This window comes from Zingiber officinale, chromosome 9A, assembly GCF_018446385.1.
Source record: "Zingiber officinale cultivar Zhangliang chromosome 9A, Zo_v1.1, whole genome shotgun sequence".
Taxonomy (NCBI): domain Eukaryota; kingdom Viridiplantae; phylum Streptophyta; class Magnoliopsida; order Zingiberales; family Zingiberaceae; genus Zingiber; species Zingiber officinale.
Genome location: NC_056002.1, coordinates 131,630,127 through 131,760,647, shown reverse-complemented (window position 1 = coordinate 131,760,647; position 130,521 = coordinate 131,630,127). Strand labels below are relative to the sequence as shown.

General features: G+C 39.3%; 2 protein-coding genes, 1 long non-coding RNA gene and 1 pseudogene across 4 annotated transcripts; 1 reads left to right on the top strand and 3 right to left on the bottom strand.

Annotated features, from left to right (window-relative positions):
- Nucleotides 1-22,303: 22,303 nt before the first annotated feature.
- On the bottom strand, nt 22,304-24,579 carry LOC122021037 (annotated as a pseudogene).
- A 26,191-nt stretch (nt 24,580-50,770) lies between these two features.
- Nucleotides 50,771-58,702, top strand: LOC122020885. 2 transcript variants are annotated; one of them, XR_006122362.1, is made up of 4 exons: nt 50,771-50,977; nt 52,914-53,052; nt 56,945-58,434; nt 58,502-58,702. It is a non-coding gene; the product is annotated as an uncharacterized LOC122020885 (long non-coding RNA). The 2 variants fall into 2 exon arrangements; XR_006122361.1 differs by having other exon boundaries at nt 56,945-58,702.
- LOC122020884 (WAT1-related protein At1g21890-like) lies at nt 52,640-54,426 on the bottom strand. Its single transcript, XM_042578920.1, has 7 exons — nt 54,236-54,426; nt 54,088-54,150; nt 53,907-54,023; nt 53,589-53,823; nt 53,346-53,507; nt 53,103-53,254; nt 52,640-53,026 (listed from the first exon to the last, which is right to left on the bottom strand). The coding sequence occupies exons 1-7, from the start codon at nt 54,424-54,426 to the stop codon at nt 52,864-52,866; spliced, it is 1,083 nt and encodes a 360-aa protein (XP_042434854.1). The 3' UTR covers nt 52,640-52,863.
- Nucleotides 58,703-65,125: 6,423 nt separating the features above from the next.
- LOC122019595 (pectinesterase inhibitor 8-like) lies at nt 65,126-65,671 on the bottom strand. The gene has a single exon (XM_042577049.1). It carries the CDS (start codon nt 65,669-65,671, stop codon nt 65,126-65,128), a length of 546 nt encoding a protein of 181 aa, XP_042432983.1.
- Between the last annotated feature and the right edge of the window lie 64,850 nt (nt 65,672-130,521).

Here is a 130,521-nt window from a genome sequence, read left to right as displayed (position 1 = left end):
TTGTAGATTGGTGAGATATTTTATTTTCTCTTTAAAAATTATTCACATGTTGTAAAATTAAAATTATAGAAATTTCCTTTTATCAACCATGAAGAGATTTTTAAAGAGAAATTTTAATTTTAAAAATTTCCGGAAACAAATTAGGAAGTTTTAATTTTTGATTAAAACTTGTCTAATTTATCTCTTTTAATGTGGCCGGCCATTAGAGATTAATTGGGGAAATTTTATTTTATTTTTCTCAATTAAATCATGTCAAGGAAATTAAGGAAATTTTATTGTAATTAAATTTCTTAATTTGCCTAGGCCAAGGAATATAAAAGAAGGGGTGAGGGTGCCTTCATATAACACATCCTCTATTATTTCTCTCCCTCTTTTATTCCTTGGAGTGGCCGGTCATCCTCTTCCTCTCTCCCTCTTTGTGGTGGCCGAAACTCTCAAAGGCTTGGAGCTCTTGTGGCGGCCGGATACTACTTGGAGAAGAAAAAGAAGAAGAAGGAGAGAAAGCTAGCATCTCTTGGAGCTTGGTTGGCGTTTTGTTCTTCATCCTTGGTAAAGCTTTTTGTGGCCGAACCTAGCTAGGAGGAGAAGAAGGTGGTTGGTGGTTTCTCATCTCGGAAGATCGTTGCCCACACAACGTCCGAGGTTAGAAGAGGAATACGGTAGAAGATCAAGAGGTCTTTCTAGAAGGTATAACTAGTAGTTTTTCCTTTTCCGCATCATACTAGTTATTTATGGAAATAATACCAAATACAAGAGGCTTACGATTCTAGAATTTCGAATATGTTTTTCGAACTTGTGTTCTTTTGTTTTATTTTTCCCTTGTGATTTGATTGTTCTTTTCGGTTAACCTAAAGTTATTTTAGGAAATTAAATATTAGATTTCTATAAAAGATTTTGTCTAGTCGGTGGTGGTTGCTCCCATATCCAAGAAGGCCGTGTGCCTCGCCACGTCAGTACTGGGAACCAATTATGGAAATTAATATTTAATGGAATTAATAACTTAAGGTGATTTGGGTCGAACGTGTTAAGTTCCGCAGGAGATCCAAGTCAAAACCTAAAAGAACAAATAAATTAAGTTTTGGATCAAACGTGTTAAGTTCCGCAGGCGATCCAAAATTTAATTTAAAAGAACACATGGTAGCTAGGAAAAGGTTCAGACCTTTGTACAAAATTTTTGTACAGTGGAACCTCTAGGTTTTCCGAGTAACAACCAACAATTGGTATCAGAGCTAGGGTTTTGCCTCTGTGTATTTGGTATTAGTTTAATTATGCACATGTCATACATAATTTAGGCAGGTTAATAGTAGGATGTGCTAACTTTGTGGATGCAGGATCCAACTATTATGGCTTTTAGTTATTATGTGTGTGATTGGACCCTTGGACATGTCAAGGGCATTTATTTGTGTGTGCATGATTGTATTAAAAATACAGCAGGAGCTGTATTTAGTTTTATTAGGATTTTATGTTTGATCTAGATACATGTACATTCCTTTTATGGAATATAGGATCAAAAATGTAAAATTCTATTTATGTCGCGGTTCACTCTTGTTATTTGATATGTGTACTTGAGTTGTGCAGGACTACAGGATACATATGTGACTCAGGTTGATGGCTTCGGGTCCAGTGAAGGATGGAGCATCCGAGGGACCGTGGACAAGGCAGGGAGGACAAGGGCCGAGGGAAGCGACTTCGAGGCATACGCGAAAGATGGCATTGGGGACGAGCCACGGGCTTGAATGCATCCGAGGGATGAGAGCCAAAGGAAGTAGGCTTGAAGGCAAGAGGTCAAGGTTGCAAAGAAGCGTCAAGTGAGTCATAAGGGTGAGGGTACGAGTGCACGAGAGATTGTACTCGGAGTAAAATCTTAATTTTAGAGTTTACTGTAGCGCTACTATAGTAGTACTGTAGCAGTCGACTGCATGTTTTAGTAGTCGACTGGTGCAGTCGACCACACAGTCGACTGGGTGCGAACAGAATGGTTCTGTTCGTTCGGTCAGTGTGGATAACTTGACTGTATGTTTTAGCAGTCGACTGCACCAATCGACTGCAAGTTTTAGCAGTCGACTGGTATCGAGCCGTTGGGATGTAACGATCGAATTTCCACAGAGGGCAGTCGACTGCATGTTTTGACAGTCGACTGGTAGGCGGGGTTTTCAACCCACGGCCTATATAACCAAAGCTTGAGAGCTTGGTTATAGTTGACGAAATTGGACTTAGTTAAAGTCTAATTAGTAGTCTACCAGTGCTCAAAGGTTTCCCTTGTGTCCAAGGGGTCTTGGTGAGTTTATGGCGAGGTTTCTCCACCCACAAGGAGGTTTGAGCTAGCCGGAGTTTGCCAGGGGCTAATCCACCGACGGATAGAGATCGTCCACCTTACGGACAACTGTGGAGTAGGAACCCTAATCTCTGAACCACGTTAAACGATCATGTTTGCGGTTTGCATTTCCTTTCTTAGTTTTATCCTTTAGCTTGTTTGTTTTGTTTGTATTCCGCTGCGCAAGCTAACATCGTAGGAGAAGCGATCGATTTGGAGGCGCCGTCTATCCAACCCCCCTTCAAGCCGGCCAACCGATCCCCTACACACGGTTCGCCACAGTTCATCACTATTAAATATTATTATATTAAAAAAATTTAAAATTTAAACTTTAAAATTTAAAATTTATTTAAAAAAAGGACTTGCATTCATTTAAATTGCCTACGTATCCTCTTAGGGTATAAGGGAATCAAAGTCCATGTAGTTCTTTTATATTTTTATCCTTTTACATTTAAAAGTGACTTTGTCACTCACTTCCATTTCAATTTCTGTTGTTTTCATTCCTTTGGTATCAAAATCTTCAACTTTGTCATCTAAAAATTACAATGCTTGGATTTTTTTTCTCAGCTCTGGTCCAATCGTCGAGTAATGCTTGGCCTTCCAATGAGTCGGGAAACAAAGTTGATTGTCGTTCATCTAATATGTTGTTGCTGACATTAAACGTCCGCTCCACAACAACAATTGACACTAGACAAGCTAAAATTTCTTTGGCGATCATGGAGATGACAAGAAAGCATTGAGCCTTTTGTGACCACCACTTTAAGATATCAAAATTTTCATTATATGCTTCATTAAAATCAAAAGAAGTCGTAAAATAATTTTCAAGTTCCTATGTGGAATTTGAGGATCCTTGTGGACATTTTGTCTGTTATTTTAATAAAAGTTGTACTTTTGTAATTTTTAAATTACTACTAGTAATTTGTTGTATTTCAGAAATATTAGTTTGTGTTCCATATTTTATATAATATTAACTATAAAATCATATAAATAAATTCTAATTTTATATATAATATTAATTGGATCAGGAAAATAAGAATCTTTAATTGAAATTAAAGCATCATAATATAAAGTTAACATTTCGTAAAACTTCTAATTTAAATCTAGGATTTAAAGTAAATGCAATTAAATAAATTTTAGGAATAAAATAAAAATATTTTTTCCATTTAGTTTTCATAACTAATATGCAAGAAGATAAAAATTCATTATTAATATGTTCATTCAAAACTAATACTATTAGAAAATTTTTCTAAAACTAATTAAGCAGAGATAATAAATACTAGAAAGTTGTTTGATTACATCATTAAATATTTTTAAAGTTTCACAAATACTATTATAAATATTCCATTGTTATGAAAATAAATATATATTAGTATTAGTATTTTGTAAAAAAAATTAAACATAATAATTCTTTATATTTAAATGAATCTTGTAATAATTAGTATGTTGAATTCTAACGTGTTGATAAATTATATAGAAATTTTTTAGGTCTCATTCCATTAGTTTTACAAAACCTACCCTATTGTTTCATTATAGATAGATGCGACCATAATAAAAAATTGCAATTCTAATTAGTTTAATATAATTTTCTAAAAATTTTAATACATCTTGAACCCATAAATTTAAAACATGGCATACACAATGAATATAAAAAAATAAACCACCAATAATAAGTTTGACAAATAAATTTTAGATCATCTAAAGCGGTATTGGAACTAGCATTTTCTAATTATATTGAAAATATTTATGAGTTAATCCATATTCTTCTAAAATTAAACATAATAATTGTGCGATGTTATGACCATTATTTGATTCATAAAAAACTCTATAAGCTAACAATCTTTTTTAGAAGTTTCAAGAGTTATCGATCCAATGCCAAATCATATCCATATATGAATGTGTTTGCCAATGATTACTCCAAATATCAGAAAATAAAGAGACTTTATTATCTAATTTACTAAATTCATCAATTAAATTACTTTTTTTCTTATTTTACTAATTTTTTAATTATACGAATAAGTATAGTCTTAGGAACACGTTTAGCACATGGATTAGCTAATGATTCTCTTAATTTATTATACAAATATAAAAATAAATCATAATCAATATTACCGCTAGTTGAAGAAAATCTAAATAATTGTGTTTGAGAATGGTTGAGTCCATATTCCGTCATGTGCTTCGTTTTTACATGTCGTTTCGACGACCCATAGCCACTACCAGCTTGGAATTTGTAGGAAGTATTGCGGTGCTTACATTTTGCATGCAATTGTCCCGACAGAAAAGTGACATTCTCAAAATGTTTAGTGAAAATAGAAAACTTTAGAGGAGGAATTTCCCGAACCTTAGAAGTAATTGCATCGATACTTCCTTGTGTTTCAAGTGTCAAATTTAGAAGGTGCTCGATCTCATCATCGGTGGATTGAATGTTGGGGTCGTCGCACAGATTCACTATTTCCTTTCCCTTCCGGGCTCGATATAATGCACCTCCACGATCTCCTTCCATTGTAACTGAAAATTGAAAATGAAAGTGCGTAGAAATGAAGACGAAAGTGTATAGAGAATACGAAATTGAGATTAAGAGTAAAGAAGATGTGTATAAAAATGATGAAATGAGCTCTCTATTTATAGAGCTTGGACGGTAACAGATATTAAATTATAGCCATTGATAAAAAAATGATCAAATGATCTTAACCAATGAAAAAAATACCCAAAAAACCCCCACCCCTCCTTCAACGGCTAGGAACCATTGCCCAACGGGCAAAAATAAAAAAGAAAATTCTTTGAATCGGCGGGCTGAACCGGTGGTCAACCGGCAGTCCACCAGTTCTTGACCTATAGAACAGGAACCGACCCGACAGGTTGTCAGGCTGGTTCCGGTTCGGCCCAGCAGGTTGTCAAGCTGGTTCCGGTTCGACCCGACGAACTGGGTCAACGGGCAACCAGCCCATTAACCTGGTTACGGGCCCGGGTAGTGCCCGAGCTGGACCCGGTCCGGGGTCAGGTCTACGCCTATGTCCCAGACTCTCACGCCGTCCAACCAAGTTATAAGCGAGCTTACTCTTGCACTGTCTCAGACTATCACATCGTCCGACTGAGTTATAAGCGAGCTTACCCTCACGCTTATGTCTCAAACCCTTACCTCATCTGTGAGTTATAAGTGTGCATTTCTCAAGCAAATCATTCACTTAAGCATGACTCCCATCACTAATTTACTTGGTCATGACTCCTATCACCCATTTACTTGGGCATGGCTCCCACCTGACCAGTACCCATCGTCGCCCACTTGGCACTCATCATATATCACTACTCACTCAGCACTCATCACAAATTGTTGTCCGCTCGACACTTATCACCCATCGTTGCCCACTCGACACTCATAAATTGTCGCCCGCTCGACACTCATAAAATTGTAGCTCACTCTTCATTTCCATTTCCGTTGTCCACTCGGCATTATTTTCACTACTCGCTTGGCACCGTTACAACCGCTCACTCGGTCTTACCATAGCTACTCGCTCAATGTTATGCAACATGCCTAATGGTCTAACTTTATGGTTGGGAGTGATCCATCCTTTGTGATAGGCTGTCTAGTTAGTCAGACTCGCACCTCCTTCGACTAGACTTAAAGGAGAGGCTTATCATACGGTGTGTTATTAATGCCCCAAAGGTAATGTGGGGTCGATAGTCAAGATGATGTAACAATGAAAGTCAAGGTGAGGTGGTAGTCAAAGTCAGGGTGTATGCATCTAAATGAACCGCCTCTCAGAAGCAAGGCTTCTAGCATAAACTCGGGCGGCTACAAAGTCGGTCGGACTCTACGAGACTCAACTCCTCACTCCACATAAGTAGGGTTCCTAGCATAAACTCGGGTGGCCATGGAGCTATCTAGACCTATGAGACTCAGCTGCTCACTCCACATAGGTAGGGTTCCCAGCATAAACTCGGGCGACCACAAAGCCATCCAGGCTTACGGGACTTAGCTCCTCACTCCTCATAAGCAGGGTTCCCAGTATAAACCTGGGCAGCCATAGAGTCGGCTAAATCTACGGGACTTAACTCCTCACTCCTTGTGAACAAGGTTCCCATATAAACCCGGGCGGCCATAGAGTCGATCAGACCCTATAGGACTTAGTTTCTCACTCCTCATGAGCAGGGTTCCCAGTATAATCCGGGTAGCCACAGAGCCGGTTGGACCTACGAGGCTCAACTCTCCACTCTACACATAGGCATGGTTCTCAATTTAAATACCATCAGCTTCAAGCCGACCAGACTCCCTCTAAGAGATAATATTGTCAGAGAATTACAACAACCCATCAGAGAATATTCTATTACTGACATATACATATAATGGAACCTGCCTCTGCCTAAAGGAAGGTTACCATACATCCTTCATGACCTGACATATTCTGACAACTGACATTGTCTGCCGCCTTATAATTGCGGAGGTTATAAAAGGTGGTATAAAAAGGAGGTCCTCTCTGTTGGCCAAGGACGGATACACACTTATGCATCCACATTTATTGTTCTACTATTCATCTTCTTCTCCATTTTCACTTGGCTACTGTTATGAATTGAACATCGGAGTGTCTGTGCAGGGATTCCCTCTCTGGTTCTCCCTCTAACGTTCCTATTAGCTTTGTCTATGGTGTGTATAGGTCCGCAACTCTTAGCTCGAAGTCTTTCCTCCGTCAACACTCCTGCCAGCTCACCAGCCACTCATTTATTCAGCTTCCAGACTGGATCAGTGATATTTATGTTTATTTGTTTATCTCATGATTTTGGATAAATTCTCTTATAATTTGATGATTGTGAATGCTGACATTTTAATTTATGATGTTACTTGAATTTTATATCATATGACTATTTATGTAATTGTGTGTTGGATTATTATTATATTTTTATTTGTAAGGATACCAACAAAGAAGGACATGCAAAATGCTAATGCAAGAAAGGTGAATAATCAGTGTGTCTGGACTAATATAATGGATGATGCTCTTATTGATGTATATTTGAACCAACATAATATAAGCAATACGGTTGGTGAAATTTTTACTACACATGCATTTGAAATATTGTGAATGAATTGAAAGCAAATTTCCGACAAACTTATCGATAAGTACATGATACAAAATCACATGAAAGATTTTGAGTATCATGTTATGATATATTCAAGAATGGTATGTTTGGTTTTGGATGAGATCCCATCACATAATTCTTCATTGTTGAACCTAGAGTTTGGCAACAACTAATTGATGTGCATTTTATAATATGCATTTGAAAACTGTATTTGATTTTCGTTTGTGACACTATTTATGAATAAATGTTTGATGCAATTAAATTGTACTTGTAGACAAAACCAACAGTTGTCAAATGGAAGAGCAAGCTTATTCGAAATTAAGAGAAGTTAGTTCAATTGTTTGGAAAAAAAAATAGGGCTATAGGATAACATGTCAAAACTGTGTCAGAAATGTGAAAGAGAATAGCTAGCATAGAAGTAGAGAAGAATGTTGGTGGATATAATTTTGAAATCATTGATAAAGTTGAATTTTTGATGATCCTGTCCGAACGCTGACTCAACGGACGCTGGGCACGTGGCGCTCTCCGATTTGCTGATATAGATCTCCGGCTAGTCGTACGAAACTCCGGCGAACCTGCACAGAAGTCGGGCTGGGAAGGGGTTCCCGGCGGCGACCCTCCGACGCTCAAGTCAGGCAAGCAAGTGGTGAAAAAAGTGGCTCCAAGGTTGTATATCGCGTACCTCCGGCGAAGTATGAGGCTCTTTATATAGAGCGGTGAAAGAGCTCCTGCACGTTCTTCGAGATGCATACGTGTCCGCAACCCATACCTCGGTATGTGTCTGTCAGAAAGCTTACCTAACGCCATACTGCTACAGTCCAGGCATGTCCTCGATGGGACAGCGGAACCCCCTGTCATAAGATTTGGAGTATGACCTACATGGGGAGCATACTCACTGTCAGGAAGAGATGTACATTGTCCTTTTCCCCTTTGCTCCCGATTTAGCGTCCGGCCGGCCAGCTTCCGCGACATCCGACCGGACATATATGGTGGTCACGTGCTTTGTGGGGACTATTAGCAACATGCTACTTTATGGCTTCGGCCGAGCGTGCCGTCCGCTCGGCCTTCCGCTCTTATCCACTGAGCGCCGGAATCCTGATTTTCGACAAGGCCCCTTTAACCGTAACCACACCGGCCATCCGTCCGGACGGTCGGACCCACACCTCTCCGGCCGGACTCCTGCTAATTTGACTTCCACGTGGCGTTGACCCCACCGGACGGGGGTCCCCTGTTCTTACAACCGGATCACTTGCCTCCCCTTCAAGTCTAGTCGAAGGAGGCAATTTGTCCGACTGACTGGACTGCGACTTTAGCCGGGCGGATCCTCCGTGCTAGTATCCCCCGATCGGCCTGCCGCAGAGATGGCCTTGATTCAATGGCATTCACTGGATCCCCTCGTGTTCTGCGCCAATCTTCGACATTAAGGCTGAGCATGCGCTCATTAAATGCCTCAAATGGTAGAATGCCACGTGGCGTAATGCCATCATCGTACGGCGGCGGTGGCATGGTGCTTTGATGTGATCGAAGCGATTCGAAATGGACGGCCCGATGCACGCTTTGATTCCCGTGACCTGGATCCGACGGTGGAGGACGCCCGGCCTCCACCCTATAAATTCTTCGTTTCCTTCTCTCTCGCATTTGCCTCTGCGATTTCGACCTTTGCCCCCAGCGCTTTAGAGCTCCGACGATTGCGTTCTCCTGCTTCCGGCGATCTCCGGTGTCTCCCTTCGATCTTCCTTCTTTTTCGTAAGGTTCTCCTCCTGCCTTTCTTGTTTCCGGTGCTTTCTTTACATTTCTTTCTCCCGTTTTTGCTCCTGGATACTGTTCCGGCGATCTCTTCTTGTTTCTGTCTGTCCTCTTTCCTAGCCTCCTTTGCTCGGCCAATGGCTAGTTCTTCGCACCCCGAAGACCAGTCTCTCGGCCCATGGTACACCACCATGCAGTCCCGATTCGACCAGCGTGATTTTGATATCCTGACAGACAATTTTGAAATCCCCAAAGATTTTGAACTTCTTTTGGCCGGTCCTTCCGCTCGGCCGCACAGGTCGCCGCGCGGAGCCTTCTGCGTCTTCCGCGACCAATTTACCGCCGGTCTGCGGTTCCCTGTACATCCTTTCATCCTAGATGTTTGTAATTATTTCGGTGTGCCGCTCGACAGTCTAGTACCCAACACCTTTCGTCTCCTTTGCGGTGTTGTTGTTTTGTTCAAGATTCACAACATCCCCCTCCGACCGGAGGTCTTTTTTTATTTTTATTACCCCAAGCAAGCCGAACCGGGCACCTTCATGTTCCAAGCTCGACCCGGCTTAGTCTTCTTAAACAAGCTACCTACTTCCAATAAACATTGGAAGGATTATTTTTTCTACATCCGTATGCCCGATCGGGCCAACTTCCCGACCCAGTGGCAGGTCAGCCTACCCCCTACTCCCGAGCTGAAGAAATTCAAGACCCGACCGGACTATCTCCACGCTGCAAATATATTAGCCAGTCTGCGACTTGACATCAACAAGCTTCTTCACGAAGGAGTGATGTACATCTTCGGCCTGAGTCCCATATGGACTCCTCTTCCGACCGGCTTCGGTAAGAACTTTGCTTGGCCATTTGCTTTAATTGCTAACTGATTTCTTTTCTTTCCCTTGCAGCGGATATCATCATGGATTTGGTGATGGCCGGTGTTTTGAAGAGAAAGGCGGCAGCGCTAGAAGCCGCGGCGGCCTGAGAAATGGAAGCGTTGGGTATCCAGCCGGTCGGATCCCATGAAGGAGGGAGCGGGACTCAAGCTGAGTCAGCCGCTCAAGCTTCTCAGCAAAACGTGGCCAGCGGAGCCACCCCCCCTGGAGAACCAACTGCCCCCGAGGAAGGTTCCGCTCGGGAGGAGGAGCAGCCTCTACAAAAGAGGCGCCGAGTGGAGACTCCCCTGCGGTCGGCTACCTCCGTGGTCCAACCATCCGAGCGGGTCACTGCGACTGCTCGGGGCAAGGCGCCAGAGGCCGAAACCATTTCGTCCGACCGGACGCCTTCTGACTGGGACGAGCCAGCTGCTCCATTTGAGGCAACTCCGATCAGCACCCTTCCACCTGCTCGTCACTTAGTCCAGCGCTCGACCATTCATTCCCAGGACGACCCCCGGTCGGACGACCCCCGGTCATGGCCGCACGATTCGGGTCACTCTTCATCTCCCGACTGAAGAGCTGCTGCCAGAGGCCGACCGACCAACCGCGCCCGAGCACACCATTACCTTGAAAGGGCCCCTAGCTGAGATGTGGGCCGATGCTCGGGCACGCACAGTGCTGATCCCCCTCTGAAACTTGGCCAATAGCCACATGCGGGAGGCCACGGGGGTAAGTTCACTTTCTCCGAAGTTTTGTATGCATTTCTTCCGATCGGCCGCTAACAACTCTAATTTTCTTTTGCCAGAGATGGGTGGAGGAGATTGCAGTCTCCAACCGCCTAGCCTTGGTGGATGAGGAGTTAAGGCAGCTGAAGGCGGCGTGCGGTCCGTCCGGCTCTCAAGGCCCATCGTACTCCGAGCTGCAGAAGGAGCTTAAGAGGGCTCAGGATATGCTGGCGGCCGAGCAGAAGAAAACAGCCGATCAGGCCCATGCCTTGGCCGAGTCCGAGCGACAAGTTAAGTCGCTCGACACAAAATTAACCCTGGCCACCACTCGAAAAAATACGGCCATCTCCGATCTGGAGAAAAAGAACGTGGAGGCTCGGGGCCTGGAGCTGAAGGTAAAAGAGCTGATGGAGCAGCTCGACAGAGAGATGGCGGGCCGCTCGGCCGACGCGGAAAAGCTTAAGAATCTAAACAAGGCCCTCACTGGCTCCCAAACGGCTTTCAAAGAATATCAAGATGCCGAGCCGAGTCGAGTCGCTGCCTTGAGACAGGGCTACATCCGTTCGCCCGAATTCTCGGAGAAAATTTGCGAGCGGATGTACACAGCCTTCGACTTGGCTATGACCGCTACCATGACATATCTGAAGTCCAAGGGCCTTCTTCCAGAGTCCACTAATATTCCGGCCGGCGATCAAGTGGCGCTTCTAGATAACATCCCCAAGACCCTCTACGATTATATCGAGTAACTTTTGTAATTTGGCCACTCGGCTAGATATGATCCCTTTTGTACTTAGGCCGCCCGGCCTAAAGTTTTATTTTTAATGCAATGTTTTCCTTTCGCGTACTTTGTCCTTTTGCACTTTGTCCTTTTGCTAGTTAATATGTGTGTTGTCCGCTCGCCTATTATCACACCTCTGGCATTCGAAAGGAATTTTTGCGAAGTACTTGGCGTTGCCCTTCCGCTCGGCTAAATATTTCGGATGCGTAACATTCCGCTTTGATAGCAGAGATCGCTCGCTAGAAGCCGACAAGAACCTTTGGGCTCTGAGCCGAGCGGACCGTAGGGTCGGTCGAACGATATTGGCGGTGAGCTTCTCGGACACTTGCAGTTTTTTTTTATTGCCTTCTTCCGCTCGGAATATTTATAGACGTCGGCTCGTCTCTCGATATTTAACGTCTGAGCTCGACGGTCTTCCGCTCGGACGTTTATAGACGCCGGCTCGTCTCTCGATATTTAACGTCGGAGCTCGACGGTCTTCCGCTCGGACGTTTATAGACGCCGGCTCGTCTCTCGATATTTAACGTCGGAGCTCGACGGTCTTCCGCCCGGACGTTTATAGACGCCGGCTCGTCTCTCGATATTTAACGTCGGAGCTCGACGGTCTTCCTCTCGGACGTTTATAGACGCCGGCTCGTCTCTCGATATTTAACGTCGGAGCTCGACGGTCTTCCGCTCGGACGTTTATAGACGCCGGCTCGTCTCTATTTAACGCCGAGCTCGACGGTCTTCCGCCGGACGTTTATAGACGCCGCTCGTCTCTCGATTTAACGTCGGAGCTCGACGGTCTTCCGCCGGACGCTTATAGACGCCGCTTGTCTCGATATTTAACGCGAGCTCGGCGGTCTTCCGCCGGACGCTTTATAGACGCCTCGTCTCGATATTTAGCTCCGGAGCTCGACGGTCTTCCGCTCGGACGTTTATAGACGCCGGCTCGTCTCTCGATATTTAACGTCGGAGCTCGACGGTCTTCCGCTCGGACGTTTATAGACGCCGGCTCGTCTCTCGATATTTAACGTCAGAGCTCAACGGTCTTCCGCTCGGACGGACTTGATGAGAATGTCATCCACATAAACTTCCAGATTCCGCCCGATCTGCTCTTTGAACACTTTGTTCATCAAGTGTTGATAAGTGGCTCCCGTATTCTTCAATCCGAACGACATCACATTATAGCAGTAGGTGCCGTCGGCCGTCACGAAGCTGACTTTTTCTTGATCTTCACGGGCGAGCGGCACTTGATGATAGCCTTAATTCGCAGCCGGCCGTAGAGTCCACTAGCTAATCTATCCGGGGCAGAGGATAAAAGTCTTTCGGGCAGGCTTTGTTGAGATCCCGAAAATCTATGCATACTCTCCACTTGTTGCCCGGCTTGGAGACTAATACTACGTTCGCCAGCCAGCTCGGGAACTGCACCTCGCGTATATGGCCGGCTTCCAGAAGCTTCTCCACCTCCGCCTAGATGATGGCGTTCTGCTCGGCGCTGAAATCTCTTTTTCTTTGCTTGACTGGCCGAACATCCGGTTGGACGTGGAGCTCATGCTGCACAATACTTGGTGAAATTCCGGGCAGTTCATGTGTCGACCAGACGAAGACATCATGGTTTCTTCTGAGGCATTGGATCACCTCCTTTTCTGATTTGCCTCTAGATCGGACGCGATGAATGTCGTGGCCTCCGATCGGGTCGGGTGTATTTGCACTTCCTCCTTTTCTTCGTAAACTAAAGAGGAAGGCTTTTCAGTTATGGCATTCACCTCGATCCGTGGCGATTTCCGAGCGGAACTTGCTTCTGCTCGGACCATTTCAATGTAGCATCGCCGAGCTGCCAGTTGGTCTCCCCGTACCTCCCCTACTCTGTCTTTGACAGGGAACTTGATCTTCTGGTGGAACGTTGAGACGGCCGCCCGGAACTCACTGAGCGTCGGTCGTCCCAATATGACGTTGTATGATGAGGGAGAGTCGACCACCACGAAGTTTGCTGTACGCGTCCTTCTGAGCGGCTCTTCTCCCAGTGAGATAGCCATCCGGATTTGTCCGACCGGCAGGACTTCATTGCCCGTAAACCCGTAGAGGGGGGTTGTCATGGGAAGCAGCTCGGCTCGGTCAATTTGTAGTTGATCAAACGCCTTTTTGAACATGATGTTGACCGAGCTTCCTGTGTCAATAAAGACGCGGTGAATAGTGTAATTGGCTATTACCGCTTTGATGAGCAGAGCGTCGTCGTGGGGCACTTCCACTCCTTCCAAGTCCCCGGGCCCGAAACTGATTTCGGGTCCACTCGCCCGCTCTCTGCTGCAGCCGACTGCATGGATCTGGAGCTGCCGGACGCTCGCCTTTCTCGCTCGGTTGGAGTCTCCTCCGGTCGGCCCACCAGCTATGATGTTGATCTCGCCTCGGGAAGTATTGCTTCGATTTTCTTCTTCCCGAGCGGATGGTCGGGACCGTTCTCTTGACGCTCGGCGATTCTCCTGCCTTGGAGAATGATGCCGATCGGGAGTATGTTGCTGTCGCCTATTAGCTTGCGTCCGATCGGCTTCATTAGTTCTCTGTCGCCTGTCGACTGAGGGAGACCGTCGGCCGCCATTCCGGGGCACGGGATGAGCCACGAAGGGAAGACTTCGACAATCCCTTGTGTTGTGCGTATCCGTCCGGTGGAAGGAGCAGAACATCGGGGTCCACCTCTTCTTTGTCCTGGGCCGCTCGGCTGCTACTTCTTGGACATGGGTTCTTGGATGAGCACGAATCGCTTCGGCCCGTGGTCCTCTAGGTGGCTGGTGAGCAGCGTGAGGCTTCCGTTCGGTAGGAGGAGCCCGCTCGGCTGGAGTTTTTTTTTTCCGGGCTGCTTGCGCTTCCTCCACGTTGATGTATTCGTTGGCCCGATGCAGCATGTGGTCGTAGTCTCGGGTCGGCTTCCGAATGAGTGACCGGAAGAAGTCCCCATCCACGAGGCCTTGCGTGAAGGCATTCATCATGGTCTCCGAGGTGGCCGTTGGAATATCCATGGCCACTCTGTTGAGCCGCTGGATGTAAGCTCGGAGCGGTTCGCGGGCTTCTTGCTTGATGGCGAATAGGCTAACGCTGGTTTTTTGATAGCGCCGACTGCTTGCAAAATGATGGAGGAAGGCCGTTCGAAAGTCCTTGAAGCTTGTGATGGATCCGTCCGGCAGCCTCCGGAACCACCGTTAAGCCGATCCCGAGAGAGTGGTAAGAAAAACTCGGCACTTTACTCCATCTGTGTATTGATGGAGAGTGGCTGTGTTATCGAACTTACCCAGATGATCATCCGGGTCGGTTGTCCCATTGTACTCGCCGATCGTCGGAGGCACGTAGTGCTTGGGCAGAGGGTCTCGTAGAATAGCCTCCGAAAATTGGCGATTGATCCGCTCGGGGGGCTTTCCCTTTTCTGTTATCTCGTCTTGGCATTTCATCCGAAGATGATCCCCGATCTCGATTAGTTGCTGCGGCTTCAGGAGGAGTGCGGAAGAGAGCCCGATGGAATGGAACTGTCACTGGTGGTGCTTCCGCTCGGCCACCCGATGTTGACGTTGCTTGCTGCTCCAGCCGCTCGGCCGTTGCTTTCTGTTTTTGTTCCACGAGCTTGGCGGCCCTCAACTCGATCAGAGCGTCGAGTTCCTCCGTGGAAAGCGTCACCGTGTGTTGTCGTCCAACCTCGTCCATTGTTTCCGTTCGGATGCAGGAGCGTTCCCACAGACGACGCCAATTTGATCCAGTCCGAACGCTGACTCAACGGACGCTGGGCACGTGGCGCTCTCCGATTTGCTGATATAGATCTCCGTCTAGTCGTACGAAACTCCGGCGAACCTGCACAGAAGTCGGGCCGGGAAGGGGTTCCCGGCGGCGACCCTCCGACGCTCAAGTCAGGCAAGCAAGTGGTGAAAAAAGTGGCTCCAAGGTTGTATATCGCGTACCTCCGGCGAAGTATGAGGCTCTTTATATAGAGCGGTGAAAGAGCTCCTGCACGTTCTTCGAGACGCATACGTGTCCGCAACCCATGTCTCGGTATGTGTCTGTCAGAAAGCTTACCTGACGCCATACTGCTACAGTCCAGGCATGTCCTCGATGGGACAGCGGAACCCCCTGTCATAAGATTTGGAGTATGACCTACATGGGGAGCATACCCACTGTCAGGAAGAGATGTACCTTGTCATTTTCCCCTTTGCTCCCGATTTAGTGTCCGACCGGCCAGCTTCCGCGACATACGGCCGGACATATATGGTGGTCACGTGCTTTGTGGGGACTATTAGCAACATGCTACTTTATGGCTTCGGCCGAGCGTGCCGTCCGCTCGGCCTTTCGCTCTTGTCCACTGAGCGCCGGAACTCTGATTTTCGACAAGGCCCCTTTAACCGTAACCACACCGGCCATCCGTCCGGACGGTCGGACCCACACCTCTCCGGCCGGACTTCTGCTAATTTGACTTCCACGTGGCGTTGACCCCACCGGACGGGGGTCCCCTGTTCTTACAATCGGATCATATGATATCTCAATGGGAAATTCATTTAGACAATTCAAATGGAGTTAATGATGATGCCCAAATTTCAACTCAAACATCTAAATCTTAAGCTAACTCTTTTGTTGTAATATCATCAAAGAACAAGATTGCAAAGAAAAATAAAGTTGACAATGATAGTATAAGAAATGCAATTGACCATGTAGCTCAAGCCATTATGAGTTCAACATATTAAATGGTTAAGTCAAATGAACTTCCTATTCCCGAGCATGAAGTGTGGAGTTTGTTAAATCAATTAGACGTCCAATAGCATATTACTTCTACATGCTATTTGTTTCTTGTTCAACGCCCGAAGACGTTGAGAGTTTTACTTGGATGTTCTTTTGAATATCACAAAAACTTATTATTGCAAATGTTGGATGGAGAAAATATATGACATGATTAGTTTTTTGCTTGTTATGTGAGATATAAATTTGGATGATTATATTTGGATGCTATGTATTATGCATTTAGATGTTATGCACTTAGATGATTTTGAATGTTTGTTAGACTATTATTATGTAATGTAAAATTCATTAGTTGATTTTGAATGATTTATTTGTTATGTTATGTATACTTTGTCTTTTTTTTTGTATGCTTAAGATTGAAAACCATTCAAAGGATTAAAAATAAAATGTCATTGAAATATTGTTCTACTGAAAGATCAGTCGGTGTTATCTACATTTTGTCTTTTTTGTTGTTGTTGTTGTTGCTGTTATTGCTGCTGTTGTTGCATGATTAAGATTGGAAACCATTCAAAGGATTAAAAAAAAAATGTCATTGAAATATTGTTCTATGGAAAGATCAATCAAAGTTTTGTAGCATGTGATATTTGTACTATCGTAATGTCATTCAATTGATTTGTTGATCTAGATAGTTGTGAAATAACATGACTGTACCTCAACTCATCCAAATAAAGGTTAAAGGTAAAATTTTATTAGCTTAACTTCGAAATAAAAAAGAAAAATAGGCTGTTTAATAATTGGGCCGCCTGGATCATTTCCAAGCCCTCCAGTCACGGAGAGAAACAACGTGCAACATATATATAATCGAAAGGCAACTGGATGACATTATATTTACATACCAAATAAAAAATATAAATCCAAAAGAAATTAGAGAATAAGAAACAAACAACAAAATCCACCAAATGCTAATATTAATTTGGATAAGAATATAGTGACCAAATAAAAGAAAAAAAAATCTATCAAAATTGAAGGAATCTAATTAATGGCTAGATTACAACAACATCTTTGTAAAAATACAAAACTCATGGATTTATGTGATCATATTGCCTATTGGTTATCAACTATGTCAACTCACGGTGAGATGTGATGATATTGCATAGGCCCATATTGAAGTGTACCCTGAGCAATAAATAATTTCTATTAAATTTTAATAATATTAAAAAAATGTAATACTATATTATTACAAGAAATTAGTATATTTTATTATTTCTATGGTAAAAAATCCATTATTTTCGAGAGAATGTTAACAATCGAAATGGACCTTTCTAGTCGGGCATGATACGGGGTTCGCGGTTGGAATGTTCATGCTAGGTCGAGCATAACACTAGCAATCATGGATCGTATCAACCCGAGTTTATTATTCTTTTAATAATAATAATAATAATAATAATAATAATGATTATTATTATTATTTTAATAATTTTTAGGATAGGATTGGGCACGCAAACTATGCCTATGAGCCTATCCGGCCCCATTTAATTCAATATGCGGACCAAGTCATACCCGACACGACATAGTCCAACCTCTATCAGATCATGTGATAGAGAGATGGGTTCAACCTGTTTGTTTTTGTTTTTTTTCTAAATTTTTTTTTTATAGTCATTTAGATATCCACCTTTTAAAACAATTATTCTCAGAGATGATTGATTGTGTAATACTTAAAGTTATCGTCACATTTAAATAAAAGTCTTATTGTACGTCCAAGGCCGGCTCAAGCCTATTTGAGATATAGACGAATTTTTTTTTTTAGGCCTTTGATCGTTGTTTTTAAAAAAATGTCTTACCTTTTTTTTCATTTAGATTTGATAGAAAACGGTGGTTTAATTTTTTTTAACAAATTAAATATTAATTTTATAAAAAAAATTATATAATTTAATTTTCTCACTTCTTAGATGTAAAATTATTAATTAAATTTTTATATTTAAGATAACTTAATTAAGAGAAATATAAATTTTACGGTACTAAATAGAGTATTATTATTAGATATAATAATATCTCAAGTAGATAATAAGTTTATAATTCACTTAACTAAAAATAAATATATTCAAAATTGTTTAAAAATGAAGAAAGATAAAAGTATGTCTAATTATTTAAATGTAAGGCGAACCATCTTTAAAAAATGAATAAATTTGAGAAAAAAAGAATAATAAAATAAGATAATAATACAAAAAAATAATTCTCTCATGCTCAACTCATCATCATCGGCGAAGCACAAAAAATAAATAAATAAAAAATAATGTACAAAATGATAAAACTGAATACAATCCTTAGAAAATAAAGATCACAATGAGACTAAACTAGCCATTATCATTTATCAAGAACTAAATGAAAGTCTTTTTAACCACTGAGTAAAAGAAAAAATAAATCATATTTTTTATTATCTAAACCAGAACCTTTATAAATGATAGAATAAAGACAAAGGGAAAATCGAATAATTTATGACTGTAAATATATCTAAATAAAAGTTAAACTTAATGTCTATCAAGAAAGCGAAATGGTAAAGATATCTTAGTGTTAAAAAATAATAAAATCTTCCATTTTAATCCGACATAATATGGATGAATGTATAACTATTTGAATTTAATCAAGTAAGGAGCATCGTAGTATCTGTTAGTGTTAGGTGAAAATGTGGAGTTTCTCTTCTTGAATCTCAATGAGCAAGAGAAACAAACATAAAGGGAGAGGAGGGAACTTTAAAAAAAAAAACATTTATTGATTAAAGAGAAAGCATCATCAACTAATGAGAAATGTAACGAAAGTAGGATATAATAATCCCTTTATGACTCTATCTATTGGAACCATAATGAGATTTTTGTGAAATCTAAAGGTTTGATAGATTGAGATCATGTAAATATTTAATCATGTGATATCTATTCTTTTCTATTCAAGTATACATAAAAATATATTTAATATATTAAAAAATAATGATTTTAATTTTTAGAGAATGAGATTGCATAATCTTTTATTATGTGGACCATATTTTTTTTATTATCTTTAAAAAAATATATTTAATACATTAAAAATAATAAGTCTCAATAAAAATTAGGACCCTAGGCATAGGTCTTAATAATCTATACCTAAAGCCGGCTATGTGTATACGTCCTAGTCCGAGAGCACGTAAATGACATGTTTTCTTAGTTGATATTATATATTTAATTTATACTACTAATTTCGGGATGATAGACCTAATCCAACCCTATGATAACTTAAAAAGTATTTATAACGATGAATTCATCAGTACTAAGTCAACTACTTGTTATTAAAAATAATTCATCAATTTGATTTAAATACATATAAAAAATATCGAGTTAGATTGGATGGACCGAAATCGACCTGATTATTTTTCAAATTCGGATTCACCTAAATTAGAGTTTTTGCTATAATTTAAACAACTAAATTCTTAAATTTAAATATTCGAATCATAAAAATATAATTATGTGTTATTAGGTGTTTGAATTAAATTATTATTATTATTATTATGTATTTTAATTTTTTATTAATTATTTTATTAAAAGCAAAGGAATAATATCTCATAAAAATGGAGATCAGGTTATTCGGTTTCGGATTTATAAATTTTAGGTTGATTTCCATTTTTGTTTCCATTTTTTTTAATATCTTTGTTTTAATCAACCCAAATATATCCTACTCATCCAATTATATATATATATATATATAGGGTTTAGGGTTTAGTCCAACACCAATTCATTCAATATATATATATATATATGTTATGCCCGATATTAGTCCAACACCAATTCATTCACTAATTTTTTTTTTTTTTGGTATATTATATTTATTTAGATTTTAGGATTTAGAGTAGATAAGATTTTCTTTCTAAGATTTAAATTTTTTTTTTAGATTATAGTGTTAATATTATAAATTTTGATGCTCACGAATTATATTATATGTATTTAGATTTAAGATTTTCGTATTTAATGGTTGAGTTATAATAAATTTAAATTAATAAGATTTTTTTTAGATTCAAATTTTTTTCTTAGATTATAATGTTTAATATTAAAAAATTTAGATATTTACAGATATAAAATATAATATTTATCTTTAAAAAAATATTAATTAAAAAAAATAAATCCAAGCGGCTAGATCGCTATTGCACACACAATTTGTTTGGTCCGCAGAATAGCTAGCTATTAATACACTATTAGTCGATAAAGCTTTTAAAAAATATTGACCTAAATCTATTTATCGACCATAAATTACTAGTTAAATACTACAAAAATTTTGTATATTACTGGTTAAAATTATATATATATATATATTATTATTATTTTTTACCTGTGAAAAGAGACAAGCATGTGAGGCCGGAGGTAGGGGCCGGAGGCGGAGGGCGGCGACGGTGCTGGCGATCAGTGTACAGTGGCACTGCAGACAGGTGACATGGCCGTGGTACTATAAATATAAAAATAAATAAAAGTAGAGATGATCGATCGATCCGAGGCGGTGGTGGTGAGCGTGTGGTGGTGGTGGTTGTTCCAGGCGTGTCCGCCACCTGCCGGTGTCTGGTCCGCCGGCGCGGTGACAAAACTGCTTCACTTTCTGCATCTTCTCATTCTTTAAATTCTCCTTCCCCATCGCCATCATATCGCAGCCCACTCACTACTACATTAATATAACTCATCTTTAATTTATCTATTTCTAATAATTACTAATTAAAACTAACAAGGTTTCGGAGCTACCAATCGATCAATCATCCGATTGAAAATAACTTCTCATCATCAAATATTTTTGTCAAAAAATTTAGTTAATCGATCAATGATTTATGGTAGTGAAAATATTAATAACCCTAAATACTAATGACCCATTTGGATTCTGTCTTGCTTGTTCAATCTATTGAGTTCAAGTTCATGGACCAGGGGCGCACAATTTTTATCCTTATTTTTTCGGCGGCCCCTATGGTTTCGGTATCTTAAAGATGTGGACTTTGGACATTAGGAAATTTGCCTTTCAAGCGTGCAATGATTGCTTATGCTAGCAACTTTTGAAAGCTTGGTTCTCTAGTGATTGCTCGAGTTGAAAATTTTGCATTGGATTTTACTCTTTCGAATCTTTTTGTTTTTGTTCGCGTCAATTCGTTATCGGTAGGTCAACTCGTGTTCGCACGACGACAACAAGCGTTCGACATAGATCTCAGTAAAAATCCTTGTTAGTGCATATAACATTTGCTAACATCATCGCGATAACCTAACTAAAACCTCTTAACTTTTCGTCCTTAGAGTATTGCTTTTCGAATCAAACTACATAAGAATAAATCTCCGTAAAATGGTTAAATATTGCGACAACCTAACAAAAACCCGATAAATTGTCGCCCCTAGATTACCGATATTTCGAATCAAACTATATAAAGCATAATTCCTCATACCCTACCACCCCTGAAAAGTTGCACAAAATATATGTTTTAGAGATATTTAGGGCAGGGAAAAGTGGGAACCAAGAATAAGGTCCAATAGTTTCATGATGTGCTTTCCAACTATGGTTGAAGGTTGTCGATGAATATGCCAAACAAGTCGTTTTCAAAGAACAAGCACTAGAACCCTAAACATTTCGGCTCCACCCCATCTCGGACGAACGTTGCATCGAAAACCCCATGGCCCATCCTCTATAGTTCACCGCCGATAGGGGAGTAATGGAGCGAAGTCGAGAAGAGTTTGATTGTGTTCGAGCTTATTCATCTTTTTATTAAGCTAGATAGCTTGTTTAGTGTTTTTCACTTGCTTATATAGTCCTTCAAACTCTTCTTCTAGCTCTTTTTCAGTCCTTTTAGTCATCGTTGTCGGAGACTTTCATGGGAATCCTTGCGTTGTTCGGCCCAATTGCCAAACCGATAAACGCAAGAACCAACCAACAAAAGTCGAGTCGACTGCAAATGCATCGAGGAGTCAACCCATCCCCTGATCTCCTAGTGTGAAATTGAGGCCCCCTTACATAAACAGAGGCATTCTATTCGATTTCAACTTTCATTATTCCCTTATTCCCTATAGCCCTTTTCAAATAAGAACTAAATGATCCTCGAGCCGTGTTACTTTTTCAGATCGAACCGGTTTCAAGAACATGGTTCTGTTGAACAAAATGAAAAGCAAATCGATCGAGCATTTAGATTGAATACAACACGCAAATTTCATAAGAAATAGAGCTAAATTTCTCATCCTTCTTAAGCTCTTGCTACTCGATCGATCATCAAGTCCCGTTCCTAGGCGTCGTAGTAAACATCATGCTGCGACTGGAGATCATATCCCCAAGGCGATATAGTAAACAAGGGTTATAGGCAAAGCAATTAGCATCCCAAATATCACCCTGAAAATTGATTAATGATGGTTAAAATAGTAGTTAAGTAAGTGATTAGTGAGTTAATTAATGGATGCTTACGCAGTGCTGAGGATGTCCGGGTGGACGTTGTACTCCTTGGCGAACACGAAGGGGACGATGCCTTGTGGGAGGGCTGCCTGGACAATGGCGACGTGGAGGAGGGTGCCGCGGAGGCCGATGGTGAGGGAGGCGGCGGCCATGACGGCTGGGCCGACGAGGAACCTCACGGCCATGGCGAAGGCCGCCTTCGTGTTCCCGCAAGCGATGATCCGTGGCTGCAACGCCATGAATAGGCCGAGGCTGAACATGGCCATCCCGAGGCCCGCATCGGAGAGGATCGAGATGGAGTGGAGGATGATCGCCGGCATCTGAAACTTCCATCGGAAGCAGACGAGGGCCCAGATGATTCCGATCAAGCTCGAGTATGTGTTGGGGTTGCGGATGAGCTTGCGCCAGACCATGATGAGGATGAGTCGAGTCATGACGCTGGTCGGTGGCATGGCCTTCACTTCTCTGAGTCCGCCGGCTTTGCTCGCTTCCTCTGCTAATTCGTGATGTGTCGGTGCCGTGGCCGCCGCCGTGTGGTCGTCTCTGTTCTCTATGAGGGAAAGCAGAATTCATGGCGGTGGAAGGTAATTGAGTAATGGGCAATTAGGAAGGGCTGTGTTAGATTCTTGCCTTTTGGATCGGCGGCGAGATGGGCTTCGGAGACCGGCGAGGCGCTGGAGCTCCACACGAACATGTGGAGGTCTTTGGCCGTCGTCGAGGCGGCGTCTTCGAGCAGTCTCATCTGCCCGTTGGCCTTCTTCTCTGGCGCCGGCGCGAACACGGAGGGGTTCGGGGCGGGGTAATGGGGCGCGGTGGTGACCGGAAGTTGGTACTGGAAACGTGGCTTGGATTCCTCGTCGAAGTTTGAGGCCCTCGGCGTTGTCACTCCGCCGAAGTTGGAGCTCCGGCCGGCCATGGCGGAGTAGAAGTCGTTGTGGTTGAAGCTTGAGCCGCGCGGGGTGGGGTTCCGCGAGGACTGAAGTGAGTAGATCTCTGCGTTGGTGAGGTCGGAAGGGCGCGGCGTCGCCCCGGAGAAACCTCCGCCGGCGCCGGAGCGCCGGGAGTAGACGTCGGAGCGGGAGGCGTTGGAGCGGCGGACGGTGACGTGGATCCGGCCGTCCTCGCCGACCCTGGTGACCTCTGTTTCGAGGGCGTCGTCGACGAGGGAGACGACGTCGGAGTCGACTGCGATGGCGGCGATGGCGGCGGCGGTGTCGGGGAATTGCTCGGAGATGAGGATCCTGGCGGCGCGGTACTCGAAGAGGAAGAGCATGAGGGTGTACCAGATGATGCACTGCAGAACCACGATCTGGACCATGAGATTGCCGGAGTCGGGGCCGTACATCCCCCGGAGCAGGGGGATGCCCATCACCAGCGTGTTGGGCAGCGTGGAGAGGGAGAAGGTGGTGATGGTCCAGTCGAGCCGGCGGCTGCGTCGGCTGAGGCTCCCCCACGCCGCCAGCCCCGCCAGCACCACCACCTTCTGCAGCGTGTCGGCGGCCAGGAACCGGAGGTTCATGGCGAACGGGTCGTTGCCGGAGATGAAGTGGAACGAAAGCAACGGAACCGCGAAGAGGGCCACGAACCGGTTGATCCCCGCGCACTGCGGCGGCGTGAAGATCTTCCACCACTTCACAGACCCGTACGCCAGGATCATCGCTACGTACAGCGGCACCACCGCCGTCATCACGCTGTAGAAGTCGCCGGCAGTGATCATCTCCGATATCCGGCGAACTTCACCTCAGTGCAACTACTGATCCTCAATCAAACTGCCTTCGATCGACCAAATCACAGAGACAGAAAGCAATTTATGCGATAAAAAAAAATCGAGCAGAAGATCATAATAAAGGCGTCGATCGATCGATGGTGGTGGAAATGATTATATATGGACATAAACTAGAATCTAATCGAACAGTTGGTGGCATTTGCTTATCTGAATCTAATCTCCTCATACTTCTTGCAGCTTTGCCTCCTCACAAGAGTTTAAGAGGAAGACGACACCTCTCGGAGACAAAATTTTCAATTTGGCCCTTATAATTTTCGACCTTTTTTTTTTTTAATTAACCTTCATAATTTTCAAATAATATTAATATTGATAATAAGTAATTTATATGTAGAAAATACCCTTTGTATTAAAAAAAATTTGATAAACCTAGTTAGCCTTATTGATTAGTCCTGGGTGATCGGTCCGGTCTCATAGAATGTTCTAATCGATTATTAAGATAAATCGGGAAGCGCTCACGGTGGACAATCAAAAAATTCAACATCTTTTGGTTGCGCGCCACATTTGGAGTAAAAATTACTACAAATTCACCATAGCTGGGGGTCGAATTATGGATACTTATGTGATAACCTGAATGCCCTTCCGTTATATCATAACCCTGGAGGCAAAAATACCCTTTGTATTTTAGGACCTAGACCATGTATTGTTATGTTGTATAACATTGCGTAAAGGATTTACCCTAGACAAAAATTAAAAGTGCTTAACTTTTTATTAAAATCATCCATGAGACTATCCTTTTTTGATTTATTATTAAAAGGGCACTTCATCTCACAGTATATTTTTATTTTCAAAATTATCCTTTTTTCTTTATGCTATTGTAGCAGTTAGATGATCATAACTAGATAATTCAACTCTTATCAATAATAATAAATTATGTTATAATAGTTATAATTGTAGTTACTATCCTATAAAACTCTATCTCTAATCAATATTGGTCAATATTATGTATAGCAACCTTTCAACATTGATCAACACTAATAATATTGTGTTATAGCAATTACAATTCATAATCCTTGTGATATGGATGGTTCATCTCTAATCAACACTGATAAACATCAGTCAACATCATTGTTCTTACTTGAGATCATTGATGGGTGAGCCATTGTGAAATGTCTTATATACTTCATTGAATACCAAGAGAGAAAGGATTGGAAGAAAAGGATCAATAGGAGCACTCACGAAATCAGAGAGCAAGAGAGTTAGAATGGAGGTTAGGGGGTGCCCCACCTTAGCCACTCCAACGCTCAAATTAATCTCCAACAAGGGAGGTGGAGAGAAGAATAGTAAAAGGATATATTATTGGTTTGTGAGCGATTATGTGCCTATATGTATGCATACCTTTGCATCGGGGAGTAAGCTCCTTCATATGTCATTGTTACAAGATGAAGCGTTATGTATTGATTGATGGGGCATCATACCTAGTAGGGGAAATGTCACATCATATATACATCACCCACATTTTGTACTGTAGAAGATCTTGTGGCATCACACTATGTCGACCATGCTGCTCTATGTGCTTTGACAATCCATGTGTTAGACCATGTGCTATGCCAGTCCATGTGTCGTATCACATAGTGCACCATCCCACAAGATGTTGAGATAATTAGGCCAAAGGGTCTACTGACCCTTAAGTGAAGGAGCGTTAGATAGGGGAGGATAAAAGAAATGAGTCGGGTGTCCTATAGGAATGAGTATTCAGTGGGCGAAGTTGACAAGAATAAGTAAAGTGCTTGGACAGTGGGGTCGAACGGGAGTAGCAGAATATCCAGTCGGCGGGGCTAAAATGACTGAATAGGGCAGTCAGATAAGCAGCTGAGGCGACTGGACAAGAGTGTTAGATATGTGGAACTAAGCTGACTAAGGAGTCTACTTTCGTTGGGAAGACTAGGGAGTTAGCCTTTACTGGGAAGACTAGGGAGTCGATCTTCACGGGGAAGACTAGGGAGTCGATCTTCACGAGGAAGACTAGGGAGTCACCCTTTGTTGGGAAGACTAGGGAGTTGACCTTTGTTGGAAAGGCTGGGGAGTCGGCCTTGGTGGGGATGATTGGTGAGTCGACCTTCGTCAAAAAGACTCCTCTAGGGAAGTCAACGACTCGGTTGTTTGAGTTGTCTCAGTAATTGGGGAGTCTGTGTTGACTAGGTTAAGGACCTACCAAGTGGGCTGTTATTTACCTCCGCATTACAAGTATATTTTCAAGTCTAGTCGAAGAAGGCAGGAGTTTAACTGACTGGACTATTGGTATTGAATATAGAACCCTTGAATGAGAGAGTTAAACATTTCTAACTAAACAAGGCATCTTACACGCAAGGCTGGCTATGTAACACCAACTAAGAGTTAGTTCTAGAATTTGACTAAGGAGTCGGTGATAGACTTCTGATTGAGGAGTAGGTGTTGGATCGATGGAATTTTTAGATGACTGAGCTGGCAATGTGGTCAAATTGGTGGATCTAAGAAGATTGAGCGAGGTGATCGAATTGGTAGATTATAGATGATTGAGCTAATCGATCGGATTGTTTGATTCGAGATGATTGAGCAGACGATCAGATTAGCGGATTCGAGATGACTGAGTGGAGTAGTAAGCTTGGTAGATTTGAGATGAGCTCGATCCGCTGATGAACACTGCTGGTCCTAGATCAGGGGATGTAATTATGGGAAGACATGAGAGTGTGAGGGAGATGACCTTTTTGCTTGATAAAAAAGAGGGATATATTATGAAATAAAATTTATAAAATTTAAGTTCAGACTTATTTGTTGAGATGACTTAAGCTGATAATCTCAAGATACCAAGCAGGGATGAATGAGATACTTGGGATAACTGAGCTGCCTAAAAGACTGGACTGTCTTATGTGACCGAGCCGAGCTACCAATTGGAGCTGCCGATTGGATGATTGATTGGAGCTACCAATTAGACAATCTATTGGAGCTATCGATTAGAGTTGTCGATTGAAATACCGATTAGAGCTGCCAATTTGTTCCTACCTTTTGGAGTTTTCAATTTGTTCCTACCTATTAGAGCTACCAATTTGTTCGTGCATATTGGAACTGTCAATTTGTTCTTACCTATTGGAGTTGTCAATTTGTTCTTGCCTATTGGAGCTGTCAATTTATTCCTTCCTATTGGAGATGTCAATTTGTCTTTGCCTATTGGAGATGACAATTTGTTCCCGCCTATTAGTACTGCCAATTTATTCTTGCCTATTAGAACAGCCAATTAGATGGCCTATTGGTGTGGTCAATTGAACGACCGATTGGAGCTGCAATTGGAGTTGTCGATTGGAGCAGTCAATTAAACGACTGATTCAAGCTGCCAATTGGACAATTGATGAACTTCAACTGAAGAGTTAGTGACGAACTTCTGACTAAGGAGTAGGTGCTAGATCGGTGGACTTTCGCTTGAAGACTTGGGGATGAAATTTTCGATTGAGGAGTCATTGACGAAACTCCAATTGAGGAGTTAATAACAAACTTCCAATTGAAGAGTCAACGATGGAACTCCGATTGAAAAGTCGGAGATAGAACTCTAACTGAAGAGTTGATTCTGGAAATCTGACTGAGAAGGTAGTGATGAGACTTTGATCGAAGAGTTGATTATGAAACTATGATTGAGGGGTTGGTGATGGAACTTCGACTAAAGAGTTAGAGATGGAAGTTTCCCTCTTGCTTGTTTGTCTAAGTATTTGCAAGTCGCAAATCCTACACAACGAGTAGGGAGGGACATTTTACTCGTAACCGTGCCGAGAGGCCTTGGGACTTGGGATGATAATTTCTTGAAGTTAACACGAATATACAACATTTTCAATTGATTCTCTTTCGTTAGTGAGATTGTGCTTCTTGACAGTTTTTTCGGTGTCATCCATCTCAACGTCTCAATTTAAGACCTCAACTCAATGTTTCCATAGACAAGGCTAATTTGTTCCCACTTGAAATCGATGACAGGTGAGCCACCAGTGAAATATCTTCTACGTTGACCAAGTCTTTGAACATCAAGAGAGAAAGAGAGTGAAAGAGTCGAATAACATAAGTGACAGCAAAGCCCGAGAGAGAGAGTTAGAATGGAGACTAGGGGTGCCTCAATTAGCCACTCCGACGCTCAAGTTAGTCTTTGGCAGGGGAGGTGGAGAAGAAGAGTAGTAAAAGAAAATGTTGGTAGTTTGTGAGAGATTATCTGTGCGTGTGTATGCATACCTTTGTCCGCAGGAACAAACTCTTTTATATATCACTGCTACAGTAGAAAGTGTTGTGTATTGATTGATGGGATGTCATACCTAGTAGGGAAAGGGTCGCATAGTATCTACGGTCATATCACCCATGTTCTATACTACAGAAGATCTTATAGGATCACGTCATGTTGACCATGCTGCTCAACGTGCTCTAACAACCCATGTGTTATACCACGTACTATGTCAATCCATGTGTTACACTATATAATACACCAATCCACAGGAATTGAGATAATTGGGTTGCAAGGCCTGACCCTTTAAGTGAAGGAGCGTCAAATTGGGGAGACAAGAAGGAATGAGCATGGTGTCTTATAGGCGAGAGTATATGGTCGATCGAGCTAACAATAATAAGTAGAGCACTTGGACAGTGAGACCAAATAGGGAGTAGTAGATGCCCGGTCAACAGGCCAAGTAGGAAGTAGTAGAATGTCCAATCCACAGGGTTGAAACAATTGAGCTGGCTGATCGAATTGGTGCAGCTAAGTCGACTGAGATTGAGTGTAAAATTTGTGGAGTTGAGCTGACTGAGGAGTACCTTCGTTGGGAAGACTGTGAGTCAGCTTTTGTCGGGAAGACTGGTGAGTCGACCTTCGTTAGGAAGACCGGAGAGTCGATCTTCGTTGGGAAGATTGGAGAGTCGACCTTCGTCGAGAAGATTGGAGAGTTGCTCTTCATTGGGAAGACTGAAGAGTTGGCCTTCATTGGGAAGATTGGGGAGTCAGCTTTCGTTGGGAAGACAGAGGAGTCAACCTTCGTTGGGAAGACTAGGGAGTCGACCTTCATTGGGAATACTGGAGAGTTGTCCTTCATGGGGAAGATTAGGGAGTCATCCTTCATAGGGAAAACTGGGGAGTCAGCTTTCATTTGAAAGATTGAGTAGTCGAATATCTTCGGGAAGATTGGGGAGTCGACTTCATGGGAAAGACTGGGGAGTCGACCTTTGTCAAGAAGACTCCTCGAGGGAGGTCAATCACTCGGCTGGTTGAGTCGACTAGGTAGTGGATGAGTCTATGTTGATCAAGTAAAAGACCTACCTCGTGGACTCTTATTTTCCTCTGCATCAATCATGTTGTAACAACTATGAATTATAGGTGCTATAATATAAACAATTTCAATCCCATGGGTTGACATAGTTGGTATTTACATGTGGTGTTGCTACAATAGGTCATAAGGTGATCCCCAACATATGCATAATGCTTTACTAGTTACCTGACCCCCATGCAAAGGGTTGTTATGCTAGATGAAGTTCCCCATGATTTACCTCCTTTCTAGACTGTGTGAGTTAGTCCTGGAAGGCCCCTGGAGTGAGGGTTATCACTTTTTGTTGCAATATAATATAGAAAATTTTTGATCAATATTAGTTAGTATTATGTTGTAACAATTATAAGATCATAGCTATTACAACTCTGTAGTAGATACGAGATCATAGGTGTTATGAAATCATAGTTGCTACAATTATATAACAACTACGGGGTTGTAGCTGATATAATTGCATAGTAGCTATAATTTTATAGCTACTGCAATAATGTAAAAATAAGAGCAAATTTGGAAAGTAAAATATACAGAAGTGAAATAGAGAGCCCTTTTGATAATAAATGAAAAAGGAATGTCCTCCCTTTTGACGATTCTAATAAAAAGGGACATCATTTTGATTTTTATCCATTTACCTTTAGCCTCTCTAAGGCTATTGATGATGGTCTCTTTTGAATTTTATCCATTTACCTCTAGCCTCTCCAAGTCTATTGATGATGAGGCATACGTTGTTGATGTGATCTATAGGTTTTGGTTGAAATTGTGGTTGTGAGCTTAAGACATTCTCAAAGTAGTCATTATTGATCATTGTAGAAGATTTGTTAACACTGCATAGAATAGTGATTATTCTAGAGGCAAAAGTTTAGAGAGGAATTGTAGACAAAATAAGACACAAAAAATAGACAAATGAAGAGAAACCACCATCTATAGGTTTAACCCAAAAAATAGTTTAATTCAATAACAAAATATTATTCCAAAATAACTAACATATATTTAAATAGACCAAAATCTTAACTTGCAAAAGATAAAAATACTCTTGAATCCTAAAACCAAAAATTACTAAAAATAGTGATAAAAATATTTAGTGCCTACAAAAAGACCTTAAATAATATTTTTTGGGACTCGAAACTGGCCGATTATGAATTTCACCTAATAATAAATATAAATTTTTAAACGAGCTTCAATTTGACATTAGAATGTCTCACTCTAATAGCCAAATAAAAAGTTATGACATATAAGAATTCACTCCTTTTGTATCAGTCCTACATTGTTAGTATGTTATTACTTAATTGGCTATTTATATATTTTTTTTCCTTTGTAAACCTAAGTTTTTACAATACAATTTGCTAGCCTCCTTTTGCAGCTACCTCTTTCTCGCCTTCTATTTGTGTTGCCTTTTATACTCTATTTGCATTCTTTGCTTTGTTCACATGGTATATGCAGAGCCAATCCATCTCCTCTCTTGGTGAACTGTGAAATAGTTTTATTTTTAGAATTATTTGAGATGACTATAGAAGAATTATATTTTCTTGAGTTTCAACTGCTGGATCATCTTGAAAATTTGAGAGAATGTTCCTTACATCCAGGGCTATATTTTGAAAGGTGGAAATTGGATTTTGAGTTCATTAAGCCCACCCGATGACTGAAAAACATGACTATTGATTCTGTCATCTCCATGGAAATCCGGTAGTCAACCACAATAATGATTCCTTAAACCTGGAGCACCCAACATGGTAGTAGCAGTTCCTCTTATAAATTCTGGAGTGGCTCAATCATCCAATGCTATAATCACTGCTCTTATCGAACAGTGTTAGAAATTCCTTGCATCTCAGCCACACGCCATGTCTTCCTCTTCTCATATAGGTTTGCTCTCTACTGGTATCTCAGATATACATTCCCCTATCTGGATGCTTGATTCTGGAGCTTCACATCATATGTTGCCTAATGTCAATTCTTTTATATCTATAAATTCATCTCCTTCTGTATCGGTTATGGCCGCTAATGGTTCTCCCATGTCATTAGCTAGTGTTGACTCTATTTGTACGTCTAATTTATCTTTGTCTAATGTATATCATATTTCTAATATTACATTGAATCTTGTCTCGATCAGTCAATTATGTGATTCTAGTTTCTTAGTTTCTTTTACTTCATTTTCTTGTTATGTGCAGGATTCGCGATCCCAGAAGTTGATTGGGATAGGTCGTAGGCAGGGGGGACTATATGTATTAGAAGAGCTGAAAGTTTCAGATGTTGCAGCTTTTAGTGTTGATTTGTCATCATTTCGGTTAAGCTCTACTTTTTTATTTTTATTTGTAGCATTCTCATCTTGAACATGTTTCTTCTTGTTTGAAATATTTAGCTTCTAAAAGAAATTTAGGAAAATTACAAACTCATGATATTTCAGATTGTTGTGGTTGCAAATTGGCAAAATTCTCTACTTTACCTTTCTATAAAAGTATCTCTATTTCTCTTGCATCATTTGAGTTAGTTCATTCTTATGTGTGAGATCCATCTCCTATTCGTACACCTAGTGGATCCCATTACTATATTTTCTTTATTGATGATTGTACTCGTTACACTTATGTTTATAAATATTATTTTGATTTCCTTGGTATCTATCAAATATTTTATATCATGGTAAAAATTCAATATAATGTTGTTATTAAATGCTTTCGATGTGATTTGGATGGTGAATATACATCCAATTTTTTTTCTGAACTACTTGCCTCAGATTGTACACTTCGTCAAAATTCTTGTACTGACACTCCTATACAAAACGGTGTTGCTAAAAAAAATAGATATATTGTTGAAACTACATGTTCTCTCTTGTTATCTGCATATGTTCCTAGCGAGTTCTGGGGTGAAGCTATTCTTACTGCAGTCCATTTTATCAATAAAATTCCATCTTTTATTACACCCGATTTGTCTCATTTTGAAAAATTATATGGTTCTGTTCTTGATTATTTTGTCTTAAGAGTTTTTTGATCCACATATTTTGTCCTTCATCCTCATGTTGAACATAGTAAGCTTAATTCTCGGTCAACTCTTTGTGTTTTTCTTGGCTACGACAAGAGTTAAAAGGGATATAAATGTTATGATTCAGTTAGTAAAAAACTCTATGTCTCATATCATGTTATTTTTCTTGAACACATCTCATTCTATTTTATTCCCTCTGACACTCCTAATCTTCAAAGATCTGATCTCACTCGTATTGATCCTTTTTGCACTGACTCTGATGATATGCTGTCTCATGTTTCCTAATAATTAGACCACCCTAGCTAGCACCTCTTCTTCTAATGATGCTACTTGTAGAATTGACACTCATATATATTCTGGTCATCAGCTTCCTGATGATCCCTTTGCTCCTACTGCTTCCCATGATACTCCTGTGATAGCGGATCCTCCTTCTCGTTACCCTCAATGATCTTGTAAGTCTACTCAATTACCTGATTTTGTGTATTCTATTTATTCTGATCTTTTTTTAACTTTTATTTACTAATTGTATGAGCCCTCCTCTTATAGAGAGGTTGTTCTTGATCCTCTTTGGCAGCAAGCTATGACAGAAGAACTTTCTGCTTTATGTTAAATAGGTATTTGGGATCTTGTTCCTTTTCCTTTGGGGAAGCGTGTGATTGGTTCTCACTAGATCTATATGATCAAAACTTAATCTGATGGGTTAATTGAGCGATATAAAACTCGTTTGGTTACTAAAGGATTTTTCGAATAGTTTGGTATGAATTATGAGAAAACCTTTGTTAGATTTTGAGAGATGTCATAAGTCAATTGCATTATAGTTTTTACTAAATATAGATTCAATATTTGAGTGCATATTATATGATTGATTGTCTTAAACTCATTTACTGAATGCCCACAATACAATTTATAGCGTGAGAGAAATTGTGATTGGATCACAACTAGTGATTATCTCTACATGAACAATTATGAATGTATTGGAATTTCCCTAGTCGTCGAATTGATGCATTCAAACATCATCAATTCTGTAAAATTAGCACGGGTTATACTCCTTGGTTCACCAAGCATCTGTATTCTTATTGGCTGGAGACATTGGGATGTTGAGATTTAAACGTGGATGTTAGTTATGGTAACTAGTTCATTAGAGTGACTCGTTGTAAGACTTCATATGATTATCTATATATATCGATATGTCTGTGAAGCTCTTACTATATCTCGAGTGTAAGTTTTTTTCGACTTGAGGTATACAAGTCATCTTGGTCATGGAGACTTATACTTTGACATCTTAAGCAAACACCTCATTAAGATGTGGACCCGAAATGATTGGGTATAAGTCAAAATTCTTGAAGATGTTTGGATAGCCCATAGAGGATTCACCGCTCCTTGCAAGGAGACGTATACCCTATGACCACTTGTTAGGATTATTACTCAAAGTCTTTGACGAAAACATCACATGTTAAGAGTACGAGACTTTTGTACACTTGCACGAGTAATTTGAATATGTAAAACGAGGAAGTATTACTTGAGCTAGGTGTGACGTAGTTAGTCTAGTGGAGATAGCCACATAAACCATGTCCTAAACCAAGTGGGTATAAGACGAGTAAAAAGAACAAGGCATGACTCACTATAGTTGCTGAAGGGTTTAGAATTAGTTCTAAAATCAGTTATGATTTTTTAGCTAATTGGAGATCATGATGTACTGCTAGGTACCACTCATGATCATTCTATAATTAAGTAGTTAATTATGGGTGGCCAAGATAAATTGAGAACCTATTGGAACACACGCACTAACTAGTCTCTAAAAGACGTAAAACAAGTTAAAGAATAGGATTCTTAGATCAAGAGATAAATGTTTGGTTGTACCATACATAAGACAAATATAAAAGTATTTATTATAATGGAAGCGTCGATGAGCTACATCTCTTGTGGTAGAGTTGGACCATATTTGGTTTAATTATGAATTAGTCATGAACCAACTTAGTTTAGTTGTGAACCAAACTAAGGGGTTAATGGATAATGGATTGGATTTGGGCTTTCTAATCCAACTCATTAAAGAGGATTGATTATATATAGATGTAATTGGGAGATAATTAGATAGAAATTTCATTATTTGGTTGATTGACTTTTGGAAACTCAATCCTTCTCTCCCTCTCCTCTCTCTCCGCCGCCAATAAGTTGGTGCTCCCTCTTGTTTCTGTGACCACCATAAGGGAGAAAAACTCTCCCTTGTGTGCTTCTCTTCTTCTTTCTTTTAATCCCTCTTCTTTGCTCGTTGCTAGTAACTTCCGAAGGAGAAGCTTGTACTCAAGGAGTTGTCTTGAGAAGCTCGGCGTGGATACAAATAGAGGCGAGGTTAGACAACGTCGCTATGGTTGATGCCCTTCTCGTTATAGGTTATTCGTAATGTATACCTAGCATAAATTTATTTACTGTAAAATTTTTATTATGAGATAATGTTTGACATGTTGTATTCTTATATACGTGTGGTGTATGTGATGTAATAATTAAAAATTATTATTATTTTATTTTTCTTTGCGCATGTTTACGAAACGTGTTCTAGCACACACCCGCATCGGGCATATCCCTACAACCTTTGCTCTACTTTCCAAGTTTGTTACTATCCGTACTCTCATTGTAGTTGCATCAGTTCGTCAGCGGTCTATTTTCTAGATGGATGTTAAAAATACTTTTTTAAATGGAAATCTTTAAGAAAAAGTCTACATGGTGCCTCGACTAGGTGCCACTCACAACCCTGGTGACGTTTGCAGACTAAAGAAGACTCTTTATGGCCTTAAACAAGCTCCTCGAGCTTGGTGTGACAAGTTCTCCATTGTAATTGGATCTCTTGGCTTTCTTCCTAGTTAGCATGACTCTGCTCTTTTTGTTCATTGTACGTTGTTAGGTCGCACATTACTCTCTCTTTATGTTGATGACATGATTATTACAGGGGATGATTTAAGTGGAATAGAAGATCAGTTGCAATTGTATTTGGTTCGTGAGTTTGATATGAAAGATTTGGGTCTTCTGCGTTATTTTTTGGGTCTTGAAGTAACTTATTCTCCTCGTGGTATCTTCTCTCTCAATTCAAATATATTGGTGATATTCTAGAGCAAGTTCATCTATCCGACACTCACACTGTTGATACTCCGCTTGAGGTTAATGCTCGGTACTCTTCTACTGATGGTGTTCTCTCGCCAGATTCATCTTTATATCGCACTCTAGTTGGCAGTCTAGTATATCTCACCATCATTAGACCTGACATTGCTTATGCTGTACATATTGTCAGCCAGTTTGTTGCTTCTTCCACTTCAGTATATTGGGGAGTTGTGCTTCGTTTCCTTTGATATCTTCAAGGTACCTAGTTTCATAGTCTTCTTTATCCTTCTACTTCTATCTTAGAGTTGCGCGCCTATTCAGATGCAGATTGAGATAATGATTCTATAGATTTTAAGTCTACCACAAGATTTTGTATTTTCTTAGGAGATTCCCTTATTTCTTGGAAGAGTAAAAAGTAAGATGTTGTCTCTCATTTTTTTACTGAAGTAGAATATCGTGCTATGACTTTTACTACTGTTGAAATTATTTGGTTACGTTGACTACTTGCTGATATGAGTATTTTCTCTCGAACCCTATCCCTATGCATTGTGATAACTCCAGTGTCATTCAAATTACTCGCAATTCTATTTTTCATAAGCGCACCAAGCATATCGAGATTGATTGTCATTTCTCACTATCATTATCAAAATGATACTAGCACTTTGCTATTTGTCTCATCTTCCATTCAAATTGCAATCTTACTCATCAATGTGCATTCCACTGCACGGTTTCAATTTTTGGTTAACAAACTCTTAATGCTCTATGTTAGTACATCGTGAGTTTGAGAGGATGTTAGTATATGATAAATTATTATTATATACGGATAAATTAATTTTTTACTATTATTTAATTATCTATTTATATATATATTTTTTTGTAAATCTAAATTTTTATAATACAATTTGCTAACCTCCTTCTATATCTATCTTTTTCTCTCCATTTTGTGTTGTCTTTTACACTTAATTTATATTCTTTACTTTGTTCGGTCAATAATAAATATAAATTTTTGAACAAATTTTAATTTGACAAGTAAAATGTCTCCTTCTAATAGCCGAGTAAAAAATTATGACATATACAAATTCACTCCTCCTTGTCGAGTGCTATTACGAATACTGGACGAAGATAGGTGGACTAAGGATGAACAGGAAGGGTCCTTTTTCACAATTCTAAAACTTTAGGCTTTATTTTCAAATTATACAAACACATTGTCAACAATTACTTCCCAAAGAAACATAATATTAAGAAATATTTCAAACTTTGCCCTGAAATATAATCATAAGCGCCCCCTATTTTCTTAGTATTTCTCTTCACACACGGAATCAATGTTCGCTCTGGCGTGCACTTCCTCCATCATCAAACTCCCTCCATTACCTCCATTCTTTTAAGGCCAGTGTTTCCCTTTACTGTTACACATCACCCAACTTTATTTTTTTTATCAGAATGAAAATGTTCAGAAAAACCATATTTTATCAGTTTCTTCTTCTTCTTTTTCTTCTTCTTGTCTGTAAACACAAAAATGATTATGACTGTTGGGTGAATTAGCAGTGGCAAAGTCTCACTGTAGAGGGATAAAGGCAATAAGCATCACGAGTAAACACTTCCCAATATGCATCTACTCATGCTTGTGGCCATCCCAAGCAGCCTTTTAGCCTTTTGATAAGTTTCCTAATGAGGATTTTGTCAGTGCAGCACATGCAGCTCCGAAGAACAACAACAAGCTTCACAGCACAAAAAATAATCACTTACTGAGAAAAAACAAAAGATAGTGGAAAAAAAAATGTTTAAGTTTGTTAGAAGAGTATCAACTTGTTTACAATTAATTACTTCAGATTCTAAAAGTTTTTGACCTGTAGTTTAGTTAATTTTAAAGATTAATTTTTTTATTTAAAAGATAAGGCATCACTTAATGAGAAAACACAAAAATAATGAAAAAGAAGAAATGTTTCTGAAAGGTTCATGTAGTAAAATTTGTTTCAGAAGAGTATAGTTTGTTTGTAGTATGAATGGTTGCTGAACATCCATCGATTACTTCAATTTTTGAAAGTTTTTTATTTGTAGTTTAGTTAATTTTAAATATTAATTGCTTTTATTTAAAAGATAAGGCATCAGTTAATGGGAAAATACAAAATTAATTAAATTAAAAAGAAGAAGGGTTTCTGAAAGGTTCATGTAGTAAAATTTGTATCAACTTGATTACAATATCAATGGTTTTCTGAACATTCAGCAGTTTTTAAAAGTTTTGGATCTGTAGTTTAGTTAAATTTAAAGAATAATTGCCTTTCTTTAAAAGATGAGGCATCACTAAATGAGAAAACACAAAAGATAATGAAAAAAAAAGTGTTTCTAAAAGGTTCAAGTAAGTAAAGTTTGTTTCAGAAGAGTAACAAACTTGATTACAGTATGAATGGTTTTCTGTACATCTATTGATTACTTCACGACGCTGAACAAGATAATAATTATTTACGGGAGATTGGAGGAGAAGGTAAGAAGAGAATCCAAAGAAAACAAAGAGAAAATTAGTCGTATGAAAAAAAAGAAGAAACTTTGTTATTAATAAAGAATGATTCCTTATACACACAATAGGTATTATATAAAGCCTGGACCTTAAGACTTACAAAGAAAAGAAATCTTAAATTTTAGACCTCAATTCCAATCTAGAAAAGAAAAAAACCTTACTAGAAAAGAAAATTTAAAACAATTAATAAAATAGGATATTGATATAGACAATCTTTAATCCCTAAATACCAAAAATATCATAAAAATAAAAATGACTAAAAATAGGAAAAAAAACTTCAAAAATTAGATCCTCCTATGCTGATGCCGGATCACTTTAGTTTAGTTAAATTTGATTCTTTAAAAGATAAGGCATCACTTAATCAGAAAATACAAAAGATAATGAAAATGCAGAAGTATTTCTAAAAAATTCAAGTGGAAAAGTTTGTATCAGAAGATTATCGGTTTGTTTATAGTATGAATGGTTTTCGGAACTCTATCGATTACTTCAGTTTTTAGAAGTTTTTGATTAGTAGTTTAGTTAAGTTTGAAGATTAATTTTGCCTTCTTTAAAAGATAAGGCATCAAAGGCAGGAACAGTCCTGAGATAAGGCATCACATATAGCAGCCTCTTTAGTCGTTTTTGCCTTTTCTTTCTTCCTTCCATCCTAATTCTTTTTTTCTCTAGAGGCATATGCCACTTGTCATTATAAAATTTTAAACTAAAAAAAGGTCAATTACATTTTTGTTCATATATTTTTAGAAATATACTAAGAGAAGTCTTTGTTCGATGATAAAATTATTGTCATGTGACCTTATGATCATGAGTTCGATTCATAAAAGGATAATACTTCATACAATAAATTCAATGTCATTTGACCTTTTATCAAAATCTACCAAAATCTTGAATTAACAGGAGCTTCGTACACCAGACTATTTTTTTTATATACATAATTTTAAAAATACAATATTATCGCTATCATCATTGATACAGATATATGTTGGGGACCCAAGTGGAACTATGAGAAAAGGGGAGGACATTTTGGTAAGTGCACTGTAGCGCCCCTTTTAGGGCACTGTTCACACTGCAAGGAGGGGGGTTGCTTCGTGCTGGGGACGCCGCCACAGGAGGAGGAGGCCAATTTCTCTCCCTCGAGCTCAGCCCCTCGTCGGCGCCGGCCGCCGTTCCTCTCCCTCTCCACCTCGCGACGTCGCCACCGGACAGACGACGCCTCCTCGCCGGAGGTTCTCGCTGCCACGGCCACACGGTCTCTCCCTCTTCTCCTCTCCCTCTCCTCCTCGCTATGTCGCCGCTGCTTCCCCACGTGATGCCGCAGTCACCTTTCCTCCCCACGTGACGCTACCGCCGCCACACGACAACCATGCTACAGCGAACGCCACCGACTCTTCGCCGTCATCTCCTCTCCACGCCATCAGCCCCTTTTCCCTCACGGGAGATGTGTCACAGCTCGAGTGTTACGCGGCTTTACTGCCTCAGCTGTTGTCGCAGCCTCGTCGGTCAACAGTCTAGCCAGCCAGCCACCCTTTCCTACCAGCGCACTGTCTTTCGCTCTACCGAACAGCGCCAGAGCCAACCAAGGAGACACCGCCTCCCCTTACACCGACAACTTGGACCTATGCCCTCACTGCCGGCTTCGCTGAAACCTCCTCTCTCGCCGCTGCTCGTAAGCACAGATTCGGTACTAGGGACGTAGGCCCTATGGTGGCTGATCTGATGGCGTTCCACTTCCGTTGTGCTCTGGCTTTCGCGCCAATTTGTGTGTGTGTTATGTCTCGACCTTCGCACTGATCTGACATGTGTCATGTTCCAGTCTGGGTGCCTATGCCTTATTCCGGCCTGTGTGTCGATGCCTTATAACGGCCTACGTGTCGATGCCTTATCCCGGCCTGTGTGCCGATGTCTTATCCCGACCTGTGTGCCGATGTCTTATCACGGTCTATATGCCAATGTTTTAGCTCGGCCTGCGTGCCGAGGTCACATCCGATTTCGTGCCATCGCACTCGTCTCTTCGTCGTCGGATCCAGCTCTCCAGTCTGATCAGAGTCATCTGCTATTCCGGGTCACGACAACTCAAGCAGCATCCCATCCGAGGGCGCCCCCTGGGCCAGGGAACGTTTTCCGTACTTATCCCTCATTTATTTCACTATTATATTATTAGTCTGTTACTTATATATTCGTTGGATCTGCCTTGAGCCTCGAGGTACCAAGGACTGGAGGGACCCGGTCGCTGGTTGCAGGTAATGTTGACCAGAGGACTTTTGAAGACTTGGTCAATATAGAAGCCATCTCAGCATACCCCCCTCCTCCGGGACACCGCGACTCCATCAACATTCTCGCCACCTCACCCAACGGTCCGTCTGACTCAGTTTCCGGACGGGATCAAATTTGGCGCCGTCTGTGGGAACCTTCTCCACCTGTTCTAGAACGTGAAGATGGACGACGTTGGGAGGTTCAATGCCATTATCACCGTTCCTGAGGATCCCGACGAACATATTATTTTCTACCCTCACTCCACCGGTATTCGGGAGTTGAGGGATCGGATCGAGCTTCAGCCGACCGACAGGTTAGTTTTTCCATTATATTTTTTCCCTGACTCCACTAGTATTCGGGAGTCAAGGGACCGAGACAAACCCTTAGCCGGTTGGCATGACTCCCTGATCAGGTACGTTACATGCTCTGTTCCTTTTTTACAGTTATAGGAGCTGCTATAGCTCTCTGATAAGAGAGTAAGATCCTAGTACTTGATCAAAGACTAGGGTCTTCGATTTTTGATCGGACTCTAGGGGCTCAGCTCCCCACTCATACACTAGGGACACAGCTCCCCGCTCTTACACTAGGGACACAGCTCCCCGATCATTGACTCGCAGTACGACTTCCCGATCATGATCTAGAGGCCTCACTCTTTGATTACAGGCTAGGGGCCTTACTCTCCAATCAGGGACCAAGGGCCCAGCTCCCCGATCAGGTGTACTACAGGCTCTGCACCCTCCACCATGAGGGTCTGCATCCTCTTACTGCTACAGGCTCTGCACCCTTCACCATGGGGTTCTGCATTCTTTTACTGCTATAGACACTTCACTCTATTATTACTATATGCTCTGTATTCTCCACCCGCTTTGCGTGCTTTTTACGTCTACAGGCTCTACTTCCTTCATCCGCGGTGCTTTGCTTCTATTGCTACAGACTCTGCTCCCTTATATGGCTATGGGCTTCACTCCCTTTGACGGTCGGGGCTCAGATTATTCTTCTCCGATCCCTGACTTTGCGGACATTTGGGAGTCAAGGGATCGACACTATTTCTCTTACTAGCTGTAAGAGCATTTGGGATTCGAGCCAGCCGGTTGACATCACTTCGCCATCAGGTATGATAAAGGCTCTGTCCTCTCATATTGCTATGGGATCCGCTTCTATGGATTTCAAGGCTTATCCTCCCTTGGTCGGGGTCGAGTTATCGCCACTGGTCTCGGACCCGAGTATCACCACCGGTCTCGGATCGGAGTATCGCTAACGATCTCTCGGTCGAGCTTCTAGACCAACTCTCGGTTGAGCTTCCAGACTAATTCCTGGTCAGGTCTCCAGATCAAGTCTTGGTCAGACCTCCAGATCAAGTCTGGGTCAGACCTCCAGATCAATTCTTGGTCAGACCTCTAGATCAATTCCTGATTAGGCCTCCAGAATGCTTCTTGGTCAAACATTCAGATTGTTTCCTGGTCAGGTCTCCAGATTGCTTCTTGGTCAGACCTTTAGTTCAATTCCTGATTAGGCCTCCAGAATGCTTCTTGGTCAGGCCTTCGGATTGTTCCCTATTCAGGTCTCCAGATCAAGTCCTACTCAGACTTCCAGACTCTCGCCCCAGTGCGAGTTATAAGTGAGCATGCTCTCACGCCCAACGATCGACAGGTCGAGTCCCAGACTCTTGCCTCAGTGAGAGTTATAAGTGAGCATGCTCTCACGCCCAACATCCGACAGGTCAGGTCCCAGACTCTCGCCCCAATGCGAGTTATAAGTGAGCATTCTCTCACGTCTCCAGACTCTCGCCCCAGTGCGAGTTATAAGTGAGCATGCTCTCACACTTCTAGACTCTCGCCTCAGTGCGAGTTATAAGTGAGCATGCTCTCATGCCCAACGACTGGCAGGTCGGGTCCCAAACTCTCGCCCTAGTGCGAGTTATAAGTGAGTATGCTCTCACGCCCAACGACCGGCATGTCGGGTCCCAGACTCTCGCCCCAGTGCGAGTTATAAGTGAGCATGCTCTCACGCCCAACGACCTTCTCGGTCGGTGTCCTAGACTCTCTCCTGAGTGTGATTTATAAGTGAGCATACTCTCACGCCCAACGACCTTCCAGGTCGGTGTCTCCAGACTCTCGCCCCAGTGCGAGTTATAAGTGAGCATGCTCTCACGCCCAACGACCTTCCAGATTGGTGTCCCAGACTCTCGCCCCAGTGCGAGTTATAAGTGAGCATGCTCTCACGCCCAACGACCTACCGGTCGGGATTCCAGACTCTCGCCCCAGTGCGAGTTATAAGTGAGCATGCTCTCACGCCCAACGACCTCTCGGTTAGCTCTCACTCACTCGTCGCTCTGCCCGGCACGCATCACACTTGATTCACTTGCCGCTCTGCCCGGCACTCTCAGCCCACGTTTTTGCTCACCGCTGTTGCTCAGTCGGCACTTACTGCTCACTTGTCGCTTTGCTCGGCACTCTCAGCTCACGTTTTCGCTCACCGCTGTTGCTCGATCGACACTTACTGCTCACTTGTCGCTCTGCCTGACACTCATCATTCGCATTTCACTTGCCGCGGTTGCTCGTTGCTACTCGGTCGATACCCACTTTCCCCCTTGCTTGGCATTCGCATAACTGCCTGATTGTTCTACTCCCATTCGCGCTCCATCCATAGGCTCTACTCGCGTTTGCGCCTGATCCACATGCTTTGCTCTCGGTCGCTTTTAGTCTCTCAGGATCCGCGCCCGACTTGGCTCACAGAGCCTTCGCTCCCATTCACACTCGATCCACGAGCTCTTCTCCCATTTTCATTTGGTCTCAGGCTCCGTGTCTATCCAGCGCAAGCTCCGCACCCACTTGACATTCTTTCGATCACACGACCGTTCTTCTCTTAGTCGACCGATCAGTATCGCTTGGCCACCTACTCAGGCGTTTACTTTGCACCACTCGGCATTCTCGATCGCCCGATTGCGATTTACTGTCGCTCGGTCGACAGTTTTTCAATCGCGTGCTCACCCATCCGTCAACTCACTCAGCATTATCTCGGTAGCATGTTCTGCAACTTCTTGATTGCTCGGTCGCAATTTATTGACGCTCGGTCGGTATTTTTCTCGGTCGCGATCATGGCTTTGCTCGCTCATCATTCTCTTTATTGTTCGGTCGTAACTTATTGACGCTCGGTCAGTATTTTTCTCGGTCGCGATCATAGCTCTGCTCGTCCATCATTCTCTCTATGGCCCGGTCATGATTTATTATCGCTCGGTCGATATTTTTTCGGTCGCTCGGTCATGATTTATTGTCGCTCAATCGCGCACTCGACACCGCTCGCCCCTCGTCTGTCGATCCGCTCAGCATGTTTTGATCCAGGTCGGCCTTATTCGATGGCTCGGTCGCGATTTACTGTCGCTTGGTCGACATTTGCTAGGTTGCGCTCACAGGTTTGCTAGTCCATCAGTCTCTCTATGGCTCGATCACGATTTATTGTCGCTCGATCGGTATTTTTTCGGTCGCGCACTTGACATCGCTCGTTCATCATCTTTCGACCCGCTCGATATTCTCACTATTTCCTGGTCGGTAATTTTCGGTCGCCCGGTCGACACTCGTTTTTTATTTCTCGCTCAGCATTCTCGATCACTCGGTCGACACTTTTCAATTGCCCGATATTGATTGTCGCTTGATCATTTTACTCAGCATCTCTCGACCGTCTGCTCGATATCGCTCGACATTTGCTAGATTGCTCTTTCGACACTCACTCGGTATTGCTTTTGCCACTCGGTCGACAATTCTTTTCGTCGTTCTGCCGATTGCTCGCCATTTGCAGCTATTCATTCGACGTGATAAGACGAGCCCAGCGATCTGATTCTGCGCTTGGTAGCGATTCTGTTTTGGGCTTGGTCTAGTCAGTCGGACTTGCTCATCCTTCGACTAGACTTGAAGGGGAGACTTATGATACAGATATATGCTAGGGACCCAAGTGGAATTATGAGAAAAGGGGAGGGCATTTTGGTAAGTGCACTATAGCGCCCCTTTTTAGGGGACTGTTCACACTGCAAGGAGGGGGCTGCTTCGTGCTGGGGACGCCGCCAAAGGAGGAGGAGGCCAATTTCTCTCCCTCGCGCTCAGCCCCTCGTCGGCGCCAGCCGTTGTTCCTCTCCCCTCTCCACCTCGCGATGTCACCACCGGACAGACGGCGCCTCCTCGCTGGAGGTTCTCGTCGCCGCCGCCACACGGTCTCTCCCTCTCCTCCTCACTACGCCGCCGCTGCTTCCCCATGTGATGCCGCAGCCGCCTTTCCTCCCCACGTGCCGCCGTCGTCGCCACACGACAACCATGCTACAGCGAATGCCACCGACTCTTCGCCGTCATCTCCTCTCCACGCCATCAACCCCTTTTCCCTCACTGAAGATGTGTCGCAGCTCGAGTGCTACACACCTTTACTACCTCAACTGCCGTCGCAGCCTCGTCGGTCAACAGTCTAGCCGGCCAGCCACCCTTTCCTACCAGCGCACTGCCTTTCGCTCTACCGAACAGCGCCGGAGCCAGCCAAGGAGACACCGCCTCCCCTTACACCGACAGCTTGGACCTACGCCCTCGCTGCCGGTTTCGCTGGAACCTCCTCTCTCGCCGCTGCTCATAAGCACAGGTTCGGTACTAGGGATGTAGGCCCTATGGTGGTTGATCTGATGGCGTTCCACTTCCGTTGTGCTTTGGCTTTCACACCAATTTGTGTGTGTGTTATGTCTCGACCTTCGCACTGATCTGATTTGTGTGTCATGTTCCGGTCTGGGTGCCTATGCTTTATCCCGGCCTGCGTGCCGATGTCTTATCCCGGCCTACGTGTCGATGCCTTATCCCGATCTACGTGCTGATATCTTATCCCAGCCTGTGTGTCGATGTCTTATCACGACCTATATGCCAATGTTTTTAGCTCGACCTGCGTGCCGAGGTCACATCCGATTTCGTGCCATCGCACTCGACTCTTCGTCGTCGGATCCAGCTGTCCAGTCTGATCAGAGTCATCTGCTCTTCCGAGTCACGACAACTCGAGCAGCGTCCCATCGGAGGGTGCCCCCTAGGTCAGGGTACGTTTTCCGTACTCATCCCTCATTTATTTCACTGTTATATTATTAGTCTGTTACTTATATATTCGTCGGATCTGCCTCGAGCCTCGGGGTACCAGGGACCGGGGGGACCCAGTCACTAGTTGCAGGTAGCGTTGACCAGAGGACTTTTGAAGACTTGGTCAACCTAAAAGTCATCTCAGCATACCCCCCTCCCCCCCAAGACATCGCGACTCCGTCAACATTCTCGCCACCTCACTCGATGGTCCGTCTGACTCAGTTTCCGGACGAGATCAATCATCACGTTAGATTTATCTCGACTACCTAAAATCATAATAAAAGAAAAATACACCCCTCTAATGCAATGACAGTCCTTTAGGTTGTATTTGACCTCATATGCTCGAGGAAATTGGCTGTAGATGCTAGTTAAGCGTCTAAAGTAGACTCAATTGTACTTCGTGTTATTTATTTGTAGGATGCAAATTTTTCCCCTTTTCAAAAAAATTATTAATATTATAGTAAAAATGTGATTATGCTATATTAAGGTATAAATAAGACCTATCGCAAAGTGATTGATCATGTCCGAATACTGGGAGGTGTAAAGTTGGGGATGTGGCTGTTGTACTAATTGACTGTAGACCGCGTCCTGCTCTGTAAAACAAGTAATGTCAATGCCGAGCAAGGGAAGATGTCTCTGACATTGGCACTCCGTCGCTCAAGTCAATCACAGGAACTGTAGAGGAAAGCGGAGCAATAGTAACGCAAGCGCAAACAGTAAATAGCGCGTACCTCTGTCGGTGCTTGGACTCCCTTTTATATAGAGCCCTGGTGGGCGACGTGCACACTTCTCAATGCATGGACATGTTCTCCAATGTGTCCTGTGAAAGGACCTATCAGGAAAGTGCCTCTGACATCATACCTTAACAGACCATGCATATCCCTGACAAGACAGTAGAAACTTCCGTCGTACGATCTACCTATTGATCATGTCTCGTGTCAGCGACACTATCTCCCACAAGGATGTCGAGAGATATAACAATGATCCCGCTGCTTGGCTGAGCAGGGTAACCGATCGGTCGAGACTCTTCCGCTCTGTCGACCTTAGTTGCTCTTCCTTGCGGTAATTGGGCGTAGTAGCATATCCCTCCCGATCGGACAAGTTCTTCGGTCTCCTCAACGTCTTGTCGTTCCACACTAAGTGTTTGACTGTCTTATCATATTATTCCGAGATGGACGGGTGGTCAACTCGGACAAGTCTGTTGTCGATTGGATACTGATTACCTTACCGACCATAATAAGGTCCTCCACTCGGCCATTGTAGGCCAGCCTTTTGACACTTTGACGTTGATCAACTTAACTTTGACCTTCATCTTGACAGTGACCTGTGTCAGGTGGGCCCCTCTTTACCGTTGAATCAATGACCAAATAGAACTTGGTGGAGACTTGACGGTGTTGTTTCAAAGGCAAAGATTTGAAGCGATTTCTTCAACTCGACGATGTTGTTTCGTTGTCTAAGGTGGTGTCTAACGCAAAGATTTCCATGTTCATGTTTTAGAATGACGACTTATAGCCATTCTTTAATATTTGTTCGCATAAAGTGAACTCTAAAGAGATACTTTTGCCATCCCGCACATATCTCCAACTTTAGCCTCACATGGCCAAAAGGATAAACAACAAAAAAAAAATTTCGGTAAACCGAACAACACCTAAATGATAGGAATAAGATTCCCATTAGATTCCTTTAAGGGTGATTCAAGAGAGAATTCACAGTATTCAGTAATCTACTATCGATACGAGTAGGGCTGCAAATGAATCGAGCCGGCTCGCGAGCTTTTCGAGCCGGCTCGTTCGATTCGTATTCGAATTTATCGAATTCGAGCCGAACTCGAACATGTTCGAACTTTTTTTCGAGCCGAACTCGAGCCCAAATTATATTGTTCGAGCCACTCGCGAGCCACTCACGAGCCTTAATATTTATTAATATAAGTTAAATATATATTAAATAAATAAATTTCGAGCCTTTCGAACTTATTTTCGAGTAATAATTCGAATAGTTCGCGAATATGTTCGAATATTTCGAGCCGAACTCGAACCTGAATCCTAATTCGAACCGAACTCGAATCAAACATTTTAATTTTTTCGAACTTCGAATCGAGCTCGAACTCGAATATACCTATTTCGAGCCTTAAGTTTTTCAGCATATTCGGCTCGATTCGATTCGTTTACACCCCTAGATACGAGTGTGAATCTACAGGGTCCAAATCTTTGTAAAGACGAGGGGAAGAGGAACAAACTAAGAACAATTGTGTGACACAACATACACCTTCAAGTAAATAAGTGAAACTCTTCTAGCTGCTAAACTATATGTTTGTGTGTGTGGACAGATATATTGCTAAAAAGGAAGGGAGAGTTGGAATCTCATACGAACTAAATGTTCATGAGCAAATTTGATATTATTTATGTTCGTTCAATGTACACACTGTCCATTAAACAAATAAACTTGGATAAGTTTGCCATGAACAAAGTTGATAAGAACTTGCTTATATTTGTTGCCCCACACAAGAGTCTGAAGGGACAAATCAAATGGGCAGTTGACTGTTGTCCAACCTTCTCATCCGAGAGTACAAATTGGTTCCTAAAATGAATCAAACGTTTGTGATTAAACTTGTTATTCAACTTGTTATAAACTTGTTTATGTTGTACAAAAGGTCAATTAAACAAATAAGTTTGTGAGAGTTTGTGAACTATATTAGTAAAAACTTATAAATAAATAATAAAAAAATCTCTTAAAACAAACAAATAAGTGTAATATCAAGCTTACTAACCAAACAAATAAGTTTAAAACTTTCAAAAAAACAAGTAAGAATTAAATGTTCGATAATGTCTAAAATGAACCAAGTCAAATTTAAACACCTATTTTAATGGTTTGATTCAATTGGGGCTCGGTTTAACTTGATAATTATTGATCCTGTTCAAAAATCATGGAGATGGAAAGCTGGGGATGTGACTGTTATGTTGACTAGATGTAGACCATGCTCCAATCTGTAAGCACGAGAAATGTCAGTGCCGGACCAGGGAAGGGGTTCTCGGCGTTGACCCTCCGATATTCAAGTCAGTCACCGACACGAAGAAGAAGATGGAACAACATTAACACAATTGTCAAAAATGAATTACACTTACCTGTGCCGGTGTACGGACCGGACTGCCTTTATATAATATCTTGGTGGGTGACATGCGCGCTTTTCGAGCAATGGACACGTTCTCCCATTGGTTGCGGACACGTTCCTCAATTGGTCCTGGACACGTGGTCATAGACACGTTCTCCAATTGATCATGGGCACGTTCTCCGATTTGTTCGTCGTACGATCTGCCTATAGACCATGCCACGTGTCGGCGATATCTTCTCCCAAAAGTATATCCACATACACGTTAACGTTCCTGCCGATCGGTTGAGAGGGATAGCTGCTCGACCGAGTACTCCTCTACTCGACCGAGTATTCCTCTGTTCGGTTGCTCTTTCCTGTGACGACGAGTCTAGATAGTATGTTCATGCCCGACCGAAATAGCGATCCGGTCATCTACACGTGCCTTCGCTTGACTCATCCCATTATCAGTCGAGCAACTTATGCCCGATCGAAATAGCGATCTGATCATCTATACGCGCCTTCGCTTGACTCATCCCATTGTCGGTCGGACGACTCATGCCCGATAGACTCTTACTATAGGGCTCCTCTCGGCTACCATTTAGTGAGCCCGTTGGTCTTTGATTTTGACTTTCTTGACTTTGACCTCCACATCGACTGTTATCTTCTTCCTTTGATCCTACTTAGTGAATCTCTTTTATCACCGCATCAATTATCTTATCAAATAAACTCGAATAACACACAGTTTGACTCGACATAACTCGTTTACAACTCTATTTCCCGTTGTGAAAACGCAAAAACGGAGGCGAATGATTTGAGAGTTAGATTCTTTGCAAATCGAGTCAAAAAGAAGACGTGAAGTGGCAAGGAGAGATGATAATGGCTAAATAACAGAGGAAAGGGTACATGAAGGTGCATGCCCAGCAGAAAGAGTTCTGAAAGGAGGAAAAGGACATTGAGGAGAATGCTCTATGAGCAGACAGATGGAGAGGTCTAAGGGCACTTTTTTGAATGGTCATCGCCAAAGGCCATCAACATATTTTTTTTATAGCAAAACTTCAAAAAGATGCTTCTTATTTTCATTATCGCGTGGAAAGATTATTAAAAGGAATATCTCATTCTATTTTTTTTTTTATTTACAAGTACTTTCTTTAATCTTACTATAATATAATTGTTGTCATATAACGTTATGATTATAGATTCAAGTCGAGAAAATAATTTTTTATAATTCAGGATAAAATTATGTATAATAAACTTAATATCATTCACTCATCAAAATTATTAAAAGTTAGTCAAAATTACTTCAATACGAGTTAAAATTGCTTTAATGCTACTCAAACTTACCATATTGGTAAAAAAATATTTTAATTTAGTCAAAATTATTAGACTAAGTTTTGGTCAACATTGCATGACATTGTGATAGTTTGGTCAAATTTGCTACAAAAGTATTTGATAGTATTAAAAAAAAATGAAAATTTAGGAAGAAAGACTCTTTGATATTTTTTAGGTGATACTCTTTTCATTTTAGTCCAATAAAAATTATATATATTTGCCATAAAATTTTTTAAAATATCAAAAATAATATAACATGAGTTGGTAATTTTATCTTAAAATAAGTTATCATTAATATTAATAGTTTTAAAATAAATGTTATTGTTAAATTTTTTTGATAAAATATTAATTTTTAGTGATATTTTTTTTTAATTCAGATATCTAATTCTGAGCACTTATTATTTGATTACAAATTTTTATTATAAATTTAATTACATTACAAATTGATTAAATTTTTATTACAAATTTGATTACATTACAACTTAGATTATATTATACCCATCAATTATCGAACATATCAGTTTAGATCCTCTGTCCTCATTTCTCTTTGTCCCCATATTTCATCATGAGGATACTGTACATATTTTAAAGATGCCATGATACTTTAAGATTTAACCTGATTCGTTCAATCAACGATGAGACACAGAGACAGATAAAAATGGGGACAGAGGATCTGCACTACGAACATATAGTCTAAATGTTATTTGAATTAAAAATAAAAAAATATTAATTTTTTAAAATCCCATTTCCTTTCAAATAGATGGCCTGAGTCAATTAAACGGCACGGACTCGGCGGCGAAGTGCGACCACGGCGCGCCGGCTGTCGACCGCAATGGAAATCTTGCTCGATCTCCACGACTTACTCACAGCCTGAAGTCTCCGCCCCGCTGGAGTTCCGGCGGCCGGATATCCCAAACAAAAGAAGGACGCCAGCGAGATCTGAATTGAGCGGCGACATCGACCTTCCGAGAACTGGTACCAAGTCTCTTTCGATGTTATCCTATCCTCCCTCGAGTTTAATTTTTGATCGACTTGTTTAGATTTTAGGCAGAAATTCCTAAATTTCATTTTTTTTTGAAGCAACCCCTAATTACGATTACACAATTTGTCTCGGTAAGTAGGAAAAATAGGCTCTTTCTTCTGCCATTCGTGCTGGTGTTTTTGTCTTTCCTCGTTTTGTGACTAATATTTCGCTAATACATTGCAAGTGCATTAGCACAATTTTGTTCCATCCATCTCGGAATAAGCAAGATTCCTGATGTCAATTCCCTTGTGAACCATAAAATTCTGGGAAATTAAATCTTTTGCATGAAAACTCTTTCATTGTTGCATGGTAGACTGGTAGTAGTGGCTGCTCCAATGTAGCAAAAGGTGGAATCCACCACCCAGTGGCCCCACAAGGTCTGCCCTACGACCATATGTGAGGAGGTAAATCGAGAAGCTATAGTTGGCCAATGCAGGGGAAGTAGTGGCTGCTCCAGGCATCCACACCTTGTTGAAGCCTACATTACAATAATTGGCTAGCAACCTGTTCCTTTGAGTCGAGTCTTCACTCGATAAGGTTTTCGGTACACAATGTTTTTGTTGTCTTTGCCTACAAAAGTAATTTATTCTATCTCATGCTTCAGATTTATATCCTCCACTGTTCTTGTAATACCTTAGCTATTTCTTTCTGACTACTCTGAAATTGATCTGTGTGAGTTTGTATCTAAGTTTGTAATATCAATCAACTTCCATATCAATTGCTCAGTAGCATGCACAATCCAGAGCATCTGGTTATTTGATGGATAATCTGCTTGTCACACTGCTTTTGACTGATTAGAATAGAGATTGAATCATTTGATATTCAGTTGGTAATAGCACATGCAGTATGAATATGTTATGCCGCCCAATTTAAAATTGCATTGATCCACTTCTAAATAGTGAGTGAATTCCATATCAAGATTGTTCTTTAAAAGCCTATTGTTGTACTAAGTAAAGCTCAGGTATTGACTTTCTGGTTTCCGCATCGCTTCTGTTAATATTCATTCAAGTATTAAATTGGATGTAGATGTTACATATCAATTGCATTTTTTTCTGTTACAGTGACTTCTAATCTTGTCATTCCTTTATTTTTTTAATGATGGTTGCATCCACAATATTATCTCCGAAGTGTTTCTCCTCTCTTGACTCTTCTTGACTTTGTCATCTAAACTCCAAATTGAATTTTTTTCTTTCAATTCTGATAATTGAGGACTGCCCAATTTTTCGTTCCTCATAATCACTATCTACCTGTTAATGCTTCAACTCATAATTCTGTCTAGTTATGTTTTTTTATGCTCACAACTGGAAGTTTTCATAATCTGCCCAGTTTCAAAGCTACTATTCTTTAAAGATTCATTGGCGACTGGAATCTGACATGTTTAATTTCAGACTGACAGGAATTTTTCTGTTAGAAGCACCAAAAATTTAAGTTGTGACCTTTGGTTGAACATTCACAGTGACACTAGGAAAAAGAAATTACTTTATGTAGTAATGCTAGTTGACTGACGTAATCTGTCGTTCTTCATTTTGATGGTGACAGTTTATTATGCAATCCTTTTTTCCCTTCTTATAATCTAGGTACATTACCAAACTAGATTTGTGTTTCCTTTCAGTAAATCACATCACTTCTTATCTAAAATTCATACTCAGCCAACTTTTGGAAAATCATCACACTCTTAATCAATCACACACCAGTGATTATCTAAGACTCAACAAAAGACTAATGATTACAAGTGCCTGCTATTAACTAATTATTGGGATGAAAAAAACTTGTGCCTAATTACTACTATATTAATTAGGACTGAGGATTATTCTTTCTTGCTCTTATGTCTACTGAACTATTTACTATGGTGACTGTTTGATTCAAGCTTCCTGGAATCTGTTGCAGCAACTGGAAGCTGAAGACTTGCACTTGTATCTAAAGATTTACTAGCTTGGTCTTTGCTCTTGCCCCAGATGAGAGCATAGAGGCCAATCACTATGATTACTGCACCAATGACACTGCAATTTTTCAAGAGAAAGTAAAGGTATCAGCATCTCAATCTAAACTATGTTATAGATCATTGTATTTACTAACCTCCCTAGAGTTATCTGCTCCGCTAAAATGATGGATCCTAATATAGCAGTAATTATCATGCATATGGGGTTGAAAGCAGTGACAAACACTGGGCCTCTCTCCTTCATCACTATGCCCTGCACATAGTAGGTAATCCCCGAGCAGATCACCCCCTGAAGCATGATAGGATGGGAACTAACATTAGTTTTTTTTTCCTTTTATTTCTTAAAATATATGTAGTTAATTGATCAAACTTGATCTAACCGAGTAGACAGCAGTGGCAAGTCGCATGTCCCAGCCAATACTCCAAGGCTTTGCGTTGGCACCTTCCACAGCCAAAGTAACAACTGAGCTCATCATGGCACCCATAAGACATATCAAGGTGGCCAATGAGAGCTCTGCAGAGTATGATTCTAGTGTATTTGACTGCAAATATCAAAAATTTCTTTAGGCTTTGCTGAAGGAAATAGATTTAGATTAAGCTCAAATTTTGGGCAGAGTGATTACTTGTAGTACGTAGAAGCCTGACCAACACAAGCAACTTGCCAGAAGAAACAAGGTCCCTGTGAGCCAATTGCTGCTTTGGCTGCTTGATGCGCCATGGTAGCTTCTCCCTTTGGACCAGAAAAATTCAACTACTGGACCCTTGTACAGTATCATAAGCAATGCTCCAATTACAGTCACCACTGATCCAGCGATCTTGGCTTGGCTACGCCGGCTTTTGATGGTTAGCTTCTCAACTCTAGCATTGGTGTAAAACCGAAGATTAGCAAGTTTTAGTCTTGGTATAAGCGAGATTAGTAACTTGATATCATTATGTATTACCTCAGAATAATGGCCATGATGAAGGTCATCGCTGGGATCATGTTGTACAAGGCAGAGGCAAAGCTTGCAGAGGTCAAGTTCGCACCCATGTAGTACAAGTTTTGATCAAGCACAGGCCTGTTGTTGAAGATCATGATCAGTAAACCCTATCAATCACAGCTAGAATTTTAAGATCACGTACTCGAGAAGGGCAAGTGCTGCTATTTTGATGACTGTGGTGAGTGTCATCTTGGGTCTCACTTTCCTGCAGGTCAAAAAACCAGAGAAGAGAAACAATTCATAAGAATGCATGGATTTGTTCATCAATCACAGGATGGAGAGAATGGAACCTCTCAAAGTAGAGTGCGAAGGGTGCAATTACAATGGCAGCAATGACATTCCTGTACACCACCAACACAAAGTGGTTCATTCCGCTCTTGATGGATGCAACCGAGATCACAAACATCCCTGAGTACCCAAATTGAAGCAGCACCATGAATGCATAAAGCTTCAAGGTCGTTATTACCTCAACAAACCCCATTCTCAGATATGTAGCCCAACATACATGATGCCAAGAGTATATATAAGTAGAGACGCCATTAAACTCGTTTAGCATTTAAGCTAAAGCAATTAGTGGGGGCTTACTAGTGGTTTATTTGGATGGAAAGTGACTTATGAACACAAGGCATGTGTTGATATAGTGAAGAGTGATGCAAGGGCTTGCAGTGGTGCCTTCATGTGAGGATTTCAACCTGGAGAACACAGATTGACTAGAGCCACTGATTTGCTTAGTGTAAAGCAAATAGTTTGATTGGGATAATTTTACCGTGTAGGTATTCTTCACAGTTGATCACGTGGAGACAGCAGAGTGATTGTTCTTTACATGTGTATGAATATTTAGAATAGAATGTTTATGAATATTAAAGCAGGAGTTTGCGTAATGGAATTGATTCTTTAATGAGTGAGTGCTTGGTAGAAGCATGCGGCTTCACGTCTATGTATAGTTTGAAGTTGCAAAGTATAAAATGATCAGTTGGTGTTAGATTTGAATGAATGTTTTAGTGGTGTACAGTTAGAGTTCCATATATGATGCAGGGTTTGTGTGGGATGTGTGTTAGAGGATTATGGTATTTTATATAGGGCTGCGTATCTGGTTTGTGTTTGGATCTGTGATATGATCAAATGGACATGCACGTAGGAAGCTAATGGATAAACTACTTAATTTAATACTTAGGAGACCAAACCTAACTTAGCTCCGTGTGCCAAATACCAGACCAATGTTTATGCAAACTCTATGTAAAGACATAAATAGGATCGCTTGCGACCCAGCCCAACCCAGTTTGACCCTGCCTGAGATGCTCACCACCATTCTTAACTTAGCATAATCCTGCTTGGGCCATTCATGATTCGAATTGACTTGCTTAACCCTGTCTGAGCCACTTGCGACCAGCTCTGACCCTGCTCTGGCTGTCCAGTGACCGCCCCCAACCTAGCTCTGTGATGGTGCTTTCAGTTTTAGTAAAAGATTTTTAATAACTTGAAAATGTTTGGAACATTGGAACTTAACTTCAAAAAGGCAGAATGGTTCTTGTGACATGTTTCCCAGAAGTAGATGGTGTATGTCTGGGACTCGAGGCTGGTAGAAGCTGTTAGTTAAATCTATTGTCAGTTTAAAGAATAAATATATTACTCGAGAACTTGGAATGGAGAATTGGGCAATAATGACTGTTAGTTGATAGGCAAGTGTATGTCTATAAGTTTGAATGACTTGGAAAGTTGTTTTGCTGATATGACATCCATGATAGCAACATGTAATTGATCTATCAATTAATAATATCTTTGAGTACAAATGTTTATTACTAACAGGGCTGCTGTTGTCAGACACTATTGTGCAAAGAATGTGTAGTACTCATGCCAATTCATCTAAAATTCTTTAGGGTGCTTTAACATGTTCATCTGATCGAATACAATCCATGATCAATTATATGAAAATTGTAAATTAAGAAGAAAATAGGAACAATTTTGTCTCTTTTTGATGTTTTTGTTTGTGGATTTATGTAGAGCTTTTTCCTATGTAAGAAACTCGAGAAATTTTTGGCGGCTCAAGTATTTTGGTTCTTTTCTAGTCTTTTGAAATCAAATGAAAATGTTAATTTATTATTATAGTTTTTCTTAGTATATAATTATCTATTGAAAGTAAACTCCATCATGCAATTCACTGTCAAATCCTTGTTTCTGATCTGAGCATCAGGTTGGCAAATTTATTTTTAAAAGGCATTTTCTTGTGGACCTGCTGGCATTAAAATGCTTCCATATGGATGAAATTAGGCACTTCTTAATTGCTATAGTTCTTTCTCTTATTTAGTATTCAAAATAATTAGGCACTTCTTAATTGCTATAGTTCTTTCTCTTATTTAGTATTCAAAATGTGGCAGAGATAAACAAAAAGGGAGAGGGAAATGCTGCCACATGGATGAAATGATTGAACACTTCTTGAATTCTGTCAGTTGCCTCCACATGATATTACATATTTGATAATGAATAGCTGTAACCTTTTAAAATTCTGTAACACTCTGTCAGTTTTCAGTAGCAATTCTAGAAACATGAAAGGACAAGAGACTGCAAATTTTGGATGGCTGAGAATAAAATAGGGAAGAATGAGGTTAAGAAAGAAAAAGTGAAGCTAGAGAAGCTCTTTTCTTGATATGGAACCAGAGGGCTTGGTCACTACACTAAATCACAATAATGTAAGACATGCCTCCTAACAATTGGAAATGAGCAGATGAATCTCTTAGGGATTAAGTCAAAGTACTAAAATGGTATTCACTCTTTAATCTGTGGATGGATAATAGTAAACTGTCTTTTGTGCTTTCCTTCTCTAACTTCTTTCGTTTGCTCATTAATGTTAGGAAACAAACTCATTACTAAATATGTTGTGTCCGGATGAACCTACTTTACAGTTGCATTATTTGAGTAACAACTATTTGTTATTCTCCAATACTGACACAAGATACATCTAGAAAATTGTTCTCTGAAGTTTACATTCTGCTTCTGTACAGATCACAAACAAAGTGGACTTCTCATTAACCTCTGCTACACTCTGCAAAAGTCTCCATTAGTTCAGAAAGAAGAAGAGCTAGGGATATTGGTCAAGGCCAGAATAAAGTCTCTGTAATCCCCATCAGAAAGGCTCTCACAAATGGCATCCTGTAGCTTCCTTCCATATCTCCTCTCAAAGGACGATCTCACCTCTTTCATGCCTGCAGAGGTGCTTCCTATCATAACTCTGGTCAGAACTCTTTTATCAGTGGCTCCCATGTTTATACTTTTGTTAATCATCTGGCGCAGTCAATATTTAGAAGTATACCATCACAATTATCTTATATGCTAGCAATTAAGGAACTGAGAACCTTAATAGAAATACCTTGGAGTAGTACTCAGAAGGATCGTAGATGCATTTTATGACTGCCCTTAGCGCTTTCTTGAATTCTCCACTTGCTTCTTTCTTCAGTGCCTATTCAGCAATCACAAACATAAAGTGAAGAACTTGCTCAGAGAATTTAATCTTGGAGAAATAGTAGCTATAGTTCTTTGCGGTAGCTTACTTTGCAATATTCATGCCCATAGATTTGTTTGTAGCTAGAGAGTGCCAACCTTAGTTGGGGGATGCTTCTCTTACTAAAAATCTCAAGGATGATAGATTCATCACTTGCCTCTCTACTGCAATGTCTTGCTTCATATAGCCTCTTAGCATCACATTTGGCAATGTGTTGACTTACATCGGTCTGGTGTGACTGTTGGGATGCAGCAAGAGCCAGCAAAAGCTGTCATGAAGCCATAATACCATCAATTGATCTCATTCAATCTTTAGTCCACCCAAATGTATCAGACATCAATTCTAGGACTTGATCAGAAATTCAATGGAAATTTTAGGATATCCTTAGTCCTTACCTCGCTGTCGTTGAAGTCAAAAATTCATAAAATTTAAATTAATTTTTTTTTATAGTAAGATATATACCTTCTGATATGAGTTAGATGGCTCAGAAATCATGTCCTGGTCCAAGTGCCTCTTGAACTTGGTTACATATGCTTGCTTGGTGAAGAAGAGATGGTTCATTTTTTGCCGAGTGTAGATCTCAACGAGGGCCTTGTAATCCAAGACTCTTCCCTCAAGTGCATCCTTTGCGACTACAGCATCTCGTTCATGCGGCTCGAGCATCCACAGATACAACACACGGCACATCTGGACACACCATCCACACAATTCATGCAGTTTTCCTCGCACAACTGAAAACTTCAAAAACAGTCATGGATCTATATCTAACCTCATTGGTCGAGTTGGCCAGGTGAGTTTCCTGAAGATGTTCAACCAAGTCCTGACCGTACATGGCTCGATACATCTCCTTAATCTGTCGCTTCTGCGTCAAAGTTCGTCGTGCCAATGATCGGCCAACGAGATCCAGCTGGTTCCACGTCGCATGGATCTCTCGACAGTCATTCTTGCAGGTGATGCTGGAGAAAGAGGCATAGCTGAGTTCCATTTCCCTCTGTAAGACTACTACTACCTCTTGAAACATTCATACATACATGCACACTTATATAAACACATTAAGCAGCTTGTAGGCCAAGGAAGAGAAGACTTTAGGTGTGTGTGTGTGGTCCTCAAGTTGTTTCAGAAAACATGATGGCAAAAGGTTGTGAAAAACACACCAACCACAATGGAAAGTAAGTGTTGCTAACTTTAGACTGAAGAGAAAAATGACATTGGAAATGACATTTGGGGATGGTAGAATGAAGAGGAGCTTTTATAATGTGAATAATTGTTTCAATATTTTTCTTTTATTTTCTTTTCTTTTGTGACTTCCTTGTAGGCAGTGAGTGTGATACCTTTTCCTTTAGCTGCTACTCAACCTTTTGCTCACTTGTGTGCCACTATGACTTTATCCTATTCATCTTGTTGTTGGCCTAAGTTAGGTCCCCCAGCTGTTGCCCATGTGGTTGGCTCTGTCATTTGGACCAAAAATCTGCCTCTCCACAAATTAAAAAAATATGAGGGAGTTAGGATTGTTTTTTTTTTTTTTGGGTAGTTTTAGATCGTCCAGTCAGGTCATTTAGTGTGAGTTTGTAATTTTTTTTATATTTTTATAATTTAAATATATGGCCTTCCACTTACTAGTTCTAGAGGTGGACGATCTGACGCCAGACATTGGCCATCAGGTAAATTCAAAAAGTATAATGACTCATGGCTGACACTCAATTTCTATAGAAAATGCCCAGCGTAATATTCGAACTCTCGTTATATGAGAATCGTCTTTGCCTTGGACGGCATGAGCTCGCAGCTTGAGCACTAAGGAGTTGTTCTTATTTATTTTTCTCCCTTCAAATTTGAGAAGGTTAACTTGGAAAAAGTAAGATAAATTCAAGGATTAAGTTGAAACTTGGGTTAGATGTTGGCGCAATCAAAATTGAGAAAAGGGTCCTCGTTTTACCAAAAAATAAAAAAATAAAAAAAACATCCCATTTTTCATCTCGAAAATATTCTTGTTATATTATTTTAACAATTACGAGTAGCTATTACACTATATTAAAATAAATCAATTTAACTTAATTAAAAATAATATATATGGAGCAAATGACTATTAGGGTTAAATATTTAATTGAAATTAAACCCACTAAATTGAACTATTTAAAATTAAATTAATAATGTTTTTTTAACCAATTGTATCGATCTTATTAAAATCAAACTATCAGTTAATTTGATCAATAACCGAATTAATTATTTTTTAGATTTTTATTTTAAAAATATTATTTTAATAAAATCTTAATCGGTTTAATTGAAATGATCCATGTTTTATTTTAAAAATAAATTTTTAAATAAATCAAATTGAAATTTTGAATTAATTTAGTTCTTTTGTAGCAAAAAAGTTCATCCATGGTGTCTTTTCCGGTTTATTTCAGATTATGTGAAGAGAGATAAATAGAGAATTTAGCTTATAATGGACTACGGAGAAACTTTTTTCCTAATAAAAAATTGATTCCTACTCCATTATAATAAATTTACTATCCTTTAATCAACAAGATATCCGTGGAATAAATTTTATTCATCCCCAATAGCTGCTACAATGGTTTTGATTATTTTGATCATGTTGAAATTAGTAATAATTTTTTAATATAATAGTATTTTATATATAATATTTTTTTATTAAATTAAATTAAAAAAGAATTTATTTTAATATCACAGTAGTTAATCGAAAAAGAGGCTTTTCCAAAATGAAAAATACAGTGATTTATTTATAAATAAATGACTTGTAGAAATTAAATGAAGCTTATTTCATACAATTTATTTATTTATTTTTGAATCATTTCTTTACCTATGGAAATGTCTATTACATGGTGTATACTACACAATCTTAGCTTTCTCCTCTTGATGAAAAAAAATAAAATTCACATAACCTCATTGACTAGTCCTAGGATATAATTTTCTACTCTTGATGAACTGATAAATAGGAGTTTTGTCAACAAATATGACTCTTCCGTCGGAGATTTGTGACACACATTGTCATACTGGACCAATAAATCACGATGCCCCTCCGAGCAATACCCCCCATGTTGAAACACACGATAGGGTTGTCTTGTAGTCGAAAATGATCAGTTTCGGGCAAGGCTAAAGAGTGAGATATTGAAACATACATGACCCTAGTTTACCGAAGCCCTGAGAATGAAACCCGATAACCTGTGGAAAATGGTAAGAAGAAGAAAAAGCAATGTAGTATATATCGAACGGAAAAATACAAATGCTAGGTACTAATCAAGTACCATATTTGAGGCATTGACAAGGTTTCTATGCCTCAAAACAAAGACAGGGTTGTTCATAGAGTCACTAATCCACTCAATCGACTTATAGCTGATGAGAAAACAATAAGCCGAAACCAGATTTAGAGCAAATCTTTTCATGCTAACACTCGTACACTGTCATATGTTCTAATTGTGGATTACCTTTTACACTACTTATTCCCTAAATCCATTCACATGTTATATAAACCAACAACCAACGGTGTATATCGACAATAACAAATTGTTGTCCTAGTAAAAACATCATTTGTAATAGAATAAGACTGAAATGGATCGAGTGTCCATAGAAGACTTGCAAGCTACCCTGACTAAGGTACAAAGTTTATTCGAGTTCTTATGCGGTTGCATATTAAGATATGTAGAGGAATCATCTAGTTTATGTTTAACTTAAAAGCAAACATAAAGAATATACAAGAACTTTGATAAACTACATCTAAATGGGTGTAAATTTAGCTACAAAAGATGCTGCCATTTGATTACGAGATATATCTTAATATTCTGTTTAACAAGTCATTTATAAAGAAAATAGTGCCTAAGTATCTAAAACTAAACATCAAAAAGTCTTACCAACCCAAATATAGCACCAGATGCACCAACTAAAGACGATCGACCGAACATGATAACTCATGATCGAACCTAGTTTCCTTGCCAAGAGGGATTAGAGATTAAATACCAAACCAAGCACATTGACACACTGGACTTCAAAAAGTTTACTATGAAAAGAGTATAAATGGAGTCTTATTGTTATTGCTGAAGAGAAGTACACAAATCGTCTAGATCCACTAAGTTGCTCCACGGTAGGACTGATTGAGTTCCAAGAGCTGATGTTGCCAACCTCCATGGTTGTCCTTTGCGAATCAAGCTATTCACCTATATGAACAATATATTGAATTCTATTGATGTGTTCCTCGACAATTTAAGATTCAGTCGATGTTCCAACCTTAGCTCCCCACAAAATCAGCTTTCCTTGTGTTGCAATCTGAGCTGCATAAACCCTAAATATGAAGGTTTGAAATGCTAAGGTTTGAACCCAGCGCAATGCTGGCAAGTTAAGGAGGAAGGAGGAGAGAGCTAGCAAGTCCGTACGGACCTGTGATGAGGTCCGTGTTGTGGTTGTAATGTTGTAAACATAGTCCCACATTGAAAACATATGAAAAAGATTATGAGTTTATAAGAGAAAGATATCTCCATTGGTATAAGGCCTTTTGGGGTAGAGTCCAAGGGCAAAATCATGAGGGCTTAGGCTCAAAGGGGACAATATCATATCATTGTGGAGATATCTAAATTAGTTTCGATCTTACAATTGGTATCCAGCGGGGAGGAAGGCCACCACTACAAAAATGCTTGCAATTATCGATGGGATTACTGACGGGGAATTAAATTCAGTCGGAAATTACCGACTGATACGTTAAATCAGTCGAAAAATCGTGCGACCGGACAAGATCCGGGTTAGTCCGGATTAGAGGGTTTCGGATATTACCGACGGAATTAATCGATGGGATTACTGACGGGGAATTAAATTCAGTCGGAAATTGCCGACTGAGTTTAATTCCGTCGGAATCTTCCGACGGAATTAACAATTCGGTCGATAATTACCGACTGATACGTTAAATCAGTCGAAAAATCGTGCGATCGGTCAAGATCCGGGTTAGTCCGGATTAGAGGGTTTCGGATATTACCGACGGAATTATTAATTCCGTCGGTAAATACCTCCGGTTAACGGGTACAAGCCATCGAGTTTTTAATTTAACGGGGCGCAGATGGTAAATATACCGACGGAATGGACTTTCCGTCGGTAAATACCACAGGACCGTGAGACCTCGGCAGAGAAGAAGAGGGTTACGGCCGTGTGAGCCACACGGCCATGTGACTCAACCCGAGAAGAAGCCGTGTGAGGTTGTGTGGATTCCACACGGCCGTGTGACGAAGCCAAAACAGGGTTGTGGTAATTAAATTCAGTCGGAATTAATCGATGGGATTACTGACGGGGAATTAAATTCAGTCGGAAATTGCCGACTGAGTTTAATTCCGTCGGAATCTTCCGACCGAATTAACAATTCGGTCGATAATTACCGACTGATACGTTAAATCAGTCGAAAAATCGTGCGACCGGACAAGATCCGGGTTAGTCCGGATTAGAGGGTTTCGGATATTACCGACGGAATTATTAATTCCGTTGGTAAATACCTCCGGTTAACGGGTACAAGCCATCGAGTTTTTAATTTAACGGGGCGCAGGTGGTAAATATACCGACAGAATGAACTTTCCGTCGGTAAATACCACACGACCGTGAGACCTCGGCAGAGAAGAAGAGGGTCACGACCGTGTGAGCCACACGGCCGTGTGACTCAACCCGAGAAGAAGCCGTGTGAGGCTGTGTGGATTCCACACGGCCGTGTGACGAAGCCAAAACAGGGTTGTGCTGAATTCTGGGCAGATTGCAGACCGTTCGTGATTTGGCCATAACTTTGTGCTCCGTTGGAATTTCGGGCTGTTCTTTATACTGAAACGTAGCTGACTTCAAGATCTATAACTTTACTTCAGATCCAACAGAGAGAGAGCATTGTTTGCCCATGCTAAATGGCACGGTCGTGCCTCCCAACCGTGGGTTCAACTGGACCTCTGCCCAGACTGCAGACCAAACTTTGAATCGCCATAACTTTCAGTTCGGTTGGAGCCAGGACTCGATCCAAGTATCAGATTGAAGATAATTTCAAGAGCTACAACTTTGGTTCAGGGTGAATCACGAGAAAACCTGGTTTAATGGGTGAAAAACTTGGTTTACCGGACCCCTGTAATCCTAGTTTTCCCAGGCAGCTTGGAGTAGGTATAAAAGGGTCAAGAACCTTATTCTTGTGGAGATCTTTGGTTCGGGGCTTCGTCTCTCTCATTGGGAAAGAGTTTTCCCTTTCGGGGGAAACCCTAGAGCTTCATCCATCGTCATCCCTTGACGTCCGTCCATCTCTAGAGCAAGGAGACATCCCCAAGACATCGGAAACCTCGGTAAGCATCTCTTCTTCCCCTTCTTCTCACATCAAGGGTTGTAAGTATGCTTTACTTTATGTTTTGGGGTTGTTCTTCCCTCACAATGGAGTAGATATCCTCTTCTAGGATTAGGAAGTATTTGTAATGTGATGGAGATCTAGAATTATATAGATTCGCCATATTTCTATTCAATGACTTGTTAATGTCTTGTTCATTCGATGAATTGTGTGTGCGACATATTTATATTTCTTTACATGCTTTGTTGATTGATGTGGAGGATTGTTAATCACGCAAAGGGGATGCCCTAGAGCGTATTGACCAAAGTGCCCTAGTGACAGGGGTAACCCTTTCTGGATGTCTAGGACATTCCCTTAAAAGGAGAAACAATCCCTTAGGAATTGCTGCTCTCGTAGAAAGAGTGCTCTAGATCGTATACCCGAGGGGACCTAGTGACAAGGGTAACCCGTTCACGGACGTCTAGGATATTCTCTTAAAAGGAGAGGCAGTTCCTCCATAAGGAAGTAGGAAACCGTACCAAATCTCTATCTTTATCTTTATTGTTATTTACTAGACACACATTCCTGTGATCTATCGAGGCGCCCTCGTGACAGGGGTTAACCGTTACAGGATTTCACAAGAATTGTCTCTATTCGATACTTAGGGATATTGACCAATTTAACTTTCCACAAGAATATGGACATAGAGGGTAGAAACTAAGCAATCTATTTAATATCTCCTAGTATTATAATGAAACCGAAATCCTAGAATCCATCTCCCAAAGCTCATTCTCTCCAAGATCAATTCTCTTTCTCCTCTCTCTTCGTCTCAACCTTCTTTTTCTCTCTTTGATCACTCTCGTTAGTTTGCAAGCGCCAAAGCCAACTTTCAACCGTCTAGATAACTTAGGGGGTGTTTGGTACGTGTGTTTTTCATTTTCATTTTCTGGAAAACGCGTTTTTTCTGAAAAACGGTATTTGGTTTGCGTTTTCTAAAAAATTGGCTATCGTTTTCTAGAAAAACAGAGAATGACAAAAAGTCATTTTCTGTTTTCTAGAAAACGCGCGTTTTCCAGAAAATGAAAACGGTGCAAACCAAACGCACCCTTAGTTTGCGACATCTATAGTGCTTAATCAACAGTCCCTGTGGATTCGACAAATCTTATATATTACTCACGACGAAATCGTGTACTTGCGCAATCATAACAAGTTTTTAGGGGCATGAAGACCCTCTTAAATTGGAGGTAACTTTTCATTTAAACCCCTCATAGTTTGGTAAAATGCAAATATTTATCTTTTTATTTCCATTTCAGTACCAAATATTTCTGATTTTTGAAATTAAAGCAGAAGTTGAACAGTCGCGTTTTTATTCGTCACGGTGCTCAACGTCCGGCCGACGACCGATCGCTACTTCAGCAAGTTGGTGATGGCGTAACACAAGATAGACAAGTTGACGCCCTCGCTGTCGAGCTGAGCGACGACCGCCGGCGCCGCCTTTCCGGCTTTGGAGAAGCTGCTCCCGCACTGCGACCCCATGCGGATGGCCTGCGTCAGCAGCCCCTTCGCCAAGCCGTAGTCCCTCGCCCGGATGCCGTCGTCGGCCTTGGCCAACGCCGTCCCCATGTCGTCGTAGTTGGTCGAGCAAGCCTCGAGGAGCGCCTTCACGGCCGCGTCCCGCTCGGACGGCACCCGCTCGTCCATCTTGCTCTTCCCGACCTCCGTGGTGTTCAGCCCGAGCTCGGCGGCGATCTGCGCAAGCCGCCACGTGTCTGCCTCCGTCGACCAAGGGCTCTTGTACAGGCGGTTGACGCAGAAGTCGTAGTTCACCCGCCGGTCGCTCTTCGACGCGTCGCTGCAGGTCTGCTCGACGTAGGCGGAGGACGACTGGCCGTGGAGAAGAAGCAGCAGCAGCAGAACCATGGGGAGGGAGGCGAAGGAGAAAGAAGAAGCCATTTTAGAATTTTCAATTATCGATTGACATTGTTGCTATATATATAGCAATGGAGGAAATGAACAGATACAATAATAAATGATTATTATTATTTTTTTTTTGAATTTTGTTTCCAGCTAAATATCTATTCATTTTTTTTACTTTTCAAAAATAATAAATTATTTTACAGAAATTAAATTGGTAAATATTAGAATAAAATTTTGTATTTTGATTTAATTTCTAACCAAAGAATATTTTTTTTCCAAAAATATAAATATTTATAATTAAAATACTATTATAATAATTACGTTCTATTATAAAAAGTAGTGAAGAACTGAAGATCAGATATTAAATTGTTTTACAGAAATAAAATTGGTATTTATTAAATGAATAATAATTGTTTCAATTTAATTAAAATTTCCTCCAATAAATTTTTTATATTAGAATAAAGAAGCCATTTTTAGAATTCTTTATATTTATTTCCTTCAATAAATATACAGATAGATTTACTATATTCTGATACGGTAACTAAAATTAAATATTACTTTGAATTATCGATCAACATTCTTGCTATTTATAGCCAAGAAATGAACAGACAAAATAATAAATAATATTTTTAAAAAAATTGGTATCTTTAATCATTGTTTTAAAAAATGAATCCTATAGGTTAAATTGTTTCAATTTAATTAAAAGTTTTCTAAAAAATATTGTTTTATTAATTTAATTAAAATTATTTAAATTTAATTAACATACTTTTATAATAATTACATTTTATTATAGCAAATATAAATAATAATTACTACCGTTATAATAATAGTTATAATTAGATTTAAATAATTTTAATTACATTAGAGCTAGTTAAATGATTTTTTTTGTATATTATAGCAATTATACCATTAGTAATATTTTCGAATAAAATAAAAAATATATTAATTTAATTAAAAATTTCAACAATAATTTTGTTTATATTAAAATATTTTTATTACTATGTTAATTAAATTAACTTAAAATACTATTATAGGTTTATAGCAATTAAAGACTAGGTTGATCTTTAAAAATCAACACCAGCTAATATTTAGTGTTGATTTTTAATTACTGTCATCACTTCTATAATGGTGTTGATGTAATTAAGTTATGGTGTTAATTTTTAAAAATTAATAAGTAATAATTGTTGCATTTAATAAAGGAGTGTAGAAAAAAATTTATTTTAATTTAATAGATTAAAAAAAATTTAGTCACGTCATATCTTATCCATGGCAATGTGTAGTATGAGTGCTAATTGTTGGACCTCAGCTGTAACCACAAGGCTACGACCTTATTGGTAATAATTATATTCTATTATAGCAAGTATTAAAGACAAAATAATAAATTGATTTATTACTTATTTAATTAAAATTAATTAAATTAACTTATAACATTATTATAGCTAGGGTTGATTTGGTACAATATACTAAATCGAAATCATATATTGTATACCCTATAAAAAAAAAAAATTGACATAAGAAAATTCATAACTATAATGTCCTGAAATTTTGGTATGGTATAATTTTCTTACCATTTATTTTAAAACTTCGGTATCGGTATTGATCTTATTTGAAAGTAGGGGAGATGACATGCAGGCTAGGGGTGACATCGAGGTGATTTGTATATTGACAGGGAGAAGACTTTGAGCTGGGAGAAGATGGCGCTAAGCGATCCTGGAGCTAAGAGTTACGGACCTACACACATCACAGAGAGAGCACACGGAAGTGTTAGTGCAAGAACCAGGGAGGGGGTCCCTGGCACAGACACTTCGACGTTCAAGTCAGGATCGGAGCAATGCCAAAAGTGTGGCAAGAAGAAGATGAACAATAGAACAGTAGTAGATGCGTGCGTGTGGATGCGTATGTATTCATACGTGCACCTTGTCAACAGAGAGGACCCTTTTTTATACCGTCTCTCATAACCTCGGCATTAATGAAGCGTTAGAGAATGTTGAGTGCTAGAGTATGTTAGGTGGTGGAGTATGTACGATGACCTTCCTATATGCGGAGGAAGGCTTCATTGCATGCATATGTTAGAGTAATGACTATTCCTTGATAGATTGTTACGATTCTCTGATAATGTTGTTTCCTAGAGAGAGTTTAACTCGCTCTGGACTGACCGACTGTAGATTAGGAGGCATGCTCATGTGGGGGAGCTAGGCTCCAGATGTTCAACCGGTGCTAGGGCCGAACGAATATAAGCTAAAGGTCATGTCCATTAGTGGGAAGCTAAGCCCTAGAGGTTTGACTAGTTCTAGGGCCGAACGGATGTAAGTTGAGAGTCTTGCATTTGGAGAAGTAGCGAGCTGAGCCCCTAAAGTGCGACCAGCCTTAGAGCCGATCGGGTATGTATTGGTTGGAATTCACTCGTACAATATGTCCAGTCAGACTTTATGTCGGGGGTTCATCTTGTACTTGGTTGCTATACATGAGTATGTTGGTCCCGGTGCGGCCGACAAGAGGAAGGTGAATTGCCTACAAAATAAAATTCAAATCCTTTCTCGATCTTTGACTTGATTAGATTATCACGATTAAATTAAACAATAATAAAACTGAACAATCAAAGAAAGATTTACTAGAAAGTACTCCTTTGCTAAAGGCGGAGTAGCTTCTTACAAAAGACTAGGAAAATGAATATAGTAGTTCAGTTGTTTTTTTTTTTAATTTCCTATCCCCAGAGGTCTTTTTTAACCCCTGAAAAAACCTATCCGTGACTCAGAGGCACCTACAAGCACTACTAGAAATAAGATCCATAAAGATATACATAAATATCCTTATAGTATACTTTTAATGACACCAAAGCTATGGTGATATCATCGAAAAGTATATTGAAATGCGATATTAGCATAGACCCTCTAGTATTACTGGCATTTGTATAATATCATTATAAAATATCTATGCTAACTACAAAACTGTCTTAAATATAAAAATATATTGACTATCGAAAATGTCACGAAAAGTATACTACATGGACATTTATGTATACCTTATTATCATCTTAATAAGGACAAATATAAATGTTTTAAAATTTTTATATAAGGACAATAAAATATGCCAGTAATGATAATTTATAAAGTCATTTTAAATTATCAACTTAACTAATCTATAATGACATTAATTGTCAATTATAATATTTTAAAAAGACATTATATATTGTTACTGATATTTATTTATGATACAAAATATTCACCACAAAATACAAAAAAAAAATATACATCATCACAATTACCCATCATCACAATGCACCACTATATAAAATAGAAAAGTTTTACATTCAAAATATCCAATTCATTCACCACGTCATCACAATTCATCCTATCATCACAAAACTACAAATGCAATACTAATGTAAAAGTATTAAATCCAACACTAAGTAAATACTAACAAAACATTGAGTTTTAGTACTAACAAAGTCTTATAAAATAAAAAACTTAACTAATTTACTATCAACTATCTTCAACCATCATATGCAAACTTCAAGTACTTGTCACCTACAAATATAATCCATAAATTTCTATAGGTAAATTAAACAATGAAAATATAAATATAATAAACATAATTTAAAAGATGGAATATCATACCAAGTGAGAAACAAATAAAATATCATTCCATATGCACTAATAGAAATCTTCACTTATTGCCAACTACATATACATTTCATATTAATTTAAAATTTTAATAGCATGATAAATATAAAAAATTAATAAAAGGTTAAAATCATACCAGATGACAAAGCCAAGCTATCATTTCTCCAAGTGTATCCTTAAACCTTTGTAAAAGATCATAAGGTCTAATTAAATTTTCTTTAGGTTCTTGGATAACTAGTACTTGTACTTCACACTAATTTGGTCCTAGTTTTTGTCTCCCTACTATATTATTTGGATCCATACTGAGAAGCACTCCTTTTGCCATAATTTTTGTCGAATCAAATAAACTTTTGATCAAGACAGAACTTCCAATCTACATGAAAGTATCAGATATAGCAAATGTTTTCAAGATGTGTGGAACATATAATGAAATAGAAATTAAACAAATCTTACCCATAAGGTTGGACGAGATGGAATAGAACCCTGTGGATTACTACTTGATGAAACATGTTAACTATTATTGCAATTTGTAAGAGGATCTGTGTTTGATTGATCAGAAATATTTGTTTCTAACATTGCAATATGTTGACCTTGCTTTTTAATTTGCTCATTTATCATTTCTAAATTTGTATTTTGTTCCATTACTAGTCTATTGCATGTGCCTTGGCTAGGAACTATTCCCCATAAATCAGATGGGCTAACACCATCACCAAGCATACGTACTCAACCAGGTCTATCTGATCCAATGATGCGAGCAAATATATCATTCAGACTCACTTGATCATTATAATCTTCAGGAAGTTAATTTTGTAGTTCTTGTTGGTGCGGGAAGCATCCGACGATCGAACCTGAGTTTTGATAATGACAAAGGATTCAAAGTTAAGGGTTATTGTTATCTAACATGTTGAATGAGTGTTTCAGGAAAGTCCTAACTGCGGTTAGACAGGTGAAAATCCTAGGGGGTGGTAACCCTAGGTCCTAGGGGGCGGTAACCCTAGGTGGAGAAAAGTCCTAGCTGCGGTTAGGCAAAGGGAAAACCCTAGGGGGGTGGTAACCCTAGGTCATAGGGGGTGGTAACCCTATGCGGAAAGGCTTGACAGGTCGATGACTTCAGGCAAAAGTCCTAGGGGGTGGTAACCCTAGGTGGAAAGTCCTGGTGTCGCGAACCAGGTGAAAGACTGGACTAGCCGGGAAGCGGATGTCCAGCAGAAAGTCCGGAAGCGTCTAGTGCTGAGCAAAAGTCCAGTCGATCTGGAGGATCGACTGACAACAGGTAAATCTCCTGAGTGGAGTAGGTGAGGACGCGTTCCCCGTAGAGGGAACAGTAGGCGTCGGGTCGACCTAGGGTTTCCGGTTGGAAATCCGAAGTCAGACTCGGACAGTCCGAAGACTGTCAGTTCTTCTTTACTATGATTTATCAAATTCTAACACTGTCTTGCAGGGTATTTGCTCGGACTAACCTTGTTTTGCAGGAGAGGAACCTGTTGGAAAAAGGTGGTCCGGGCGCCCGGGATGGATCCGGGCGCCCGGAGGTCTAGGCGCCCGGGACCAAGTTTTATCCCTGCCGCGACTTCGCCACGTGGAGCATCCTGGTTGGTTGTCCACGTCACACTCCAGGCGCCCGGAAGGGATCCAGGCACCCGAAATGTCATATAAAAAGAGGGTAGAGGGAGCAGCTAAAGAAACACAATAGATTCTAAGCTTTCTTCTGTGAAGTGCTGCCAACAAGACGACCTTGAAGTGCTACTACTCGACGTCGACGACCCGAAGCTCAGACTCTTCGATCTTTTGTTGTCGGTATTAGTTTACTTATTGCATTAATTGTAATTCAAATTGTAATCTTTCCGATATTATAGTTGTTGCCCACCGAAAGCGGTCAAGGACCGCGGGCCTTCGAGTAGGAGTCGCCATAGGCTCCGAACGAAGTAAAACATCTGCGTCTGTTGTGTTTGCTTTTACTTTCCGCTGCGTTTCTACTCTGTGTTTTAAAATCGTTAAAATAGCCATGAGCGCTATTCACCCCCCCTCCCTCTAGCGCTTTCGATCCATCAATTGGTATCAGAGCGGGGTCGCTTTGAACTGGTGCAACCACCATTCAAGCATTTTTCGTGGCTTTGTCGTTTGTATAGGGTAAAAATAAAACCTTATGCCTTTCGTTTTTCCCTCCAAAATTATTTTCGAAAAATTCATTTTCATCCTTTCATGGTTTATTAATATTGATAAAATATTGAATTTGGCAAAATTTGAAATAATATTTTTTAAATATTTTTTAATAATATTTTATTATTTTTTCTCGAAACTGGTGAACTTCTATTTCTATCCTTCTATACCGCACTGCTAATCCAGGATCAAGTCCTTGTACATTTTTTTTTTGCTATTTTTGTGTGCAAGGTTTTTTAAAAATGGCATTCCAAGAAGGATTCTGCACCGTCCGACCGCCGCTCTTTTCTGGCGAGGACTTTGGATACTGGAAGAACCGGATGGAATACCACCTCAAGACGCAAGTCGAGATGTGGATCATCATCCAGACCGGACTCGAACTTCCACGTGACGACACCGGAGAACTTATCTCATGCATCAACTGGGATTCTAGCACAATGAAAAAAGTTGAAGCCGATGCCAAAGCAACCTGCATGCTACAATGTGACCTAACCAATGAAGAACTGAACTGCATCGGCCCCTTCGCAAGTGCAAAAGAGTTGTGGCAAAAGTTGATAGAACTACATGAGGGCACTTCCGACGCTCAAGTAAGTAAGCATAATTTAATAAATGATTTATTTGAATTAGATGTGCAGAATAATACTACTTCGGCCGAGGAAGGTGTTACGATGGTTGCAGGTACAAGTAAGACAGAGGAAAAGATATAGTCCGAGTCTTCAGATGAATCCGGGTCCGACGTAGAAGAACCGACGAGCTTCCTAGCTCTACCAGTACTAGCAACCGTGGCGGAAACTGAGTCCGAGTATGAGTCAGAAACCGAGAGCGAATCCGAGACTGAGTCTGATCGAAGCCACGAATCCGCATTCGTTTTCGAAGGACCAGAACCCACTGTAAGTTCACTACTTGCAGAATTTCAATTAGATAACTTGCATGAATTATTACCTTACTTAGTAAAAAAGTTGGCTAAATCCAACGTCCGGGTTAAGTCGCTCCAAAAGGAGGTAACTGTTGGATCGAGACCGCGCTAGAGGGGGGGAGGTGAATAGCGCTCGTGGCTATTTCTTTCGATTCGTAAAACAAATGAGTAAAAGCGCAGCGGAATGAAGAAATAACAAACACAGAGAGACAAGGAGATTTACTTCGTTCGGAGCGTAAGGCGACTCCTACTCGAAGGCCCGCGATCCTTGATAGCTTTCCGTGGGCAACAACTATAAGCACGATAAAAATATTACAGACTAATTACAATTCAAAGTAGTAAATAGATTATACCGACAACAAAAACTAAATCTGAAGCTCCGGGTTGTCGGGGTGTCGTTGCAGCACTTTCTGGATCGAGTCGTTAGCAGCTTGTTGCAGAGAGATTGCTTAGAAGATTGTTATTTTTGAAGCTGCACCTCGACCCTTCTTTTATATGAAGTTCCGGGCGCCTGGATCCCTTCCGAGCGCCTGGAGTGTGACGTGGCCAACCAACCAGGATGGTCCACCTGGCAAAGTCACGACAGGGATAAAGTTTGGTCCCGACGCCTGGACCTGTTCCGGGCGCTCGGACCTCCGGGCGCCCGGATCCATCCCGGGCGCCCGGACAGCCTTTTTCCAGCAGGTTCCTCACCTGCAAACAAAGGTTAGTCTGAGCAAAATCCCCTGCAAGACAGTGTTAGAATAAGATAAAACATTGTAAAGAAGAATTGACAGTCTTCGGATTTCCTGCCGGAAATCCTAGGTCGACCCGACGCCTACTGTTCCCTCTACGGGAAACGCGTCCTCACCTACTCCACTCAGGAGATTTACCTGTTGCCAGTCGATCCTCCAGATTGACTGGACTTTTGCTTAGCACTCGACGCTTCCGGACTTCCTGCTGGACATCCGCTTCCCGGCCAGTCCAGTCTTTCACCTTGTTCGCGACACCAGGACTTTCCACCTAGGGTTACCACCCCCTAGGATTTTTGCCTGAAGCCATCGACCTGCCAAGACTTTCCACATAGGGTTACCACCCCCTATGACCTAAGGTTTTCACCCCCTAGGGTTTTCCACCTGCCTAACCGCAGCTAGGACTTTCCTGAAATACTCATTCAAACATGTTAGATCACACACTAACTTAACTTTGAATCCTTTGCCATTATCAAAACTAAGGTTCGATCGTCGGATGCTTCTGCACCAACAATCTCCCCCTTTTTGATAATGGCAACCGAAATTCAATGTTAAGTAAAAATTATGCAGTTATATATAAGCACAAGAAGCGTGATATAAAAAATAAGCATAAACATAGCTCCCCCTTAATACAGGCTTCCTTTAAAACATTTTCTTTGAATTTCTATTTTATTTCTTTCTTTGAATTTCTCTACTTTCTTTCTTTGAATTTCTCTACTCTCCCCCTTTGCCATATATCAAAAATGAGCTAGTTTTGAAAAACTTAATTTTTCAAGACAGAATTTAGCAGAAACTACTTTGACTTAGGCAAGGAGCAAGTGTAAGGCAACACCTTAGAATAGCAATTTTATCAATTGATTTTGCTTGAAGAGATTTGCAAAGAGGAACTCTTTTTAACTTAGTGTGTTTTGAGGAAAAAATTTTCAAACAAAAATTTAACTTCAGAAATAAACAAAATTTTCAACTTCAGAAATTTTCTGAAAGAAAAAATATTCAGGTTTTTAAAGAAAATTTTCAAAGGAAAAAACATTTTTCAAAGCTTTAAAAACTACATTTTTTCGAAGAGGTTTTAGCTTAAATAACTTTTTAAGAAAACAATTCAGAATAGAGGATACTAGAAAATTTGGAGAAAGGTTTTGAAAGGACTGCTTTGACATGTGTTTCAAAATTCTTAAGGCAAAGGAGAAGTGATAACCTTGATAGAATGTCATTTTGTTTTAGTAAGGTATCAGAGCCCTACAGTCCCAGCATGAGTATAGATTTGTCTTGATCAGGTATCAGATCCCTTAAGTACATACATGCTAAAACTTATTATTTCCTTCACCAATTGTCTAACCGTTTAGCTACTTGCTGATTGCCTAGAGGGCAACAGTGTTCACTTGGTTTAGTCAAGTCAAGTCAATTGATCCAGTTAGATTGTACTAAGGCTGGAAGACTTGATTTGATTACTGTTAATTATGTATTTAATGCCCAGACTCATATTGATGCACAGAAATAAGCATTCTTGAGTCCAGGCTGTACCCTATGCATCTCACACCGTTCTATGTTTTACAAACACAATCAAGGTAAACCTAGGTGTTTGTGAGATGCTCTGGTTGAGTCCTGGGGGAACATGATTTCTAGGGTCAAATCCTAGACTAAATCTAACTTTCGAAAGTCTAGCAAAGTGGGGATTTTGGAAAATCAGTTTTGCCTAGAAGTTAAAAAAAATGTGACTAAAAGACTAATCTATTAGATTAAGGTATAGTCAATCAAACCTGAAGTGAACCCGTCTATTAGACTAAAAGTTGACATAGATAAAGGAGTCATAACAGAGCTGCTACAAGCTGTACTTAGAGTCATAATAGAGCAACAGTAGGATCTACTGAGATGAGGAGGGAGGTGGTCCGGAACCCAGTGACCGGAGTAGTGTCAGGAGCTCAGTGTGACGAGCCCGGTCGTCCTCTCGTAGATCTCGGCGCAAGTCGGAGAGCTCCTGTCGTACGTCTCGTCGTAAGTCGGAGACCTCCTGTCAGACCTCTCGTCGAAGATCGGAGACCTCTCGCCGCATGGACTGATGAAACTCGGAGTTCTCGTGCTGGAGACTCGATATAGCCCTCTCTAGTCCGGAAACTCGGTCAGCGAGAGTGCGGGGAGCTGGGTGTGGTGCTCGAGGTGGTGGTGGGGCAGGAGCAGCCTCCTCAGGAAATAGTGCCAACATGAACTCATCATGCTCTGCCTCCTCCGCCTGCTGGTGCTGTGCCCCCCTACGCCAGGACATGGTACCCTCATCGTCTATATGGATATTTGCTAGGGAAAAGTTCCTAGCTCCTATGATGTCAAACTCGGTCATGTAGCGGATGTCACCTCTGGTGACATCAATGTGTAATGAGGACATATAAGCTGTCAGAATATGACAATAAGGCATATGTACTCGTCTGCTGGTCACGTATCCAGCTGCATAAATAATAGTGGAAAAGATGTGAAGGCTGATGTCTATGTCTAACCTCTGACACAGGGCATAGAGCAGGAAGGAGTGAAATGGATGCATTACCGCAATGTCGTGAGTGGTCAGCGGTAGAATACAAAGTACTAGAACCCTATAAAGGGCGTAGTCCTGAATTCTAAGGTTAAGTGACCTAAACTGGGCCTCAGTGGGATCACGCTGGTCCTCAAAGAAGGACGAATAGATCGTATCGAGGGTAATATGTGAGTAGGGATCTCCAAAAGGTAGCTCCCTAGGAGGATAGCATAAAAAAGTGCAGGGTGACTCTCGTAACCCTAGAAACTCACGAATGGTGGTGGGAGATAATGTGATATCTGTGCCAGCTGCCCTAGTGGTATAGGAGTAGTCGTCTACTTTCACTAGGTTGTTGTAAAATTCGGCACATAAACTTATGTTTACTGGGCTGGTACACTCAACTAGGTTTCGCAGCCTATAGTGGTTTATAGTCTCGGAGACTGGAATACAAGAGCGTAAAAAGAACGATCTGTCTATACATTTGGTTCAAATGGCCATGTAATTTGTTGACATAAACTTAATCCTAAGTTCGTCGGTGGGAAACCTAGGGTCAATGCTAGGGGTAGAGGGCCCATCACCAGACTTAGTACGCTTCCTAAATTTTAAACTAATATTATACTGAGAAATAAACAAGCATTATAAGGAATGAAGTTTAGGAGGGGGTTAGTCATTTTACCGAGGAGCCATTGATAGAAATTTTAGAACTGACGACCTCGGTTGAGTTACGACTCCGTATTAACCGCGAAAAATTTAAATTTTGAAAGTCTTCGCAGGTAAGCCAAGAAGCTTTAAGGAAAACTTTGGTGCAAGGGTAGGGGGCGCCTCCTGCCCCCTATATATAAGGGAGTCCGGGCGCCCGGACGTGTTCCGGGCGCCCGGGGTCGTGTGAGGCGAGGCGCCCGGAATCGCTGCGGGCACCCGGGGTCTGAATACCGGGGGCGCCCGCCCCCGGTTTTTGACCTTTGTATATATATAATTATTATTATTAATGTTTTAATTAACTTAAAGATGCTTAAGTAAACTTGATTTTTAAACATGTTTAATTGAGAATTAATTCAAATTTTGAATTGAGTTTAAAGTAATTTGAAATTGAGTTTAAAATAATTTTGAAATTGAGTTTAAAATAATTTTGAAATTGAGTTTTAAAATAATTTTGAAATTTGGTTTAAAATAGTTTTGAAATTGGGTTTAACATAATTTTGAAATTGGGTTTAAAATAATTTTGAAATTGAGTTTAAAATAATTTTGAAATTGAGTTTAAAATTGTTTTTGAAATTGAGTTTTAAAATAATTTTGAAATTGAGTTTAAAATAATTTTGAAATTGAGTTTAAAATTGTTTTTGAAATTGAGTTTTAAAATAATTTTGAAATTGAGTTTAAAATTGTTTTTGAAATTGAGTTTTAAAATAATTTTGAAATTGAGTTTAAAATAATTTTGAAATTGGGTTTAAAATAATTTTGAAATTGAGTTTAAAATAATTTTGAAATTGGTTTAAAATAATTTTGAAAATTGGGTTTAAAATAATTTTGTTGAATTAACTTGATTTAAGTCAATTTTAATTTAGTCATCTCACCCGATCTAAATTTTCAATCAGGGAACCCTATAATTGTTGTGAGATGAATTGAGGTTCAGTTTAAGGAGTTGGTTTAACTTTGTGTTAGATTCAGGTTTAGCTTTGGGTTTAACAAGTAAGCATTCTTTGGATAAACTTCTGGGCTATGGTGAGTCACAAGGAACTCATTAAAGTAACCATGCCTTCGAGGTTTTCCAAATAGTCCTACCCATTGAGCTTAATACTAAACCTTGGTCTAACTAGTTAGGATCCATTTAAGGGTAGCTTCGGTCAGTTCCACTTGGCCAAATGCACCAGGTCGAAGCCATATCTTCCTAGACATGCGATGCCCAGGCTTCCCTAACGTACTATAATCCAAAAACTTCACCAGTACCGTGGGTCAAGTTAAACCTAGCCCATTTTATCTAACCTTAATTACCCTGCCGGATAGTCTGCTCTTGGTTACCCTTATCGGGTGGATTAAGTTTGGAGGTGCCAGATAATCTGGAGCCTTCCTTTGGATTTTTGATTTAATTAAATTCGGTTTTAACTTGATTTTAATTTAATTTCGATATTTTAATTTTGAATTTTGAATTTAATTTTTGAATTTATAATTTAATTTCGAATTTTGAATTTCTGAATTTAATATTTAATTTCGAATTTTGAATTTAAAATTTAATTTCGAATTTTGAATTTGATTTTTGAATTTAAAATTTAATTTCGAATTTTTTGAATTTATTATTTAATTTCGAATTTTGAATTTCTAAATTTAGTATTTAATTTCGAATTTTGAATTTTTGAATTTCGAATTTTGAATTTCTGAATTTAATATTTAACTTCGAATTTTATAGGTTAATTTTGAATATAATTTTTTTTTTAAAATTTAAATTTTTAATATCGTTTTTCTTTTTGCTCCCCCTGGATCATGGCCTCGATATGGTCTATCGAGGTAGTGTATTTGATCCTTTGATCCTTCGGGACCCAGTATTGACTAAGTCCAACTTGATTGATCAATTTGGACTTGGGGACCCATGCTTGGACTGAGTTACTACTTTGTTTGTATATTAAGGATAAGTAAGATTTATATTTACTTTTATATCCCAGCCCAGTTCTATTGTAAATGACCCTTTGTGTCCCAAGAATTAAGTCCAAGTTCTTGGAGCCCAAAGAAAACCGTTCTAAGGTAGTTTTTAAATCTTTAACCTGATTTTTTAGACTTGAATTTTCTTCCTCAAGTTTTTGAACTTGAGTTGGAAATTCAGTCTGACTCTGGTCAGGTAAGGGTTTAGTGTCAGCCACTTCTTTAAGGACAGTTATTTCCTTTAGAAGTGACTTAACTTTCAGGTTTGACTTAGCTAATTTGCGCAATAAATAACTAACTAAAATGTTTAACCGGGAGATACTTACAGCGGGGTCTGGTCCTTCGGAAACGGATACGGATCCGTGGCTTTGCTCGAACTCCGCCTCAGACTCGCTCTCGCTTCCGGATTCGACGATTTGATCCCGGGCCATTAATGCGAGTAGACTCGTCTGTTCGAGCTCGTCGTCGTCGTCCTCCGATGAAGATTCGTCCTATGTTTCCTTAAGGACCTTTTTCTTTCTTTGCTTTTTGACCTCCTTCAGGTTAGGGCAGTTGGATTTGATGTGCCCTTTTTGGTTGCACCCGTAGCATGTAACTTCAAACTTCATCTTTGAGTTCTGTGACCCTTCCTTCGTTTTCACTGCCTTCTTTAGATCTCTTTTGTTGAAGCCCTTCGTCTTGTAGAGCTTCTTTACGAGGTTTATCAGCTCGGTTGTAATTTCAATGTCTTCATCGTCTGAGTCTGGTTCATCTTCCGACTCCGGTTCCGTTCTTCGTCGTGATCTCGGTTCCCGTGTTCGACATGTGCCTGCAACCAACGTAATACCTTTCTCGGTTGGCTGTGTATTAGTCTGCTCATGAAGTTCAAATTCACAAAATAGTTCGTCTAATTTTAATGAAGACAAGTCCTTGGAAACTTTGTAGGCATCTACCATTGATGCCCACAATGTGTTCCTTGGAAATGAGTTTAAAGCATACCTTATGATGTCCCGATTCTCTATCTTCTGCCCGATTCCGTGAAGAGAATTGAGGATGTCTTGGATTCTCGCATGTAGGGAATTCGCCGTCTCGCCTTCCTGCATCTTTAGATTATATAATTTATTAAGTAAAAGATCTCTTTTACTTACCTTGGCGTCGTTAGTGCCTTCGTGGAGTTCGACTAGCTTTTCCCAGAGCTCCTTTGCGGAAGAGAACGGGCCGACCCTGTTGAGTTCTTCTTTGGAAAGGCCGCACTGGAGGGTGCAGGTAGCTTTGGTGTCGGCTTCCACCTTTTTGATTAGAGGGGCGTCCCACTTCTCGCAGGGAGTTGGTTTGCCGTCGTCATCGGAAGGTAGCTGAAGTCCCGTCTTAATGATCATCCATGTTTCGAACTGGATCTTCAGATACATCTCCATTCTTCCCTTCCAGTAGCCGAAATCATCTCCGGAGAACAGTGGGGGACGAACAGTACTGAACCCCTCTTGTTGAGCCATTTGTAATATGCAACAAGAACAACAAAAATATATGTTCCAAGACTAAGTCTTGGATTAGTAGTGTGGGAATAAAGAATAGTAATAATAACGAGCTCAAGTGGTGTTGTACCAACTTCAAGCAAAAAGCCGATTCGATAAAAGAATTAGAATAAAGCTATAAGGCTAGATTCTAATTGACTCTGAAAAATATAAAATACCACGAAAAATTTGTTTTGAAAGGTGGTTGCACCAATTCAAAACAACCCCGCTCTGATACCAATTGTTGGATCGAGACCGTGCTAGAGGGGGGGGGGGTGAATAGCGCTCGTGGCTATTTCTTTCGATTCGTAAAACAAATGAGTAAAAGCGCAGCGGAATGAAGAAATAACAAACACAGAGAGAAAAGGAGATTTACTTCGTTCGGAGCCTAAGGCGACTCCTACTCGAAGGCCCGCGATCCTTGATCGCTTTCCGTGGGCAACAACTATTAGCACGATAAAAATATTACAGACTAATTACAATTCAAAGTAGTAAACAGATTATACCGACAACAAAAACTAAATCTGAAGCTCCGGGTTGTCGGGGTGTCGTTGCAGCACTTTCTGGATAGAGTCGTTAGCAGCTTGTTGCAGAGAGATTGCTTAGAAGATTGTTGTTTTTGAAGCTGCACCTCGACCCTTCTTTTATATGAAGTTCCGGGCGCCTGGATCCCTTCCGGGCACCTGGAGTGTGACGTGGCCAACCAACCAGGATGCTCCACGTGGAGAAGTCGCGGCAGGGATAAAGTTTGGTCCCGGGCGCCTGGACCTGTTCCGGGCGCCCAGACCTCCGGGCGCCCGGATCCATCCCAGGCGCCCGGACATCCTTTTTCCAGCAGGTTCCTCACCTGCAAACAAAGGTTAGTCCGAGCAAAATCCCCTGCAAGACAGTGTTAGAATAAGATAAAACATTGTAAAGAAGAATTGACAGTCTTCGGACTGTCAGAGTCTGACTTCGAATTTCCTGCCGGAAATCCTAGGTCGACCCGACGCCTACTGTTTCCTCTACGGGGAACGCGTCCTCACCTACTCCACTCAGGAGATTTACCTATTGCCAGTCGATCCTCCAGATTGACTGGACTTTTGCTTAGCACTCGACGCTTCCGGACTTCCTGCTGGACATCCGCTTCCCGGCTAGTCCAGTCTTTCACCTTGTTCGCGACACCAGGACTTTCCACCTAGGGTTACCACCCCCTAGGATTTTTGCCTGAAGCCATCGACCTGCCAAGACTTTCCACATAGGGTTACCACCCCCTATGACCTAGGGTTTTCACCCCCTAGGGTTTTCCACCTGCCTAACCGCAGCTAGGACTTTCCTGAAATACTCATTCAAACATGTTAGATCACACACTAACTTAACTTTGAATCCTTTGCCATTATCAAAACTAAGGTTCGATCGTCGGATGCTTCTGCACCAACAGTAACAACCCTTAAGGAAGCGACTGACTCGATCTCTTTAACTGAGTCAGTTCAAATTGGAAGTTCAACTCAAGTCCAACAACTTGAGGAAGAAAATTCCAATTTGAAAGCTCAAATTAAAGAACTCAAGGACACGTTGGAATGGTTCACCTTGGGCTCCAAGAATCTGGATCTGATTCTTGGAAAACAGCGAGCCGTTTACAACAAAACTGGACTTAGATTTAAAACTAAAATAAAATACAGATCATATTTATCACTAGTTAATAGAAATAATAGAAAAATTCTCCAAGCATGGGTGCCAAAATCCAACTTGGTTAATCAAGTTGGAACTGGTCACTATTGGGTCCCCAAGGATCAAGTCTATTACCTTGATAGACCATATCGAGGCTATGATCCAGGGGGAGCTAATAGAAAAACAATATTAAGAACATAATTCAAATTAATATTCAAATAAAAAATTAAATTCAAAATTCAAAATTCAATTAAATATTAAATTCAAAATTCAAAATTCAATTAAAAATTAAAAATTAAAAATTCAAAATTCACTTAAAAATTTGAAATTAAATTAAAAATTAAAAATTAAAAATTAAAAATTAAAAATTAAATTCAAAATTCAAAATTAAAAATTAAATTCAAAATTCAAAATTCAATTAAAAATTTGAAATTAAATTAAATTCAAAATTCAATTCGAAATTAATTCAAAATTAAAAATAAATTTCAACTTAAGTTAAATAAAAATAGATGGAGGATCCAGACTCGCTGGCACCCCTAACTGAACTACCCGACAGGGTAACTGAACCTAATCTATCCGAAATGGGTAAACAAGAGTAGACTACCTGGTAGGGTAATTAAGGATAGATTAAAAAGGGTTAGATTTAACTTGAAACACAGTACTGGTGAAGTTTTTGGATGATAGTACGTTAGGGAAACTTGGGCATCGCATGTCTAGGAAGATATGACTTCGACCTGGTGCATTTGGCCAAGTGGAACTGACCGAAGCTACTCTTAAATGAATCCTAACTAGTTAGACCAAGGGTTAGTATTAAGTTCAATGGGTAGGACTATTTGGAAAACCTCAAAGACATGGTTACTTTAATGAGTTCCTTGTGACTCACCATAGCCCAAAAGTTTATCCAAAGAATGCTTACTTGTTGAATCCAAAGTTAAACCTGAATCTAACACAAAGTTAAACCAAACCCTTAAATAGAACCTCAATTCATCTCACAACAATTATAGGATTACCTGATTAAAAACTTAGATCGGGTGAGATGACTAAGAAATTTAAAATTTCAAAATTAAAACCTTTCATTTTAAAAAATCTTCTAAAACTTCATTTCAAAATTATTTGAAAAACCTTTCAAAATCATTTTAAAAAATCTTTTAAAATTTAATTTCAAAATTATTTGAAAAATCTTTTTAAATCATTTAAAAATCTTTTAAAACTGAATTTTAAAAAAAAATCCATTAAAAATTATTTGAAAAAAAACTCTTTTAAAAATCATTTAAAATTATTTGAAAAATATTTTGAAAATTCATTTCAAAAATCTTTTGAAAATGCATTTCAAAATCATTAATTTTTTTTAAAAATCATTTCAAAATATTATTCAATTAATTTTAGAATGTTATTCAATTAATTTAAAAGGGTTTAAAAATCTTTAATTCTCAAATCATATTATAAAATTATGATTGCAAATGTTAACTCCATCTCACGTTCACTCATATGCTAAACATGCTTGTTTATCTAGAATGAGTGAGATGGAAAGATAGGAAAATTATTTTTTAACCTCTCATGCTTGGACTCCTGAACTCAAAGAATTTATTAAGACATTTATTAAGAGGAAGTGATTTTAAATTGGTTTTAAAATTAGTTTTTCGTTAAAATAAAATTTTAACTTGACCTCAAAATTAAAAACTAATTTTTACTTATCTTCAAAAATTAAGGTTAATCTTAACTTAACTTTTAAATTGAAATTATTTATTACCTGGCTTTTAAATTATAACTCTTCTAGAATGTTTTCAAAGCTAAGACTTTATGTAAAACCTCTTTAAGCTAAGTACTTAATCAAGTCTTCTTTGACTAAGCTTAGTTAGCCTATACTCTAAACTTAGCTATTTGGCAAGAAGTTTTCTCAAGGCAATCATTTTTAAGCTAAATATATAGCTAAGTATTTTCAAATTTAGCTAAGTATTTTTTAAAGACAAAAATAACCTTATCTTAGCTAAAAGTATCTCTCAAACTAAAGGAAATGGAAATATTAAGATTTAGCATACTTGTACTTTAGGGCTCTGATACCTGATCAACACCAATTAGATAATTTAATTGTTGCTTGGACTTAAGGACCAACTAAAAAAATAACCTAAATTAAAATATTAGCTACTCTCTCTCTTCAACCTAAAATTAACAAGTTCCTTTTCAAAGATAAGTATTACTTTATTCAAAATTAAGCTAAATTTCTTTTCACTTAAGTTATATTTTTAAAATTCTATGTTTGCAAAAGGCTTAGCTAAGTGATTCATAGAGCAACTTTCAAACTTTTTTCAAACTTAGCCAACCTTGAAACATAACTTTATAAATTCTTGCTAAGATATTTTCTAATTTACCTTTCAGATAGTTTTGCAAAATTTTAACTCAGTGCTATCAAAATTTTAGGCGAAAATTTAACACTTATCCCATTTTTGTTTCCTAGACTAATTTACTTTTCAAAAAAAAAAAATTGAAAATTGTTTTCAGCGGGTCTATTTTTGATAAATGGCAAAGGGGGAGAGTAGGAAATTCAAAAGTAAAAATTCAAAAGTAAAAATTCAAAAGGAAATCCTGTATTAAGGGGGAGCTTCACAAAAGTTTAAGTGTTAGCTTAAGTTAGGCGTTCATTTGAATTTATATACTTAAGCCTGCTCACTCAAAACTTGTTAATATACTTATGCATTTGTTTTACTTAACTTTGAATTTGGATTGCCATAATCAAAAAGGGGGAGATTGTTGGTGCGGGAAGCATCCGACTATCGAACCTGAGTTTTGATAATGGCAAAGGATTTAAAGTTAAGGGTTGTTGTTATTTAACATGTTGAATGAGTGTTTCAGGAAAGTCCTAACTGCGGTTAGGCAGGTGAAAATCCTAGGGGGTGGTAACCCTAGGTCCTAGGGGGCGGCAACCCTAGGTGGAGAAAAGTCCTAGCTGCGGTTAGGCAAAGGGAAAACCCTAGGGGGTGGTAACCCTAGGTCATAGGGGGTGGTAACCCTATGCGGAAAGGCTTGGCATGTCGATGGCTTCAGGCAAAAGTCCTAGGGGGTGATAACTCTAGGTGGAAAGTCCTGGTGTCGCGAACTAGGTGAAAGACTGGACTAGCCGGGAAGCGGATGTCCAGCAGAAAGTCTGGAAGCGTCGAGTGCTGAGCAAAAGTCCAGTCGATCTGGAGGATCGACTGGCAATGTAAATCCCGCCCTCCCTGCTAACCCTAAGGGACGGGGCGAAGTCAGACTCGGACAGTCCGAAGACTGTCAGTTCTTCTTTACTATGATTTATCAAATTCTAACACTGTCTTGTAGGGTATTTGCTCGGACTAACCTTGTTTTGCAGGAGAGGAACCTGCTGGAAAAAGGTGGTCCGGGCGCCCGGGATGGATCCGGGCGCCCGGAGGTCCAGGCGCCCGGAACAGGTCCGGGCGCCCGGGACCAAGTTTTATCCATGCCGCGACTTCGCCACGTGGAGCATCCTGGTTGGTTGGCCACGTCACACTCCAGGCGCCCGGAAGGGATCCAGGCGCCCGGAATGTCATATAAAAAGAGGGTAGAGGGAGCAGCTAAAGAAACACAACAGATTCTAAGCTTTCTTCTGTGAAGTGCTGCCAACAAGACGACCTTGAAGTGCTACCACTCGACGTCGACGACCCGAAGCTCAGACTCTTCGATCTTTTGTTGTCGGTATTAGTTTACTTATTGCATTAATTGTAATTCAAATTGTAATCTTTCCGATATTATAGTTGTTGCCCACCGAAAGCGGTCAAGGACCACGGGCCTTCGAGTAGGAGTCGTCATAGACTCCGAACGAAGTAAAACATCTGCGTCTGTTGTGTTTGCTTTTACTTTCCGTTGCGTTTCTACTCTGTGTTTTAAAATCGTTAAAATAGTCACGAGCGCTATTCACCCCCCCTCTAGCGCTTTCGATCCATCAGTTCTTTCATTGCAACCTTTAAAACATATTAATAATTATTTAATACATAATGATAATTAAAAAAATATTTTAAAATAAAATAAATGAAGAGTATAAAATATCCTACCAATCTTTCTTTTACAACATTACTTGAGGGATTTTCATTGGCATGAGTAAAATAGGCATGAAATAATTCAATTCGTGTTGGAGGATGACCCTTTTTTTTTTTCCAAAAATATATTTGGTTACTAGTTTATACATTCAAATGCACATAAAATTATAACATGATAAGAAGAATTACCATTTTTTTTTTACTTGAGAAAAAGATGTCCTTCTAGTGGTTTGATTCATTGTCCTTTGCTTTCTAGCATTTTTATTTTTTTTCCACTTCTTTCCAAATATATTAAATTATACATAATATATTAAATAAAATTATACTAATATTGATTCAAATTATATATTCTATATAAATAAAATACATACTTTTGATTTTTTTGTGTTCCAAAGAGCAACTAGTTTCATATATTATTCTACTTGAGCTCTTTCATCTCTTTGTTGTAAAAGAATTTGAATTGACAACTCAGAATCATAATACTTTCTTTTTAGTTCAAACTTCTAATTTCTCCATTTTTTTGCTATTGAGCATAGTATCCAATTTTCTGTTCCTAAAAGAAGATCATACTTATCCTGTAAAAGAAATATAGACAAATCATCATTACATAAATTAAAAATTTTAAATTCTAAAATTATACAAAGTAATTCAGTTACGTTTATAATATTTAACATGTCTTTGATTTTGTCCGTTGCCATTTTATGCCAATCTTCAACATTAATTGGATAATAATTACCATTCCTTTATTTTTTTTGTTCCTATAGAACATCCCATATCATCACATAGAATTTTAATACGCGGTAGTGTGCTAGGTCGACCCCAAATTTCTTTGATAAAAGTAGGACCTTTTTTTCCGCTTAGTATTATGAAGTTCATTTTCACTAGCTGTACACAAAAAAAAAAATATAATACAACTTAAAATTAATGATTCAATTAAATCATTACATTATTCATATATGTTACCTTCATTATATTCCTGGTTCATATCATCATTCTGGTCTGGAACTGAAGACATGTTTTCAATAGGTGGGATATTACCTTACACATCAATATGTAGTTGATTTGAAACTACATCTATTTGGTTATTCAATGTACCTTCTATGTTTTGACCATATGTAAAAGCATTGATTCCATTAAAAAAAGATAAATACAAATAAACACAATCTAAATTTGTCATGCATAAAATGGTATATTACCTTGTTCGTGATCTGTGTGATTTGTACTTATAATTGATGGTTGCATATCTATCTTAGCTTGAAGTTTAAAATGAGATTTCCTATTAGTTCGATGCTTAGAAGCCATTCCTATTACAAATAATAGTTAGTTACATATTATAAATAATAAAAAGACAATAGTTAAAAATGAAAGGGAAATACATATCACCATATATCATTCAAACATAATATAGTAAAAATCCATTCTACTGCCATTACAATGATAAACATAAATACATAGACTAGATAAAATCTCTTCATAAATTAGTATCAATTTCCACTCCTGTAACATCATCACGAATCCAAACCACTTCTTCATGTTCATTGCAATCTTCTGAATTACAAATATAATTTTGGAGATATGTATCAACATCTGCCATAGGCTGTATTTTATACTTTGCTTGTGCATCAGTCATGATAATGGCATGCCAATCACAATCATTTGGATCTTCCACATAAAATACTTGCATAGCCTGAGATGCTAAGATATAAGGCTCGTTATGATGCCCAACATCTTTAAAATTGGCCAACATAAAACCAACTTCATCCCATTTTAATCATTTGCCTTTGGAGACCCACTCGCATTCAAATAAAGCAACTTTTCACCTCCCCCCATAATCCAACTCAATAACATTTTGCAAAATCCCATAATAATCAAGTTCTCTTAATACTGGATTGTGATCTTTTATACTTGAATAACTTGAAGTAGTTTCCCTAACGTTACACCACAATTTTGAGTTTTTCTCTTACGTTCCCCTTCTTTTGTATGAAACCTAAATCCATTTGAAACAAATTTATCATATTGTATCCCAATGATATTCGGGCCTCTAGCAAGTGATCTCAAATCATTTGATATCGGATCATCTTCTGGAAGATTTGTATCTTCAATCTATTATACAAGAAGTACTTAATTATATTTGAAAAAAATAATATGTATTTTTAATAACTATTACAACACAACTTACATGATTGGCAAACCATGAAGCAAAAGTTTCACTGTGCATACGTTCAAGTTGATGTAGTGGAAGACGGGAATGACTAAGTTGCACAATTTCACGATGTTCATTGCAAATTAGTAATATTAATTTCATAAATAGTGATGACTAAATAGTACTATATTTAAACATGAATTATAAAAATTATACTCTATATAAGATTGTATGTGTTGACAATTGAATAACATATATTGATGCGCCTTCTTTAATATCTCAATACCAAACTTAGTTGCAATGACCTTTCCAAGTGCATAACTAGATATGTTAAACACATCTAATGCAAATATTGAGTCAATATTTGCATTATCATTTCTTGATGATTGATTAAATCATATCTCTACATAATCTTCTAAATATAAAGAGCAGAATGTTAAACATTCCTCGGCCAAATACCCTTCAACAATAGATCCTTTTGGCCTATTTATATTTCGAACATAGGACTTCAATGCCCCTAGGTACCTTATGTCAAAAACACAACAATTAGTATTATTTAACAAACAATATACTTTCAAAAAAATAGCATTAAAAGATATATATTACATTTCAATTGGATACATCCAACTATAGTGAACCGGACTAGCAAGTTGTACTTCAGTAGTCAAATGAATAGTTAGATGAACCATTATGTCAAAAAATGAGAGAGGAAAAATCTTTTCCAACTCACATAGGATCACTGCAATATCTCTCCTCAGACGAGTCATATCCATAGGAGAAATTACTTTACTACATAACTCTCAAAAATATCTACTTAATCTAATCAAAGGAACCCGAACTGACTTAGATAATGTTCTACATAGTGCTACTGGCAACAATTGCTACATCAAAATGTGATTGTCATGACTTTTTAGACCAATTAATTTTGCCAATTTTATTTGAATACATCGTGATATGTTAGATGCATCGCCATCTGAAACTTTAATTTGCTTTAACACCTTGCAAAATATGTCCTTCTCTTTTTTCCCCATTGTAAAAGATGCTGAAGGTAAATAAACTTTCTTTGGTCCTTTCTCAATAGGATGAAGTGTTGTTCTTATCCGTATTTCTTGCAAATGAAGTCATAATTTAAGATTATCTTTCATTTTTCCTTCCATATTCAGCAATGTCCCACAAATAGATTCACAAACATTCTTTTTAACATACATAAGGTCAATATTGTGACGTATCACATTATCTTTTCAATACGGTAGATAAAAGATACTTAATTTTTCCAATTAAATGGTAGTACTGAATTATCATTAATTGTTTTCCCAATTGTAAATTTCAAAATTTTCAACTCATCCATCACCATGTCTCCTGGTGGGAAAAAGGTAAATACGCTCGCCATCCATCACCATGTCTCCTGATAATGTGGGTGGTGGTCTTCCAAACTCTTTTGTGCCATCAGAAAATTGAACATTTTTTCAAAACACACGATCACTATTTAAAAACTTACGATGACCCATATAGCAATATTTTCCACCATTTTTTAACCATTGTGAATGTGTAAATTTGTGGCATACTGAGTAAGCTTAGCTGTCCTTTTGTACTCCATCTTGATAAGGTTCCATAACTAGGAAAATCACTTATTGTCCATAACTAGTTATACCAAAGTTTTGTATTAAGTTCAGTGGATATGATTATTTAGAAAATTTTGAAAGCGTGGTTATTCTAATGATGTCCAAGTGACTCACCACAACTTAGAAGTTTATCTGAAGAATGTCTATTTGTTTAACCCAAAGCTAATCTTGAATCTAACACAAAGTTAAATTCAACCCTAAAATTTAACCTAATTCATCTCATAATATTATAGGATTTCCTAATTGAAAATGTAAATCGAGTGAGATGATTAAGGAATTAAATTAAGTTAAATTTAAAACTTAAATTAAAAATTAAAAAATAAACTTAAATTAAATTAAATTAAATTTAAAACTTAAATTAAAACTAAAATTTAAATTTAGATTAAATTTAAAACTTAAATTAAAACTAAAATTAAAATTAAAACTTAAATTAAGATTTAAAACTAAAATTAGAATTAAAGCTAAAATTAAACTTAAAACAATGTTGTGCCATCGAAGGCGCCTCTAAGTCAATCAGAGGTGCCTTCGCAAGGGCAGGATATTTCTCGCCCCAACCGACTGAAGGTGCCTTCCACAATACCTTGAAAGCGCCTTCGATGAGGTTGAAGGAGCCTTCAATTCCATTCTTTCTAGCGAACAAGGCAACGCTCGGTTCACAATTTTAGTAGCGAGAAGGCACCTTCCCACAGCCAATCTCAACTACTTCTTCGTCTTTTCCCCTCCAAAACCTCAACAATGCCTCCTCGGTACACTCTAACTTAACTACATAGCTCCTTTTGATTATTTATATGCTCTTATATGAATGTTTTGCATATATAAATTATTTTAGGAAACGACGACATGTTAATCTTAGCTCTAGCAATGCCCCATCTGCTGATGCTAGATTCTCCATTGAACGACTTAGGTTAGATTTTTTACGGCATACATATGTTGCATTAAAATCTAGATTTTTGAGTAGGTCCTTCTTCACCAGATATTGTGCACTGATCATAGAGATTATTGATTACTATTAGTTAGATAGGCTAGTTTACTGTAGCCATACAATAAATCTAGACTTATGTGCACATTTTTACAACAATCTTCTTAAAATTGATGACCAGACTTATTCTACTAGAGTTGATGGGAAGGACTTTCACTTCTCCCCCACTCTATTATATGATAGCTTAGGACTTAGGAGGTTAACCTGTCTATTTTTATGCTACCCTAGTAGGGATTTACTATTTGGTGAACCCTACTCTCATATTACATTAGATATTATCTGCATGTATTTTTTGGGGGAGGAGAGACTACCTACTGTGACTGATTTTAGGACACTCTCCCTTAGGGTCCAGGACTATGTCCTGTATTAAGTCCTGACCACATGCATTTTGTCAATCACATCTCACGATATTGCGATGATGCGACCCTCTCACTTCTTCTTCCTATATGCACTCTATCAGCGTCTTAACATCGACATCACATTACACATATTTCATAATGTCATTCATGCATCCAGTCTCGTCATCAGGCATCAGATTCATATGCCCTATTGTCACATTTTAACATACATATTCTCGACCATAAGGGTAAATATGACACAGGGTACATCCACTCTACATAGCTCATATGAGGAGATTGGTCAGCGATAACTTGCACTAGTGCATATAGAGGTTATTGCTCAAGGGGACTAACATGGAGAGTGTGACTACAACCAAAGATACCAGGCGAGGTTGAGGATGATTTCCTATTTATCATTTCGGTCGAGGGAGAGGAGTTGCCGACATTCACGACCGAGGAGCTCTTTGGACAACCTCTGACTCCGACCCCAGCTCTCGACCTTGACCCAGCCCTCGACCTCATTATCCGTCGAGGACCGACTAGCACGACTTGAGGACTCTTTTGCATACCTTCGACAGTCAGTCTTGGACAGATTCAGAACTCTTCGAGGAGAGATGACTATAGGATTCTCCTCACTCCAGGAGGAGATGACCACTAGATTTCAATAGATTTTACACCTCCTCCAGCTGATGAGGACCAGACTTGGTTATCTTAGTACACTACCATACTTTGTATATTTGATTGACTGGATCTATATAGTAGTCCACATGTTGTCATCTTATTTGGGTAATATAGGATTACGTCTCATAGACTAGGCTTGCTATTTTCAAAATATTTTCCAAATAATTTGCAAATTCTAGAGAAAATTTCTTACTTTCTAAAATTTTTTCCAATTCCTTAGATGTTCAAAAATTAATTTTAGCCTTAGTCTAGATCAAATCCATAGAAAGCATGATCCTATAGATATACGACTTGAGCATCTCACAAATACACTAGGACTCCCTTTATTGTGTATTCAAAAACTTAGAATGGTGTGAGATGTGTGGGTAAATTACCTGGACTTATGATGCTTATGTTGGTGCAACATCCCTCAGGTCAAGGTTGACCTAGTTGACCAAGCTTGAGTCTTGGTTTGGGTTTCGATGTTTGATAATACAAGGTAGATTGAAGAAGAGTCAAGTAGGTCAAGGATGACCGGATACTTGACTGGGAAGTCCTAATTAGGATGTTAGGCAGGAGGAAAGACCTGGTGAGTGAAGCCAGGCAGAAGAGAAATCCTAGTGAGTGAAGCTAGGTGAAAGTCCTGGTGAGTGAAGCTAGGCAGAAGAAAGTCCTGGTGAGTGAAGCCAGGCAGAAGGAAATCCTGGTGAGTGAAGCCAGGTGAAAATCCTAGTGAGTGAAGCTAGGTGAAAGACCTGGTGAGTGAAGCCAGGCAGAAGAAAGTCCTGGTGAGTGAAGCCAGACAGAAGAGAAATCCTAGTGAGTGAAGCTAGGCAGATTGGAAGTCCTGGTGAGTGAAGCCAGGCACAGGGAAAATCCAGATGGATCAAGGATGATTGGACATCTGGTGTTTGGAAGTCCAAGTAGGTCAAAGGATTGACTGGATACTTGGCACGAAGAGAGAAGTCCAAGTAGGTCAAAGGATTGACTGGATACTTGGCATGAAGAGAAAAGTCCAAGTGGGTCAAAGGGATTGACCGGACACTTGGTGGGGAGACCTGACAGGTCAAGGGAGTGACCAGATGCTAGGCATGATGTACCAACAGGTCAAGGTTGACCGAATGTTGGTTTGAGAGACTTGGGACTTGGTTTTGGGCAAAAACCAGGAGCTGGATCGATCAGTGGATCGATCCAAGCTTTTCTCCAGCGAATAGAAAGTCTCTGGATCGATCAGTGGATCGATCTAGGTCTTTCCCAGCGAACAGAGAGCCTCTGGATAGATCAGTGGATCGATCCAGAGGTCCCAATCGATCAGCCGATCGATTGGGACGTTGCTGGTTCGCGCGATAAGCGCTGGATCGATCCGTGGATCGATCCAGGCGCTTTGCCAGAGCACAGAAGCGCTCTGGATCGATCCGTGGATCGATCCAAAGCCTCCCCGATCGATTGGGAGCTTTCGAATCGATCGGGATCCGACCGTTGCGTCGTATTTGAGTTGCAGGCGTGCGATGGCTGCAAAGGATCTCTACTGTTTCATCTCAGATCTCTCGCCAGCTCCTCCACAGCGCTCTCAAAGCTCAGATCGCCAGTTCTTGAAGGATCTTGGAGACACGTCCAAGTCAAGAGGCGAAGGAAGAAAGCTAGGGTTAGGGTTTCTGCACTCATTGTAAGCTTGTAAGCTTGTATTTCATTACCTTTCCCTTCTTCTTGTATTGAGAGTCTTGTAGGGCTTCTCCGCCTTTGGTAATTACCATAAAGGAGAATTTTATTAGTGGAGGGTGCGTGAGTAGGTGTGGATCCTTGGACTAGTCACCTCTTGTGAGGTGGATACCAAGTAAACCAACCGTGTTAGCGTTGTATGCTTTTGTTTCTGTATTTTCCGCTGCACATCTTCGAAGAAACAAGCAACGTCAACCACGAAGCGAAAGACGAGCTATTCACCCCCCCTCTAGCTACTTTTCGGTCCCAACAAGTGGTATCAGAGCAAGACCGCTCTTCACCGGAATCATCGCCGGAAGGGGCAAACAAAACAAGCAAAGCTAGAGGGTGAAGAAGTTGGAGCAAATTCATCAAAAGTCAAAGATTTCAAGAAGCTCAACTTCAAGATGCAATTCCAAGATGGACTTGGATTTGATACAAGGGTGGCTCCACCGTACACATCCACAAGCTTCGATTCTTGGAAATCAAGAATCGAAAATTTTCTTATGATGGAGATAGAGCAATGGTTTGCTCTTATGGAAGGTTTTGAAGCTCCGAAGAACTCCAAGGGCAAAGCTCTCAAGAAAAGCAAATGGAGTAAGGTGCAACTCCAAAGATGTGAGGCCAATGACAAAGTGACCAAGCTTTTGGTCAATTTATTGCCAAGCAACATCTTGGAGAAAATTGGAGAGTTTGAAGATGCCAAGGAGCTTTGGAGCAAATTGGCAAGGATTCATGAGATCCCCTCCACTGTACCAAATCAAGGAGAATCCAAAGAGGGTGACTCAATGGATCAAAATCAAGAAGAGGAGGATTTCGAGGTTGAGAGATGCTCAACCTCCGAAGAGGAGGTCCAAGAAGCTTCATCCTCAAAGGAGAGCAATCAAAAGAGCAAGGAAGGAGTATATTCCTTGTTTCATGTATAAGAGGATGAAGATGAAGAAGAAGGTGAAGTCTCCACCTCTAGGATTGAGGGGGAGCAATCTTCATTGACACCGGAACAAGAGCAAGAAGAATCCTCCACATCCGGGTCAAGAGAAGAAGAGGATGAAGAAGCTTCCACCTCCACAAGTCAAGCAAAATCAAATGGAGGAATATCTTCGGATCAAGAGGAAGCTTCTACCTCCGGATCAAAAGGAGAAGATGCCACTCCTACAAGCAAAGGTATAAACATTTCAATTAATAATAAAAATCATATCATATGCTTTGAATGTAGGGAACATGGGCATTACAAAAGTAAATGCCCTAAATTGGCCAAGAAGAAGGGCGAAGTGGCACAAAAGGGCAAGGTGAAGCCCAAGGAGACCATCCCCAATACAAAGAAGAGCAAGGAGCATATTATATGCTTCTCTTGCAATCAAAAGGGACATTACCGAAGTCAATGCCCCAAGGGGAAGAAGATGGTCAAGGCTTAAGGAGAAAGCTCAATTCAAGAGGGAGCCTCCAAGGTAAAGAAGAAGATACCATTTATTGAGCCTACCCCGTTACGTTATGGTAAAAAGCATAATAGTTCTAATTTTTATCATTTTAATGCAATTTACCATAAGAATAGAAAGCATGAGGGCATTAAGGAAAAGCATGTGGCCCTACATGCCAAGACTACCCAACCTAAGGTTAGGAAGATAGATAGACATTTGGGCAAGAACACTAAGAATGTTAGATACAAGCCCAAGAATAAAAATTCTCTTGGGAGTAATGAAAAATCAAAATCTAAGGATTTAATGATAGAAAATCAAGTCTAGAGGTCAAGACTTGACAAACTAGAAAAGACCCTAAAAAGGATGGAAAATATCCTTAAAGGGCAAAATGAGCAAAATTTAGGTTTAGGACAACAAGGGTCATCCAAGGGCCATAGAAGTTTGGGATACAAACCTAAAATCAAAAAGGATGTACCTACTTACCATAGGGTTCCATATAACTATGGAACCAACCCTAAGTCTAGAAGTCAAGTCAAGGATACAAGGGAAGTCATCCCTAGAAGTATCTTTGCAACAACAAATGTGACTAAGACTTCTAAGAGGTCTAAGAAAGTCACTAAAAAGGTCACAAGGGAGGCTATCCCTAGAGTTGACCTAGAAAAAGTGACCAAGGCTTCTAAGAAGCCAAACAAGGTCACTAGGAAGGTATCTAGGGAAGTTATCCCTAGTGAATACCTAGAGCATCCAAGGAGCACCAATAGGTTTTGGGTTCCTAAGAGCATCTTCTCTACCCCATAAATGGGTTAGAGAGTGTCAACTCTGATTAGAAGCGTAGTTAGCCCAACTTTGAGGAAATTGACACTCAAGGAGCATTTTCAAGATTTTTGTTAACTTTTGAAAATGAAATGGAATTATTATTTACTCCTTGAAAGAGTAAAATGTGCCTAATGGTGGAAATTGATTTTATCTTAAAGTGGCATAAATTGGGAAAACCTAGAGAAATATCAAGTTGGGATTTTGGTATTCTCTTAGAAATTTAAGGCAATCCGGGCCTTGATGTATGTGATTACTCTTGAGAAAAAATGGAATATGCCAACATTTGAGGATATGCTTAATTTTTAAGTGGCATAAACAAATCAAGAGAAATATAAATGTCAATTTAGGTTTTGGCATTTCTTTGAAGCATTTAGGGCAATCTAGGTTTAACGTTTTAAGTTAAAACAAGTTGTATATTTTGAGTTAGCTAAGTGGTTAAGGATACTTAGATAGGTAATCTAGGTATATTCTATTTATGCTAAACCTTGCCATGTTATGTTTGCCCATCACATGCCATGACATCGTATTTAGCTTTATATTTTTCATTCATGACTTATTATGAAAAATACAAAAATACCATGTCATGTCATACATACATCATGTAATTATAGGAATTTTTCTTTTGAAAGCTATTTCATTTTGATGTATGCCATAACATTATCATGGATTATGTTTATTTCCTTAAAAGCAAGGACAAATGGCATTTATCAACAAGTGTTTTCAACAAGTGTTGTCAACAAGTGGTATTAACAAGTAATATCCTAAGTGGATGTTCAATACCCACAAAATACCTAGGTAGATATGCATGATCCCTAGATTAGGGCAAAACTAAACTTTATATCTCACAAAGCCCAATAAGATGACTTGTATGTGTTTTAGTGCACATTAGATACAAGTGAGATGTTAGGATGATGAACAAAACTCAAGATGTTGATTTAGTGCATTCTTTTGAGTTTTAAGTTCATCAAAACACATAGTTATGTGTTTTCCCATCATTGGGAAAGCTAATGTACAAGTAATGTGCATTAAGCCCAAGGAATATGGTGGGATATTGGTTTTGAAAATGTTTTTAAAATAATTTTGGAAAACCTTGATGAAGGCTATCTTTTGATAGTAATCACCACTGAATAGTTAGACACAAACTTGAAGAAAACACTAAAGTTTTTGCAAGTTCTCAAGTTTGTGTCAATCTTTGAAAATATGATGTATTTTCATAGAAAACTATTTTTCCTTGATAGTAGATACCCTAAATAATGTCTACACAAATTTTTACGATTTTTAGAATTTTGTAGAATTTTCTAGGGGTTTCTGAAATTGGCTGAAATTGAATTTCATCAATTTCAGGCTTTCAATCGATCAGTGGATCGATTGGAGTGCCTTAATCGATCAGCCGATCAATTGAGAGAAAGCTTCTCGCGAAAAGAAGCTTTCTGGATCGATCCACCGATCGATCCAACCCTCCTGAATCGATCAGTGGATCGATTCAGCAAGGTTCAATCGATTGGAACCCAACTCCAATCGATCCAAGTTGCTGATTTTGGCTGGGAAGGCCTGATTTCAGCATCTTTGAACCTATTTTAGTCTATGTAACCATTCCAAACCCCTGAAAATACATTTGTATACATGAAAAGGGTGTTTTCGTGTGAAAAACAAGGATGGATTGGTTAAGGAAGGCTAAGTTGAAGTTTAGGTTGAGGTTTGTTTCAAATTTTGAATATTTGAACCTCAAAACTTCTAAAATTTGGTTTCCTAAAGTTTTAGGGATTCCAAGTCATTGTTGGTGCAATGACAGAAGTTACCACCATGCCTTTAGGGGGAGGGACTCTTTAAAGACATGAAAATTATTTTTCATGAACCTTGGAAGGTGTTTAACCTTCCGTCAAGAACATGCTCAAGGTTGAGCGTTTGAACCTTAATGGGGAGTGGATATCCTCATTGTTCAAGTGATTTCTAGTGGATAAATGCTCAAGGATGGGCATTTGCCTACATTGGGGGAGAATGTAGGGTTAAGGATAATGAAGGGTATGGGACCTTCATTATCGTGTTGATCACAACGAGTGAAGTTGTGAACAACGATGAGCAACTCTTCAGGGGGAGAGTTTTCAACAAGTAAATTTGTTGATGTGTGCTAAAAAATGGGGCATGGTTTGATGTGTGCCAATAGGGGGAGAATGAAAGGGAGTAAGTTAGGCTTTCATTACCTAGAGGGAGTTTGTCCTCTTAGGGGGAAAATGAAGGGCTTAACTTATGTATTCATTACCTAGTGGCATGAAGAAGGTTTAGGCTATGGGATTAGCCTAACTTACATGTGGTATTGTAAGTGATAGTGTTGGTATTGTCAAACATCAAAAAGGGGGAGATTGTTGGTGCAACATCCCTCAGGTCAAGGTTGACCTAGTTGACCAAGCTTGAGTCTTGGTTTGGGTTTCGATGTTTGACAATACAAGGTAGATTGAAGAAAAGTCAAGTAGGTCAAGGATGACCGGATACTTGACTGGGAAGTCCTAATTAGGATGTTAGGCAGGAGGAAAGACCTGGTGAGTGAAGCCAGGCAGAAGAGAAATCCTAGTGAGTGAAGCTAGGTGAAAGTCCTGGTGAGTGAAGCTAGGCAGAAGAAAGTCCTGGTGAGTGAAGCCAGGCAGAAGGAAATCCTGGTGAGTGAAGCCAGGTGAAAATCCTAGTGAGTGAAGCTAGGTGAAAGACCTGGTGAGTGAAGCCAGGCAGAAGAGAAATCCTAGTGAGTGAAGCTAGGTGAAAGACCTGGTGAGTGAAGCCAGGCAGAAGAAAGTCCTGGTGAGTGAAGCCAGACAGAAGAGAAATCCTAGTGAGTGAAGCTAGGCAGATTGGAAGTCCTGGTGAGTGAAGCCAAGCACAGGGAAAATCCAGATGGATCAAGGATGATCGGACATCTGGTGTTTGGAAGTCCAAGTAGGTCAAAGGATTGACTGGATACTTGGCACGAAGAGAGAAGTCCAAGTAGGTCAAAGGATTGACTGGATACTTGGCACGAAGAGAAAAGTCCAAGTGGGTCAAAGGGATTGACCGGACACTTGGTGGGGAGACCTGGCAGGTCAAGGGAGTGACCAGATACTAGGCATGATGTACCAACAGGTCAAGGTTGACCGAATATTGGTTTGAGAGGCTTGGGACTTGGTTTTGGGCAAAAACCAAGAGCTGGATCGATCAGTGGATCGATCCAGACTTTTCTCCAGCGAACAAAAAGTCTCTGGATCGATCAGTGGATTGATCCAGGTCTTTCCCAGCGAACAGAGAGCCTCTGGATCGATCAGTGGATCGATCCAGAGGTCCCAATCGATCAGCCAATCGATTAGGACGTTGCTGGTTCGCGCGATAAGCGCTGGATCGATCCGTGGATCGATCCAGGCACTTTCCCAGAGCATAGAGGCGCTCTGGATCGATCCGTGGATCGATCCAAAGCCTCCCCGATCGATTGGGAGCTTTCGAATCGATCGAAATCCGACCGTTGCGTCGTATTTGAGCTACAGGCGTGCGATGGCTGCAAAGGATCTCTACTGTTTCATCTCAGATCTCTCGCCAGCTCCTCCACAGCGCTCTCAAAGCTCAGATCGCCAGTTCTTGAAGGATCTTGGAGACACGTCCAAGTCAAGAGGCGAAGGAAGAAAGCTAGGGTTAGGGTTTCTGCACTCATTGTAAGCTTGTAAGCTTGTATTTCATTACCTTTCCCTTTCTTCTTGTATTGAGAGTCTTGTAGGGCTTCTCCGCCTTTGGTAGTTACCATAAAGGAGAGTTTTATTAGTGGAGGGTGCATGAGTAGGTGTGGATCCTTGGACTAGTCACCTCTTGTGAGGTGGATACCAAGTAAACCAACCGTGTTAGCGTTGTATGCTTTTGTTTCTGTATTTTCCGCTGCACATCTTCGAAGAAACAAGCAACGTCAACCACGAAGCGAAAGACGAGCTATTCACCCCCCCTCCCCCTCTAGCTACTTTTCGGTCCCACCGGCTTATATAAGTGCATTGACACAAGTCTGGATGAAAAACACTAAAACTACAATAATTAAGTTAGGTAATCTATCTTAGTCAAATACTAACAGGATACATGTACTTAATTTGACTAATCAAGTGAACACTGCTATTTCATGATAGTAAGCTAGTAACTAATGGTTAGACATTTAAGGATAATTTTAGATGTTTATTTTCCTTAAAATATATATGGTTCAGGGGGAGAATATTCTTAAAAATATTTTTTTAACTTACAAGTATTTTTGAAAAACCTGCGATCTATAAATATCTTTCTAAAATAATGTCAAATTCAATTAAAGTATAATTTCAAAATTATATTCTGAAATTTTGTTTTAAAATTCAATTAAAGTATAATCTAAAAATTGCATAATCTAAAAAAAATACTATTTTTTTTAAATTGAGAACTGCGTTTGAAAACTGCTTTGTAATCTTTATTTAATTTTTTTCTTGTTTAAAGCTTTTGAAAATATTTTCCAAGTCAAAAATATTTTTCAAATTATTTCATAGTTCAAAATTTGTGAAAAAAAACATAATTTTGATAATTTTGAAAACTAAGATCACTTTAAAAACCCAAACAATTATCTTAACAAAAACTTTGAAAATATCAGAAAAGTTACTTAGACTTTAAAACCTTGACAATTTTTTGTACTTCTCCCCTTAATAAACTTGAAAATTTTGTAATTACTTTGCCAAATTCTTTCCAAGCTTATTGTACAATGCTTACTACATTTCTTCTCTCTCTGCATAATTTTTTATGAATGTCAAAGGGGGAGGGTTAGGGTTTAAGTTTAAAATTCAAGAAAATCAGATAACTTAGCCCCTAAAATGATAAACTGCCTTACTTTAGACTTCTCTTAAGTCATTCTATAAAATTTTGCATATTTTTTCTAACTTTAACGCAGGTTGTTATTTCATCAAAAAGGGGGAGATTATTGTGCAATTTACACTAACAATCTAACTCATGTTTTGATGAATGGCAAGTGAGTTAAGTTAGGTGTATTTATGATCTAAGTACTTTACTAAGTGTGCAGAAATTGATGGGTCTGGAGGACCTGACACCAGGCTAAAATCCAGCTAGGTTCACGGGACCGGATAGTTAGTGTGAAGTCTAGATAGGTCAACGAGCTGACCTAATATCTAACAAAAATTTTGGTTGGGTCCGCGGGACCTGACAACCGGCAGAAGTCTAGTTGGGTCTGTGGATCTGACAACTGACATGAAAACCTGGTGGGTCAAGAGGCTAGTCAAATCAACTACAAGTTGGTAACTAAAGGTAAGTCACTAGAGGAGAGTGACTCAGTGAGGACGCGTCCCGGTTGAGGGATAGTAGACGTCGATCCAGTTTAGGTCTATTTCAGACCCCTAAACTGAGACCTTGACTAGATCCTGGTCTCGGAGAAATATGATCTAATTACTACTCAATATTATTGTTCTAACACTTGTCTTGCTCGTTATTATTTGATTTATTCGACTAACACACTTTGTAGGGCAAGAAGAGCACAAAAGACCTCAAGTGAACAGTATCTAAGGCGCCTTCCAGGGGATGGAAGGCGCCTTCAAGCACTAAAGGCGCCTTGGCACTATTCATAGAAGGCACCTTCAGTGCATGGAAGGCACCTTCCGCAGGATGAAAGTTCAGAATTCATCAAAGATAAGAACCGAGCTGTTCGGGATCAGACTTGCCACATTAGAGGACCTTCAATTCCTTTGAAGGCGCCTTTCATGCTCAATATAAGAGGTGCTCGCCCAATCCATCAAAGAATACTCTCATACGAACATCTGCACTTCCAATCAGACTTCCTAATGCTCCAGCTTCCTGCTACAACTCTACTGCGATGCTGCTACACTCGTCTACTACTAGGAAGTCACCCAAACAGCGAGCTCAAATCGACCATATTGAAAGAGTGTTTGGTAATATTTTCATTTGTGTGCTTAATTACTACAAAGGGACAAGTGTAGTGTGTTGCACTTATTCTGAACTCTTTTGTACTTGATTTCCTCTTTCAGAGATACCGAAAAATGTATTTTAATAGATTACCCATCGATAGGTCTACGGGACTTGAGTCTTGGAGTAGGAGTCACCGAAGGCTCCGAACCAAATAAAACCGAATGCGTGCTCTTTTACTTACTTTTCTATTTTTCTATTTTACTTAGTCTTCCACTATGTACTTTGTTTTTAAAAACAAAAAAGATTTTTTTTGAAAACCACGTGATTCACCCCCCCCCCCCTCCTCCTCACGTGCAACTCGATCAAACAGAGAGAAATCTTGGAAGAGCAGAGTACTGAAAATCGTTACTTGCAATGTCGCTGCTGGAGTTGGAAGCTTATTTTACAGGCAGTCGACAGGATCAAGGAGCGACAGACCAGGTAGGAGTTGTGTAGGAAGAGCCATGGAAGGATGAAGTTGGAATGGAAGACGTGTGTACACGGAAATTGCTTGGCAGCCTCCTCGCCAAGGAAGAATTCCTCCCTACAGACGGGGCATTGGGAATTGCTGACGAGGTGGGCCTTGGCGATGGAAATGGATGGGAGGGAGCTAATGGCGGCTAGAAACATGGTGGCATCCCTGGGATAGGATGCGTGCCCCTATGATCTCCTTGACCAGCTCCAAATTGGTTTGTGTTCGGACTGGGACCTTGCTCTTCTCTGCTCAATCGTTGGAGTTGAGGTGGGGGAGGCGGTCGAGGGTGGAGTAGCCGTGCGCATCAGATTGTTTTTTTTTCTTCCTCTTTATAAGAACATCAAGATCATATAGTCTTTTGCGCGCACCACCATTCCTTAAGTTGCTTGTTATTGCCTTGCTCGAACAAAGACGATTCGTTGAGCTTCACTTGTTCAAGTGTGGCAGGCAGTAACTCCTCAAACTCGAGACAAGGACAACCCCAGACAACTAAAGAATTCAAGGAGGTCGTTCAACCCCTCAATGCTTGCCAATTTTGGAGAATACAAAATCTCCAAGGTCTTGAGGGATGGCAGATTATCTTGGGACAGATGAATAGAGCTCACAGAGCTCTTGAGCGTTAAGTGATAAAGAGCCAGAAGGTAAGAAGAGAGCATCCACTTCCGATCATTCTAAGACAGGACATACAAAAAAGGTGTGTGAGGGAATGCAAATCTTTGAGGGTCGATAAACCATCGCAGACTTTGATGTCTAGTTCTTTCATTATAGAAATGAGGTCCTGAGGAAATTCGGTGAGCTTTGGACATTGGCGGATTTGAAGGTCGTCGATGGCAGGAAAGTTATCGACTTCGACTTCGCCCCACTTCACCCAATTAACCATGGCATAGATCGACAGTGTAGGATCGATATGTGCTAAAAGGGGGGGGGATAACACTCATGACTTTCACGTTTGTTCTGTTTGTCCCTTTGGAGGTCGGCAAGAGGGGAGGGATGAATTCTCCTGAAAAATAAATCAACCCTTTCTCGACTTATAACTAAATTAAGAATACTTGTAATTAAAAATAAAGAGACTAATTAAATATGAAATAGACACAAAGGAGTTACTTGGTTTGCAATCAGAAGATTGCTAATCCAAGGAGAATGAAGCGTACTATCTGAAGATCTCCTTCGGGTGGAGTAGTCTCTTACAGCGTTAATAGCACACAAAGAAAAGTAGAACAAACAGAAATGGATTACAAGTTGTTGTACATCTTTTTGGACCAAGGCTATATTTATAGCCTTAGTCGGGGCACCTGGAAGGGTTCCAGGCACCTGGGAGGGGATAAAACTTTATCCCTTTTCGCATAGATCATGTTTGACCGCGATCTGGATAAAATCCAGGTTTGGATGTTCGGAAGGGTTCCGGGCGCCTTGGACCAAGAAAGTCAATAGTGTTGACTTTTCCAATTCGGGCCCTCTGCTCTGGTTCAGCTCGCCTCGATCCGGATCTTCCACTCCGACTCCGCTTGCTTGAGTGATCTTGGCCATCCGAAAAAGGGCTCACCCGAACCCAAGTTCTGGCATTCTCCTCGAGCAGCCTTCCTCCCCGATTTCTCGTCCCTCGAACGTCGCGTACGTTCTTCTCGTCCACCGATGTACTCTTCTGCGGCACCTCGTCCATCTAACGCACCCCGCCAGCTCTCTCCCCGTGTCGTCCTTCTCGCTAGCCGTGTCTTCCGCTCGACTTCTTGTGCTTCTAAGCTCCTACACAATTAGACACAAGGGTTAAATCAAACAAGACCTAACTTAACTTGTTTGATCACATCAAAATACCTTGGGGTTCCAACAATCTCTCCCTTTTTGATGTGAGCAACTCAAGTTAAGCTAGGGTAAACAAATGCAATGTAAAAATAATTAATTTTGCAAATAAGTGTAAAAAGATTTTTCAATTTAAAAAATTGAATTATACCATACCTCCCCCTAGACTTAATATCCTTCTCCCCTTTAATCACATAAAAAAAAAATTGAATTTCTTAACAAGTATAAGGTTAACTTTTTAAAAAAATTGCATTAAATTAGAATTTTTTTTTAAAAAAATTAAGTGAGAAAATTTTTAATTTTTTAAGTTAAAAATATTTTTTTTGCAATGGAATAAATAACTTAAAAAATATTTTTAACATAAATAATTTAAATATTGAATTTTTCTAAGTGAAATTTTTAGAAGAAATTTCAATAAGTGTTAAACCATTGACAAATATTAAAAGCAATTAACTATTTCATGTTTATCAGTTTGTTAATTAAATATTTAATTCAGAAATCAACTTCCAGGATGTGGCGAGGCACTAGGCCTTCTTGATTATTGGATCATCAACCACTTCCAGACAAAACCTTTTAATAAATTCAAATATTCAATTTTCTACCTGAAAGCCCTAAGTCTTAACTATGCTTTTAATTTAAACATGTTTTTGGAATCCAATAGAGGTTCCTTCCTACAGGGTTAATCAGGTATTTTCTAGGTACATAAGCTTTTGATATTTTTTTGATCTGACTTTTGTGAAACCTATAGTACTAGTTTAATCCTCTATAGTTTCTAAAAGCAGAAATATTTGAATAAGTAGAATTTCTCAAGTTTTCTATTTATTCTTTTAATTTATCATTTTCAAGTCTTACTTTATCAAAATCTTCTATCAGACATGATTTTGCTAAAATTCTTTTTATTTCTAATTTTTCATTCTTTAATTATTTTTACTTTTTAATTTGTATATAGATTTTGCCATAGATTTAATACCATAATAAAGTTGATCAGGAGGTAAGAGGCATACCTCACTTACCATATTAGACTTAAAGCCTGACTCTCCCCCTGCTTTGCTGCATTCATCTGAAGTCACTCCCCCTTCATCGATGCTGGCTTCTAATGTACTTTGTCCTTCATAGCTCGCCATCAGTGCTAGTCCGACATATTCTTGTATTTCGGACTCAGATGATGAACTATCGTCCTAAGTAGCTTTTAGATTATTATGCTTCTTGGGTATCTTGACTTTATCCTTCTTGAGTTATGGGCAATCCTCTTTTAAGTGGCCTTCCTTTTGACACTGGTAGCAACGAGCCCTTCTTCTATTTCTTGGATTTTTCTTATTCTACATTTCTTTGAATTTATTAGATCTAAATAATTTTTTGAAATTCCTTACCATATCAACTTCTTGATCTTCTTCTGAGTCTGACTCGGGTTTATCCTTCTTGATTGCAGTTAGCGCCATAATCTGACTTGATTCTTTTGTTGTCCCTGCACATCTGGTTTCATGTAATTCTAAAGTGGAAAAAAGTTCCTCTAGGGTACTTACCTCCAGGTCCTTTGAGATGTAGTAGGCGTCGATTATTGAGGTCCAATCTGGAGTCCTGGGAAAGGCATTGAGTGCGTAGCATATCGTATCCCAGTTGGTTACCGTTTCTCCGAGGTTTTCGAGTCCGGTGATTAGTTCTTTTACCTTTGCGTGTAGATCGGCTACCTTCTCACCTTTTTCCAAACTGATATTTATCAATTTGTTCTGAAGTATATCTCTCGTTGCAAGTTTAGCTTCGGATGTGCCTTCGTGGAGTTCCAGAAATTTTTCCCAGAGTTCTTTGGCCGACGAGTAGCTTCCGATACGGTTAACTTCTTGAGGCGGCAGCACGCTCAGCAAGTGATATTCTGCCCGATTATTTGCTACGGAATCATTCTGTTCTTTCTTCGTCCAAAGACTTTCTTCTTTTTCCTCTCCATTTTGATTCGTAGGAGCTACAAAATCATATTTTATTATTAAAAAAATTTCAAAATCTATTTTCAGAAATACCTCCATATGATGTTTCCAGTGTGCGAAGTCTCCCTCGAATTTTGATGGAACGATGCTTGGTCCGTATTGGTTGCTACTCGGAAAGCCTAATGGTTCCACTGTACAAAAATTTTGTACAAATGTCTGAACCTTTACCTAGCTACCATGTGTTCTTTTAAATTAAACTTGGATCGCCTGCGGAACTTAACACGTTTGATCCAAAGTTTAATTTATTTGTTCTTTTAGGTTTAGACTTGGATCTCCTGCGGAACTTAACACGTTCGATCCAAATCACCTAGGTTATTAATTCCATTAAATATTAATTTCCAAAATAGGCTTCCAGGACTGCATGGCGAGGCACATGGCCTTCTTGGATATGGGAACAACCACCACTGCCTAGACAAAGCCTTTTAAGGAAAGCTAATATTTAATTTCCTTAAATAACTTTAGGTCAACCAAAAAGAACAATCAAATCACAAGGAAAAGAAAAATAAAAGAACACAACATCGAAAATAAATTCGAAATACTAGAATCACATGCCTCTTGTATTTGGTATTTTTACAAAGAAGTAAAACTAGTATGATGCGGAAATTAAATACTAGTATACCTTTTCTTTTGTAAGCAAAAACCTCTAGGTCTTCTACCGTATTTCTCTTCTAACCTTGGACGTTGTGTGAGCAACGATCTTCCTAGATAAGAAACCACCAAAGCACCTTCTTCTCCTCCTTGCAAGGTTCGGCCAAAACAAGAGCACCTCCAAGGATGAAGATCTTTTTCCACCAACCAAGCTCCAAGGGATGCAAACTTTCTCTCCTTCTTCTCCAAGCTAAAATCCGGCCACCACTTGATCTCCAAGAAGGATGAGAGGTTCGGCCACAAAGATGGAGAGAAGAGAAAGGGAAGAGGCCGGCCACACCAAGGAAGAAAAGAGGGAGAAAATAATAGAGGTTGTTCACCTTCAAGGCTCTGAAAACCCCCTCTTTTATAATCCTTAGCTTTGGCAAATAAGAAAATTTAATTACAATAAAATTTCCTTAACTTTCCTTGACATGAATTAATTAAGAAAAATTAAATAAAATTTCCTAATTGATCATATCATGGTCGGCCACCTCATGGAGAGCAAACAAGGCAATCTTCAATCAACAATTAAAATTCCTTATTTGTCTTCGGAAATTTAAAAAAATAAAATTTCCCTTTAAAATCCCTTTATGGTTGATAAAAAGAAATCTCTATAATTTTAATTTTTCAACATGTGAATAATTTACAAAGAAGAAAAATAAAATATCTTTCCAATCTACAAATAATGAAAGAGATTTAATCTCTTTCTTTAATCTTTTGTAGAACCTTATAAAAGAGATATTTTAATTTTTAATCTCTCCAATAAATTATATCTTTCACATAAGAAAAATTTAAATTTAAAATTCTTTTTAAATTTAATAGGGCCGGCCACCTAAGCTTGGGTTCAAGCTAGGGCCGGCCACCCATGGACCAAGGCTTGGTCGACCCTAGCTTGATCCTCAAGCTAACTTGGCCGGCCCCTACAACATGGGTAAGAAGGTGGGTATAGTACTCTATAAATAAGATGCTACGATAGGGACCGAGAGGAGGAATTGATTTTGGTCTCCCGATAAAATTAAGCATCCCGTGTTCGCCCCGAACACATAACTTAATTTTATCAATAATAATTCATTCTACTAGAGAACTATTATTGAACTACGCACCAATCCCAAATTACATTTTTGGGCTCCTTCTTATTATGAGTGTGTTAGTCTTCCTGTGTTTAAGATGTTGAATGCCCACTAATTAAGTGAGTTACTGACAACTCATTTAATTAGTATCTTAGTCCAAGAATAGTATCACTCAACCTTATCGTCATGTCGGACTAAGTCCACCTGCAGAGTTTAACATGACAATCCTTATGAGCTCTTCTTGGGGACATTATCAACCTAGATCACTAGGATACAGTTTCCTTCTATAATCAACAACACACACTATAAGTGATATCATTTCTCAATTTATCGGGTTTATTGATTTATCGAACTAAATTTCACCCATTGATAAATTAAAGAAATAAATATCAAATATATGTGCTTGTTATTATATTAGGATTAAGAGCACACACTTCCATAATAACTGAGGTCTTTGATCCTTTATAAAGTCAGTATAAAAGAAACGACCTCTAATGGTCCTACTCAATACACTCTAAGTGTACTAGTGTAATTATATAGTTAAGATAAACTAATTCCTAATTACACTACGACCTTCCAATGATTTGTTCCTTTCCATTTTGGTCGTGAGCTACTGTTTATAATTTATAAGGTACTAATAACATCATCTTCTATATGTGACACCACATACTATGTTATCTACAATATAAATTAATTGAACAACTATAAACAAATGTAGATAATTTGACCAAATGTGATTCTTTATTCAAAATAAATGTTTATAAAAGCTTAAGCTTTCAGTATACACTCTAACAATCTCCCACTTATACTAATGACTAAGCGGTCATAACTTCTGTCGTACATCTGATTCTCATCCCCTCCACATGCCGATCGAAAGCTTTTGCCGGAATGACCTTAGTGAAAGGATCTGCCAGGTTATCTGCTGATGCAATCTTGGCGATGACAACTTCTCCTCGCTTCACGATATCTCGTATCAGGTGGTACTTGCGCTCTATATGTTTACTTGCCTTATGAGCTCGTGGTTCCTTCGAGTTTGCAACTGCACCGCTATTATCACAATAAATTGCGATGATTTTGGGTAAACCAGGAATCACATCTAAGTCCATTAGAAAGTTCCTGAGCCATACTGCTTCTTTAGCTGCCTTAGAGGCTGCTACATACTCAGCTTCCATGGTTGAGTCCAAAACACATTTCTGCTTAACACTCCTCCATGCAATGGCTCCACCTCCTAAGGTAAACACATAGCCTGATGTAGGCTTACTGCTATCCCTATCTGATTGGAAATCTGAATCCGTGTAACCCACAGGGAGCAAATCGTCTGCTTGGTAAACTAGCATATAATCTCTAGTCCTTCTCAGGTACTTTAATATATGTTTTACCGCAGTCCAATGTCCTTGTCCCGGATTACTCTGATATCTGCTAACCATGCCCACGACAAAACAAATATCAGGTCTCGTACATAGCATTGCATACATAAGGCTTCCTACAGCCGAAGCATAAGGAACTGCTTTCATGTCCTCTATCTCCTTTGATGTCTTCGGAGACATCTCTTTAGATAGAGCTACTCCATGCCTAAAAGGTAAGAAACCTTTCTTGGAATTCTGCATGCTAAAACGAGCAAGGATTGTATCTATATATGCTGCTTGGGACAGACACAACATTCTTTTCTTGCGATCCCTTATAACTTTGATCCCAAGAATGTGTGCACAATCTCCTAAGTCCTTCATATCAAATTTTTTGGACAACCATACCCTTACGTCCGATAATACCTTGACATTGTTGTCAATTAACAAAATATCATCTACGTATAGTACAAGAAATACCACCACGTTTCTGTTACACTTCTTGTATACACAAGACTCATCCGGACACTGAATAAATCCATATGACTGGATTACTTCATTAAACCGGATGTTCCAAGACCTAGAAGCTTACTTCAGTCCATAAATGGACCGATTGAGCTTGCACACTAGATGCTCTTTGCCTTTTTCAATGAACCCTTCTGGTTGCTTCATATGGATGTTCTCTTCAAGACTTCCATTAAGGAAAGCTGTCTTGACATCCATTTTCCAAATCTCATAATCCATATGAGCAGCAATGGATAAGAGTATCTGGATAGACTTAAGCATGGCTACTGATGAAAAGGTCTCCTCATAATCGATTCCCTCTTTCTGAGTGTACCCTTTCGCAACAAGCCTAGCTTTGAAGGTTTCTACCTTCCCGTTTGTCCCTCTTTTCCTTTTGTAGATCCACTTGCATCCGACGGCTTTTACACCATCAGGTGGTTCTACAAGCTCTCAGACCTTATTAGAGTACATAGACTCTATTTCAGAATTCATTGCCTTTTACCAAGATGCTGCATCTATATCTTGGAGTGCTTCGTCATATGTTCGAGGATCAGGTTCATGTTTACCCGGGATCAAGTCCGAAGACTCTCCCAAAAACATGAATCTCTCAGGTTCCCTCACAACTCTCCCACTACGATGAGGCACCGTCTGTGGTTGTGTATCATGTGTGACACGTGTTGCAGTCTCTTGTGGTACTTCATCTTGTACTGTTGGTACTAAAGTAGATGTGTCCTCTCTAAGTTCTTCTAGAATAACTTTGCTACTGGGCTTGTGATCCATTATATAGTCTTCTTCTAAAAACTGGGCATTGGTGCTAACAATGACCTTCTGGTCTTTAGGACTATAAAATAAACCACCTTTCGTTCCTCTGGGATAACCCACAAACACGCGAACTTCTGTACGAGATTCTAACTTATCAGCATCTGGTTTCAGCACATGTGCTGGACTACCCCAAATCCGAATATGTCTTAGACTGGATTTTCGCCCATTCCACAATTCTGTGGGAGTAGAAGAAACTGATTTAGAAGGTACTAAGTTCAGAATGTGCGCTGCCGTTTCCAGAGCGTATCCCCAAAACGAATTTGGTAATTCTGAATAACTCATCATCAATCTAACCATCACCATAAGAGTCCTATTCCTTCGTTCTGCCACACTATTCTGTTGGGGTGTACCAGGTGCGGATAATTGGGATTGATTCCCAGCCTCTGATAAGTAGTTCCTAAACTCTCCTAAGAGGTATTCGCCACCACGATCAGATCGTAGTGTCTTGATACTTTTACCTAGTCGTTTCTCCACATCAGCCTTGTACTCTTTGAACTTATCAAAGCACTCGGACTTGCGGCGCATTAGGTAAATGTATCCGTATCTTGAATAATCGTCTATAAAAGAGATAAAATATTCAAAACCACCTTTCGCCTGGATAGACATAGGACCACACAAATCAGAATGAACAAATTCTAACACTTCTTTGGCTCTATACCCCTTGACCTTAAAAGGCCTCTTGGTCATTTTACCTTCCAAGCAAGATTCACAAGTTGGAAAATTTTCCAACTCTAATGAACTCAAGAGTCCATCGGCTATAAGCCTTTGAATCCTACTTAAGTTAATATGACCAAGCCTTAGATGCCAAAGATATGCTTGGTTCATTTCCGAAAGTTCTTTTCTCTTATTTGAGTTAGAAGATGTGTTATTAATTTCCATATTTTGCTTTGTGGGAGAAATTAGATTTAAAGTATATAAATTGCCAACCAATGCACCAGAACAGATAATCAGTTTATTTCTCTTAATAACCACATTATTACTAAAGGAAACTGAATATCCATCCAAAAACAGTTTAGAAACTGAAATTAAATTCTTTCTAAAACTGGGTACATAAAGACAATTTCTTAAAACCAAATTTCTATTCTTATTAAAAGATAAGTAGACGTCTCCCACTGCAACAGTCGCCACCTTAGTAACATTGCCCATGTAGACGGTAATCTCTCTTTCAGTTAGTCGTCGGGTTTCCTGGAACCCCTGCAAAGAATTGCATACATGATCAGTGACTCCTGTATCTACACACTAGGTGCTGGTAGATAACACCGCTAAACATGTTTCAACAACCAGAGCATGAGATATACCTTTGTTGTTTTGACTCCTACGAGGACAGTCTGCCTTCCAATGCCCTGACTGCTTGCAGATGAAGCACTTGCACTTCGGCTTCTTCACTCCAGCTTTAGGTCCTGTACTCTGAGATTTATTCACCTTCTTTGCTGAGCTAACTTGTTTCTTCTTCTTCTTCTTTCCTTTCGGTTTAGAAGTAGAACCATTTTCAGCATAGTGAATATGAGAATTATGATGGAACAAACCTTCTGCTGCCTGAAGTTCTGTCAGTAGTTTCGTCAATGAATATACCCTTTTATTCATATTATAATTCAGGTGGAATTGCTTAAAACTTCTAGATAGCGTTTGGAGGATCATATCGATCTGGGTTTTCCTATCAATTTCTCCTCCAAGGATTTGTATTTCATTCAGATAAGTCATCATCTTTAGGATATGATCCCTCACAGGAGTACCCTCTTGCATGGTGGTTGTCATTATCTTTCTCATGGCTTCTTGCCTAGAAGCCCGATCCTGGTGACCAAAGAGTTCCTTGAGATTGTTCATAATATCATAGGCTGTTGGTAAATCTTGATGCTGATGTTGCAATACATTTGACATTGAAGCCAAAATATAACACCGCGCCATCTCATCTGCTTTTACCCATTTCCTATGATACTCAATCTCCTCTTGGGTAGATTCACCATTAGGTGTATCAGGGCAAGGCTTAGTCAGTACAAACTTATAGCTTTCAGCAGTTAGAACAATGTCCAGGTTCCTTTTCCAATCTATGTAGTTAGGACCAGTAAGTCTGTTCACTTTTAGTGTAGGACCATTAGATTCGATAGAGGGGGGGGGTGAATATCGATTCGAAAACTTAGAGTATAAACACAGCGAAAAAGTAAAAATAGACACAAATATTTTTTTACTTCATTCGGAGCCTGTGACGACTCCTACTCGAAGGCCCGTGGTCCTTGACCACTTTCGTTGGGCAATCACTAACAAGTCGAAATATGATTACAGAATGAATACAGGAAATGCTAGTGAAAATAAAGCAATACCGACAAGGAAATTAAATAGAAACTGAAGGAGCACTTTGTCGGAGCGTTGTTGGCGTCGCACTGAACGTCGAGCAGCAAGACCAGCAGTAGAAGAGTTCTCAGATGAATTGTTGATGAAGCTCCTGCCTGGGGCTTCTTTTATATGCTGTTCCGAGCGCCTGGATCCCTTCCGGGCGCCTGGAATGCGACGTAGCTGCACAAACCGTGATGCTCCATGTGGCGACGACTCGGCTGGATATAATTTGCCTTCCGGGCGCCCGGACCTCCGGGCGCCCGGACCACCTTGTTCCAGAAATCTCCATTTTCCTGCAAAACAAAGTTAGTCCGAGGCAATATATATCCTGCAAAATAGATTATTAGCACGTTCATAATAGTATGAATTAGCATAAGTTAGTATGACTTAGATTCCGTCTTTTCGAGACCGGAATCTAGTCACGATCTCGACTTAGACATCCGAAATGGATCTAAGCCGGATCGACGCCTAATGTTCCCTTCCCGGGAACGCGTCCTCGCAGTCACTCCCCTCCAGTGACTTACCTCACTTACCTGCCAGACGTCCGGTCAGCCATTCGACCCGTCTGGACTTCTTGCCAGCTATCCGGTCGGACTTCTTGCTAGCTATCCGGTCAGCCCGTCGACCTAGCTAGACTTCTCGCCAAGCGTCCGGTCAGCCCGTCGACCCGCTTGGACTTCTCGCCAGCTATCCGGTCAGCCCGTCGACCTAGCTGGACTTATCCTGCACACTCGATCAGAGTGTTAGATAACGACGAACCTAACTTAACCTGATTTGTCATTCATCAAAACCTGAGTTAGACCGTTAGTGCTAACCGCACCAACAATCTCCCCCTTTTTGATGGAATGACAACCTGGTTAAGTTAGTGATAAATATATGCAAAAATCAAGCATGATTTTCGAGGTTTTTAAGTTAGTTTTTCAAGTTTGCATTTAGTTGCTCTAACTTAACCACCTAACCCTCCCCCTTTGGCATTCATCAAAAAAAAACAAGGGTACACATAGTGTAAAGTTACTGTAAAACAGCTGATCTTGAAAAATATCTAAGTTTGGTTCAAAAATTCAAGAAAAAATCCAAGTAAAAAAAATCAAGTTGTCTTGGAGGAGTTTAAGCTTTTGAAAATTTGTTTAAAGCATTAGCTTTTAGCTTTTAGAAAGCTAGCTAAGTTTAGATAGTTTCATTTTTAAACATAAGTTTTCAAAAACCAAAATTCCAAAACTAAGTTTGAAAAATCTAACTTTCATAACTTTCATAATTTAAAATTCTTTTCACAATTTTAAGCATGTTGATTTTGAAGATTGATTTTTAAACTTTGATTTTCAAAATTAAGGAAAATGATTTTGAGAAGCTTAGTTTGTAAACTTAAGTTTTGAAAAATCTAATTTCCACAATTTTCAAAACTAAGTTAAATCTAATTTTCAAAATCAATTGTCAATAAAAAGCAAAACCCAATTCTTAAAAACAACTTAGTTTTATAAGAGTTAGTTTTCAAAAGTAGGTTTAAGAAATTTTTAAGAAAACATTTTTCAAACAAAATTTAAAATATTTTATATAAAGGGAAATTTTTAATTAATTCCTCCCCCTGAACCTGACATAAAATATGACCAGCTGTCTAACTAATTTGGTACTAACTGACTATCAGAAGATAGTAGCTTTCACTTGGTTAGTCAGATTAAGTTGACTTGACTGATCAACTTAATCTGATTAATATCTGAGTTGTATTTAACGTCCAGACTTATGCTGATGCACTGAAATAAGCATCTTAAGTCCAGACAGTTGGCCTATGCATCTCACCCCTTTCTATGTTTGTCAAACACAAGCAAGGTAAGCCTAAGGTGTTGGTGAGATGCTCAAAAACTAGTCCTATGGGTACATGCTTTCTAGGGATTCAAAACTAGTCTAAGGCCAAAGTTGTTTTTGAAAATCGAAAAATGGAAAGTTTTGAAAACATACAGTTTTAACTTATAAGTTAAAAAATATTTTAAAAGTAGTTTTAAAAAAAATCCTAGTCTATTAGGCACATCCCTAATTGTCGCCGTAAGTTGCTAAATTCACTTTCAGGGAGTGGTTTTGTAAAAATGTCAGCTAAATTTGATTTGGACTCAATGTATTTGAGTTCAATATCACCTTTAGTAACATGATCCCTGATGAAGTGGTGTCTAATTTCAATATGTTTGGTTCTTGAATGATGCACAGGATTCTTGGTTAAGTTAATTGAACTTATATTGTCAATTAATACTTTTACATTTGTGATATTTAAGTTGAAATCTTTTAGAGTATGCATCATCCATAATAATTGTGCAACACATTCGCCTATAGCTATGTATTCTGACTCAGTTGTAGATAGAGCAACACAATATTGCTTTCTACTAAACCAGCTAACAAGTGATGAACCTAATAATTGGCATCCACCACTTGTGCTTTTGCGGTCTAATTTGCATCCAGCATAATCTGAGTCAGAATACCCTATTAGTTCAAAATTATTTGTCCTAGGATACCAGATTCCTACATTTGTTGTTCCTTTAAGATATCTAAAATTCTTTTGACTTGTGTCAAATGGGATTCCTTAGTACAGTTTGGTATCTAGCACACATACTAACTGCAAATAAAATATCAGGTCGGCTTGCAGTTAAGTCAGTAGGCTACCTATTGCACTTCTATAATGTTTTAAATCAATTGGTTTTCCATTTGGGTCACTGTCTAAGATTGTGTTTACTGCCATAGGTGTCTTTATTTCTTTTGTATTTTCCATTCCGAATTTTTTAAGTAATTCTTTGGTGTATTTATGTTGATAAATATAATTTCCTTCATTTGTTTGTTTGATTTGTAATCCTAAGAAATAGGTTAATTTTCCCACTAAGCTCATTTCAAATTCTTTTTCCATTAGATTAATAAATTCTTCTAAAAATTCTGAATTTGTTGAGCCAAATATTATATCATCTACATATATTTGTGCAATAAATATGTCTGTATTTAATGATTTAACAAACAAGGTTGGGTCAATTTGACCTTGTTTGAATTCTTTAGATGTTAAGTAAGATGTTAGCCTCTCATACCATGCCCTGGGTGCTTGTTTAAGTCCATATAGTGCTTTCTTTAATTTAAAAACATAATCAGGATGTTCTAGACTTTCAAACCCAGGAGGCTGACCTACATAAACTTCTTCTTTAATTAGTCTATTAAGAAAGACAGACTTAACATTCATTTGGTATAGTTTGAATCCCTTATGGGCTGCATAACTTAGTAACATTCTGATGGATTCTAATCTGGCTACTGGGGCATATGTTTCATCATAGTCAAGTCCTTCAACTTGACTAAATCCTTTGGCAACCAGCCTAGCCTTATTTCTAGTAATTTTCCCAGTTTCACTTAGTTTGTTTCTGAATACCCATTTTGTTTCTATTATTTTCTTATTCTTAGGTGGTGGGACTAGGTCCCAAACCTTATTACGCTCAAATTGGGCTAGTTCTTCTTGCATAGCTATAATCCAATCTGGGTCTAGTAAGGATTCATCCACAGTTTTGGGTTCAATTTTTGAAATTAATGAAATTTGACTTAGGTTTCGAAAAGATGATCTGGTTTGAACTCTTAAGTCTGGGTCACCGATTATTTGATCAAATGGATGATTTGGGTTGACCCTTATTGTTCTAGGGGGTTGACTCTCTTGATGTTGTTCCTCCTCTTCATGACTTAGAGTTTGGTTGGTTTCTGGAACAAACTTAGGTATTTGTGTAGGTTCTATGTCTTGTTTAGTTTCTTCAAATTTTACATTAGTAGTTTCTTCAATTTTTAAGGTAACCTTATTGTAAATTCTGTAGCCTCTACTATTTAGGGAATATCCTACAAAAATTTCATTTTCAATTTTAGAGGTGAATTTTCCTAAGTGTTCTCTTGTATTTAAGATAAAGACTGGGCACCCAAATACTTTAAAATATTTTATATTAGGTTGTTTATTATAAAACATTTCGAAGAATGTTTTGTTATGAGTTTTATTTATTATTGTTCTGTTCTGTACATAGCAGGCTGTACTAACGGCTTCTGCCCAAAAGTATTTAGGTAGGTTATACTCATTTAACATTGTTCTAGAAGCTTCAAGTAAGGTTCTATTTTTTTCTTTCTACAATTCCATTTTGTTAGGGGGTTTTAGGGCATGAGAACTCATGATGGTAACCGTTTTCTAGACAAAAACTGTTAAAGTTGTGATTTTTAAATTCTCCCCCGTTGTCACTCCTAATTCTTTTAATTTTAATATCTTTTTCGTTTTCAATCTGTTTACAAAAATTTGTAAAAATTTTAAAAGTTTCATCTTTATGTTTTAAGAATTTTACCCAAGTAAACCTAGAATAATCGTCTATAATTACTAAGCAATATAAGTTTCCATTTATAGATTTGACTCCATGGGAGTCAAAAAGGTCTAAATGTAGGAGTTCTAAGATTGAGTTAGTTTGTGGTTGATTTGTTTGTTTGTGGGTTGATTTAATTTGTTTGCCTTGTTGACAAACATTATATATAGTTGAATCTAAGTTAGGTAGCTTTGGTAAGCCTTTTACAAGTCCATTTAGTTTACTTATATTTCTAAAGTTGGTGTGAGACATCCTCCTATGCCATAACCAAGTTTCTTCTTTTTGTGTTAAATAACACTTAATGGAAGAAATGGTTAGGTTGATGGCATAGATGTTGTCTTTTCTAAAACCTTTTAGGCTTATGGTAGGATTATCTAGATGTTTGATTAAACACTCTGTAGATAGAAATTTGACCTTATACCTAGTATCACATAATTGACTTATGCTTAGAAGATTATATTTAAAATTTTCAACAAGTAAAACATTTGTAATTATAAAGTCTAATTTTAATTCAATATTACCTATACCAATTACCTTGAGTTTGCCGTTGTTTCCAAAGGCAACTGTTCCTAGGCTTTTGTAAGTGAGTTGAGTGAACTTGGTGTGATCTCCAGTCATATGTTTGGAGCAACCACTGTCCAAAATCCACTTGGTTTCCTACAGTAAGTAGGATTTAAAGTTAGTCTTTTGAGCATGCATTACTTAAGTGTAAAATTAATTTAAGTTTGAAATTAATTAAAAATAAATTTTTTAAGTTTTTAAGATTAATTTTTTTTTAAAAAATTAATTTTTAATTTAAAATTAAAATTTTGAAAGTAATTTTATGTTTAAATTTAGAATTTTGAAATTAATTTTTAAGTTTAAAATTTTGAAAATAATTTTGAGGTTTTAAAAATTAGAATTTTGAAAATTAATTTTTAAGTTTAAAATTAAAATTTTGAAACCTTATTCATCTCACCCGATTTATATTTTCAATCAGGGAATCCTATGATTTCGTGAGATGAAATTGGATTTTTAATTATGGAGTTTTGGTTTAACGTGTGTTAGATTCAGATTTAGTTTTGGTTTCCACAAATAGGCATTCTTCGGATAAACTTCTAAGCTTGGTGAGTCACATGGACATCATTAGAAGTAACCAACCTTTCGAGGTTTTCCGAATAGTCCTATCCACGGAACTTAGTACTAAATCTTGGTCTAACTGGTTAGGATTCATTTAAGGGTAGCTTCGGTCAGTTCCACTTGGCCAAATGCACCAGATCGAAGCCATATCTTTCTAGACATGTGATGCCCAAGCTTCCCTAACGTACTATCATCCAAAAATTTCACCGGTACCATGATTCAAGTTAAACTTGGTCTCTAATTCTAATTACCCTGCCGGGTTAGTTTGTTTTGGGTTACCCTGTCGGGTAAGTTAGTTTTGGAGGTGCCAGCTATTCTGGAGCATCCCCCTGAATTATTGGCCATTAATTTAAATTTTGATTTTAGGTTTGTGTTGATTCTTTTTATAGTTATGGTTAACTTGATGATAATTTTGTTGATTTTTAAAGTGTTTAGATTTTGAATTTGATTTGGGTTTGTATTTTGAATTTTGGTTTGGTTTATTTGATTTTATATAATGTATTTTTTCTTTAGGTATGTAATATTGATTGAGTCCTACTTGCGTGGTTAAGCACGCTTTCGGAACCCAAGCTAGATTGGTTGATTTGTATTGGGTTATTAATGATTTGAAGGTTTTATTCGACTCATATCCTAGTCCGGTTTTATTATAGCATGCTTTTTGATTATTTAGGATTAAGTCTAGATTTTTTGATCTTGTTGTAAATTTTTCTAGCATTTCCTTTAAATTTTTAATATCATTTTTTAATGATAGATTCTCCTCCTCAAGTGTTAGATCTTGAGTTGGATTTGAATTTTTGATTTGTTCCTTGAGGTTTTGATTTTCCTCAAGAAGTGATCTATTTTCATTTTCTATTTTAGTTAATTTACTATTTAAACAGGAAATAATTCTAAAAAATTTTTTGTTTAAATTAAAATATACCTCATTCGGGCCTTCGGAAACGAGTACGGACTCGTGGCTTGTTTCGGGTTCAGACTTGTCTTCATCTTCCGACTCGTCTTCTGTTTCAGCTTCGTGAGCCATCAGTGCGAGGTGGCTCTGATGTTTCTGTTCTTCTTCCTCCGATTCGTCCGAGGAGTCGTCCCATGTTGCTTTGAGTGCTTTCTTTTTGGTTGGCTTCGGTTTGTCGAACTTCAGTTTTGGGCATTCGTTCTTGTAGTGTCCCTTTTTGTTGCAGCCGTAGCAATTCACGTTCTTTTGTTCTGAGGGAAAACTGATCTTTTGAAGATCCTTTTTACTGAAGCTCCTCTTTCTCCTGGTGAACATTTTTCTTACCAAGTTCACCAGGTGTTCTTCGTCTTCAGAGTCTTGGTCGGAGTCTTCTTCAAATTCAGCCTTGCTTTTCTTTTCTTTGGAGGAACCTGCAAATAAAGCTACACCTTTCTCGGCTCCAGCATTAGTTTGTTCGTGTAGTTCTAATTCACAGAAGAGCTCATCTAATTTTAATTTAGAAAGATTCTTAGAAATTTTGTAGGCATCCACTATTGATGCCCACAAACTATTACGTGGAAAGGCGTTTAATGCGTACCTTATTAAGTCTCTATTATCCATCTGGTGGCCTATCGCATGAAGCCCGTTGAGGATATCCTTGATCCTCGCGTGGAGCTGATTCGCCGTTTCACCTTCCTGCATTTTTATATTAAAAATTTTATTCAAGAGCAAGTCTCGTTTGGTTACCTTGGCGTCGCTCGTTCCCTCGTGCAGTTCGATCAACTTGTCTCATAGCTCTTTAGCGTTTTTGTGTGGACCGATTCTGTTCAGTTCTTCTCTTGTCAATCCGCACTGTAGAGTGTTGATTGCTTTATTTTCTGTTGATGCTTTTTTCTTCAGATCTGCTGTCCAGTCTTCAAGATCCACTAGATTCCTGGAGTTGTCCACTGGAGTTTTGTAGGGTCTCGTAATGCTCATTCACTGGTCGAAGTCTGTTTTGAGGTAGACCTCCATGCGCTTCTTCCAGTACGGAAAGTCGTCCCCGTTGAAGAGTGGAGGTCGCACTGTGCTGAATCCTTCTTGTTGGGACATTCTGTGCACAAAGAAAAAAAATCCCAAGACTTGATCTTGGATTAGTAGTGCGGGAAGAGAGAAATAGTAGAAAAATCTAGATTGGTGTTGCACCAATTTAGCAAAAAAAATAATAGAAGATTATAAACCAGTTTGGAGTTCTGAGTGTAAAACTGAAGACCGAAAAAAAATTTCACCCCCAGTCTGATTGGTGGTTGCACCAAATCAGAGCGGTACCGGCTCTGATACCACTTGTAGGACCGTTAGATTTGATAGAGGGGGGGGTGAATATCGATTCGAAAACTTAGAGTATAAACGCAGCGGAAAAGTAAAAATAGACACAAATGTTTTTTTACTTCGTTCGGAGCCTGTGACGACTCCTACTCGAAGGCCCGTGGTCCTTGACCACTTTCGTTGGGCAATCACTAACAAGTCAAAATATGATTACAGAATGAATACAGGAAATGCTAGTGAAAATAAAGCAATACCGACAAGGAAATTAAATAGAAACTGAAGGAGCACTTTGTCGGAGCGTTGTTGGCGTCGCACTGAATGTTGAGCAGCAAGACCAGCAGTAGAAGAGTTCTCAGATGAATTGTTGATGAAGCTCCTGCCTGGGGCTTCTTTTATATGCTGTTCCGGGCGCCTGGATCCCTTCCGGGCGCCTGGAATGCGACGTAGCTGCACAAACCGTGATGCTCCATGTGGCGACGACTCGGCTGGATATAATTTGCCTTCCGGGCGCTCGGATCCCCTCCGGGCGCCCGGACCACCTTGTTCTAGAAATCTCCATTTTCCTGCAAAACAAAGTTAGTCCGAGGTAATATATATCCTGCAAAACAGATTATTAGCACGTTCATAATAGTATGAATTAGCATAAGTTAGTATGACTTAGATTCCGTCTTTTCGAGACCGGAATCTAGTCACGATCTCGACTTAGACATCCAAAATGGATCTAAGCCGGATCGACGCCTAATGTTCCCTTCCCGGGAACGCGTCCTCGCAGTCACTCCCCTCCAGTGACTTACCTCACTTACCTGCCAGACGTCCGGTCAGCCCTTCGACCCGTCTGGACTTCTTGCCAGCTATCCGGTCAGCCCGTCGACCTAGCTGGACTTCTTGCTAGCTATCCGGTCAGCCCGTCGACCTAGCTAGACTTCTCGCCAAGCGTCCGGTCAGCCCGTCGACCCGCTTGGACTTCTCGCCAGCTATCCGGTCAGCCCGTCGACCTAGCTGGACTTATCCTGCACACTCGATCAGAGTATTAGATAACGACGAACCTAACTTAACCTGATTTGTCATTCATCAAAACCTGAGTTAGACCGTTAGTGCTAACCGCACCAACATTTAGTATGATGACCAGTGGGTTGAAAGCCATCCTAAGAATCACAAATAACTTTTGGTCAGAACTCTAAATTTAGAATAATATTGATTTCTCAAACAATACTATTTTAAATTAACCAACACCTCAAAACACCGTGAATTTTGTATGCCACGATAGTGTGGACGTATACAAAATCAACATTTGTAAAAGGAGAGTTTAACCCATTGATTTTATTATCTTGTCAACCTAACTTTTTGACAAATAAAATTAATAGTTGGTTTCCTTTGGTCACACGAATAATAGCAGTGACTCCGATGGGGAGGATACTATTAGACGTGTCTAAGTGTATACCATTACTTGACACTAAGTCCATTAATAAGATTGTGCCTTTCCGATGGGGAAGATCACACGCTCTTAATTAACTTCCTATAGTCATCCAAAAATGAAAGTTTAATCTAGTGATCCGCAAACAAGCTCATCCGATATGGAGGAAGGCACTCAGAGCCAACGCGCAAGCTTGTTGCATCACTTATAAACCAGTAATGGAGACCGTGGAATTTATTTAAAAATAAATCCCTCTCCCACTTAGTTATTTAAAAATGAGGAATTTTGACTATGATATCCTACTTAACATGCATACTAAACAAGCACACACAGTCACAACATAAAAAGCAATAAATAGAAAAAACTAATTTTCAACTATTATGACTTTTATCTATTGCTGTCCTCCGTGTGTCGCCAACCCTAGCTGCTGCCATTTTTGGCCACCGCCACCGGGTCTAGATGTCGCATCCATCTTGCTCCTTGTTCCGCTGCGACTCTGGTCCTCAAAAGGTTCCACGCCTTGTAAGATTCAATCCGCGACATAAATAGAATTTTACATTTTTCGATCCTATATTCCTCGAAGGAATGTACAAGTTTCTAGATCAAAAATAAAATCCTAATAAAACTAAATACAGCTCCTGCTGTATTTTATAATACAATCATGCATAACAATAAATGCCCTTGACATGTCCAAGGGTCCAATCACACACATAATAACTATAAGCCATAATAGTTGGATCCTACATCCACAAAGTTAGCACATCCTACTATTAACCTGTCTAAATTATGTATGACATGTGCATAATTAAACTAATATCAAATACACAGAGGCAAAACCCTATCTCTGATACCAATTGTTGGTTGCTACTCGGAAAGCCTAATGGTTCCACTGTATAAAAATTTTGTACAAAGGTCTGAACCTTTTCCTAGCTACCATGTGTTCTTTTAAATTAAACTTAGATCGCCTGCGGAACTTAACACGTTTGATCCAAAGTTTAATTTATTTGTTCTTTTAGGTTTAGACTTGGATCTCCTGCGGAACTTAACACGTTCGATCCAAATCACCTAGGTTATTAATTCCATTAAATATTAATTTCCAAAATTGACTTTCAGGACTGCATGGCGAGGCACATGACCTTCTTGGATATGGGAACAACTGTAACGACCCAATTTTCCCTATTTAGAGTTCTAAAAGACCTTATTAAAATCTAGAAATGTTTTAGAAAAATTCTAGAGATTTTTAGAAATTTTTAGAGTATTTTTATGGAATTTTTTTGGAGTTCATTTGGTATTTTTACCAAGAGGAAGAAGTTTAAAAAAATAATATAAAAAATATATATATGTTGAAGCCGGGTTTTGAACCCAAGACCCCGGACCCAAGCAAAACCGGCCCAACCAACCGAGCTGCGCTCGATTTGTTAATCAGATATGGGAATCAATTGATTTAAAGCATAGTTATAATTATAACCGAGTATAAGAAAAGAAATTAGGTTTTTATTTTCCGGAAAACCTAAAATTTCTCTCTAAATTCCCTTTCTCTCCCGACGCGAGCGGCGCCGTTCTTCTCTCGCGGCGGAAACGAAGAAGAAGGCGTTAGGGCTCGATCTCCAGCGCCGACGGAGGGTTTTTCCGGCCGGTCTCCACCCGTGTGTGAACCACCTCGACAAGGGAGCTCGGGAACACCAAGAAGCCACCGAGATCCTCACTTCTCCGAGCCCTAGAAGGCTCTCTTTCGGCTGTAAGACCAAGAATCCGAGGTGAGTTGCTTCTCACCTGCAGTAGGAGTTGTTCCGAGGCTTATTCCTTGTTCCTCTTCTTGATCCCCAAGCTTGCATGAGTTTCCTTGTCTTCTCTGTTTTCGGGTCATATTGTACAGCTGGTTGGTTGTGCTTGCTGCCGTGGATCACATAAAGGAGATAGAAGGGGTTTAGTTTGGAATAGCTTAATAGTATTGTACAGAGATTTTAATCTAGTTTCCCTTTCATGTGTACAAGCTCTTAGTTGTCTCTTCCAAAAGTTGATTCGTGAACCATATGGTGAATGACCGTATAGCTTCCTTTCATGTTTGCATGTTTCGGCTTTAAACTTTCCTAATAGTTATGATTACGGATTTATGCTATAGGTGTTGGACTTTAATCTAGTCCTCTACCATGTGTGCTAGTTTCTGGACTGAATTCAAAGTTCTATAGTAGCAAGCTTAAGAAGGTCTGATTGCTCCTTAGTGTCCTGTCGTAGCATACCTAAAGAGGATCGATTGTTAAGACAGTAGTTGTTTCCGGTTGTGTATTTATCTTCGTGTGATGACTGTTGGGGTGTGATCGATTTTTAGTGAAGGTTGGAATTTAGTGCACAGATATAGGTGTGCAGAAATTTACTGTGAACAAGTTTAGACGTGCATGAACAAATTGTACATTGAGCAGTACTTATCCTTTTAGAATTTGTTCCATGTCAAGTTTAGCTCATACTAAATTTACAGAGCTCTCTATTTCAGAATTTGTTAATTCTCATTTAGCTCATAGTTGTAGTACTTTTAGTCAGCCTGTACAGTTTCTTCTTCTTTCCTGTTACCATGTAGTTTTAAACCTTTTTGTTGCCATGTATAAGAATGGGGGTCTTTAATGAATTATGCAGTAAAATGGTTTGTGTCTAGTAGACCTTTAGAGATTTATGGGTTGTTGTAAGTAAAGCAAAGTTAGTTTCTTTTATAGAATTCCAGCAAAGTTTTTTAATAGTTTTGTGCCATTAATGGGCACGAACAACCCTATGTTTTAGCATTTTCTGTTTAGACCTTTTTGTGCTAGTTAGAGGGCACGAACAGCCTTTAATCTAAGTATGTGGTATTAGTTTTCTTTGCTATTTAACAAACATGATCAGTCCTGTTTAATGGCATTGCAGATTTAGCCTCTTTGTTATTCAGTAAGCATGATATTTTGTTGAATATGTATAGATTTCATTAAGTACTAGTGTGCAGATTTTTACTAGTCATGAATGCAGATTTCTATTAAGCTTGAATGCAGATTTTTATAAGTAAAGTATGCAGATTTTGATAAACTCAGTATGCAGATTTTTATTAAGCTTTACATGCAGATTTATGTTAAGCTTTGTATACCGATTTTCAGTACGTAGAGTGTGTTCTAGTGCACCCCAAGTGCTTGATAAAATGCTTAGCTCAATATAATGCTACAGTAGGCATTTTAATAGCTCAGTAAATGCAGTAGAAGCATTTAAAATAACTTATTTAGTCTTGCTTCAGCTTATATGGGACTACGGTCCAATGGGTGGGCTCCCACAGTCGCCTCTAGGTTCAGATAACCTAGTTCTAGGTTCAGATAACCTAGTTCTAGGTTCAGATAACCTAGTAAAAGCAAGATAAGAAAATTAGCTATGAAATCAGTATTTTATTTTCAGCAATGGCACTGTACTGGATTAGATATCCATTGGGTTGGGCTCCCACAGTCGTCCCTAGGTTTAGATAACCTAGTAAACCCTACTAGACTCGGAACTTGCAATCCCGAGTTTAGTTAGGGATGCGCGCACAGCAAGTACAGTTGCCGGGCCCATCAACAGCATGATTATTATTTTGATCTATTATGTAAATAGTTTTCAAAACTTCACAAATTAGTTATGTGAATACAAGTTAGACTCAGTTTAGCATTAATTAGATCAGCTAATGTATCAGTTCAGTTTCCTATTGATATACATGATAGTTCTATGATTAGCTATACATGTTTAGTATTTCAGTTAGCATGATTTCTTTGCTATTTATGAGCATGATTAGCTATACATGTTTAGTATTTCAGTTAGCATGATTTCTTTGCTATTTATGAGCATGATTAGCTATACATGTTTAGTATTTCAGTTAGTTAGATTTCTTTGCTATTTATGAGCATGATTAGTTTTATATGTTAGCTTTTCAGTTAGTTCCTTTGCTATTTATGAGCATGAGTAGCTTTACATGTTAGCATTCAGTTTTAGCATGTTTTTATTCATATACATGCATATCGAGTTTTTGTGAGTAGATAGCGCTCACTAAGCTTTATGCTTATAGACTGCATTTCCTCCTACTGCAGATAAAGGAAAAGCTAAAGTATGAAAGGAAGGCGACAAGGAGATGCTATGACAGTGTGTGTGATGCCAGGACTATGGAGAGATCCAGAATTAGCTGGAAAATTGTCAAGACTTTTCCCTTAGTTCTCTTTTAATGTTATATTGAAATTGAGTTTATTTCCGCATTTGTAGTTTGATACCTCCTATTGTTGGAATGATATGGTTGTTGCCATTGCTAGAGTAGTTTCATATTTTTATTGAGCTATTATACTGCGTGGTTGTGAAATTATATGTTCCAGCCGCCTGTGGCTGAGTATATTCTGTATGTATTTACGGATATGGTCACCGGTACAGGGGAGACTCTGCCGAAATTTTTCGGTAGGGTTTTCCTAAAGATTTTTATCATACCGGTTGAGTAGAGTTAGTAGTCAAGTAACGGTCATCCTTAGAGTGTAGTAGTAGTAAGAAGGGTGGTCGTTACAACAACCACCACCGCTTAGACAAATCCTTTTAAGGAAAGCTAATATTTAATTTCCTTAAATAACTTTAGGTCAACCAAAAAGAACAATTAAATCACAAGGAAAAGAAAAATAAAAGAACACAACATCGAAAACAAATTCGAAATACTAGAATCGCATGCCTCTTGTATTTGGTATTTTTACAAAGAAGTAAAACTAGTATGATGCGGAAATTAAATACTAGTATACCTTTTCTTTTGTAAGCAAAAACCTCTAGGTCTTCTATCGTATTCCTCTTCTAACCTCGGGCATTGTGTGGGCAACGATCTTCCGAGATGAGAAACCATTAAAGCACCTTCTTCTCCTCCTTGCAAGGTTCGGCCAAAACAAGAGCACCTCCAAGGATGAAGATCTTTTTCCACCAACCAAGCTCCAAGGGATGCAAGCTTTCTCTCCTTCTTCTCCAAGATAAAATCCGGCCACCACTTGATCTCTAAGAAGGATGAGAGGTTCGACCACAAAGATGGAGAGAAGAGAAAGGGAAGAGGCCGGCCACACCAAGGAAGAAAAGAGGGAGAAAATAATAGAGGTTGTTCACCTTCAAGGCTCCGAAAACCCCCTCTTTTATAATCCTTAGCTTTGGCAAATAAGAAAATTTAATTACAATAAAATTTCCTTAACTTTCCTTGACATGAATTAATTAAGAAAAATTAAATAAAATTTCCTAATTGATCATATCATGGTCGGCCACCTCATGGAGAGCAAACAAGGCAATCTTCAATCAACAATTAAAATTCCTTATTTGTCTTCGGAAATTTTAAAAAATAAAATTTCCCTTTAAAATCCCTTTATGGTTGATAAAAAGAAATCTCTATAATTTTAATTTTTCAACATGTGAATAATTTACAAAGAAGAAAAATAAAATATCTTTCCAATCTACATATAAAGAAAGAGATTTAATCTCTTTCTTTAATCTTTTGTAGAACCTTATAAAAGAGATATTTTAATTTTTAATCTCTCCAATAAATTATATCTTTCACGTAAGAAAAATTTAAAATTAAAATTCTTTTTAAATTTAATAGGGCCGGCCACCTAAGCTTGGGTTTAAGCTAGGGCCGGCCACCCATGGACCAAGGCTTGGCTGGCCCTAGCTTGATCCTCAAGCTAGCTTGGCCGGGCCCTACAACATGGGTATGAAGGTGGGTATAGGTGGATTTAGTACTCTATAAATAAGAGGCTATGATAGGGACCGAGAGGAGAAATTGGTTTTGGTCTCCCGATAAAATTAAGCATCCCGTGTTCGCCCCGAACACACAACTTAATTTTATCAATAATAATTCATTCCACTAGAGAACTATTATTGAACTACCGCACCAATCCCAAATTACATTTTTGGGCTCCTTATTATGAGTGTGTTAGTCTCCCTGTGTTTAAGATGTCGAATGTCCACTAATTAAGTGAGTTACTGACAACTCATTTAATTAATATCTTAGTCCAAGAATAGTACTACTCAACCTTATCGTCATGTCAGACTAAGGCCACCTGCAGGGTTTAACATGACAATCCTTATGAGTTCTTCTTGGGGACATTATCAACCTAGATCACTAGGACATAATTTTCTTCTATAATCAACAACACACACTATAAGTGATATCATTTACCAATTTATCGGGCTTATTGATTTATCGAACTAAATCTCACCCATTGATAAATTAAATAAATAAATATCAAATATATGTGCTTGTTATTATATTAGGATTAAGAGCACACACTTTCATAATAACTGAGGTCTTTGTTCCTTTATAAAGTCAGTATAAAAGAAACGACCTCTAATGGTTCTACTCAATACACTCTAAGTGTACTAGTGTAATTATATAGTTAAGATAAACTAATTCCTAATTATACTACGACCTTCCAATGGTTTGTTCCTTTCTATTTTGGTCGTGAGCTACTGTTTATAATTTATAAGGTACTGATAACATCATCTTCTGTATGTGACACCACATACTATGTTATCTATAATATAAATTAATTGAACAACTACAAACAAATGTATATTATTTGACTAAATGTGATTCTTTATTCAAAATAAATGTTTATAAAAGCTTAGACTTTCAGTATACACTCTAACAGTCCGACCATTGGTTGCTTTGCTTCGATTGGCGGTTAGTCCTTCTGAAGCGTCCTCGCTCTGATACCACTTGTTGGTTCCTTTGGAGGCCGACAAGAGGGGAGGGGTGAATTGCCTTGAAAAAATAAATCAACTCTTTCTCGACTTATAACTAAATTAAGAATACTTGTAATTAAAAATAAATAGACTAATTAAACATGAAATAGACACAAAGGAGTTAATTGGTTTACAATAAGAAGATTGCTAATCCAAGGAGAATGAAGCGCACTATCTGAAGATTTCCTTCGGGCGGAGTAGCCTCTTACACCGTTAACAACACACAAAGAAAAGTAGAACAAATAGAAATGGATTATAAGTTGTTGTACAGCTTCTTAGGCCAAGACTATATTTATAGCCTTGGTCGGGGTGCCTGGAAGGGTTCTAGGCGTCTGAGAGGGGATAAAACTTTACCCCTTTTCACATAGATCATGTTTGACCGTGATCTGGATAAAATCTAGGTCCGGGCACCCCAGACTGGTTCCGAGTGCTCGAACCAAGAAAGGCAACAGTGTTGACTTTTTCAATACGGGGCCCTCTGCTCCGGTTTAGCTTGCCTCGATTCGGGTCTTCCGCTCCGGCTTCGCTTGCTTGGGTAATCTCGGCCATCCGGAAAAGGGCTCACTCGAACCCAAGTTCTGGCCTTCTCCTCAAGCAGCCTTCCTCCCTGGTTTCTCGTCCCTCGAACGTCGCGTATGTTCTTCTCGTCCACCAGTGTACTCTTCCGCGGCACCTCGTCCCTCGGACGCACCGAGCCTGTCGGCTCTCTCCCCATGCCGTCCTTCTCGCTAGCCGCGTCTTCCGCTCGAATTCTTGTGCTCCTAAGCTCCTGCACACTTAGACACAAGGGTTAAACCAAACAGAACCTAACTTAACTTGTTTGATCACATCAAAACATCTTGGGGTTCCAACACATTTTTCGTAAATCACAGAGTAAGGCGCAGTGGAAAGTAAAGAACACAGAACAAGGACACCAACGATTTTACTTAGTTCAGAGTTTGTGTTGACTCCTACTCCAAGGCTTGTAATCGTTGATCGCTTTTATTAGGCAACCACTATAGTATCAAAAAATCTTCACAAGTATTGATTACAAAGATGAAGCTTACAAGTATTGCACGAAATAAAACTAGTTGCCAATGAGTTAGAGAAATCGATCTTTTGGCTTGATCATTATTGGAGCAATGTTTAGATGCTTCTAGAGTGTGCGTAAGAGCTCAATTTATTCTGAAAAGAAATTATGTCGATGTGTTGGGTCGAGACCTCCTTTTATAGCCAAGCTAGACATGATCCAGATCTATTGATCTCGGGATTAGGTTTGACTTGACGTTGATCGGTCGACCGATCCAGCTGTTCGATCAACTGAACCTGCTAAACCCACCCGACTTTCCATCTAGATGCTATCAACTGAACCTAATGAACCCACTCGACTTTCCATCTAGATGTTGCCGCTTCGGATGAGTCTTCTTTAGGTTGACCGATCCCACTATTCGGTCGACCGATCTCACTTTTCTTGCTGGCTTATCTAGTCCGGTTCGGTCGACCGATCCTCCTGTTCGGTCGACCGATAGGGTCGAACCTGCAAAACAGTGTTAGATAATAATCCTACAAAATAGAGATTAGCACAGTAATATTATAATGCATGAGTAGTATAAAAGACAGTAGAACTGTCTTGATCTCAACTTGGAAACCTTCCCGATTTCTTCAGTTGGATCAGCGACCTTAGGTTGTTCCTTTCAGGAACCCGACCTCACTGTCGCTCCTCCAGTTGTTTACCTCAACTTACCTACCAAACATGGTCCTCCAGACATGTTTGGACTTTTCCTGCTGTAACGACCCAATTTTCCCTATTTCGAGTCCTAAAAGACCTTATTAAAATTTAGAAATGCTTTAGAAAAATTCTAGAGATTTTTAGAAATTTTTAGAGTATTTTTATGAAATTTTTGGAGCTCGTTTGGTATTTTTACCAAAAGAAAGAAGTTGTGACAAAAAAATGTTGAAGCCGGGTTTTGAACCCAAGACCCCGGACCCGAATCCGGACTTAGCCAACCAACTGGTCTGGAAACGTTTTGTTAATAATAAATGAGATGAAATGTATATGATGTAGAACATGGTAATGGAGAATAATAAGAAGGAAAATAAGTTGAAGAAGCTGGGTTTCGAACCGAGCTCCTCGGCCCGAGCAGAACTCGGTCCGACCAACCGAGCTGTGCTCGATTTGTTAACTAGATAGGAGAAAAAATATATTTAAGCATAAGTTGGAATATTTAAAATAAAATGGTTGCAGCTGGGATTCGATCCCTCGAGTTGGGCTTTAAGCAGAGCGCAGCCCACCAACAGACCAGTCGCGGGTTTGTTAATAAAACCCGAATCAAGTTGTATTTAAGCAATAGTTAGTTAACAGAATATTAAAGTTATAAGAAGAGAACTTAGGTTTTCCCCGTGACAAAAATCTTCTCCTCTCCTCCTCTCGTGACGGCGTTTTTTCCTCTCGGGCGAAAACAGAGACGAAGCTAGGGCTTCGTCTCCGGCGGTCGGCGAGCGTCTTCTTCCGTGAGTTCTTCACCGATCCAAGCTCCTCTCGTAAAGGAGAACTCGAAGACGCGAGGAAGAGGCCGAGATCGTGAGTTCCTCTGAAGCCCTAGAAGCTATCTTGCTCGGTTGTAAGTCCAAGAACCGAAGGTGAGTTGCTTCTCACCTGCAGTAGGAGTTGTTTCGAGCTTTGATTCGTTTTCATGGCTTTCGGATTCTTGTTTCCTTTTGGATTTCGAAGCAAGTTTAAGGGGTTTTGTTTTTGATGCTTACTGCCATGAACCC

Bases quoted from the DNA above. Each gene is read 5' to 3' on its own strand.
- LOC122019595 (XM_042577049.1), bottom strand. From the start codon at position 65,671: ATGGCTTCTTCTTTCTCCTTCGCCTCCCTCCCCATGGTTCTGCTGCTG.
- LOC122020884 (XM_042578920.1), bottom strand. From the start codon at position 54,426: ATGGGGTTTGTTGAGGTAATAACGACCTTGAAGCTTTATGCATTCATG. The intron at 53,824-53,906 runs GTAATACATAAT...CACCAATGCTAG, and splicing joins ATCATGGCCATTATTCTGAG to AGTTGAGAAGCTAACCATCA. The intron at 53,027-53,102 runs GTTAGTAAATAC...GAAAAATTGCAG, and splicing joins GAGCAGATAACTCTAGGGAG to TGTCATTGGTGCAGTAATCA.